Below are 144,179 nucleotides of genomic sequence, written 5' to 3'. Positions count from 1 at the left end.
CAATCTAATATTCTAGGAAAACAATGCTTTAAAATCGCCGTACCTATTATAACATGGAAGTTACACATTTCTAAGTATGATCCGTTAACATCAAGATAACTTCAATGTCTAACTGCTTACAATATCTTCGCTAATTTAAAGATTAATTTCTTGTACAATGATGCATCTTAAATTCCATGTGCAGACATGCATAATTTTGAGAAAGTATCTAAACCTTTATCTGTTTTTTCAGCTTTGCTTTCAAGATCTGAACATCATCTTCATTCTCCACATTCTCATCATCATCTTTTCCTTTTCTCGAAACATATTGTTTTTTCATCATCATCAAGAGAGAATGTGATAGAAGCAGATCTGTGTATATGTATCTATACTTTAAAAAACTACCATTTTAATGAATCCTTTTTCCGTACATTTTAAAATTTTTTTAATAAACTTTTAAAAATATATTTATATTTAACTGTAATATTTTTTTGCTATTTAGTTTCTACATTTATATACACACGCACATTTCGGTGGTAATAAAAACATTTATTTTATGAGAATTTTATAATTCTTATAGAATAAAAAAATACATTTTTAAAAATATTTTACATGCAAACGACCAACGTGTTTCTTCCAAATATTATCTAACAGACGCACTTGTAACAATAAAATTTTTTTCACAATTTTTTTTTCTCTAAGAAAAAAATAATTTCAATAATAAAAATAAAATAATAAAAAATAATTTTAATAATAAAAAAATTATTTATTTTTTTCTAAGAAAAAAATAAATAAAAGATTTTTAATTTTTAATAAAGAGTAGTAGTGCATGGAAGTTTTGTTAAATGCCTTAACTGTGATTTTTTTTAATGTTGAAATATTTTAGGAAAAACATTACATTTGACGTATTTATTTCAAAGAAAGTTATGATCAATATTTATGATCTTACATCATTTAACCTTTACATTGGTGAATAAAAGCACTAACAAATAATCATATACTGAAAGGAAAATACTTCAAAAAAATACTGCAATAAATAAAATATTTCAAGATACTGGCAACGGTTTTCCTTTGTGAAATAAGAATACTCAGTTCTTCAAAATATCTTTCTCCGGATTAAATCATTAGAATGCAATCCATTTTCGGAGAATTTAATAAGCATATCCTTCCATTGTAAAATTCGATAAAATGAACAAGCTTTTCAATCGAACATTTATGTTGAATTTTCTTTCTTTCTTTTTTTTCTTGCTGGCTGACTCAACGTATTCTTTTTCATAGTATCTTTATCTTTTGTAATTTCAAGCCATAGTTTGTGTTAATCATGAATAGGCAAGATTTAGGTCATTATTCATCAGAATGGTAAAAAAAATGACTAATTTTTTTTTCTATTGACCTGATGAAGAAACGATATAGAAACTTCTGAGTTCCACTAACTTTCTGCCATATTTGTCCTATACATTCTGAACCAGCTGCACGTAATTCCCTCAACTTTTTAGAATAATTTACATAATGCGAAGCGTTTTATAATTAGCTTTGTAGTATTGTGAAAAGAATCGAGTTAGCATTTTGGAAGTCTTCACTTTGATTGATTCGGTCCGAATTCGATATACTACTTCGATCAACCAGCGGGAATGGTCTTTCTGAAACTTTCTCGCATGTTTTCTAATAAACTTGTCATGCCAGAGAACGCCTTGAATGGCATTGGCTTACAATAGTTATGAAAGATTAAGTTTCTAAAAGATTTAACTTTAACTTTATAAAGGCATCAATTTAACATTTTTATTGAGTCCTTTATTGAGTCCTATCTCATCCTTGGCTAGTGTTTTGGCATTTAATTCCTGGAATGTAGTTAATAGCACCCGAAAATCGAATTTGTGCTTGAGACACGTTTTTCTCAATCAATTGAAACAAAGATTTGACATAAAACTGCGCTTGTAGTCACAAAATCCCATACGTAATTTGATATATTTAAGTCATTGCATGTTTGAATGATCGCTTTCTGAAGTAGAGATAGACAAACAGTCAATTGGTTTTGGCTCAAAATTTTTGTCAGGTATCTGCACTATAGATGTTAAATCTGCATACCGAGCCTTATGCATCTAACCTCGTTTTGTCATAATCTTGTTAACTTATATTCGAACAGCCGGACTTCGACTGAACAGATTTTATACAAAATTTGACAGAAATCTGCAAATTTGGTACAAAGACAGTATGCCAAATTTCACACATTAAACTCAAAGCTTTTTTGTGTTATCTTTGTAACAGACAGGTGGATAGACATTTTCCAAAAATGTGTGTATGCTGTCATTCTGGATACTTTTTAATCACAATGGTAGATCTCAAATTTCATTTTCAAGATTGCTTACAAAATTTCATCTACCTAGCTTAATTTGATTCTGAGTGATCGTTTTCACATATACATGAACAAGAAGATAAATAGTTTTAAAAGATTTAATCCAAAATTAGACATATGTATACAATGTCCGTGCGACAATCTATATAAAGATTCATCTATTAAAAGTTTGCATTTTTTTTTTTTTTGATAATCGAATTTTGTTTCAGAATTTCCATTAAAATCAAGGACAATCTAAGTGATAAATAGTCTCATGTTGGAAGAATGTTACCTGATTTTGCAGGAAATGGCCTATGATTTGGATAAAGGAATTTTAGAGACCAGTATAGATCATAATTAGTAATGAATGCTATAGTAAACATTTTTTTTTCTTCATATTTTGTCTTATCCAGAATCAGAATAATTACAAATTGGTCAGAGAGGTTTGACTTAAATTTAATTAAATTAAGGCCGAATACAATCCAGCAAACTTTTTTCATTGCCTATTTTTTTTTAGATGTCAATAAAGCTACATAATTAACTTATCAATTTTTTTTAATTTGTAATAATTAACGAAATTTTATCAAGAATCTGAGATAAACTTTTGATTAGTTTACGAAAAATTTTGAGAATTTTTTTCAATAAATTAAATTGTAATAGATCACTCAATTATAAACTGAACAGTAATCATGAAAAACAAAGAGTGCGTTTTATTTAAACATATTTTAAAAAGGAATATGGTTAAGAGTAATTAATTTTATTTTTAAAATCTAAGTATTATAAATGATAAATTCATTCAAGGTTAAATCAGAAAAAATAATATTTATTCATTTACAAAATAGAAGATATATATTGATTTCAATTAAGAATATCTGAGATTTTTAAGCTCTCAGTTAAAAACAAAATCGAGGGAGAGATGTGTTCACTCCGTCCTTGTATCCAAGAGGGAATAGTAAATGATTAGATTTCTCTCATTTTCCAGCGAAGTACTTTTTCTTCTTTCGTTTGGAGTTAACAGTAATGATTTCAAATATTCAATCTATTCTGTTCGTCCATTCGGCAGACGATGTCATTTATTTCTCACATTTCCAAAGACGGTATTCTTAATTCAATTGGAACAATTTAAAATGCGTTCTAGATTTTTTTGTCATTCGTTGACATAAATTAAATTATGTTTCTGATTTCTTATTCCTTTGCATCCCTTGGAACTTATTTTCGTTTGATGTGTTCTTTTTTTTTTTTTTTTCCTGATAAATGTTCGGATTGAAACAAGAAAATAACTTCCCCGGGTCAAAAGACAATCAGTGATTTGCATTTTGTTTTTTGGCAATGGTTCAAAAATCGTCTGCACGTTCTGTTTCTATTCATGCGTGCATTCGAAAGAGCCAAATATTTATCGGATGGATTTATTTAACAGGAATTGGAGTGAGAGTCTTTTCACAGTAAAAGAGAAGCGAAGGGATTTTAAAGAATTGTATTTTATTTGCACTTCTCTCTCTCTCAAAGATCTGCAAAACTAAAGAAAAAAATTCGTTTTACTGAAGTAAGAAATTTTATGTAATATTACTAAAATATTTATTTTTATTTTAATTAAATCTTTAATGTGTGCTCATGTATATTTGAATCAATCACATTTTGGCTTTGTTAAGATTAATTTTGAATAATTTAATTATTAATAATGAGATGAAATGACTTATATTATTTTCCATTTGAAATTAAAATTTTTCAGTAGATGAATTTTAACTAAACAGTTTTTAATTTAAAATTTATTTTGTAAATATTTTTAATTCTTTACATGAATATGTACTATTATTGCAGAAAATAAGAAATTGATAAGTGCATATTTTTTCCAGAAAAAGAGACAAATTTTGCATGTTCTAAATGGAATATGTTTATATATTTTTTAAGTTTTCCTGACATATGTCTTTACGTTTATTCATTAACTCATTTTCATACTTTTTCTTTTTGTTTTTGTTTTAAAACTTGTGCTAATTGTTTCAAAGGAATAACTTCATTGCTTCTAACAAATAATAAAATGTTATTATTTATTAAATATAGGTTTAGTTGAAAGAAAAAAATTTTCTTAAATGATATATTAACAAACTGTTTATATTTCTTGCTAATTAAAATTTAATATTATTTATAATTATTTTAATATATTTATAATACTAAATATAATATTTGAAATATCAAAGATTATTCGAATGACTACCATAAACCGTGTTTTATTATTTTTTTAACATAAATGAAATTTTACCTTTCGCATTTCTCAACTCTTTACAACCCAAACCAGTTGTGATAACGCTTCTTAGCAAGTGAATGTGTGTAGAACCAGAATTCGATGAATTTCCAGAAAAAACATTCAATGGACATTTTTTTTATTGGGTCAGTAAATTTTATTTCAAAATTATATTTGTGTTTGAATTTGGTGGTACAACATGATTTTATTTTAGATTGGCTATAGAAATTTTTAATTGCATTGAAACAGCATTAAATTCTCAAAAATATTTCAATTCCCTCTGCATGTCCTTCGATATAAGAATTGTCGTTCGATAGGATCATATACAACATGAAATCCGATGCTTTGCAGCTTCTGATGTTGAAGCTGCAAAAAACTCAGTTTGCTTTTTTATAATCCCAAGAAAATAAATTTGACTTTTAAAATAAATTGCATTGGTATTTTCACAGTTAAATACTTTTGACTTTTATAAATTTCCAACTATAAATTCAGAGGTGATTGTGTCTCGGAATTTTTTAAACTCAGTAAATTTTTCGAATTATATCTGGTTAGGCTTAAAATTCCGTTGTGATTACTAAATCAGAATATTTTTTTAAACGATAGCTTTCCAAATGTGATAATTCTGATAAGTTAATTGTGATCCTAAAAAATGAAAATTGATTGTAACAAACATTCAAACATTTAAATAAACTTTCTCTCTCTCTCTCTTTTGCTATTATCCAAAATAGCAGCAATTTGGCGAACTTGACGACAAGACCATAACATAACTCTAAAACAAATATATTACCATAATAAATCAGATTAATTTTGAAGATTCGGCTTCTCACTTTTTAATTTTTACTGATTTTATTTAAATTATATTTATAATGAATATATTTATTAAATTTAGTAGGAATCTTGATAAGATCAGTACCTTAGAAAGAGAAATAAAATAAATTCCCAAAGAGATATGTATTAAATGAACCAATTAAATACTGATAAAAATGGCTTCTAAAGAAATATCCTACTCAAGTTCTAAAATGCTGCTCTACATCGTGAAATAAAGATTTTCATTGCTCTGATGAAATTGATAGGTTATTTGTTAAATATTATTTTAATAGATGAAAAATTGTTAGACAAATTTTTAAGGCAAGTTAAAAAAAATTTAAGGCAAAAGAACAAATAGAATTTTTTTTTTTTTTTTAATCATCTGAGAACATGATGTTATTTTGGCTTGAAGTTTTTGAAGTGACTTGAAGGCAACAAATTGTTGAAGCCACAAAATGTGTAGGCAACAAATTATCCCTTTTTTGTATTTTGTAGTAATTAAAATAAGGTTATTAGAAAATAATGTAGAAGGTTGCCACATTTGGCGATTTATAGCCAACTAAAGTTACAATTTGATTTTCAAATTATACATTATCTGAATTCTTACGAATTGCCTTAATTAATTTAAATCATTAACCAATTTAAACCGGTTTGAAACAATCACGTGACTCTCAGACTACGCATGCGTCAATATTTAGAAAAACGATGGATTTTTTTTATCTCAAAATCGGTCGAGCTCCAAAACTTTGTTTGCCAGCTAGAAAAATTGAAAATTAAAGTTTAAAAAAATTATCATTATATATATGGAAAGAGAGGGGGGAATAGAGACCGATAGAGAAGTCTCGCGATTGTTTCAAACCGGTTTAAATTGGTTAATGACCTAAATTAATTAAGACAAATAATAACTAAAAAATTAATAATGTTCTCACATGATATCTTGAAATTTGCGTTAGTCGATTTTATTTATTATTTATTATTTATTTATTGCCTTAAATAGGAATTGAAAATGCTTATGCTGTTTGAAGTATTCAAACTAAAATAAGATGCAAAAATTGGTCATCTAGTCTTGCCCAAGCTAGTTAAATCTGTTTTATTTTCTTTCATGAAACCCTTTTTGAAAATCCAGTTAATTATTTGGGTCATATTATGATTACTGATCTTTGAGAATGGATAGTCTGTATGCTATACAGACCATATAACGTATTATTTATTTTCTCTAAATGAAGATGCATGTAAAGATTGAGTTTAAATATTTTTATCAAACTCCATTGGTCACGGTTTTATGAAAAAAAATATTAAATCTCTCCCCTAGGATATCTTACTAAAATTCCCTACTTTCCCTGTACTTTTTCCTTCCTACTTTCAGTTCCTTTCTAGTATCTATTTATGTGCATATTTTAATCAATATTTTATATTTTAATGAAATATTGAAAGGGTTAAGTAAAAAGTGATTGTCTTGATCAAACTAGACTTTCATTTATTAATTGAGAAAAATATAAGCTGAACAATTTCCAGAACTTCCCACCTGTCAAAAAGTAACCTTAACTTAGTAATTATTTAAATAATGAAAAAATAAATTGCTGAGTAATATTTTGAAAGGATGCACTGAATAAATATTTTTAAAATTTCACATTTTTTACTGAATTAAATTGTTTCAAAATATGAACATAACAAAATTATTAAAAAGTTTATCATTAGTGAAATATTTATTCAGTTTTTAATATTTTTTAACTCTTCTTTTTGCCTTGCAAATGAAATGGTATTAAAGTATGCGTATATCTTTGTGCATTGCATCAGCATTCTGAATTATTTGAAACTATGTCGGATTTTTATTTCATGTTACTTTTTAGAATTTTTGATATGGTTAATATGGATATATATCACTCCTATACAAATTAAGTGGATGTTCATTATACATTTCTCGGCTGTTCTTGAAATATGATTTTTTTTCGTTTGGTTTTAGAGATTTTTGAAAACAATTAAGTAAATTGTGGAGGGCTTTTTTCACGATGCTCTACAAGTCTCAGGTGACAGTATCTATAATATAAAGCAAGAATTACGTATGTCCATTTATCAGATGTAAATGACGTGGCGAACAGCTGCAGCATGATCATTCCATTTCGATATCCATTTCTAGCACAACTGCTATGTTTTCAGTTCTGAAACTTTTTTAATACTTGAAATATTAAATTAAGAAAGAATAAAAAATTGAGCCATACTTCGATGTTTTCGATCAGTTTTTCACCAATAATTTAAAAAAGTAATTACCACATGAAAATAATTTTACACTACCAGATGAGTAAACAATTATCTTTTTTATGATGCCAATCTAATTACTGTAAAATTTTTACTTATTTTTATAAATTTTAAAATTTTATTTTAAATCCATTGCGCATTAATGTTTTCTATTGCCACGAAATTCAAATCAATTTTATTGTTTCAACAAATCCTTCATTTACATGATTTTAGCAAAGCTATGAAAAGTAAATTGCTTTCTTTGCATATTATTTCCAAGGCAGAATTCTTACTTCCGCTTTTATTCCGTATTATTTACATCGGTTAATATACGCGCATAGCAATATAGAGGCGTTTGTTTAATTACATACGAGGGTGCCCTTAATTTTTCGAAATCATTAAGTGATTATAATCTTTGCATTAGATGATTAAAAGCTTTAGAGTAGAGAGAGTCATTAGAGGTTACCCTGCCGAAAGGAAAGGACTTAGAGAGAAAAAAAGAAAAATATGCAATTTTTATCCAGCAGGCACGCAAACACCGAAAAGAAGAGAAAAATACTTCGGATCACGACAGTAATATGAACCTACATTTGTCGTAGTATTGATAAGGAAGGAAAATGGAATCTCTAGAAATCCAAGGATTGCTAAATTTGTGTTAGATGATTCAAAGTACAGGCCAAAAAGAAGAGAGACGCTAACCAAGGGGTGAAATGTCACTGGAGAAGGAGAAGGAAAACGGAAATTTATCAGATATCAGACAATCAAAATACAATGTTTCAGGCTTATAAAATATCAAGTTTTGTAAATACTTAAGCTTAAAAATAATTTTATCCCGAGCAACGCTATATATATCATTCGGTTGATTTAATAAAAAAAATTATGAATCAACTGATTACAAAAGTTATTAAAAAAAACTAACATTTTAGGAAAATGCCAAAACTTATTTCAGTTTCAAAAATAAGTGTTTCATTTAAAATTCATATTATTATTTTTTATCCATCAAAGGCGTGTTTTTTATTATCGTCATGAAATCGGGTCTAAAGGATATAAAAAAGAGTATAAGATTTAAGACACACTGCTACCTTTTTCTTCAAAACCTGTCATATTAGATGTTAAAACGAATTGTTGCACATTCATAATACGTGCATGAATATTTTAGTTCCTGATATTCCTCAAATTTGGTAACCATGTGCCATATCGCCCCTTCTTTCTTCATTTCTACGCCTTTCGTCTAAAGTTTCGTAGGATATTTTGTGTTTATAAACAAAAAAAAAAGTGTATTTTGACTTAACAAGTCAAAATTGTAGACGACTTAGAAGTGAACTTGTAGATGACTTATTAAGTTAAAAAAAAAATAAAAGCTTAATAAATTTTCCAATTTTAACAGCGCGATCCCCAATTTAGCTACAATAGTTGGTTGCCAAATTTATTCCCATACTCTCCCCCCCCCCTCTGTGTGTGTGTGTATGTGTATGTGTTTGCTTAATCCTTACTAGCTCCAGAATATCTTGCAATGAAATTTAATTTCAAAGTTTTAATGTGCTCTAAATTTATAAACAATAAAAAATACCAAATAAAACATTTATTTAGTTAATCTCTTTTCTTATTATATAACATTTTTTTCAGAAATTGACACTACTAAGACTTGCTTTCAAGAAACTTAACCAATTTCTCGATTCGAAATAATTCATTTAATGTCCGTTTAAAAAGAATGCCATGCCAAGGATTTTTCAAATCAACTTAAATTTTATCTAAAAAAATAATTTTTTTTTACAAAGCTGTTGTCACAAAAATTAATATAAATAAATGAAAATATATATATATATAAAGGCTCTAGTACATTCCACTCGCTTAATTGTTTTATCATTCAATTTCAATAGCATCACTCAAACCACAGGAAAGCTGCTTCTTCCCCCCCCCCCACCTATTTTAGACTAACTGAGTCTCAGACAGCCAATGTTATTCATCTGAATAAAAGTGCAAAGCATTAGGACATATCTGGTTGTGTAAGTAATCTTTGTATCGAAACAAGCTTCATAAAATCTAACTAAATCCAAATTCAAGGGGAGAAAATGTCATGTTTTAAAATTATGTTACAATTTATCATAATAAGCAACTGTTATAAGAGCTCGGAAATCATTGAAGAGGAGAATTTATATTTTGAATTAATGTCCTTTATTAATTATTCAATGTTCCAGATTTTATTTGAATACATAATGTTTACACTTATGGATTCAAATAAAATCTGGCCAAAATTTTATTTTTCTAATTTGAAGGTCCCAGTTTTTTTCCTAAAATAATTAAAGAACTTATAATGTTTTTAATCAAACTGAAAAAGATATAGGATGAATTCTCGAAAAGTAATAGGAAATTTCAAATTTAGATCTTTCATTAGCTTGAGTCGCCATCTAGTGGAGGCTTAGGTAAAATCTTAAAAGACTGTTTTTATTTACAATCACTAGATGGCGGGACATTCCTAACTGAAATCTCCTTGTTGGATATGCGCAATCATTTAAAAATTAAAATTATTGTTAAAATTTATTACAACAGTATAAAACATTTAACATTTTATTCCTTAAGTAAATACCAAATTCAAATTTTCTTTGACGTTGAATAATAATTTGTATTATTTATAAAGGTGATAAATTACTTCAGTAGTTTTATCGCCTCCTCATTAATCTCCAGTTGTATGTTTGTACAATTATTAAAGAACAAAATGTAGTTTTTTAAAGATCTCTTTTAAATTTTTTTTAAAAATAATTGACAAATATAGATACATGAAAATGAAACTAAAAATTTTTATATTTATCCAAAAAAAAAAAAAAAATGACAGGAAATACAGCAATATAAAAAAAAAGTATTCGAAAAGAAGCGGATTTAAAATTGATTTCCAAAATATTATACTCAAAAATTGGAATGAGGAAAAAGTCATTTTTCTTCTAAAAAATTCTATGGTTATTCCAAAACTATGAAAAAAATATTTAAAATTGTCTTTTTCTTGTCGTGCATTATAATTGCGCTTCTAATTGTTGGAATAAATATCTAAAATGCAGAAAACTGATTAATCCAAAGCGGATATGTGGGTAATTTAATCTTCTAAATATTTTTTTATCAAGTAGTTCTTCTTACATTGCAGAAACTCACTAAGAAAGATTTTTTTTCAAAATGTGATGTAATTTCTAATACTATAATTTATTTTAATTTAATCTAAATGTTGAATTTTTCCCTCGATAGCTTCAAAACACATTAACGAACAAAGCAACGATTTTTATACACTTTAATATTTATCAAAAAACTACTTTTTTAATGATATTATTTATATTTCCCTATAAGCTAACAATTTTAGTTTATTTATAAGCTAACAATTTTAATCAATTTTCACAATGTATTTATGTACCATTTGTTACTTTACTTTATCTTGTTTTAATAACTGGTCTTATACGCATTGTAACGATATTATAAAAGGTTTATTTCTTGAGCATGTTATTATTGCTATAATTATTTTTTAAAATGTCATGAAGCATTATGAATTTACGATGTTTCGGACCAGAGATTCAAATCTTCTTTAATTTGTATCCCTTTCTTTTTATGTTTATTATTATTATTATTGAAAATACTTGAAAAGAGCCTTTTGGATAGAACTTACTTTTCGGTGAGTACTTAAAATTTTGGAATTTTTTTTAGATATATATATTTACTGCCTATTTCTTTCCAATTTATTTTAATTTAACTTTCCAAATACTTTTATCAATTCTTTAAACTTATAATGATAGAAAAGAAAAAGAATTTTCCCAATGTTAAGAAATTCTGCAAATCCATTGCTTTATTCATAGCTATAAATGAATAAATTAATTCATCGTAAAAAGTGAAATTAAATTATCTTGTGCTAATCATCTCAGGTGAATAGCTGATTCGCAGGGAATATTGGTTATACTAGATTCCAGATCAATCGTTTTGATATAACTTCATTGCCCATAATTCAGCCAAATTATCTGACATTAATGTCATTTTATTTTGTCTGTCTTACTTTAAGTTTTATTAATTGTGTAGATGAAAATCTCTAATGGAAGCTGTTTAGTAGCATCATAGTGCTATTAAAAACGAAAATGTCCATTTCATCTGTTTTCTAAATTTTGCTGTAATGTAACCTCATTTTTTTATTATTTATTTATTTACCTTGTAAACTTTACATATATTAAATAGAATATGTTTTTAACTTTTAGCAATAAAAGAAAATCACGTGATTAAATATTTGATGAAACAATTAAAATGGTTTGTTCAGGGCAGCAATGTAATCTATTGTTGAAAAATAGGCAAAAAAGAGATTTTTTTAAATATAGCCAAAATTTAGGGGAAATGTACATTGCAATTAAGTTAATATCATTAAAAAGACAATTTTTTATAAAAAGAAATTGGAATTGATATAAAATTCCTTTTAATGCAATAATATCTTTACAGTTAACATGGAAAAATGCCAAAATTTCGCTTAATTTTAAATTAATTAACATTTCAAAGAAAATCACTCCGAGGTACATATTTCTATCCTACTGAGTATATATGTGCGAAGTGTGTTAGCTGAAAGTATATAGAATGTTTGTATATAATTTCGGTAACAATATCTACATGCATGGAAATATTTTGAAGTAATATTTCCAAATTCACATTTATTTTGCTCCTTTGAAAGGTGCAGAATATAGATAAACAATTATTTATTTGACTAAACATATATTTTTTTATACCTGCCATTTCTTATACATTCTTTTTTGTAATTTTAACTAATCTTTAAATATTTCTATAAGTTTTTAGGAGTTTTGGAGCAATATAATTGATATGTAACTTATTTGCTAGCAATAAGATCCTGAAATTTAAGTGCAAATTATTCTCTCTCGATTCCTTTTTTACAAATCAAAATGAATTCAGCTTTATTATACAATTGTTTCTCACAAAAAAAAGGAAGGGGGATGTACTTTGAAATCTAGTGGCTTAATATCCATTGATTTTCATGTTAATTTTTTAAGCAGATTTAATATTTAAACTTTCAGTTTCATATATCATCTCAAAGAATTGTATATATAAAATTCTGAGAATCTTACAGGAAAAAGTGCTGTTTCCCAATAAAATAACTTTTGTATCTTGAAAGAAAATCGCTTATATATTATTGCAGAAGAAATTATTTTTAACAATTTTACAGCAATTATTTTTAACAGCAGATTTAATATTTGAACTTTCAGTTTCATATATCATCTCAAAGAATTGTATATATAAAATTCTGAGAATCTTACAGGAAAAAGTGCTGTTTCCCCAAAAAATAACTTTTGTATCTTGAAAGAAAATCGCTTATATATTATTGCAGAAGAAATTATTTTTAACAATTTTACAGCAATTATTTTTAACAGCAGATTTAATATTTGAACTTTCAGTTTCATATATCATCTCAAAGAATTGTATATATAAAATTCTGAGAATCTTACAGGAAAAAGTGCTGTTTCCCCAAAAAATAACTTTTGTATCTTGAAAGAAAATCGCTTATATATTATTGCAGAAGAAATTATTTTTAACAATTTTACAGCAATTATTTTTAACAGCAGATTTAATATTTGAACTTTCAGTTTCATATATCATCTCAAAGAATTGTATATATAAAATTCTGAGAATCTTACAGGAAAAAGTGCTGTTTCCCCAAAAAATAACTTTTGTATCTTGAAAGAAAATCGCTTATATATTATTGCAGAAGAAATTATTTTTAACAATTTTACAGCAATTATTTTTAACAGCAGATTTAATATTTGAACTTTCAGTTTCATATATCATCTCAAAGAATTGTATATATAAAATTCTGAGAATCTTACAGGAAAAAGTGCTGTTTCCCCAAAAAATAACTTTTGTATCTTGAAAGAAAATCGCTTATATATTATTGCAGAAGAAATTATTTTTAACAATTTTACAGCAATTATTTTTAACAGCAGATTTAATATTTGAACTTTCAGTTTCATATATCATCTCAATGAGTTGTATATCTAAAATTCTGAGAATCTTACAGGAAAAAATGCCGTTTCCTCAAAAAATAACTTTTGTATCTTGAGAGAAAATCGATTATATATTATTGCAGAAGAAATTATTTTTAACAATGAATTTCTTAATTGAATTTTGATATGGCTAATTCATTATAAAATTTCACGTTAAACTCGTAAACTATTGAAAGTTTTTTATGTGTGTGTGAATTTCGAGAGAAGAGTAACAATTTAAAATTATTTTAGCACTGAAAAACGTCAATCGCATGTAAATTTGTTCCTACAGAATATTGCAAGAAGTGAATTTTTGCAAGCAAAGCATTTCTAGCGTAAAGCAGGCTTAGAAACATTACAATTCAATTCAATTTTTTTTTTTTTTAAATTGCGACTACTGAAGAAGTTTTATCTGTTCTATTGAAATATATTGTTGTGTTGTTGTATCGATTGATGTACATAATTAGATATTCACGAGTATATGCAAATACATGCACACAAAGAACAGGGAAGTAAACAGAAATATATAAAATAATCAGACTGAAAATATTTATTATTTAACACATTTCGAAACTTTTTAAAAAAACAAGCATAATATGAACAATACAGAGTATGGGTTCGCAACCCGAAATTTGAGCAAATCAATTTTGATAGCAACATCTTAAATGCATATGTTTCTTTAAGCAATTTGCAAATATTTGATTTTGGTTTTAAATTATATTTAAATATATTTATATTTTATAAATTTCATATAAAATATTTTTTTTCCTTCTCAAAAAGAGTTTTTTGCTTATAAAACCTTTTCTGTAAAGTCTGTGCCGTTCGTTTCTAAAAAAACACTCTGCCCCGAGAATGAAGTAAATCGCTTATCAGTTAGTTTCGGTTCAAAAGTTCCGAATCGCTATATATTCGGTTTTCAAAAAGTGGGTCGTAATGTTTAAAAAAATTGATCAAGAGAGCTAGAGATCCTTGACTGTGAAGATTTTGATAATACTGCAAGACATTTATCAAATTATTAAGGGCATCTCTGTATGATCTTCGGTCAAACTGCGCATTTAAAAGAACTGCAGTTCTAATCTGAAAAAGTTTCGATGAATGAGTATGAACTAGAAATTCTTAATTGCCTTTTCCTTTTTTTTTTTTTTTTTTTTTTTTTAGAATTTGAATTTTGAAAATAAACATCATTCAAATATTATTAATTAGCTTGCATCACGTTATATACTTCGATGATTTTCGATATCATCTATTTCCTATATGTGCAGGCTCGATACTCATTCAATCTTAGATGGTGTGGGTGCATTGAAAACAGGCTGCGAACAATACCAACAATAATTTTTGTTTATAAATGATAAACAAAGTGAAAAAAGAAAGTTAGGTTGTAGCAAGAGACTTAGAGGCCTCGGAGCAACAGATTGATAACAGAGCCGTCCGTGTACTTTACTGTTTTTCCCAACCTTAACCACTTTATCACATTCTCATATACGAAGTATATAAAGAGAAAAAGCTCGAATTGTCAAAAAGTTTTAAATTCAAAATTTGATAATTATTTCTTTTTTAGAACTCCCTAAATTCAAAAAGCACATTTTTTGGCAGTATGTCTGTCTGTGACAAAAAATAATTCAAAGACGTTTTGAGCTACATAGATGAAATTTGGTGTACGGATTTTAAATCCAATTTCTAGTTCTCTATTAGTTCTTGAGTGAAATCCTTTTAAGACGAACTCTGTCTGCCAGACTGTTGAAATACAAGTAAACATATCTACCAAATATATCAAACTAGACGGATAAAATTTAGAATACAGGTTTAGCATCCATAAAGTAGATGCGTACAAAATGTTTACTTAATCTGTCCAGAAGTTGGCCACCTATCAATCTGTACTTTTGCATGCATGTAAACACGATAGTTCAAACACAACAACTTAGGTAAATGAAGTTTGATTCACAGTTTTAGCATCTAAGGAGTAGATTTTTATCAAATTTTCAACTAAATCTGTCAAAGCATTGACCATGAGTCGGTCTGTATTTTCTCATTTTTATAAACACAGTACTCAAAAACTTAATGCCTTAAATTAATGAAATTTTGAGTGTGGTCCTTGCAACTACAACTACAGTCAATTATCAAATTTCCATATCAATCCATCAAAAAATAATTTTCTAAAATACATATCCTATTTGTTGGTATATTTGTGTAAACCGCATGTCAGCAATTAATCGCCAAATATTGCAAGCTAAATTCAGTAAAAACGCTAGATGCAAGTAAAAAAAACAAAAAAAAAAATCAATCTTTTGTAAGTATTGCTGGTCAGTGACATTCAGTTAATATACAACCATTATTTGAGTTTCCATTACTATATTGCGAAGCACAAAAGTTCTCATCTGCAGATTTCTGAAAATAAAGACTGGACACTTGGCTTTCACAGTCTTGTCCAAAGATCACAATTCTATGGGGGGTATAATACCTCTAGAATTTATCAAAGGAAGTTTTGGGAAGATAACTTCCGTGGATTTAATAAATAACCTTCAATTTTCTAATTGCTTGACTTGTCACAACATCTTCCCCCATCCTCGAACCCAAAGATTTTTAAAGTAATTCAGTGACTTCACTTTTCTTATCAGTCTTTTTGAACAAACTACATTTTCCTCAAATATTCAAGGCCAAAAAAGATTCTTAAAGAAATTCTGGTTATTTATATGGAGTTTTATTAACCATTATTTGAGTTGGTCATATCTGTTCATTTTTAAAACAATTGAAATATCGTTTACTTACTGTGGATCTTCAATAAATTTTAAATTATGTTATTTTCATTATGAACTGCTCGGTTTTAATACGAAAGCCATTCTTAAAGAAATTTTAGGTAGACAGGTATTAAAAGTGAATCTAAAAAATGTGGCGAATCTGATTATTCAGTTCAGTTTGAAGAATAGTTCTAGTTGTTCTTCTTGGTAGTTCAATGAAGGGTCTCAAAATTTGAACGTCAACAAGTATAACGAAATTACTTTTTTTTTTTTTTTTTTGAAGAAGAAGAAGAAGTATCCAGCAGATGTTACAATAATCTAAAAGAGTAATGTCAAGTTTTTAACACTTCATTTAATTTAGTTGGAAGATGTCATTTAGCATCGGTGGATCAGACATCTGGGAGCTCTATGCATTAAAAAGCCCCTTCCTGTATTAACTGACTAGTTTAATTTCATATTCCAACACATTTTCCTTAACGAACAGATTAAGTATTTATTTTAGCTTTTCTTTATTTAGAAAATTAGTGAAAATTATTCTAACATAGAAAAAATGACTAAAATAATAAATTTTTGAAAAAATTAATAATAATTAATAGTTGACGATTTTATAACTTACAAATAAAATATTTAATTATTATGATAGATTATAGAAAAATAATAAAGTTCAAACAAATATACCATCAAATATCATCATTTAAAGAACTTGTCAAATGTAACATAACATAACCAGTTAAATTAATAATATATCTTAAGTAAGTAATTAATTATAATTAAATTTATTTATGATTTTAACAATTTATTGTAAGCACGTATTGTATTATATATATATATAAATATTTATTATTTTGCACGTCGAAGCAATTTACCCAAAGGGTATATAACTTGTCTTCCTACATTTTATACTTCATAAAATTTCTAAATTTTCCAAATTTATTTATTTAATAACTAGGTTATAACATTTTTAATCGATTTTTTTACAGCTTCTTTTAGTGGTTATATGCAAACCTGATTAATAAGAAATCCGTCGCTATCAATTAACATACAAGGATTTTGCAATAAAAACAAATGCAAATTCCTGGAATTATTAGAAGGAAAATTTTTATATCAGTCGTTTGCTTATTAATTTGCTTATTTTAGAGCTCGAAAAAATTGCATTTTCAGTTTCAATTCTTCTTATATATGAGTTTACTTTCTGTTTTTCACACCGTTAAATTCATATCCCTTACAAATAAGATCATGAAAGATTTTGCAGAACAATACAATTGTTTACCACACTTTTTTAAATAGCAGTGATGTAACGGCATTGCATAATAAGTTTCTCCTTTACCTAAAGAACATACTAAGCGGCTATTCTTTTGTTCAACATAAAAAAAACGTGCGTCCTACTCATAGTTTTGTTCACGGAACTTTAAAAAATATCCCTCAAAAAAAGTGCACCGAAAGTTCAGATTCGCTTCTGCATTACACAAACAACTCTTACGAAATTGAAAGTACAATTATTTGTCTTCCTTTTTTCTAGCCCTGGAATATATCGTCTCGCTACGCTTGTAACGCGCTTCCGGCAAGCTTCCTTCCAAAGAAAAACCCAACAAAATAATGGAAACTCGCGCTCTACTACAAATTAATACAAAGAGATGCGATCTCCGGAAGACCCGTAACGAAACGGAACACGCCGAAGAACTATAGAACACGTTCTTATCTCTCCGTTACGGTTGACGCTACGGATCAGAGATCTTCAGAAAATTTTCGTGGGTGAAAATCAAGCAAAGTTAACGGAAGAGTTCTTTTACCTTCGAATGGTTTTCCTTCTCGGTGAAGGGCGTCAGGTACGCCGTTGTTTGTTTTTGAAAGTAGTGATCGATTTTGGAATGTCAAATGTCGAGTTGGGAATGTGGGTGGGAAAAATCCACGCAACGAAATAATATATCAAACGAATATAATTTGGTAATTTTATAATGATATTCCAGTATTGACATCTCATAACATTTTTTTTTCTATTCCCATTAATTTAATATAAAGTTTCTCCAGTTTCATAATAAACTGATATAACAGGCCTTGCTAAGGATTAAAATATTTTTATGTAAAAGTTACATTTGTATAAAAAATTATAATAGGCAAACTCCTTTTATTGTCTTAAACGTTTCTTAACTCAGATTAAAATATTAATTAAGCCAGATGGCTTTTAAAAATCACCAATAGTTACTTTTTCTCCATAAATCGGTGATATTTGTTATATATTTTACATTTTATTTATAGATATTGAAGAATAAAGAAGGATTTAATGAGAATTTTGAGATAATTTATCAAATAATCAATTTTTTATTAATAAAAGCAGGAAAATAAGTAAAAGCAATAATTGTTTTTGATATAAATTGTATCGTCTGCTTTTAAATAGTAGTAGATATGATTTTTATCGTCTGCTTCTAAATTTGTCTTTTAAAGTTCTTTCAGAATTCTAATATATTCTGTCAACAATTCCTCGCATATATTTTTATTCTTCCTCATTAAAAAATATTTTAAAAAATAAAACAGAAATATCAAAAATAAAGACAAATTAGTTCAAAGTTTAATCGCTTCCTAGAAACGGAATATCTATAAATTTCCCAATTTCAAAATCGTCTTGATCTATTCAATTATTTATTAAATTATGAAAATAAAATAAAACTCGGAGAAAACATTGCATGAAAATAAACTTGTTATACTTGAAAAAATAAAATTTTAAACCCTAACATGATATAAAAGTATTTCTTATGGGATAATTTTCCCCGAAAATGCTGCAGATAAAAGTTAGATTTTGATTAATGTTTAATTAAACGAGCATTTAGTTAAGTTTTGATTGTTTAAATTTGAAAAGTTGACAGTATTTTATTTCTTGTAATATACCATATACAGAATTTGGCCATTTGCTTAGGAGGGACGTGAAACATGCATATATCTTTTATTTATATTAAGATAGCTATTCATTAATAGATTTTCATTTGATAATAGAAGAAACTGATTGATAAGCTGGAAACAATAAATCAGATGTTGTTTTGGAAATTTCTTCCTCTTATAAAATCCTCTTCCATGCACAGATTTTATGAATTATTGATTCAAATATATAAATTTTTAAAAATATGTATCTTTACGTATTTTTTTAAATATTTTTTTAAAATATTAAATTTGGAGTATCATTAAAAATGTTATCATTTAAAGAAGAAATTCCTTCAGAAAATCATTTCTCAAAAGAAATAGCATTTAAAAAATAAGAAATAATTAATTCATTCCTTTTAAATTTTTTTAATATTCATTTGTTTATCTTTAAATTAAAAAAAATTATTCTGTATCTACCTTTTTTTCCAATGCCAGATCAAACCTGTATTTATATAAATGAAGCAGATTTTATTTTAATGGAACAAATAATATAAATTATGTTTTACTTTCATTACTTTTAAATTCTTCATATCGCTGCAATTTTACGCCTCTAGCAAAATGTTTTTTCTGGCTAAATTAAAATGCCTTCATTATGGCATGCTTTAAAGATTTATCGTAAGTCATGAACAAATTTTTAAATACAAAACTTTTTCTCGAGATTCTTCAATGGATTGATTTTTTTTTTATATATATATATAATTTTATGATTGCACAGACCATTCTTTGGACAATAGAATCTGCAGCTACCTCAGGAAAACATCAAAGTTCTGAATTCAGAAACATCAGGTCATTGGTAAAGATTATTGTTCATAATTTTAAATGATTATCAGGTTCTAGTAGAGAACGTTCGATTTCAAAGTACGTGGTAATGATCTTTTATAATCAACAACCTTATGTAGATTTATTTAAGTTAGTTTAGAAAGTTTTTCATCCTAATATAATGTTACAAGATGGGGTTTTTTTGGGGGGGGGGATAAATCTTGTAATTTTGATCCTTTTTCAAATGACGAGATCTGTTATCAACCTCTGGATTACTATTATATGGTAGGCTATTAAAGGGGTGTGCAAGAAAAAGCTGATGAAAGAAAATTTTCTGATTTTCTTTCTTTTCTTTGCATGATATTTTAAGCAGAAAGAAATAAAGTATATAAAATATTTCTTCTCTTTGAGGGATTTGATCCAAATTATATATAGATTTAAAATTTTGGGGTAAAAAGTACATGCCAAATTTCATTCACCTGACAATGCACTTCATAACTCCTTATGACTACAAAAATTTGTTCTAACTTCCTAAAGGCTACAAAAATTTTGTTGTTTACCTTAAATCGATCAAATAAATTTCGAAAACTAAGTGGTAATTTTTAATAAATAAAAAATACAATTATAATTGCTGTTGCAATAGATTGTATTGAAATCTTTTAAGTCAATTATTTTTTTCAAGAATTTTTTATTTTAAATGTTGAAAAATCTGAAAGGAAAGGTTCTTAAATGTCTTATGAATATCCAGATGGACTAGAAGACCATTTGGGGTTTATCACTTACGATTTAAGATGTCTTTATCTTAATCTTAGAGTTTTTTAACCATCCCATTTGCATACGCCAAGGTCATCCAAATTAACAAATAAAATTTTGGTTGAATTTAAAATTCAAAATTCGGATATCGAATTTTTCGATGATCGTTTGATTTGATTTCGATGATGATTTTTCGATTTTTTTTCTGTATATGCTTATTTTACGAAAAACTAAAAAAATGAAACTGTAATTTTAAGAATAGCATGCAGATTTATTTATTTATTTATCCGGCAAAATATGTAGTAATGGAATGAAAATAATATCTCAATGCATTAAATTTATTGGCAATTATATTCTTTAAGATTTTTAAAATTAATCTTTATTTTATATTGAAATGGAATATATGCTAATAATAAGGTAAAACTGTACCATAGATTGTGAAAATTTTCGCTGTAAAATATTTAAAAAAGAACAAAACTTGCTACGAAAAACTATTCATTTGAAAAAAAAATCAAGGTTTGTTTTGCTCCTCTGACGCTCTCTCTCTCTATATGAAAGTACTGAAATACATTTTAGTATTTTTGGTTATTATTATTTTGATGAGTAATTTTTTTTTAGTTTCATTTATTAGTTTTATTTAAAATTAATTTTCGATTATTAATGTTTTTTTCCAGCTAAATGTTTTATCAATACAACTCTTTTATCCATTAAAATGTTATCATTTTTTCCATAATCCTTTTCTCTGGGTTTTATTGCCTTGTTTTTGGGTGATTAAGGCATATCCAATTTAGTAGCAGATAATGGACTTAATAAAATCTAAACACATTATCTCCGGCAAGCTCTAAAACTAAAAAAAGATGTTAATAGCCATAAAAATGTAAATCACGTTTTTAAGGAATTTAAATTATCTATCTGATGTTAAATAGAATTATTTTAATGGGTAAATATGAGGTCGAATCTTCTTATATCTACTTTGGGACGGGAAAATTAGTAACCGGAACAGATCGCGACTGCTGATAATAATCAAAAGATTAGAACAAAACACGGTCTTTGCACAAAAAAAAAGAGTTTTATAAAAATAGCAGCAAAGTGCTTGTTTATAGAAAATATAATTAAAATTGATTGAGATCTTGTCAACTCTTTAACACTAGATAAAAAGACAGGAAGAAATGTAGGTGTTTCTTAGTTGCTCTTGATCGAAATGATAGCTATTATTTCCTCGTCTTTATTTGTGATGCCAAACGATAAAAGGTAAAATAATGGTTCAGAATCTTGATGAATATGCTAATAAGAGGAAAATAAATTTAGGCATTCATTGTTGTCAAAAATTATCAGTTTTATGAATTGAGAATGCAGTTTCATCAAGCAATTCGTTCCAATTCTTCATACGTAACGTAAAATATAAGAATAGGTTCTTAATATATTTTGTTTTTTCTTTCATTCTGATGGTTTAATTTACCGCTTTTTATTTTATTACTTCTTTTAAAGCTGCGAAAATATTTGTACACTACAATAAGATGAATGTACAATGGCAAACTATATTATTGTATAAAAATATTTTAATTAAAAAAGTTTGAAAAAAGAATTAAATAAAAGTTTTATTGCAATGACATAAATCACCTTGTTAATTTATGTAACAATTTTTATCAACTAATAATTTTTATAAAATATAAAGCAATTCATGAAATATAAAGCAATTTAAAGAGAAAAAAAAAGATAACATTTTTTTAACTACGGAAATTCTTAAAAACTATTTTAAAGTGGAATTCAAAATTATTGAATTAATATTAATTAATACAAACGAGTCTTATTATCGAGAAAGATAATGTTTGTAATGACTTAAATATCACTTAAAATTGAACGAGCGAAATATTCACCCTATTATATTGCACAAATAACTTTTTTTTTTCTTTCAAAATCTTATTTTCTTTTTTCAAAATCTACAAGCATTATTTAAATTTTTTTAACAAGATATTATTACTATTGTTATTATTATTTAATTACAATAATAAATATTATCGGACTACAATTCATGTGATTTATAAATATTATTTTGAAATAATTTCAATAAATGTCGGATCTCTGTCGGATTTTAAGAAATTTTATTGCTTTCACCTTGAGAACATTTTAAAATACCTCCTTTGACTTTTTATGGCATTAAATTATATCTAAAAAACAATCCGTTTAGCTTTTATATCAAATATTCAAAAGTTACGTTTAAAAAACAGTTTTTATTCATTTTTGGAAATGAATTCTAGTATTAGCACGCCCTATCGTAGCATGAAAATTGTATTTTCAAGAAATAAGGCTATAAATCTTGAGAAGTCGTGAATAGTTGCTTTCTTGTTTATTGTTTCGAAAATCTTAAGCAGAGAATATATTTTGCAATAAATAACTATTAATGTCATATTTTTCAGTTAAAATTTTCCACCAAAAGAACAATAGAAATCCCATGTTTTCTGCATCATTCAATGCAGAAAACATTCAATCTATCTACAAAAGATTTTCGATTTAAATATTTCTATCAGATTATGTACTTGTTGGCGTTTTATTTGAAAAATTAAAAAAAAAAAAGTTTATATGCAACAATTATTGTTTGAGTTTTCCAAAAAACATTGTATGTTCTGAAAGAACAAGCATTTAAATTTTCCTTTGTAAATCAAGTATTAACCTGCTTTCAATATGTAGTTTCAATGTAATTCCGATTAAATTCTAATTTAAACTTCAAAAGAAAGCAGCTGCCTCAAAAATATCATTTTTATAGCTAGAAATAAATGTCACTTGCGCTAAGAAAATAAAAATAATTTGGTCTTTATGGTATACTTTAAGAATGGTTGAAACAATTTTATGTATATTGATATCGATATCCCACTTTTATACAGACTGATATAATTTTGGAGTAAATTAATTAAAACTAATTTATATTTTTCATCATGTAAATAAAAACGTGACTCAAATACTGATTTTTTTTCCACAAGCTGTTATAAGATTTTATGAATGAATGTGTATCAACTTTCTCGAGCGAACATATTACACTATTAACATTATAAGCAAAATTAACAAATATTCAAAAATGCAGATAATTTTACATTACAGAAATTTATTCTAATTAGAACAATCCATTCTCAAATAAAAAAAATTATTCATATTAATAATTGTTTTCTAATTCTTTAGTAAAATAATATGATATATAAATGTACCTACTTAGTATTTGCAAAACTTTATACTATGATTAAAAATCAATATATTTTTATGACTTAAATAATTTTTTCTGTATCCAAAACTTAATCAATATTTAATCCTTTAGTCAATTAATTCTTAACCTGAAAATGTTACACCATAAGGAAAAAAAAGTGAATCCGTCAGCTCTGAGTCAGAGATATTATGTTTAACGAACAACGTGAGAATTTATATATTTATTCTTGATATATCTGATCAGATACAATTTTTCTCATCTTAAAAAATAAAACGGAAAATCTTTAAATGTTTGATTTCTGACCTTGGGAGAATTTTCAATTAAGGATCAACCCCTTTTTAAAAAGCCTTTTCAACATTAGCAAGTGTTTTCTTTAATTTGTAACTCGTGTAGATCAATAGATCAGCAAATTTGTGCCCTATTTTCAAATCTCAACTTCCACATAAGACGCTATTCTTATATTTTATACTCCGCATTTCATTCAATTCTCTCATTTCAATGAATGAATGCTGGAAAAAATATTTGTGGAAAGAAGAAATGGAGGAAAGATTAAGAAAAACGATAGAGGAAAAAGAAAATAACGGTAAGATAATAGTTTTGATTTCAACCATTCACGGGACAGTTTCATTGATCAAGAATGGTGGATGCGTAGAATGAGATTTCATTCTTAGGATGAGCTTGCGCACATTTGGGATATGGGTTGCCATAAGAAGAAAGGATCGTTATTTTGGCAAAGCTTTCTTGAATGGCGAATTTTATTTAAAAATTAATCGAAAATAAAATAGCTCATGCTTAATTTGTTCAAATTTTTTTAAGATTAAGTTAAATATCCGATCGTTTTTCCTTTACTAGAAGTATATTGTTTTGTAATTTTTTCCAAATATTAATTTGAAATGCTTACGGATTGCATTCTTTATAAGCATTGTAATCCTATACTAAATTGTGCATGAGTTCATATTTTTATTGGATTATGACATTAATAATCCAATAAAAATAATTTTTTCTAAATAGATTATCACTTATAAATAATTATAGAAAATGGTTACGAAAAAAATTATAAATATTTCCTAATTGAGAAGTATTTTATTTAGTGATATTCTAATTGCATTCCGAATATTAATTTGAAATGTGTGCGGATTACATTTTTTACAAACATTATATTTACTTTCTAAATTTGAAACGAAATTATAGTTTAACTTTTGTAGGGTAATAATATTTTAAAAATATAATTAAAAAATAAGATAGAATGTTTCTAAAAGAATTTTAACTTACTGGATCTTAGAAAATATTAATGGCAGATTTACAAACGATTTATTTCATTTAAAATTTTGTTTATTTATGAAAGTACTTTCTTTAAAGTGTGTAATGAAATCAATCATGGATTTCTCAGTTTTCGCAGCTGGATTCAGTACAGATATATATATATATATATATATATATATATATATATATATATATATATATATATATATATATATATATATATATATATATATATATATATATATATATATATATATATATATATATATATATATATATATATATATATATATATATATATATATATATATTATTGTCATATAAAACCTACTTCATATTATGAAGTACTACGTGTAATATAGAATAACAAGTCTATTAAATTAACCACAGGAATGCTCTCCTGATATAGGAATGTTCTACAGGAATGTTCTTTTCATATATTTTTAAACTATCGTGCATTTTATCGTTAGATTCGTAGTACATTGAAAAAATTTAGTGGGTATTTGGGAACAATTAGGTTCAAATTAAAATAGGAATTAACAATTTGGATTTTAAGACTACTTGCTAAATTACTTATTGATGGTTCACTGTTTGTTTTTCACATCGATTTTTGATCTGTTCATATGTATATAAAATTTTACAAACACACGAATAGATAGAAAGACAACAATTAACCCTTTAAATGTCTGATCTCAAAATTTGAAAATCTAAAATTCTGGTAATAAAATCCTATGCAAAATTTCCCCCACCCAGCTCGAATTTACGAATTACCATATTCACATATATAAGGATTGGCAGACAAACTTTATGCAAAATAATTTCGTTCTAAATTTTAAAAAAGTTTAAATTTTGGTTAAAAAAAACGCATACCAAAGTTCTCAGCTTTTTTGCTGCATTTTGAGGCTAGAAACAAATTTTTATACATAATTGCAAATATGTATTTTGGACTCCAGAATGAAAATTTCAATAAAATCTTGAAATCGAATTTTCTTTGCTATTTCTGTGCTTTTTCTCTTTGAATATTTCTATTGAAAAAGAATTGCTGATATTTCGCTGTATATATGTAATCTTCTGATCATTAATTTCCATGTTGATTAATGAAGAAGCTTTTTATTTAAAGACGATACAATATCTGTACCAATAGAATATCCCCCCCCTCTCCTTTTAATACTAGTTTGTACCTTTTAGCGATAGCTTAACTGTAGGATGGTATGATGTTAGTACCTGCAGTCCAGTTATGTTGCAGTCTTAGAGGACCTTGATTTGAAACATGGTAATCACACAGCTAGTTTTAAAGTGATAGTTAAGTATTGTAAGTTTGATAAAAAAAAATAAAAAAGCTTTGTCAAACAAAAATGTAAATAAATATCAAATTATTTTCTTACTCCTTCTAAATAACTAGACTCTTAAAATCAACTAACTGTATTATAAAGATAGATTAAACATCTGAATAAAAAATGAAGTATAGTATAAGTAATAATAATGAGTTATATTTTCTAAGGACTCCCATCATAAATGTTTTCCAGACGCTTCTTTCTATGCAATTGGACCACTGCCCTTGATGCATTAAGTCAGTGGCGTAGCTAAGTAAAAACCGCTTTTTTTTTTTTTTTTTTTCGCTTTTATTTTACAATTATTAGCTTAGAAAGGGCAAATTGCGTCTGGTGTATGGTATTATTCTTCGCCTTTTCATCAAATGTTTCTTTAAAAATGACATGTACACTCTAACATTTTATCTCTTTGAGACTCCTAAAACTGGTGCCCCCCCCTCCCTTTATTTCGCAGTCGCTACACCTTTTAATCAAATTCTACCCAAATATTTGTGCATTTTTAAATAATTACTGAAATAATTTTAAAAAGAAAACTGTATGTTATTATGAGTTTCTTGCCCTACTAGTAATCATAATTGATTTTTTTTTTCTTTTTGTTTGCTGCGCATTTTCTCCAGGTTTTTTTTTTTTTTTTTTTTTTTTTTTATCTTGGTGGATTGTTAATAATTATGACTGCAGACATATCTGATTAAGGTGAATTCTAATTATGACACTTTGTATTTGAACTGTATTATGCAATGCTCTACTTGCAGTTTATTTCATAAAATATGCCAAATACTTTTAAAATCTATGTTTCAACATAACAATAGCTGCTATATTAAATGTCGTTTACTTTATCCAGAACGATTCATGCAAAGCATCAAATAACTAAAAATGACAATTTTTTGAAAGTGAATTGTAAAAATGAATAAACCAGTTTTAAAACAAATAAATATTAATAAAAGTGATTGTGGCTAACTTAAGAATAGTAAGGGATTGTCTAAAAATCTTTCTTGGTTTAAGTGTAGAGATTATATAGTTACTATTGCTATAACCATTTAAAACGAAAAAATAAATATGGCAGGTCTTAAATTCGACCTTAATATAGTTTCAAATCACACAATAGGCTAAAAAATTTACTTAACATCACCTGGGTAAAAAATAGTCACTTTAGGAAAACATAAATGAAAATTTCCTTTGAAATATCAGTTCATGATTTCTTCGAAATTTAAATTGCTATAGAGTTTGATTTTAAAATATCAAAATATTATAAACGTCAATATGCGCAAGTATAAAAACTGTTTCAAAAATTCTAGTATTAAAATGCAACATTAATTTTTAAGCAATAAAAAAAATCTACAATAACTTCTTTTCGAAACATGCATATATCAAACAAATGAAAAATGAAGTCTAAAAACTATACTTTTTTCTTTTTTCAAAAAAGGAAATCTTTTGATCTTTATATAAAATTTTAAAAATAAAAAAAAATTAAAAATTAACGTCCAGTCTTTTTTTTTTTTCCAGCAAAAATATTTAAGGAATTATCGAAAATAACAGAAATTAATTATCGGTTGTCAATTAAAATTTAAAAAAAGATTTTTTTTTCTTCCAATTTGTAGTAAAACATGTTATTTTCCCTATAAAATAAAAAATAAAAAAATATTCACTGTATACAACTTGAATCTGTTTTGGCGCCCAAAACATCGATTGATTACCTTGGCGAAAACCAGGTAAGGGAAATTCGCCGTGTCGTATGGATTGCATTACAGTAACCCTAATCTCGCAACATCACAGATGTCCGCAAATAAACATGGCACCTTCCGTGAGGTGAGTGTAATGATTAAATGTCACTTTACCAATTTTTAAATTGATCCATCATTTCCGTTTAGTTAAGATCATGAACTTTCGAATCTGACTATCATAAACTATTTCTCAATTTGTTCATACCAGAGTTATCTATTGAAAAAAAAGAGACTCTCTCATCAGATTTCCGATGTAGACATCAATGAATGAGAATCTGTTAGATCCGTAGCGCTCTGTGTGTATGTGTAGCCGAAGAAAGGAAATAGTCTGAAAATTGTATATGTAAAAGCTTTGAAATTCCGTACCTTTACTACGGATGTCACGTTTGGGGAAATTTATGATTTGGTAATGTTTAGTAGAATTTACGAATGGAGAAGGGTTGATATATTTTTCTCCGGCTTGTCTTAAATGCTTGTCAATAATATTGCTATATCCGGAATTTGACTATAATCTAATGTTAGCTGCTTATAATTTTATTTAATTTTTAATTTAATATAAATTAATTCTGTTGTTTAAATGAAAAAGAAAAAAATTCATTTTATTGATTTTAGAATTGTTTTTTACCCTTGATATCGTTTATTTTACTTTATCAGTTTTTTTTTGTTGGTTTTGACATTAATATAAAAATTATTTTACATCAAAATGTTGTTTTAACATCTTATTAAGTTTCAAATATTTTCAAGCCATCTGAAAGATGGAATTGAGATATTATGTACTTGTATTTTTCAAATAACTTCTATTTATTAAATAGAAATTTTGAAAATTATTCATTTTCTGTTATTTTTTTGATTTGATATATAAAATGTTATTGTTTCTTAACTTGGTTACATTTACAGTTGTAAATTTTTTAATTTATGTATTGATTTTTTAAAATATATATCTGTAACAAACATAATTTTTTCAGTAAATTATCCAATAATTTTATTTCCATTATAATTTTAAGAAATGCTGTATATCTTAATTTCTTTGCTTTATTCATTTAAATTTGTTATTTTTAGCAAAGAAGAACTGATGAGGAATACTGATTCTGTTATTTGGGGTTTTAGTGGAGGGACAGCCACTCCTGAGCTGGATGACACTCACAAGTACATTGGCACTAATAAATTTCTGTTGGATGAATTCAAATTGAAATAATTAAAATATATACTTAATCACAACCCATTAGATGAAAATTTTCTTTCTGTATACAGTAGGGTATTGAAGCTTTTACCCACATACAATCTTTTACAGATCTTATAAAAAGAAGAATGTAATAAACCTTTTTTATTTTACATAGGAGGGAAGGTTCATTGATCGTAGATCTTTAATCACCATATTTTGCGTTGTTTTTATTAATTATGAAGGATGAAATAAAATCATGTGTTATGAAAGCTTTTGTAATTCAGATTGTGTTATATATCCACATATGGGTACAGGGCCCATAGGTTAAAAAGTATTTAAAAGTGAAAGAAAAGATTAAGGTTACATAATGAATAGATATATTAGTAATAGAAACTTACAGAACTTCATCAGTAGGAGTGGTCTATTGGGAATTGTTTAAAAAATACTGCTTTCTATACCAAATATTAATCATTAGCTAATCATCATTTTTTTTTTTTTTTAGTTCTGATTGGTTTTTAACTTTTTAAAGGAAGTCTGCAATTATTATTTATTGATTACTTCTAAGGTCAATAAGTGCATTGATTTTGGAATTATTTAAATATTAATCCATTTTTATTAATCCTTTGTTCTTTATGTTAATGAGTGAGTAAGTACTCAAATTAAATTTCTTCCATTATTTGAGAATTATTGATTGATTAAGAGTCTGAATTTTCAATGTATAGTTTCAATGATTAATAACTAATTTTTGCTTTATATATAATTCAACATATATAAGTGAATAATTATGGTAAATTGATACTTTTTGTGTTTAGATGTAAGCTTATAATAATATAAGCTTTGTAGTAAAACATATGGAATTTATTTATTGTAAGATTATTTAAATATGAGTATTGTAAATAATTAGCACAAAATTATCTTATTTTCAGAAAGTATTTGAAATGTAATTTTGCATTTAGATTTGCATATAATATTAAGCAAAAATTATCTGGTAATAAAAGATTTTTTTTTTTTTTTTTTGCAACTTTTTACATGTATCTTAATTAAAATATTGGAAATTGCTCGAGTTGAGAATAATTGTATTCAAATATACTACAGCTTATTTGTAAATAAAATTCTCCATTGTTTTTTTTTAATTAAAAATTGTTTGCAATGAAAATAAATAGAATTTATTAAGAAGAGGAAGAGGAGAATGATCTTTGTGCATTGCAGAAAAACTTCCCTTTATCAGTAAATATTACTGAGGAACATGATTAATTTTATTCTGAATTTAAATTTGAATATGGAAAGGGAAGAGATTAAAACTACAAGTGATAGTAAAGATTTACCTTTAATTTTATATAAGTTTAATAACTATTACATAATATAATTAATAAACGGAAAATAATTTAAATCAATGGAATAAAAATTATAAGTCGCAGAATTTTAATATTAGTAATTTTAATGAAAAAGTTCATGATTTTAACAAACAAATATTATATTGTAACACTTTAAAATAAATAGTACAATTCACATGTTGACTGTTCAAAAATAATTTAAGGCAATATCTAAATCTATATATATATTAACAAATGCATTGAATTTCAGTAAAGTCTTTGATTGAATTATGGGTTTTAAAGATTTATGAAGAACACAAAATAGAGAACTATTTAATAAATATAAATGGTACAAAAACAACAGCAATTTTTAGTTTTCATTTTGAAACAGTCAAAATAAATTTAAATTATTAGTGATATTTTCACATTATATGGAGAGAAAATTAGGATGACCAAATTAGAAGTCTGAATTAAAAACTTTCTATGTAGTAAAACTCCACTTTCTTTTTAAATAGTAAGGATTTTATTCATTTGAAATTAATTATTAAATGATTTTTATAAATCTAAGGGAATGTTTATGTATTTGTGTCTTGCATGAATGGTTTAAAATAATAAATATCAATACAAATTATGCATCATTTTAAAAGAATATATAAAATAACATAATAATTTTGCTTAAAGTTTAGCTTAATTTTTGGAAATTTTAATTTAATTAAATTGTTTTCCACACATAAAATTCAGAATTCCCCCCCCCCTCAAAATTTAAGATTATGATATGCAAGATAGTATTGTATCATCATATTTATTGGAATATTTTTCAAATATAAAATTCAGTTCTAAAAAATACTTTTTTTACTCAAAATTTTAAAATTATGATGAACATAGATATTATTGCATTATCATATTTATTGTTAGTATCCTTTTCAGATTATGCGAGAAAATTTGGACAGCTCTTAATAGTCGTGTCTGCAATGTAGTCATTGTAATATTTGTCTTTGCTGAAGGAGTTGTTGTTTTGTCTGAGTTATTGATCGACTTAAATGTTGTACAAGGTGATTTTTTTATTATTTTCTTTATTATATTTACATTTTCTTACAATTATATCAAAATATTAAAAAAGCTTATATGATAAAATTAAATTATGTACTAAGATGATGTAGCTCATGTTACATTATATCTGAACAAAATGTCTGAGTGGAAATATTTATAATTTTCATTATAAGTTAATGGTGCCATTTGTTAGACTTAAATGAAAACCCATTTATTATACATCTTAATAAGGTAGTATTTTTCATCCTACCTATTTTCAAATAATAATTTAGTTGAATCTGACATCAACAGAATAATCATTATTACTCATTTTTTAAATTTAATATTAGCACTTTTCTGTAGTATATTTGCAATTGTAGGTAATTATAATTCCTACCATTGCTTTAATTTGGTGTCTTAATATAATTCATTTAAGGTTTAAGATATTTTTTTTAAACTTATTTAAAGATGAAATTTTGGTATGATTTTTTTTTTTTTTTAAATTTTCTATTGTACTACAGTTTTGAAATTTGATACATTTGTTGTGTATTCACAGTATAATATTTAAATATTTTCAGAACTTAATTACCAGTTTATTTGAAACTTTAAATTAAATTCTTATTCTATACTGTTGGTGAATGTCATTAAATATGAATCTGAGGGGGAAAAAATGGATTTTAAGTGAAAAATTATTTTTTTTAGAAATTGGTGTATATTTAATTATATATATATAAGTGGGAAAGAGGAAAAAGGAGCTCTAACTAACTTTACAAAAGCATTTTTTCATCCCTTAGAATGAGACTATACTCGTGTGTAATTGAGTATTAATAATAAAAATTCTGATACAAAAGCAAATATTTAGAAATAAAAATAAGCATTTTAAAAAAAGTATGTACATTCATTTTTGATTAACAGTTCATAAATTTATGAGTTGAAAATAGGAAATAATTTTTTTATTATAAATAAAATTATAAAAGGAGAGATGTTGAAAACAATACTTTGGCAAAATTAAATCTCCATAAATATCATATATAAGATTTGTTATGAATCAAAATATTTTCTTATTCTAATTTTTGCAAAAATTCTGTGTTGCTTAGAGGGTTTCTATCTGTACCATGATTTGAAAGATTTTTGTTTAAACATTCATAATTGTGAAAAAAAAAATAGGTAACACTCATTTTAATTTTTTATTGCCACATAAATAAAAACATTATATATATATATAACTATGTATTAATTATTATTCAGAATCAGTTGCAGAATGATGCTGTAATTTTGTACTTTGATAACTATTGTATCAAATTTATTACTCAAAACTTAAATAGACTTTTAAAATTTTAATGAAAAATTCAATGCATGCAAAGTTATGAAAGAAAAAGAGAAATTTTTTAATTTAAAAGAATAATATGTGATTTATTAATTTTTGTAAATAAAATTTTTTTATATAAATATTTTTTTAAATGGCTGTTTAAATTGAATCAAATTAAGTATGTTTATATGACATTTTGAATAGTTTTTTATTTAGGTGCAATTTGAATTGATGAATATTTAATATGCCTAATTTTATAGAGCTTTTAAGAAATGGGTGCTGATCAGTTTTATACAATATGTTTTACAACTATAGCAGTTTTAAATAAATGTGTATTCTTTTTCTGTGTTAGATATTTTTTGTTATATAATTTGGCAAGTTCTTTGTCCTTACTTGGAAAATCTTTTACCTGAAATACATATGTTTAAAAGAAATCTCTATATTCTGTGTAACTTCCACATCCTATTTGCTTTAAGATCAATAAAAATCTCTTTTTATTACTTAATTGTTTTGCTTCATATTTTATTGCTTTAAAAATATTCAATATTTTCAAATTATGAAAACAATACTTTTATGCTCTTCTTAGATCCAGAATGGAAAGCTAAAAGTATCAACTGCAGTCAAAACTCCACTGGTTTACCCAGTGAAAATATTAGTCCTAGAATTAAGAAAGCCAAAGAAGCATTTTCTATTACCAGTATTACATTATTGACAATATTTATTATTGAGGTAAGAAAAACTTTTCATTTTTCAAAGACTTTTTTCAGTGTTTATTCTATTGATAGACAATCACTGTGTCAGTTCTAATTCTACTTGCATATGTAACTAAGTCCATAAATTTAGAACTCGTGGTAAAGAGAAAATACCATGTTTAAGAGGCACAGAGATAGGAATCTGACAGGCTTGTAGGGAAAACTAACCCCTATTTTTGTTTTAGAAGGTAAATATCCAACAGCAAGCCTCATAGCAAATCTGCTGAAGTGCACTCTAGTCTACTAATTTTCAAATAATAATAGTTTGGCACAGTCTGAAAATAGAACTTATAGTCTTCCTTCTGTGATATATATTTTTTTAGACTCAATGCTCTGATTTCATAGGCCTCTGGTAAAAAATAAAATGCTTCTAAAAAAACTACATTGAAATTCCATTTTAAAAATATAAATACAGAACTAAAGTTAGAAAACAATTGCCAAAACTTTTGTGAGATTGCATAATCGAAAAGGAATTTAGTAGAATTTGACGAGCAAAGATAAATAAAATTATTAGAATAGCATTTAAATGTATGTTTAGTTTATAATTCTAAATATAATGGACTGAGATTTTCTTTTTGAATTTATTTATATTTGTAGAAAAGTATTTAGATATTATAATAACTAATATTATACTAATTAATATAAATGTCTTGAGAGTGCTAAATCTATATTTCATTCTTTCTTATGTAGTAAATCATATTTCCAAGAGTTTTTCTCCCTCTGAATCGTTTGCTTAGTAAATTAATTACCTTGTTATGCCCTAGCAGCTTCTATGGTTTTTTTCCATACATGATGTTAATTTTTCTATTTTATTTTTAATTATTTAAATCATTTATTATAATGAATTTTTTGAAAAAAACTTTGAGGGCAAAAATTATTCATAATTCGCACCTTTCTTATTTCAAGTTCAAATGAGGAAATCATTAATCATTTACACTGCACTTTTAATTTCATACTCTTTATCTATTTTTACTGGCAATCTTTGCTATATTTTGATATTTTGCATTTCTATATTTATTTTTTAGTTATTTTGCCTAATATGATTTTTAATGTTTTATAATTATTATTATTTTGCTTTATGAATTTTAAAGTCATTTAGTTTCGATTCTTAAAACATTTGAAAAAATGCAATCATAATTCTCTCTTGGATTTGAGAAACATTCTAAAATTAGATTTTATATATATATATATAAAGGAGAGAAGAAGACTAAACTTATAGAACACATTTATAAATGTGTTCATATGCATATCATCATTCATATGAATTAATGCTGTCTTACATATGATTATATTCTTTCAAGTCTTCTAAAATGAAATACCTGTTTACCATTAAGCATGTTTCTATAATTTCTTATAGGTAATACTAAGAATTGTAACTGGAAAGACAAGGTTTATTGTCCAAGGCATTGAAGTAAGTTTATTTGTAAAAGATTGAAAAAAAAATGTGGTCATTCAAAAGTTAAAAGTATTGCCTTGTATTTAAATTATTGAATGCATTCTTTTAGATGTAATGATTATTTTTAAGTTTCTTAATCTTTAATTTCTATCATTGTTTGAAATATAATCATTTTTATGTTTATTCAACTGTAATTGGAATTTATGTGATTCTTGAAAACATTTTACCTACTTTGAATTGTGAAAATTATATCAAAATATTTCTTAGAAACTTTTATTAGAGGAAAAAAATAGGCGTTTTTTATTTAATTTTATTTAAATAAGTGATCTATGATTTTATATTGAAAATATATATATTTTTAAAAATTCTAGTCTTATGGAATGTACATTAAAATCTTTCTTGCAGTGTGAGGTCCTGCATTGCAATTTCCGTAAAATGACATCATTTCACTTTTTTTTTAAAGGCTAAATATTTTTTATTCAAAATTTGACTTTCTCAGTTTTATTTTTGATAGTAAGCAATTATAATTTAACCAAGCTTTAGTAACTCCAAATTGGTTATAACCTGGTTAGTCTACCAAATAAACAAAGGGTGTAAAAAATGTTCTTAAGTGTAAACTTTGAGGTAGATAATGAGATTGGATTAAGAAAGAATCATTGTCTAAGAGATGTTGTCATTGTCAATGATTAAGAGAAGATCATCATTGTCATAAATAATCCATTTCCACTCATCATGTAATGAAGAAATTTTACAGCATTACATCATTGATGCAAGAAATTGCAGGCAATTGAAAATTAACCTTGTTTTCTTCTGTTAGATTCCATAGAAGCCAGACATCTTTAAAAAAATTTCAATATGTTTCAAATGCTTCTTGAATGAATGATCAAAGTATTCTAAGCTTCTTTGATAACTTTTCAATTGCTTGACCAGGAGTTTCTTCTACTTCTACTCCTAAAATATCATTTTTTAACAGATATTAATATCTCTAAATGAAGCTAATCTAAAAGAACAGAACTATCCTATTTAAACCTAACAGACTATTTTATATGTGTGTGATTTGCAGGTATAACTATATAATTATCACACATGTTTTTGATTTAATCATTCTGAAGTTTAAAAAATAAGCAATGTTGAATATCCAACTCCTTTGTTTGGATTTTTGACTTAAGATTTCAAACAGAGATGCAATAAAAATTAAATTGCCAGTAAAACAAAAGAAAAAAATTATTAATATCTTGCTCTGTTTTGACATGTACAATCAACTGACAGAAATAAATAAATGTTAAGATGTACAAAAGAAAGAAGGAAAAAAATGTTAATAAATGAAATATATATTGAAAATAGATGAAAAGTGTTAGGATTTTACAACGACATTACACTTACTAACACATTGAGAATTGTTATATGAGATAATAATTATAGATACAAAATTCAATTAGAAAGTACAGTAATAATTACAGTACAAAATTCAATTATTTTAACGGGGGAAAAAGTCCCTGTTAAAATAGAGAATAATCATTCATATATAATGATCAAGATAGTACATTACATTTTAAATATATATATAGTATTGCATAATGCTTACAAAATAATAAAATACTTTTAATATTCATTTATATGTGCTTTCAGGTTTTTGATGCTATTATTGTACTTGTTGCTTTTGGACTGGATATTGCATTTTTCGTAGCACCATCAAAAGTTGGAATTGGAAAGGAAGCTGCTGTACTTATTATTCTCTTAAGACTATGGCGTATCACTGCAATTATAAAAAGTGAATATTTTATTTTATAAAATTACTAATACGCTTAACAGGAACCTTTTTCAAATTAATGGAGCATTGAAATTATTTTTATAACTTATTAAAGTTAATTTTTTATAAGGATAAAATTTATGAAAATATTTCAGACTTATTTAATTTGTTTGTGGCAAGGTTTTGTAAATTATGTTACATTATCAATTTTTTTATTTATTTATTTTTTGGTTGCAAAGAAAATTTCTTAATTTGTTTCCCTTATTTAAAAAAAAAATAAAAAAAAATAGGCTACAACTTTAGTTGGAAAATTAGTATATTTCAACTGTAATAAATTGCTTGAATGATTTTGCTTTTTGAATAGTTAATGAATCTTAATTTTTTTTCTCTAGGTATTATTACCTCATCCAAAGAGAAATTATCAAACGCTCTTGGCATTTATCAAAAAGAAAAAATACAATCTGATCATAAAGTAGATCTCCTTATTTTGAAAGTTGAAGATTTGGAGGTAATTTGCACCATTTGTTTTATGTCTTCCTTTGAGGGATTAATGTTATGGTTTTTTTTTGTGTGTATGTGTGTGTGCATGCATTTTAACTATTGTTTTGTTCTGCTCGGGTAAAAGAAAAGTATATAAAACAGTATTTCATCAGAATAGTATTTGGACAAATTATTTCTAGTATTGTTGTTTACTTTTTTTACTCTTTAGAAAATTGATATTGATGTTTGGATTAAATGGTACTGCATGTGATTGTTTTACATTTGTTTTATTATTCAGATTGAATATAGTATTTCACAGGATTTTCTGTTTTTATATATTTATTTCAAAATAAATAAACTATTATATAAAGAAAAAAATGTTCCATCATCCTTTTAAAAAATGAAATATTTTAATCAAAATTAAAATAGCAACTGTTTTTCCTAGCATGAGGTAGCTTATTTGAAAGAGAAGCTCAAAAAGACTGAGAAAGAGCCTTTGTTCATGAAACGACGCAAAGCAAAGGAGTCTTCATCTCTTCCTTTTCCTTTGCCTTCCTCTATATCCATTCCCATGGAAACCATTCGCTTGCCAACTTCACAGTCACTTCATGAAAATTGCCATAGTCCTTTCCAAGTCAGAGGTTTGTATTTGTGTAACATTTTGGTATGAACACCTCTTTTCTGAAATTTTTAGTTTATTTCAAATTTAGCTAGCTTAGAATTATTTGTGATTGGTTCCAATATCACATATTATAGTTTCTGGCAGTTTTAATATATGATGTAATATATTTGAAAAGAAAATAGGTGAAACCCAGAATATTTCAGTGTAAATCATTTTTATGAACAAAATTTCTTCACACTTTTTTTTTTTATATTTATGTTATATCTTTTCTGTCATAGTTTTAAAAAATTTAAAGCAATTATCAGTGTTTATTGAAAACTGTCAGATTCTTCTTATTAATATTTTGTTATTATATGTCAGATCTAATCTTATTTAATAACTACAAAAAGTAGTATATTTTAAAGTTTTGTAATGTTTCCTTTTTCTTTTATAGCAACATATTAAATTGATAAATACATATATTTTAATCTTACTGAATACCTTAAGACAAGTATACCACATAGATATCCAATATTTCAGTAGGGATGACAAAGAATTGATAAAACAATATCTATTAATTCTGAAGTGCTATTATATCCCTTCAAATTAAGATCCACTACTTATTTTTTATGTATATAGAGAGTATCTGAGATAAAGCAATTATAAATTACAATTTTATTTTTATATGTTTCAAGATAAATCATTCACTTCCTTCTCAGTTAGTTGTTTATAAAATCAATACTTAAATTTCATTACCTCCTAATTCTCTATGATTTTGTATTAATTTTTTAATTTAATATACCTTGAGTGCTTGATTGGTTAACTTTATAATAATTATTGCAGACTTATTGGCGTTCCCCACCCAAGCAATCCCAGAAGAGTTCTAAAATGCTTTTACAATGCTAAAATGCTTTTACAATGCTTTTTTATCCTAAACATATGTTTATCAAATATTCATATATATAGGTAAAATATATCAGTGAGGTATTAATAAGTGATACAATTATAGTCTTCTTTTCTGGGGGTCCGTGGGGGATTTCAATGAAGTGTACTGATTAAATTATTTTTGTTTGATACTAGAGAAGAATTTGTCAGATTTGTGATTTAAGAATTTCAAATTTCATTTTACGTTACCCATTTTGGAATTGAGATTAATAGTTTTAAGAGACCCTTTTTTCTCCAATCTCGCTCTCTCTTAAGTTAAATTTTTTTTAAAATAAATTTATTTTCAAGTATGTAAGTTCTGAATTCAATTGCAAAATATATTACAAATAGGTTTTCTCTTCTTTCCCCAGAACTGAAGAATAAAGTCACCTTGTTTGCAGAAAATGCTGCCACTATCATTGTTGATGAGGCTCTCTTGCTTGCCTCTCATATTCGATCACCCAGTGATTTGCCCCCACCAATGGCTACAAGTCCTACAAGAAATAAAGGAGCCTGCAAATTGAGGAGAAGACCAGATGGTAGCATAGAAAGTGGCTATGGATCCGCTTCCAGTTCAATGAATTGGAGCAAATCAAGACCTCACACAAGGTAGAAAATCTTGTTTGTAATTTACAATTCATTTCCCACCTGTGGATGATATATTCTCTACCTTGTGAATTTAGTTACTTGGTGGTAAGATCTCAGTTTTGGATCTAAAGAGTTCCAGTTTTAAAACTTATTTATACCAAAGATGTTCTGTATATGTCATGTTTCAAAAAAAGGGAAGCAATAATTTATTTCTGTAAATATTGCATTTAGATTTAAATTTTCAATTACAAAATTTCATTTAATAAGGCAGGCAAATATGTGCAATAATAAAAAAAATATTAAATTTTTATATGGCTCTATAATAAAAAAGTATTAAAACTTTTTTTTGTATTTGTCAGTGCACATACAATGTTTCATACTTCCTTAATAACTTTTATGAATTGTTTAAAAAATGGTCAAATAATACATTAAATGAAAAGTTTACTAACTAGTACAAAATTGGCTAGTTCAAAAATCAACAAACTCGTTCAAAATTAACACCTTTGTCTCTTATACAAAGTTGCAATCTTCTAATAACATGTACATACATAGAATCCAGTTCATCACTTGTCACATCAAGACAGGGTTCTGGAATTCTTTGATAGAGATCTTCTGCTTTTATAGAAAACGTGTTATACACAGAAGGATGCAGGCAACTATTAAATAAAAAGTCAAGAGGCTCAAGTCAGGTAAGGAAAAAGGGAATTCAACTGATCCTTCTATGCCAATCTACCTTTCAGAAACTTCTGCGTTCAACTATTATCTTTCAACTAAGTGTGTAGAAGTATTACCAAAAAAAAAAAAAAAAAACTCACTCATTAGTTTAAATATAATGCTACTCCAAATTAATTGAACATATTAGTCACTATTCAATATAACGCTGTACAAAATAAGACAAACCAACAACTTTTTGAAAATGCATTACCACACAATTATAGAAAATTACTAAAAACGATGAACCTCTCATTTTGATTGTTTTTATGATTTATGCGTTTATTGCTATTAAAATGCTATTCTTCAGTTCATAACAGGTAACAGAAAAAAGAACTTTTGCACCTTAATTTATTCTACTTAAATTAAGGTTCAATTATAAAACAATAGACATAGTCATGATCTGATTGTAGTTGCCCATAGGGACCAAAAATTTCATTTTATTTAAATTTTTAAGACCATTAGATATGAATTATTTCACATAACTGTATTACCAGAATAAATATATGAGAGAAAATAAATTTTGATTTCTGGTTTTTCAAAAAATAGTAATTTGTATTTACTAATTATAAAGGAAAACTATACACTACATCAGTTCTTTTTTATACTCGTAACTGTGTACAATATGTATGTGGTAAATTAGCTCCACGAGAGGGTGCTCTGCATTCTTCTGGTGATAGCCAGCAGTTGGAGGGCAGAGTTCAGAGTTCACTAGATGAGAGGGGAGAACTTACGTCCGCTGAGAAGGGTGCGACTGGAAATCGAGAAGACATGATACTCTGAAAAAAGGCTGAAACTGAAATTCTTGCATAGAAGAATTCCTCTGCAAATGCCAGTGTACTACGCATAGGTGGGAAAGATTCTTTAAACAACATCAACTGTCCATCTTCATGTAATATAAATTCCTTCTTCGTCATTGAATTCTCACTTGTAAAAATCATCAGAATCATCATTTGGTAATCAAGAATAAAAAGATTAAGCTAATCCAAGTGGACTGATGCATTAAAACCCATCACACCCACATGTATTGCACTAGTAAAATATCATAATATCAGTGTTTATTTTATTGTATTTAAGTTAAATATAATTAGTTAAGTTAAAAGATAACTGTGCAAGTGTTTTGAAATAATAATTTTACTGGTTATGCCACATATTCAGTTTTGGCAATGAGAAACTTCTAAGTCTGTTTCAAATTTTGATCACTATTATTAGCACAAGATGCATTAAAAATTGCTTGAAATCTATTGTAAGAAATAGAAAATCTGCAAAATCATTAAGGATGGAAAAAGTGTTTTTTTACAAATGGATATAATTATGAAAGAAATCTGAGTATTTAAAAATCCTTTTAATCAGAATTTTTCTATTTTCAAAAAGTTTCAAAGCATCTGAGTCATTAAATTATCTTTGGTTATTGCAACAACATTCTTTTCTCCTTATTTTAGATCTGAAGAAGAAAAACAATCAGCTCCCCTTGCTGCTATCAGAGACACCCTTAAATGCCCTGAAAGTAGTCCCGAGAGTGGCTACGGATCTGGAGGTTCTGCTCATAATCCGAATGTTGATGGGGTTAGTCCTGGAATTTCTGATGAATCTGGGAAGCCTCTTGCTAACAAGACCACAAAATTAGTGGGAACAGTGTTTCTTTTTCCTGAATCTCCTGCGGAAATATCAACCTCCTTAAATGAAGTTAACATGAAGATTTTGGATGAGAAGTCGGAAATTGAAAGAATAAGGCATGTGGAGTTCAACCCCAATAAACTAGAAAAGGTAATTTTTTAGGCATCAAAAATTTGGATTTTATATATCAATATAGTGAGGAGCAGATAGAGACCAGTTTTGATGTAACAATTTAATCTATATATATATAATATTATTGTAACTTTTAGATAAATAGAAAGTAGTATGCATTAATATTTTGCTATTTTTTACATTACTTAATGCTAGTCCCATACAATGATTTTTATTTAGATCTGAATATTAAATTTTGGTTATAACAAATAATGGTAACAAAAATGTTATTCTATTTATTTTTGCTAGCAATATATTCTTCTTATTATTTTTCTATTTTACATATTACTATGTGGAATGCAATTTTTTTATTTTTAATGATACTATAGAATTTGAATGACTTAGTAAATTTATTATTTAGAAGTATATGGCAAATTTAAAGAACGGTAAACTGTTCAGAATATTGAATACATTAATTTGATTGATGAGATTAAAGGCATTAATTTATGATTGGCTGGGAAATAAGAATATAACTGCTACATTATCTTAAATTAATTTATTAGATATTTTAAAATAAGGCTATTGTAATATTTGTGGAAGGAGTATTTTTTATGAAAAAGTGATCTATTTCCCTTAAGTTTATAATTACATGACCTGTTATTATAATTACTTGACTACATGTCCTTGCATGATTTAGTCTCTAAAGTAAAATGATTTTAAACAAGAACATAAAGTAACAGGATTCATTCACTTTTAAATTACTTGCTGATTACAATAGTATATATGAAAAATGTATAGTTAAATGTTAATATACTATAATATATTTTATTATATAACTATGAAAGATATTCCATAAATTTAAAAACATTACTTTTGAATCATGTATTAATGTTATGTTTTTTGAGAGATTCCTTTACATTAAATATAAAAATTTAACTGAATTAAATTTCTCTTAAATAGTTACAACTTGTAATAGTACTGTATACAACAAGAATTTGGCATAATTTAGGGGTTATCAAAATATGACATTCAAATCCATATAAAATTCATTAGAAAGAAATCTATTTTTAAATTACTGTGAAAACTTTTATCCATTTTTATTATAACTGTGAAAACTTTTCTTGAATTCTGAATATGTATTCTTTTGATGTAAAATTCATGAAACAATACCACAGTGCACCTTTATACAACTTTACTTAATTCCTGCTACAGTGGATGGGGCATGACTACTTTATTAAGGGGTGAAAAAACATTTCATTGGTTGGTTGTGTGTGTCTGAGTGTATGCATTGATACTTTATAAAAAATATTAAAATTATTCCTTTAAAATAATTTTTAAGAAATGCAAAATTATTGAAAAATTAACTAATTTTGGATCTAAATGCCTTAATTAGTTATATAATATATTTCATTTTATTTATTTATTTTAGGATGTACCTATGACATCACTGTGATTACTTAAGAAGCAAATTGGGGAATAAAAATACCTATTGTGTTCACCTGTTCGGGCAGCTATTTAATGTTAAATGTAATTCTTGGTGTTCCTTTTATTATTTTGTTGTGCACATTGATGTTTGTAACAGGTAGGATCATTGGTGAGTTTTGTTTTGGAATAACAACAAGATGGAGAAGTATGTTCTACCGATAGATAATTTGAGATTGATATCTCTTGCATTTTGTGTCGGTATTAAAGAAATGAGCTTATCACAATATTGTGAATGTGTTAAAAATGTGCATGTATAAACTCGAATGGGGAAAGTTAGAATTTTTTCTTTGTTACATGAAAAATTTCTGTAAATGTAAACGCACTTCTATTTCTCTTCATTTGTGAAGTCATTTTGTATATTTAAGTATTATTCTATTGTTGTTTTCTGATAAAAGCTTTTTCATTTTAAAGACTGATGCATTCCATTTTCTAATCTTGGATGTGTATATTTCCAAGAATGCATTTCTGTTTTATATATATATGTATATGTTGTAAATTTGCACAATGAAGTATGTGTAAAAGGCAATAAATGTCTCCAAAGTTTTCTTTAATATCTATTTGCACTGGATTTAATGATTTTTTTTTTAGTTACATTCTTATTTTGAATCTTTATTTGTTGGATTTCCAAACATTTTCTTGGTTCTTAGTTTACGTTTATAAGCAATCCAACCCCAAAATGTTAACATTTTTTCATGTTGCAAAGTAATTAATAGTTAAAAATTATTAATTATAATAAATTTTTATTAAGAGTTTTTTAGACATTCCAATTTATTTGTTTATAAACCAATTTTTGTGATACTTTTTTTCTGTAATAAATTTATATCTTAAATTATCTGTCACAATTGATAGTATTATTTTTAACAGTATTTATTCAAAACCATTTTTGTTTTATTTATAAAGTATTATAATTTGATTTATGCTTCTATAAAATGTAAATACTACTAAACACAATTTTAAGGATCTTTGCACAATCATAACTGTTTTATGTGATAGGTGTTTATAAAGTGCATGGTTCACAAATGTATAATTTATTTTTAAGCTATTGAATCAAAATCACCTTCGCTTTCTTTGAAATGGATGATATATACTGTATTAAAAAATAATTTTGTTGAAATTAATGGAATTTTATTTATGCTTATTTCTTTAAAAAAAAACATCTATTTTATTACAACTCAGTTATAAATTATTTTAGTTGAAAATCAAATTGATTGAAATAAGAATTATAGTGCAATTTTGCTTCTCAGGATGTATTATGCTTTGCTAAAAATACATCTTGGAATATACTTAATATTATTGAAGTGCTGAGAATACATATGCATTTTTATTAGCATGATCCAGTTTACTTCCATTCTAACTAAAATTGATGAATTCTGTATACTTACTTAATACTGAGTAATATTTTAATTAGAGTATTAATGCTAGAATTCATCTTCTAATAATTTTTTTAATGATTGCAATTCTGTATCTACGTTTAGAATGTAAGCAATTATCTGAAAGTCTGACATATTACATTGTTTCCTGTAAAAAAAATGCATCAGTTATGAAACAATTTCCTAATATATTTCTGTAATTCAAAGTAAGAATTTAATTGTCAAATTAAAATATGGATTTACTTTGAAAAACAGAATTTAAAAAAAAATCTTCTGGGGAAGTAAATTTAAAGTGAATTCTAATAGTTGAAAAAAATATTTTACTCATTACTATACCAAAATGTTAGAATTATTCAACGCTATGCTCATTTAGACAAGATGTATAAATAATTCATCAAAAATCTGTATAATGTGAATAAAGTTTTTAAAATTTATCTCTAAATTATAACAAAATTAACAATGGAACAAATCATAAATTCACATTCTGTGTTGAATTCTAATTTCATAGTAATTTAAAGATGTTTTCTATTTTAAAACCTTCATTTTTGTACATATCATACACTTTTATTAATTGATTTTTAAAGTCATTAGAATAAATGCTTTAAGAGTTTTTCAAATATGTTTTACATAGAATAAACTCATTCTAGTCAATCGCTTACTTCCCTTTTTGTAAAATTTGATAATTAATTATTCTTGCAATGTGATTTTTGCTCTTGTAGAGTATCTATTTACTATCTTGAAGTTTTATTTGTTTTTGTATAAATAAATTATTGAAAATGATATCATATTGTATTTTTGTTTTTATTTAATAAAATTACCAAACGTATTATTGCATTGTTCATTGGTTGCTATAAGAAAATTATAGATCTAATTATTATTTTTTTTTCAATTTTTATAATATTCTTATGAAGCCAATTTAAAGTGCTAAGATCCATTAGTAAATTAATTACTATTTTGTCTACTGTAGTTGCCTTTAATCTCAATTGCCGATTTTAATTTATTTTATTTGTCATTTTTCTAAAGTTAATATTTTCAATATTAAATTGATTACATTTAATGGAAATTTTCAAATTTTATCAATACATTTTTGTTTTTCAACTTTGTTAAACATTTAAGTTTTATTTTAGTTTGATATTTATGTTAAAAAAATGTCGAATTAATATCTTTCATATTTTTTTATCATTTAACAATCAAAATATATTTATCACTATTTACCCTATTTATATGCTTCATTTCTCTTATTTGTGTTTTTTTATCTTTTTAATCATAAACACATGGCTTTTTCTAGTCAAATATATCAACAAAAAAGAATCTATGTATTTTTTTCAGATATTTTAATTTGCATTGACTTTTAAAACACTTTTATCTTGTGATATTGAATGGTAAATTTAATTATAAATAATAATTTTAAATTTAAAAATGTTATATACTACATTATAATGATTTGAGTTATTATACTGAGTATATATTTATGTATTATATTATAGTTTATCAGATAATGTTTAAAATGACATTAGGATGACAAAATATGCATCTAATTTGTTATACATTTCATAAAGATATCAATATAAAATTATTTTTTTATACTGAAGATAATTTTTATAGTAAAAGTAATATGTTAACTTTGTATTTTTACATTAAATTGTTTCATGTTTTTTTATAGGAATTTAAATCTTAGTTGGTTTAATATTTTTTTCATAATAAAGAAAACCTATTAAAATTTTGAAAATACCTGTGCAGAATTGTATATTATTGTTGTGTTTACTTTAAGAACTTCATAGGCATGAAAATAAAATAAAATTATATTAAAGTATTTCGGAAGAATTGAAGAATCAAAGGAGTTTTATAGAAAAAAGGAGGAAATATGTTGCTAATTTTATTTTTAAATTGAAAATCTCTGTAAATTTAAAGTGATAATATTATTAAGGGAAAATATCATGTAAATAAGTCATAAAAATCTTTCTTTAACACTTGATTAGTTTTGTCAGGAATAGTCTTGGTCAGTGATATGTTAAATGGAAATAATGACTTATATGTCCCATGTTTCTAGATCTATACCAAGACATTTGTGAAGAAAACCAAGTGCTTAAAGTAAAAATTTTGTGCCTTATTTCCTAATGTGTGGTTTATATCATTGAAAGTTTCCAATATATATGTATATTTGATGTTATGAAACAATTTAACATTTTAGAAAAATGCTCATACCGGAAAGATATTAAAGAGTCAGCAATGATTTTGAATCGTGATTTGTTCACAGTTCTGCTTTGGTACATATTAGGGTTTTTATTAGATTTTGCACCCTTTTTCCAAACCGTTGTTATTGATGTTCAATATTCTGCTATAATTCCTAACATATCCTAGTCTTGTCACCTGTGATTTTCACTTTTGTATGTAGATGTGATTCTTTTTGTGTGTGTGTGTCCTTAAGATGTTTGATGTTGATATTTATTTGAAACCAGTCTTTTTTCTGGCTATAAGAAATGAACTGTTTGTATTTGATGTGTTTCAAGTCCTGTGTGCAGAGTACATAAATATAAGACTATATTTTCTTAAATCATAATACTAAAGAACTTCAATAGTTACATTACAATTTTTTTATTGTAAACGATTGCCTGACAAATGATTTCTTTTTAAAAATTCTGTCTTTTTATCAGACTTTTTTTTTTTTCATCTAGTTTTATTTTAACGTTGAAATTTATTTACTTACTACATAGAGAAACCTGTTTTTCTTTAAAAGCATTTTTATACTTTAATTTTGGAGTTTTTTGACAGTTCAAAGCATTTTAAAGTGATAATTGGTCATTAATGGTGAATTTTGAATGTCTAAAATGCAGCAAAATTGATTGAAAGAATTTCAAACAAAAATTATTTTACTGTGTACTTCAATGTCCCCAGCGTTGTTGGTTCATTGCATATATTGAAGCATGCTTTATTTAAACTGTGTTTGAACTTTCCAGCATATTTTTAATGGATAATTCCACAAATTGGGGAAAATCCTGCAACTATATGCATGAAAGATATCATACTTTTCGTACTCAGTATTTTTATTATTATTTAAAAATAGCTATTTAATAACTTATCAATAAATTTAATTTATTCTATTAGATACTTAATTTTTATTCAAGTTTGCTTATTAGATTTATTATTAGTTTTATTGATAATCTCAAAATTTGTATTCTATTTTGTTTTCCGAAAAGTTTGTTTTCAAATTCATATGTTTTGATCCACCCCAGCTTACCTTAATCTTGCTGAGTCTAAATGGGCTGTGTATGTATTTAGACCTGTTGTAATTCAAGTTTAAATGATAAATTTTTACCTTACAATTTCATGACCTGCTCAAAATTCGAAATTATTCCTATATTTTTGGGTTTTTAACATATTTACAAGAATTTAAAACATAATCAAAATTTTTATCATTTACAGATTTAGAAGTATATTGAAAATGAAATATCATGTTCATTGTTCAGTTGTTTGATAATATCAAATTCTCAGCTGTAATGCTGCTGGTATGAATGTTATGAACTTTCGTCAAATCCTCTTGTATTAGTGTTAAACTGCTACTACTCATGTTTTGACTTCTATTTTTATATGCTATGAACAATTGCTAAGCTTTATATGTTGTGAAATTGAAAGAGTATTTTAAAGTAGTATTCAATAGATTTCTCTCGAAGATATATCTATGTATTAATAGTATATTCTCCACGTAGGCAGCACAAATCTATGTATCATTCCATATTGCACTTCAAAAGAACAAATGTTTGGATGCATTCAATAAAAGTGCTCAAAATGTTATTATTTTGTTTTGTATATATCCTGTTTGTACCTGCATCCGATATATGATGAAATAAATTAATTTCTATTATTCCAGTCAAATTTAGTTCCATCTTGTCGTTTTTAAATGCTAATGACTATTTTTAAGTAAAAGATTAGACCTATAGCATTCATTATCCTCTTAGAAACACATAGTTATCTTTGACAGCCCAAAGCCTGGCTGATGAAAGTATAGTAAAACAAATTTCATTCAGCTTAGGAGATAAAATATAAGTATGGGCATTCTTCAACTGCAATATCTAGGAATGTATTGGACTGAGTATTCTTTAAAAATAATATGTTACTTTTCGAATAAGCTGTCAATTTGAATATATTTCTTTCACATTCGAATTCAAGTAATGTGATCGTCACACTGTTATCCTCTGTTTATGTGTTAGCACAGCATTTGTTAATAATAATCAATATATCTATGTTGCCAATTTTACAATAATGAATTTTGTTTCTTGAGAGGTGACTTGTTAAATACAAGACTGCTACAAATTCAGTTGCTTTCACCGTGTTATTTAAAACAGATTTATGCAGCAATAAACAGGGTGCACAGCATTATGAAAAGTGCTTAAATTTGAAAATCGTTTTTAAGTACCTTAAAAGTGCTTACTTCTGGAAAAGGGTCTGTAAAAGTGTTTAATTTTCTAAAAATGTTTTTTTTTTTTTTTTCCCCCTTGGTCTCTCTCTCTTTTTGCTTGGTTTCCCCAGAAGTTGAATTGATAATAACATTTATATAATATTATTAATTTGTAAAGAAGATATTTTATGTTGTTTATTTTTGAGTAAGAAATTTGTCATATCTTAACCTCAAATAGTAGATAAATAAATATTAGTGTGTTATTGAATTAAGTAATAAATGTTTCATTATAATTGAATTCTTTTTCTTTGAAGGAATTATTTTTATATTAATTTTATATAATGTATTCTAGTCGAAAATATTCATAATCTTCATTTACCAGAGATATCAATAAAAAAAAAGTGTTAATATGAGCTCTTTTCCTGTATCTCCCCTCTTTCTTCAACAATGACCGCAGCCTATATTGAAATACTGTAATGGTTAAGGGACAGCACGAATATGATATATGAACTATGTAAAATTTGTGTCGATTCGGAATAGCTTTCGAACTTTAATTTTTATTGTTTTAAATGGTGAAGAATTTAATTTAGTTATGCCTGATAAGTGTAAGTTTAACCCTTTATGAGTTGTTAAAGAAGTAAATGCAGATTGGCTACGGTCCACAGAAAATAAGAATAAGGCAAGATGTAATTGGTGCATAAAAGAGATATCTATATCAAACATGGTAGAAGCTGCTCTAAAAACACACCTGGAAGGTGCATATGACATTTAACTGCTTTTATTTCTGTTACAATGAAACCTCGTTCATTATATATTCTCGTAAATATGTTGCTTTGTAGCGATTCCTTGATTGGTTAAAAAACGATTATATTGTATATCGAATTTTAATTGGGCGTAATTACGTCGATTTATTGAATAAAATACAGTGCGATTAAATTTTAATTAGAAGTCATGAGTGTTTGATGATCGGGGTTTCTTTTACTGTATACTTTTTAAATATCGCCATTCCTTTGAAAATGACTACATGATCGACCAATCTTGCAAAATTTTAATTTATATATTTATAAAAAAATTTCTATGTCTGTGGTATTTAAAACTTAAAAGAAATTTTTAAGATTTTTTAATGAAATCTTTATTTTTTAAAGTCCAGATTCTGTCAGGGTTTTTTTTTTTTTTTTTTTTTTTTAAGCGGTTTTTTCTTTTTCTTTTTCTGTAACTCTTTTTCTGTAACTTCTTCTTTTTCTGTAAAATTTTGGTTTCGCAGTGAAATTTCTCTTCCTTTGTAAATATTAATAGTCATTGGCGACCAGTTGGTTCGCCAGGATTAATAATCGCGCTAAATTTTTTAAAATTATTTTATGTAACCTGATCTAAATAGCTGCTTCAACAAAATATTTTAAAACTGCAATTTTTTTATAGATATATAATTCATATTTTAGAAATTTTATGAAATTTTGTTCATTTCATTGTGTATATACCTTATTTTCTATCAGCTCCCCTAAATTTCATTGAAAAAAATCGATAAACTTTGCTATTTTCACCTTTTTTAACAATGTAACAATTTCTAACAAAAATAATCTAAAATTTAGACTTTTCTTCATGTAATATAAATATTTAAAAAATAAATTTAAATAATTTACTGACTTATCTTCGCGGAAGTGAATAAATATATCGTTTGCTTCGCTGAAATCTGCTTGTTAATAATTATTTGTTTTAAGAATAGAAGTTTAATCTTACTATTTTGTACATTTCAATATTTTTTTTTATTAATATCGATAGTAATTCGGCTTGAAAAGCAGAAACGAAAAGAATCTGCGATTTTAAAAGTGACTTTTTTCAATAATTTTGGTGTTCTTGCATTTTCGTAATATTGTTTGTGATACTTTTAATATTTGTTCAGAACTCATATGTATTTTTGTATTCGTGTTGGAAATTATGCTTAAATATGTTTTTTTTTAAAAAATTGATTAATTAGCAAATGATTACATGGCATAAAAATTAGTATCATCAAAAGATAATTTTTTGAATTTTAAGTTAATGTAAAAAAAATCATTTCTATGTTGTAGTATTTTAAAAAAGTTATAGCAGAAAAATGCCGCCATTTCGTTTAATTTTTAATTAATTCTAATTAAGGTTTCAAAAAAATTGCTCTGAGGTTGTAGATTTCCCCCTCCAAATTATATATATGCCATATTTGTAACTCTGTCAAATGGTCTAGTCTGTAAAATGCCGGCCAATTCATTCAAACAGACTCTCATCTTTATTATAAGTAAAAATAAAGGTGATGGTTTGCCCTGAAAGAGCAATGCATATAATGCACTTAAACCACGTAAGGTAGGGACATAATTAGTATTGGATGCACTATTAAAAGATTTGACAAAAATTTAATTAGAAGTTTAATAATAAAATTAATAGTTTTAACTTGTTTTCGTCATAACAGTAAAACATGTTACTGTATGCAACTTATTTTTACATTGTCTTAAAGGTAAAAAAAGCGTGGGGGGGGCGGTTGGTTATTTATTTTCATGTGAACACTTGATGTTGTTTTGGTTTGGAGTTTTTGAAACTTCTAAATGTATAACGAGAAGACTGGCGATTTATTGTTTATGAGGCATCAATTTTTCGCTTTTAGAGTTATTCAAAAATGATAAAGATTTTGATTTGGCAACTTATCGCCAACAAAAAGTTACAATTTGGCGCGAATGTCCGCCATGTATCCGATTCTCCTGTTTGGCCATTAAAGGACACGGTCATAAGAAGTTATCTCCCGAAGAAGCACAGAGAAGAAAATGGGAATGAACGTGAAACAGTGAAGGGAGTTATCGAAAACTGTATATATATATGTAGTGTACGGAGCGTCCCCCTAGCGGCGTTAGCGGTACGGAGCGTCCCCCTGGCGGCGTTAGCGGTACGGAGCGTCATCCTAGCGGCGTTCGCGGTACGGAGTGTCATCCTAACGGCGCTCGCGTCGTCTCTCAACAGCCAATAAGAAGCTATCTGATTCCCGCTCTAAGAACTGTGTTCGGTACTGTACTAGCGTCCATCGATGTAAAGCGGCCCAGCCGTTCATCCAGTTCATTGAATTTGTTTATGTTAAATTAGTGTGTGATTCTCTTAATATGAGCCATCTCTACGCATTAATCTCAACCGGGCTTTCCCCTAGGGCCCGTGAGAGATATTTAATTTGACATATAATCCGATTAGTAGAGGCATGTTTTTTGAGCCAGAGTTAACATACCTCTACATATATATATATATATATATATATATTTTAATTTTAAAATTTTCTAACTTTTAAAACAGTTTTTGAGCCCGAACAATTTTGAGATAGGAGGGAAAAAAGAAAAAAAAAAAAAAAAATCCACCGTTTTCTAAATATCTACAAATACGCAATCTGATAATCACGTGGCTGTTTCAAACCGTTAAAATTTTTTTTTTCCACACACACACAAAAATAAACCTGTTATTGCATGACTCATTTACAATAATGTTCTCACATGATAACTTGAAATTTGTGATAGAAATTTTGAATTGAAATTTTTTTAATATTATTATTATCTGTTTCAGTAATTTTTACTTTTAAATTCCTTTTGTACACAATTTGTAACTGATTTCTATTTGTAATGAAATGCAAAATAATATTACTTCATAAATGCTTTGTCTCGCGATTTTATCATTAACGTTGTAATAAAATTACCACCACCACTTCCCTTTAATAACCCTCTACGAAAATTTCGAGCATGGCATTTTTTAGTATTCATAATTACGTTTAAAACCATTGTTTTAGTTTTCATATAGGATGGACGATTGCAAAATAAATCACTTTGGTTGTTTTTTTCACCGCAACTATACATAATTTTATATGTTTTATCAAAATGGGTTTATACACACTTTTATCTTAATTGGGATTCAAGCATTTGCTTTCTCATCTAGCTATTTCAAATCATTTATTTCGAAACATAGTTAGAATGGTAAACTACGCACATCAGGATAATTTATTCGGTAATTGTAATAAATAACCAGAGGAGATAGTCTTCTCGAAACTTTCTCGCATATTTCGTAATAAAAAAATGTTATCTTTCTTCACCCACATAAGAATTCTGGAGATCTCTGATTCATGTAATCCTTAAGCGCTCAGAGCGGCACATAAACATTTCACTATGTTTATTCATTTTAGATTTCTTTCTTTTAACTGACTGAAACCAAAATTTGACACATAAAAACTAAAAATTTAGTACTACGTTCTCACACCGAATTTCATTTATCTAATTTTTGCATTTTTGAGCTATCGCATTTACATATATTTGAACGTAAGACTAACATATGGTTAACACCTGTATGGATTTAATTCGAAATTTAATACAAACATTTAAAATTTAGATTCCAAAATTGCGTGCTAAATTTTTATCTACCACTCATTTTACATTTCCTCATTATCGAGTTCATTTTCACCTCGACAATAGCTGATTCAAGGTGTTTTTGAGTTATCATGTTTGTAAAAAAATATAAAAATTCCAAAAATGTGCTCTTCGGATTTAGAGTAATCTGAAATGCTAAGATTCACCAAAGAGTCTGATTTTTTTTAAATGTATAAAACCTTTTCTTTGTATATATACTTCGTGCATAAAAAAATAAAAGGTACTTGTAATCTATTATCTGTTTCATTTTCTTGTATACAAAGAGAAATTATTACAATCACCAAGACATCCCAAATCGAGTGTTTAATAGATCTCCACCTTTCAGATCTTTTTGAATCCGAAAAACTCATTTTTGAATTTTGTCTGCCTGGGAATAAGACGACAATAACTCAAAAATTCTTTGAGCTAGATTGTAGATATTAGACGGACATTATGTAATAAATCATCCTGTAAATTTCAGGGAACGAATGACGAAAAAACAATTTTTCAGTATGTTCTGTATTTCTTTTTTTAAAAGATAAATGTATTTCTGAATCTGAGACAGATGAATTTTTGAAGAAAAATGCAAGCTAATAGATATTATCAAGTTTTATTTAAATCTATAATGTAAGGAAATTTAAGCTCGTGAGATGCAGCACTATTGCCGGGTTTACACTCGGCCAGTTATAAGACGGCAAGTAGGCGACGCATGCGTAGAATAGAGATGCATAATCCACGATTTTTTGAATAACAAATAATATTGCTATTGTTATTTTTAAATATGCGTTCCAAATATCTGTTATTTCAATCATATTATTAATTAAAAATTATTACTTAATATTAAATATAAAATTTATTAATTGTAATTAATACTTAATTTACTAATTTAATTAACGTGTGATTGAATTATTTCTTTTGTTTCAGCTTACTTCTTAAATTTTATTTTTTTTCTCAAAACTATTTATTTAATTTATTTATTAGAGTGAACCATTTTCTGGAAAAGATGAGTTAAAAATATATGTCATTTCTTTAAAATGTTTACTTTAGTCCTATATTCTACCAATAGATGGGGCCAGCAGTAAACAGAGTACATGTAATCAAAGTCAATCATGTCACGAGCAATAAAAAATAATCTGTATGGAATAGTGCATCATCAAATACGAATATCGGTCACTCCCGTAAAGTGGAGCGGTGACTTCGTACTTTCTAGTGAAGCCTCGCACTTTCCGGTGAAATCACCGCTGCGATAAATTTCAGTGATATGCAATTCAATGATACGATACGATAATTCCAATAACCGGTCTGTTCACTTTTCAATCCAATCACAGTGTTCTTTCGAGAGCTTCCATTGGACAGATTGTATCGTCACCGCTCCGGCAAATTTCAGTGATATCGTATCGATTGTTAGTTTTTATCGTGATCCAAAACTTGTAATCGAAATATCATCAGTAAGATCGTATGAAGGATTTGAATCACACCCCTCTTTGAAAAGTATTGATCACTTGTATTTGTGACTTTTTGATATTGGTTACGTAATAACCGCTCTGAAAATATTCGTCATCTCTAGCGTAGAAAAGCGGAAAAATGCTATTCGGTCGATGGCAAGTAATTGTCCCGACGGGAGATACAAGCCGCTGTATTGTATTTTTTCTTACTGCTCATGCGCTTGTAGAATTTGACGGTTTTTTTTTTAAGTGAAAAAATTGATTACCTATCGTAGATTAATTCCGACATTTTTTGCGGAATATAATACACGGTGAAAAAGAAAAATTCAGGGATGCCAAAATAACAATTTATAGCCAAGCATGGGATGCCTGAATCTATCTTATGAAATTGTAGCAAACATAAATCAGTCCCTTTCTGCGCATGCTCTGCCTACTTGCCATCTTAAAACTGGCCGAGTGTAAACCAGGCATAAAAATTAGCGATATAGTTTCTACTAGTTATTTAAATCTTTAAATATAGTCAGCCAATATAGTTTGAACAATGTAATATTTATAGCTTTTTAGAAAAAGGTTAACGAGAATGTGGTTTGGGTGGAAAAGGGCTAAAGTGATTGCTAAGGGTCCAAAGCAACTGATTCATTGGATTCTAAATATTAAAATAGTATTGTTGCTGTTAGCGATAGGCGAGGATCGAACTCGCAATCTTATGGTTCATAGCCGAGTAACATGACCACAAGACAAAAGAAATTTCTCATGTCTCTTACCTGTTATCTGGTTTATAAAGCTTCACCACATTACTCCCCCTTTAGTGCGTCGGAGGTGAGACGAACGATATTTTGTCCTGTTTTTGTTGTTATTAGTGGTGATATTGGCTGTTGCGCCTCCTCCATTTTTTTTATTGGCTGATTATTTATCAGCTTCATTTTTTATTTATTGGCTGATTATTTATCAGCTTCATTTTTTTTAATTTATTGGCTCATTATTTATCAGCTTTTTATTTATTTATTTCTGGTAGAGGGCACCACAACAGTTGTATGAAAGTTTGCGTACATCACGTCCGGGTCACCAATGTTGCTATTAGCGATAGGCGAGGATCGAACTCGCAACCTTATGGTTCATAGCCGAGTAACATGACCACAAGACAAAAGAAATTTCTCATGTCTCGTACCTGTTATCTGGCTTATAAAGCGTCACCACAGTATATAAACTTTTGTTTTTCGATTTACAACATGATCTAGATAGCAAATTGTACAATTTTCCGTAATAATTAGATTTAAAAATTGCATTTCCTCTGTGAAGGGTCAGAAATAATCTTTACTTGTGAAAATAACTATTGATGACACATGAAAAAGCTCTAGTGCAATAGATTTTCAGAGATAGCAAAGCAATTTTGACAAGAGAGATCTGGCAATATTTCTTTTATGTTTTTGTTTGTTCATGATGGAGGCTGAAGATGAATACGCGAATCAATCTCTCGAGATTGAATCATATTTGACATGATAAAAGTGATATGATGATGATGACAGTTGTTATCAGACGACTGTTGATTCCGGTTTTATATTCGCTCTCTCGATTTTGAAAATTGTGAACATTAAATCCTTTTTTGGAAGGTCGCGTTTTTACGTGTTCATTTATTTGTTAAATCTGTAAAGATATTGTATAATGCTTTTTAGGAAAATGAATCTGATATTTAGACAAGTATGTATACGCATGCAATTTGATTTGTACTTGTTAGGTAGTTACAATTTAATTGCTATGGATTGTGAAAGTATTTTTGATATTATTCAATGTGCTTTTGCTACTAACAATTAGTATAATAACAGAAACTAATGTTAATCATTTATTTCATGTGCAAATTGTTTTTAAGTTTGATAAATTTACCATCAGTTTTTGTATTAAAATAGTCGTTAGTTTGAAGACTTAACGGCATTTTAAAATTTCTATTTTTCATAATATTTTATTTGATATTTAATTACAGATAATGCATAGATTTATAAACTAATATTCAGTAGTTTTGGTAAAAGAGATCAGATGTATTTTCAAAATGATCCGTCCTATTAGCAAATGTTAGATATTTATTAAATTAATTAAAAGTATATAACTATTTCAAAAGCTGTAATTTTTAGTTTTAGAAATTGTTTCCTTTAGGAAAAAGGTATTATTCAAGCAGTAATTCATGGTAGATAAGTATATATTGAAGAGATACAAATTGAAATCATAGGTATAAAATTTTATTTCATTGAATATATTTAGGTTCATGACATGAAACTGGAGATTTGTTTTGATGTAGGATTCATCATTGAAACAAATAAAAATAATTTTAATAGCTTTTTATTTATGTTCATTATTACTTTATCATATTATTTCATTCAATATATTTTATCAATTCAACAATATATGTGTGCATTTGTAATATAATTTATGATGCAGATTTTACTTTGACATTTCTTCAGTAAAATATGTTCTATTCTGAAGTTATAATGAAGGCATGCTCTTTAAAACTATATCTTGCACTATTACTGCATAATTTTTCCAATTAATATATTTTAAGCAAGTAAAGATTCCAAAAAGTAAATTTGATTTCTTTTAATAGCTCTGCCTTTTTCATTTAAAGATTTTTTTTTTATTTATTTAGAATTATAATTTGATAAAGCAAATAAATTGGCTAAATTTTCTAAAAAAGCTTTTACCAATAAAGGTTGGCATATCTTTTTATTGTAAATTTACAATATTTCTTTGCATTATTATTAGTGTTCTCTTATTAATATTTGTTTTCATTTTGATTCATATGTTTAAATACAGTAAATCAACAAAAAGAAAGAAGGAAAATAGAGATAAATTTGTTACTCGAAGAAATATGAAAATTAGTCTATATTTACTCCCACATTTAAAATTATACAATTTATGTAAATTTATCAAATATGACATTTTATTTTAAGCTAGTTTAAAGAATTGTTAGGTATCTATATGTTTTAATTTAAATATATATTAAAAATTATTTCTACTGCAATTAACTATTGTAGTACAACCATTGAGTATACTATTACTTAGTTCATCACTCCCAAAAACATAAAATACTGGAAAAATATATTTTTCAAAAATTTTTAAAAAAAATATTAATGATAATGCTTACTGAATACCACATCCGAAAATAAAAAGCAAGTATAATACTGTACCCATCTTTCTTCCTAAATATCTATTATAAGGGAATAATCTTACAGAAAATATTTAGTAATAGATATTGAATAGTGTTATGTAATGTAACATTAGAAATGAAAGAGTTAAAACAATTTGCCAAAGTGATAATTTTGAAAGAAAAAAATGCTAATTAATATTGACAAAATATTTTTATTTTTTCAGAACGATGAGTGACAACTTAGTTAATCCTCTTTTTCCATTGCTACACCATATGAGATGAAATATTTACTTTTTGTTCTGAATTAAATCATACATTTCAATTTCTTTTTCAGCTTTTTGATTGTGTTAGCTGTACCTATACATACCTTCTGGCTGATGCTAAGTGCCGTAGTGCTATTCTGATTGATCCTGTTGTTGACCAGGTTGCAAGAGATGTGAAACTTGTGAAAGAGCTTAATTTGAATCTTTTATATGCTGGTAATGAAATTTAAGAATGTTTTATTGCTGATATTTCTAAATAATTTTACTGTTTTTATTTTCTTGTGCACAAGTTTACATGAACTTGTGCTCTGCGGTGACTTGTTAGCTGAGATGTGAGTAATACTGTAAAAAACTATTTAACAAGATATTGCTGCAATTTTTTAAAAAAGTGTTTTACTAATAATTGAATTAAAATTTTAAATTTCATTTCCATGTATAAAGTTTGTTGCATTTCAAATATAATAAATAGCAGTATATGATATAAATTCTTTGTAATTTTGTGAACAAAATATGGGAATGTTGAAGCTATAAGCAAAAGAAAATGTTCAATAAAGCAGGCTTGTTTCTGTCAAGACTACAAAAATCAAACTGAAACTCATAGACATCTAATGAGAGATACTGCCATTGGGAAAAGAAGAAGAAGAAAAAAAAAAAAAAAAAAAAAAACTTAAAACATACACACATTTTTTTAAAAATGTTTTTAAAAGATATTTATCAATTCTAATAAACAAAACTTTTTGTTTCACTTATGTCTAAGCAAAATAAATGAAAAATTCAGTTCTAACCACTCTTTATGAAACACATTTTTTAGAGAGGAATCATTAAAAAAAATCAAGCCATGAATTTTACTGAAATTTTTTAAATTGGATATGGTTAATACTTGATGTAGAAACTATTTTTATACAGTAGAAATTGATTAATGCCTATGTTTTAATTTTTTTTAAATGCCAAATGTATTAAAATTGGACATACTTGTTCATTCATTTTAATCTCATGTTTATCCTTATTTTTATTTTGACATTGGTACTGAATTAAGTGAAAAGCATTTTAATCTTAAAAAACCAAATTATTTTCACTACTGATTTTACATTTATTGATAAAGAAATTAGGCATTGTAACTAAATTTTACTTAAGCTTATTAAGTCTATATTAAAAATACTACTTTGTAACTATAGTTTCTATTATATTCTGTTTATTCTCCTTTCATAATTCTTTTTACTTTTCAGCAAATACTCATGTCCATGCAGATCATATTACTGGAACTGGGGAAATTAAGAAATTAATACCTAGTTGTAAAAGTGTCATTTCTAAGGCATCTGGAGCTAAAGCAGATAAGTATTTAGAACCAATGGAAATTTTATCAGTGGGGGATATTCAGCTAGAAGTACGCCCAACACCTGGTCATACTAATGGTAGGTTATAAAGAACATAAATGAAAATAATTATTTTTTTCTTTTAATTTGAGTATTAGATAAAGATATTTTCAGTTTATATGTAAATGCATTAATATACAACATTACATTATTCTAGATTTAACTTTGATGACATTCTTTAAAAAAAAATTCTTCTGTGATTGATTATAATAATTTTAATATTAAAGAAATTAGCTTTATTTTTTGCATTAATTTTGAAATACCATTTTTAAATTCTTTAAATTTTTTTTTCGCTCTTAAATTTTAAAGCATTTAATTGATATATAGTTGTACTTCTTAGATGATTATCTAGCTCGCGATTCTCCAAACTTCATTACTTCTTGTATATTTTTGAAATTTTATTAATAAATATTCTGTAATATAATTCTTAATATAAAGTTACAGTGTTATTTTTTCTTTGCTTTTATAGTCTGTGTAATAAGGTGCCACAAAAAAAACATTTTTTTTAAAATTCTAAATTTGAAATTGATAAAAAATTTTTTTACCATAATCACATAATTAACAGAAATTTTTTTAGTCAAAATGAAAAATATTTGCCTCTCAGACTGTGTTTAAAATTTGGAGTTTATTTGTCATAAACATAAATTTTAAGATTTTAAAAAGCATAAAGAGACTGAAAATATTTATTTTCAGGTATTGAAATATAGTTTAGAATGCTAATTAAAAATAAAAATCTTGCATTTGCATGGGAGGTGTTCCCAATGTTTCTGCTTGCTAGTTCTTGAAAGCATTCGCTGCTAGTAAAGTCCTAGGTATATACCAGTGGTCTTTTTGATCTGTTATCATCTTATTGAAATCAGCCACTGGTAAAATACATTTTATTGAATTCAATGATGGTCAGATTTTGACAACTTAAAAATATTCCTATTATACCACTGAAAGAAGTAGATTCAGAAGTTGAACTGTTAAAGACAATCATAATTTTTATAGTATTTAAGAAAAATGGAGTTGATCCATTAGAAGCCCCAGTATTTGTTGTTATACCTTGAAAACCAAGAGCTTTAATACTTTTTTTTTCATAGCAATTTTTCCCCCCATAAATTTTAGTATTGATGATATTGCATATTTTCCAAGCCACATTCTGGAGTTAAGTCTGTAATATGGTTAATCTGGTTATTTAATAAAAAATATATAGCTATTCCAAAGATATAATTCCTTTATTTATTATGTCATCCATTTGACAATCAAAATGAAATACATCTATGTCTAAAGTGCAAATTGATTGTATTTCACACTTTCACAAAAAGTCTTTGATTTATCTATTACTGATGACTGTTTTTCTAGCGCTACATCATTTAAATCCTAATAATTTTAAAGTCATGGATTTTCCAGCACTCATCTCGAGAGTAGTGGGGTAGCAACATGTCAGTGTATTTATTTGTTTTTTCACTGTTTCAAAAAGTTTCATTGCAACATAGACTATAAATAAATGAACTGATATTTACTTTTTGGATTGATTAAAAATTAAAAAAATATGCAAATTTGTTATTAAAAAAGGTTAGGATGTAATTTTGGACGATTTAAATTACTTTTTTTACTGTCAATTAACATTTGAAACTTTACATTTTTGCACAAGGAAAAAAAAGAGGGGGGGGGGGGGGGAGGGATTTCTATTTTAGAATATATGATTATAATATTTCATCATGCATGTAATCTTTTTTTTTTATTAATTTTTTTGAAAAATGTAATTTTATTTATTTTTCTCCAAAAATAAATTTGATTATTTTATTATTTTTACATGACACAGACATAATTTTTTTACTAATAATTTACATTTTTATACATGAAAACAAAAATTTGATTTCTTATTACCTTTCTTGAAAACTTGGACTTAAAATATTTTTGTTCAGTTTCAAAAACATATTGATCTATGTTTTTGAAACTGAACAAAAAAAAAAAAAATTCATTAAAGCTGTTGAATATAAAATTTTATATTTATTTACTTACTCTCAATTGAGATTATATTTTTAGATTTTTTTTTCCCCTCCAGAAATTCTTTATTGTGTTGTGGTTTTAAATTTAAAATTTTCAATACATTTTTTATCTCTCATTAGGCTGTGTTACATATGTTTGCCATGGATCAAAAATGGCATTTACTGGTGATGCCTTGTTATATCGTGGCTGTGGCAGAACAGATTTTCAACAAGGTATAATTGTTTTGTAGATTTTGGCTCTTTAAATTAATATATTTAACTGTTAAATATTGTTCAAGATCTTGAAATGTAATCTAATATATGGATTATTTAAGTATAAAAAAGTTTTATAAATAAAATTTTGGGGGGATTTTTCTTTTCTTTCTTTTTTTTTTTTTTTTTTTTTTTTTTTTTTTTGTTAAGTTTCACAGAAGCCAAAATATGGGAAATTTTATTGTTATTGAGAAAATGTTTGGCTGATGCATCTAATGTAGCAATTTACCACTATAAAATGTATGTTACCATTTGTATAATGTGCCCATACTTGTTTATTTTAAAATCTTTATGAGATTGATATTATTTCTGAAAAATGACATTCTGTAGAAAAATGTGCCTGCTAATGGAACATTTGCATAAATTCAGGAGAGGGAATTGAGGCATCATATAGATCTACACATGGTCTTTTTTTTAATAACTCTCCAATTTAGTTGCTCATTGAAATAAATTTTTAAATTCATCATAGTGTTAATATTTATTTATTTTATTAACTTTGTGTATGTCTTTCTTTATTTATATTTTAACTAGCCGCCTTTGGCGACCAGCCGGTTCGCCAATCTTAATGCTCGTTAAAATTTTAATAATTAAATTTTTTATGTAATTCCTACTTTAATAGCTTCTTCATCAAATATTTTAAAGCTTCAAATTTTGATAGTCATGTAATTCACTCATAATAATATAAAGTCCTTCAGCCATAACATAATATGTATCTCTCTAATTTTCTGTTAGTTCCGGTAGAATTTATGCTTAAAATTAAAATGGAAATGACTAAACTGCAATTAATATAATAATATTTTTTACTGAAACAAAGCATTTTTTTTTAATAATATGATTACTGATAATAGAGTCACTGAGCGTTTAAACTTTATGGGCACTAAAGAATATCTTTCTTAAGTTATGTAATATCTCAAGAATTTGTCAACAAAATTTTCTCAGATTCATCATGAACAGATCGATTCTTTAACAATGTTTAATTTTAAATGCATCAAACTTTAAGAAAATAAAAATGAATCGTTTACAATAATCGGTCGAAAACAGGTTTAAAAAACTACTTAAAAAACGCTGTACTTAAAACTATAAGCATATACAAAAAAATATATAACTAACATAAATACAATTTACTTACAAAAGCATACAACTAACCTAAAAATAATTTGAATCATCCGTTGATAACGGTTGTCATGGCAACAATCAAAATGCGCATGCGTGAATTTTCTTCGCCAGCTCCGATAACGCAAATGCGTGAATTTTTCTACGCCAGTTGGGGTAACGCTATGCAGATTATACATTTTTAATTTCCTTTATTCTGTGTTATTTTAATTCAAAAGTACTTCAGAATGAATCTGAAACATGAATTAATTAACAATGCTTAATTTTAAATGCATAAAACATGAAGAAAAAAAGCAGAATCGTTTGAAATAATCCGCCGAAAAATTTTAACCCTAGCCTCATTACTGTTGGGAGAAAAAAATAGCTGAAGCCTTACTCATTTGGTGGGGAAAATGGAAGATTTTTTTGGCGGAAAAGTTGGCGGTGGAAAAAATGGCAGATTTTTTTGTCGGGAAAGTTAGTTTTTAATTAATAATTAGAATTCTAATTAAAATTTCATAAAAAGGGACCCCAGGTGCACATTCCCGACCTCTAAGGTATACATGTACCAAATTTGATAGCTGTATGTCAAATGACCTGGCCTGTAGAGCGCCAACACACACACACACACACACACACACACACACACACACACACGCACATTGAGCTTTATTATAAGTATATAGATAACTGTGTCAAGAAAGAAAAATGACTAAAGGAACGTAGCTGTTGTAAAATTAAACTTAATTATTATGATGAATTTTAAGAAAATTATAAACTTCAATCAAATGTAATATAAAAAATTATTATTTTACTAAATCTATCAAGTAGAATATAGCCTTACCAATTAAATATACTGAATCATTATAGTATTAATCACTAAGTAATTACACTGTAATTCATTTAAAAATTATCTTATTAATTCAATGCATGCTTTTGTGGATTTAATAATTTATAATTCGTAGACTTTGCATTTTTTTTACCAATTCTGTGAATTATAAAATGTTATTATTTTACAGTTAGACTTGTAATTATTTTAAATTGAACTGCCTGTAGACTTCCCCTCTCCCCTTTCAGTCGTGCAGCCTTAGACAGCTGCTTAGTCAGAAATTCATCACTATTGGATTAACAAAAAAGTAGCTGCAAAACATTAATCCGTAAGAAAAAAGAAAAAAAACTTCCAATTTTCTATGTACCTTTTAATTGATTAATTTTGTTAATTTGTTCAATTATAGTTCATTATATTCTTAAGAAGGTTTTATAGTTAATAGTCTCTGAAGAAATTTTTCCATTTATTAATATTATGTATTTTTAGGAGATGCTTCAAAATTATATGATTCTGTTCACAAACATATTTTTTCACTGCCTGAGGATTATTTATTGTATCCTGCTCATGATTATAAAGGTATTCATTTTTCTTTCAAATACTGTTTAATTATTTTCCTATTTCAGTAAATATAATTTGTTTCATTTTCTTGTAAATTTGATCCTTTTTATAGTTACAGTTGATATTTTTTTTGAATTCGTAGGCTTTACGGTGAGTTCTGTTGTAGAAGAAAAGAAATATAATGCTCGACTCACAAAAACAAAAGAAGAGTTCATTGATATTATGAAAAATCTCAATCTTGCGTATCCTAAGATGATAGGTATGAAGTTTAATTTTCTATCTTGTTTCTCTCTAAAAAGACTCTCCACAATTTTATCTAAATTCAAAATATACTGGACAGCACTTTAAATTAATTTACTTTCTTGGTTTTCTCAAAATAAAGATGTATGCATATTTGAAAATGTTTTCCTTTAAAAATATATACACATATATATTCATTATTTTGCGTTATTAAATGCAGATTCCTCTTACAAAGAGATTTTCGTGACAAAATGCTCCTTTATGGAGTGCATTTTATTACATTTGCCCACTTTTTAAAATCTTTTTCATTTTAACAAATTTATTGGATTTGAAAATGATCACTTTGCATGCAAAATACAGACCATGATAAAAATAAGCAATGTTATTTAATTTTAAAAAATGGAATTCCTTTCAACAGATTTGTAAATCTTGTACTCAGCTTCTTAATTGAGAAATTTATTTTCAGATAAACATATCAACTTTAATATAATATCAATAAATTTTTATAATTTAATATTCTATAAGTTTATTAAACAGATCTTTTATTTTTATATGAAATAATTTTTTAATATAATATTAATCCATTTTTAAAGTTGAAATATTTATATTAACGTTAAATGTTTTAATTGTAGATTTGATTAATTTATGCATTTCAGAATCTTTTTTTCTTTGTATATTTTGTGTTGTTAAACATAATAATGCTCTTTATGAAGGATTTCATATAAGGGGCAGATCAGCATTTGAAATTAATTCATTATTTTTTGTAATTTTTTTATATAGTTTACAGGAGATGAAATAAAAAAGCAAAGTTGCAAAACCACTAAATTTTGAAGACAAATGAACTCGGCATTTATGCTTTTAATAATGGTATAATGCCATGAAAATAGTCCAATTTAGAAAAGTTAATGTAGACAATAAACATTGTATGTAAGACGATTTTAAAAATATGTCTTTATTTCCTGATGGTCAGGGAAATGAAATTACATCGAATGAGTGCAACTGTTATTAAAATTAACCATTGTCTCCACTGAACTAACTGGTCACCAAAAATGATTAATATCAGAATAAGCATTAATATAAGTTAGCCTCAAAATTCTGTCCTTTTTGTTAGAAATTGATTTAAATGAGCTATCAAATTGTGTAAATTGTATTATTCTTTCTGCTTGTATTAATTAGGATATAAATAATTTTATTTATTAGTAGCTAGTTGACTTTGGTGACCAGCTGGCTCATCAAGGATATTGATTATATTTATTTCAGTCAAATTGATAGTCAAATGCATTCCGTTGAGTTTTGTTATAATTACATGTTTACGATTCCTTCAAATTGTCAGATTTTAAATCCATGTTATTTTAATTTTCATATGTTCTGTTTATTTTTTTTTATATAAACTTTTTATACGATCAAATGGAGACCAATTCTATGACATTATATCACCATTATAAATGTGAATGACTGGTTTTTCTACTTTTTAAATTTCACCCTAAAGTCATTTCAGCATTTTATTTAATTTTGTAGCCCACATATATTTAATGGAATGCTTTTTATCTTGGTTTTTAATAATGGAAAAAATTCACATGATTAAAATATATGATGAAACATCAAAATTGATTTGAATTTAAGGGCAACCAAGTAATTTATTCTTAAAAATTAAATAAAAAATTTTTTCCAAGAAAATTTTTTACTTGCCATTAAATTGGTACCATTAAAAAGACAATTGTTTAAAATTTTGAAAAGATGAAGAAAAATTCCTTTTTGTGAATAATATTTGTAGAAGTTTTCTCCAAAAGAAGCCAAAATTCTGCTTAATATTTAATAAATTAAATTTCTAATTATAATTTCAAAAAAAAAATATATTGTGAGGTGTACCTTCTGGATCTCTAAGGTATATATATATCTATCAAATGTGGTAGCTGGAAGTTAAATAATCTTGATTATAGAGTGCCAACACTCACATACACATTTAACTTTATTAGTAGTAAAGATCATTTTTTTCATCACAATACATACTTGTTTAAGAAATGTTATATTTTTTAATGTGTGATAATGTAAATTCTTTAAATACTTATAAATGCTGAATATTTAATTATTAGAATATATTAATTTGATCCTTTGTCTTTTATAAAAATGTACATAGTTTTAATGCTTACATCTTTTACATATTTTGAAAATCTTTAGAAATAGAAATGTTTTTCTTGAATCACCACATTTAATGACATGCTTAGGAAATGAATCTTGCATGCCTATATGATTTTGCATTAAAATTTTATTTTATAATTTTTCTCAATTTTTAGATAAGGCTGTTCCGGCAAATATGGTTTGCGGATATGTTGATGAGATTACCTTCCAATCACCTGATTGCAGTGGAGATGCAAAGCATTGATAGAAAGATGTTTGGAAATAAATGAATCTTGCAATATTCGCTCATGCTGATGTATTTTGCTGTTGCTGTTCATATTTAAAAATTTACTTTTGTTGTATCTGTTGTTGAATAAATATTATACTTTTGTACTGATTTATACTTTGTCATGCATTTTTTAAAAAGATTGCTTCTAATTTTGGTATTCAATTTCAAATTCATAAAAGAAAAGGGATGTACAATAAAATATGTTAAGTTTTTGATGCATGAGAGTGGAATCAAATTTTCTTTGGAATTCTTAGTTTGTTGAAGTTTAGAATTTTTAAAATCCTTTTTTAGTTTATGCTATTCTTTTTCTATGAATTAAGCTTATACAAATGATATTAGTGTATAGAATAGAATTACATAATTGACTAAACAATTTTCTTGCACTAATTTCAATCAAATTGCTTTTGAAATATAATATTTATTATTTTTAGACAGAAAATTCAAACCACATTTGTTGATATTTCAATTGTAATATTTTTATTTATTTAGAGATAATTTTTTTTTAAATTGAAGAATAGACGAGCAAAATAAAATCATGAAGAATTTTAATCTTAATTTTGTAGAAACAGTCTAAACAAAAACCATCGGACATCTACCTTTGCATACGTCTTCTGAAATTTCTTCCATACCCAAATAAGAAATGGTTTGTCAATATTGTAGACTGTTTATATTTTGTAATGTGCTATGAATTTACAGAAAATATGTTATTTTTATCAGCAAATTGCTAAAATATTATTTTATATTTATGAATATACTTAAGATAAGCTTAGCTATATTTTTATGAATTTATACATTATTTTTTTTTGACTGAGATAAAAGAGCTTCCTTTGCTGAGACAACTTTTTTGGGGGGATTTTAATTATTGTGCCTGATTTTTTCATGAAATTTGATTTTTTTTTATCCAAGATAATTGTTTTAAATTAGAAACTTTATATTTATTCTGGAGCAGATTTGTATACAATATAGTATAAAGTAGCATTTCTCTATGGCTCAATTTAAAATAAAATTGCTTTTTAGAATAGATGACTTTTCTGTTTTGTTTACTTGGGATAATATAGAACTTATTCATGCAGGATCGATTAAAAAATGCTTTGTCAATGGGAATATTGTAAATTTCAACTCTAAAGGTATTAAAAATAATTTTTTTTAGTGTTATAACTTGGGAATGTTTTGAAAAATTATGAAAATATTTGACTAGTTTTCACAATTTTTTTTTAAGTAACAACAACAACAACAACAAAAAAAAAACTTTAGCATTACTATTAAAAAAATCATCTCGACAAGCTGAAAGGTAAAGGTACATTCCTTGTTATTTTAAATTCCTTTCAATCGCCCAGAGAAAAAAACAATGGAAATGGTCTTCCAGAAACATTTTCACATACCCTCCAATTAGTCCTCTTTCTTCATAAAATTGTAGATCTTGGATAAAGCCACAAATACCTATTATTATGGCCTTCACTAACGCCATGCTAAGTAGTTACAAATGATAGACTTGGTGATAGTTACAATGTACAGACACTTGGCATGAATCCAGCATTTTACTGAATCTATTTTAAGAATATGTGTTTTGGACGCCTATTTGCAGACTGATTCACATCAAAATCTGACATGGTACTCGAATTGTAGTCGCAAGATAACATAAAATAATTTCAATGATTTAAGTCATTGCGTTTATGAATTATTGCATTCACGTGCATAAGAAAGTACAGATCGACGGATGGACAGATTTGGTTCAAAATTTGATACAAATCTCTATTTTAGATGCTAAACTTGTGTGCTAAATTTTATTTATATGGTTTTTTTGAGATTTGTAATTTGAGTATACCCAGACAGAGAGACTTCCCCTTAACAGATTTTGCTCAACATTGGATAGAAATCTACATATTTGGTGAAAGTATCTTAAAGGAATGTCGTTTATCTACCTCAAAGCACTTTTGAGTTATTTTTGTTACAGAGAGACTGATTGATAGACAGGCATAATGCCCAATATATGTTTTTCAGACTCAAAGTTGGTTGAAACAGAATTTAATCGATATCACTAGTTTGAATTTTTTGATGATTACAATCCTTCTCTACAATACATTTACAATGAAATAAAAATGAAATATAACATATTGAAGCAACCATAGGTAATGTTTATATTAATATCAAAACATTTAATATTTATTAAAAATAAATCATTTTAAAGTACAAATATTTTAAAAATAATATACAAATTTAGGCTTGTTTATATTATTGAAAAGCTTTGTAGTTTTTAGAAAGTGCCATAAGTCTGTATTTATTGGAAATAACTGAAAATTTATCTCTGCACTTTTACTACATTTAGAGAAATTAACTATCACTTGCAAATATTACTCTTTCGATTAAATGGAAACAATAACATTTTATGGCAGAAAGTACGAAAAAAAAACGTCTGCTTTTGTTAATTAATATTGGAATTAAAATCATTGTTACACATTTCAATATTCCAATTGTAACTATTAGTTGGAATAAAAGGAAATTAATCATCAGGTTTTTTTTTTTTTTTCTAATATTTTTCGACACTATTGTATTTATTACTAATTGCACGAATGGCAAATTTCAGGCTTATCCTCATGACCAAAGCGAGCAAAGATATTACCGATGGATTTGCTAATAAACGTTGTTGTTTATAATGGCACTTGCCAAGGACAAGCTCGCTGACGAAGTCAGCGATTTTAAGCCAAGGGGAGCGTCTCTTGTTTTAGTAGTGCCAACTAGGGCCATTAGTATGTCTTAGCTATTCACGCATCATATTCGCTTGCAGAACCCCTTTTTACAGGGGCACATTCACAGATAGAGCAGATGAAGAACAACTATGACCGAACCGGTTTTCGAATCCAGGACGCCCAGATCACGGGGAAGACGCGATAAACCTATCCAGGACGCCGGCGCTAATAAAAGTAAGATGAAGCAAAAATCAAGTATTTAATTTTATTCTAGAAATTCATATGGAAAACATTTATTTCATAATTTTATTAAGAAGTTACTTTAGTTTTCTTATTTATCAACGGTTATGTGAGAGAATAAATGTTGACTTCGTAAAATAATTTATTTATTAAATTATCATGGAATGATATGTCTTTAGCTTACTAATCTGTAAAATATGATAAATATCAAATTCTAAAGGATTAATTGTTATTTTGTTGTATGAAATTGTTTCAAAACATCACAAATTAATTTTGTATCTATGAACTCTACTTCTGTTCTATACTATTGTTCTCAGTATTTTGAAATGTTATAGCACTAGGATCTGCCAGTTGTTGGCGGAATTTCAACTAGGGATTTCCATAGGGCTGCAATTTTTTTTTTTTTTTTTTTTTTTTTTTTTTTTTTACAATTGCTGAATAAAAAAGTTTGTAATAAATACAAATTCTATGAATTATAAAATATTAGGATAATCTTAACAATTTATGAAGTATAATCGGTCAGATTTTAATATATTACTAAACATTACTAAATAACAACTAAAATTACATAACATTACTAATTACAAACATTACATTCACTAAATCATTAAAATATTTAAAAAGCCTGAAATCTGCTTTGAGATTATTGTGCAGTCAGGAGGAGATTGAGGCAGTCAGGAGTAGTAATGGATATTTAAAAACATATCTTTTAACGAAGTTAATGAAATAAAGAAAAAAATATTAAGTAAATAATTAGTTTATTCAAAATGTGAAACTATATCGACCAACTTATTAAAAGAAGTGACATACATTGTCTACAGCCGCAAAATACTTAAATCCACAGATGATTGACAAAACTTTGCTTACTGTTTGTTGCCCGATACTTTTTCTTGAAAGGAAAAAGAAATAGCAGTGGAAAGTTATTGGCGGAAATGACGCTCCTAAGCTCAACAGGAGATTACGTCATTCCTTCGAGCAATAACCTGAAGTTCTTTATTTATATTTGCCAAAATAGTTTATTATTTTGAAGTCACTTGGCATTGTTTTCGCGACTCATTTTATTTACGATATTAATAGAATTTAATTAACATATTTTTTTTTCAATTTGTAATTACTTTGCTCTCTTTGCATCCGTGAACAAATATGCATATATTAACTGGTAAAAGCAAGCTTACTTCCTTAGTCAAAACCGAAACCATAGCAATCAACTTGTTTATTTGTTGTGTGTTGTGATAAAATGTGATATCTTTTTCCAGTAATTGCTATCGTCGTGAACAAACACTTTTTGTATTGAAAAGAAAGCTATTATTTTTGAGATGAATTGCAATGAAATCCCCCCGCCTTCATCTTTCGCTTACCGTTGTGATATATGTCAGGAAAAATCAATTTCTAGAGGAAAACGTAACATTCATTCTCGAATTTCGTCATTAGAAAATTGTTTTGTTTGCAAGGATTGCAATAAACCATTTGGTATAGGTTATGAATTAGCTCTCGTTGATGAAGAATCTCATCTCTGTCTCCAATGTGGGGCAGTTTTCAGTAATAGCGAATTGCTAGAAGTTCATTCTTATCACCACAATAAAGAATACCCTTGCCGTTGTGATATATGTAGTCGAGCATCCACAAGCAAAACGAAACTCCCGATGGAAATTGTTGATACCGAATATGACAAACCGTTCAAATGCGATATATGTGGTAAGGTTTTCTCAATGAAGTACAGATTAAAAAGGCATATGTTTGTGCATAATGGAGAGTGGCCATATAAATGCGATATTTGTGGTAAAGGTTGGCCTGATAAACGAAGTCTCCGAATTCATACTCGACGTCATACAAAAGAGCAACCATATGAGTGCATAGATTGTGGAACAAAATTCACAACTAAAGGTCACTTAATGAAGCATTTTTCAAGAACACACGGAGGAGGCTCTTATATATTGGAAATAAGTGGTAAGTCAATCGGCGAGAATTTAATTTAAAAGGCAGTCTAATTTCATTATATCTATGATTAGAAGGTTTTTAAAAAATTTATTTTCAGTTAATGATTCATTCAATTGTTTGTAATAGAAACATTATTTTTTTCTTGGCGAAAGAATTCTTAAGAGCTAATCTTACTTTTGTAACATCTATAAAATTTGAGCTCTTTAAGCTTGGGACAGCTGTTTATCGTTTTGAATTCTTCTAAAGCATTTGAGCTTTACTTTATATTATTCATGCATCAGAAATATTTTTTTAGGATCAATAAGAAATATTTATCATATTGATTAAAAAGAACTTAAATTTTATAGAACTTATCATTAATCCCAGTGTACCTTTTTACTTCAAAATATTTTTTTAAATGTCGCATATTTCTTAGAATGTTACAGGATGTTTTTTTCATACATTATTATTATTATTTATGTCCTTGTTATAACCTGGTATATTTAAATTGTGTTTATTTCATCAAAGTCAATTTGTTATATTTTATTATAAATCAACATTACTCCATATAATTACATCTAATGGAATAGTATTAGCTTATATTCTTCCTCTTACATTCATAATGTTACATTCTTCTTTACATTCATTACATTACATTACAAACATTCTTAATTGATTGACTATTATTAGCTTACTGTCTAATCATCACTTGAGGAAATTGAAACTGCTCTAAAAAAGTTGAAAAACAACAAATTAACTGGACATGACTGCATAACAGCCGAGCTGTTAAAATGTCATGGACCAGTGCTTCTAAAGTTAATCTATAATCTTATTGCTGATATCTAGAATGCTGAAATACTGCCTTCTGATTGGAAGACAAGTTATATGCCCAATATATAAAAAAGGGATACAATGGATTGTACACCTAATTATAGAGGCATCAGTTTGTTATGCACTACATATAAAATTTTGTCTAATATCTTATACAAAAGACTCACACAATATATAGACTCTCAAATTGGAAGTTATTAATGTGGTTTTTCCAAGGAAAAATCGACTAAAGATCAGATTTTTGCACTTAGACGAATTTCGGAAAAGACCAGTGAATTTGGCATTACTACACATACTCTTTTTATAGATTTCAAAGAAGATTTTGATAGTATTAATAGAAATCGCTTGTAAGAAGCTCTGGCTGAATTTCAAATACCGTGTAAAATAATTAGACTTGTAGTTGCAAGTATGTCTAATAGCACTTGCATGGCCAAATTCTTAGGATCTTTATCAGAAGAAATTAGTGTCAATAATGCAGTCAGGCAGGGTGAATCTTTATCATGTCTTCTTTTTAACGTTGCTTTAGAGAAAGTCATAAGAGATTCAGGAATTAACATCAGAGGCAATATATTCTCAAAGTCAACACAGATTTTGGCCTGTGCAGACGATATTGACATCATTTCAAGAACTGTTTCCGAATTAAAAGATGCTTTTCTTTTTTTAGGGCATGCTGTTAATAGTATGGGACTTATCATAAACAGTGAAAATGTCAAATATATGCCTGTACTAAGTAATGGAACCCCCATGAATCCTTTCTAGAAATTGGTTCTCACAATTTCAGGTTGTCCAGTATTTTACTTATCTTGGTTTTAGTTACTGATGACATGATGGCAATAGCATAGTCAAGGAGATTCAAGGTTGTCTAATGAATGCAAATAAAGCCTTTTATGGACTAAAGCAATTTTTTAAATCCTCCCTACTATCAAAAAATATAAAATTTTTATTATATAAAACCTTAATTAGACCAATACTTATCTATGGCTCAGAGATGTGGACCCAGATCAAAGTTAGAGAAAATAAAAAAGTCATTTTTGAAAGAAAAATTTTTCGAGCCATTCTTGGTGGAATAGAAATCAACAATGTTTGGAGAAGAAAATATATCTTTGATCTGTATAAAATTTATAGAGAGCCAGATATTATAAAGTTCATAAAAATAAATAGAATGAACTGGGCAGCTCATATATTTAGATGGGGCAGCTCATATATTTAGATGACTGGGCAGATCATATATTATTTTTAAATATGGATGATGATTCCATATTTAAAAAAATTCTTTTACATAAACCTCTAACAAGTAGGAAAAGGGGTTGACAGAAAATGAGATGGATGGAGTCAGTGGAGACAGACTTCCTGGTTATCCAGGAAAGAAACTGGTGCACAAGTGTCAAAAATAGAATGCGGTGGAACAGAATGGCCCAGGGACCTGGGCTGTCTAGCCAAATATGATGATGATAATATTTAATCATCATTTAAAAAGGCCTTTAAAAACTTCTTACGTTTATTTCAGCTTTGATAATTTATTATTACTTCAATATAATATTCCTTTTTTTTTTTTTTTTTTTTTTTTTGGAATGAATAAGAAAAAAATGCAGAATATAGTTCAATCAATATTATAGTTTAAAAGTATTTCTAATATTTAATGTAAAGAAACTTACATTTTACAAAATATCTAGTAGCGTATTATAGATTTTTTTTATCATAAACAATGATTCCAAATGACTAATTAAGATTTAATTTGGTATGATTAAAAAAATATAATAAGACATTATGCTAATTATTATTTTAAGTAATATATTATTTTGATACTTTAATACAAAATAAAGAATCCATTTAGAATATGAATTTTTTAGGGATATTTCCATACTTTAATTTCAATATTGCTGAACTTGTAAGCAAGGGGAATTAATTTGATGCTTCAGTATTATATAAAAAATATTCTCATAGTATTGCTACTTTGTATTACTGCTAATATTTTCATTGAATCCCAAAATATCATTTGACTAAAGTATTATTAATCATTGTTTTTGCTAAATAATAAAGTGTAATTAGCAAAATAACAAATTTTTTATGAATAAAATTTTTTAGTTTTTATCGATGACATTTAAAAAAATATTTTATCAATTAATAATATAAGTATTTGCTTACAGATTCTAAACAAATGAGTGCCATAATTGTTGATTCAGATGAAGACCCTCTAGAACCTTATGTGAAAGTGGTTGAAAAAATTGAAAACTCTTATCTCGTATGGTAAATATTGTTTATTCTTTAAAAAAATATTTATTATTAAAATTAATAATTAATTGTTCTTTAATGAAATGAAAATATGTTTTTTATGTTATTGTAAGAAATTCTACTGTAATACATTGTTATTCTTTAAAATATTGTTAAAGGGACTCTCTAAAATGACATACTTAGATGGGAAATGTATAATTGAACTCTTGCTTAAAATATATTTCATACTTTAATTAAATGATATAATGAAATAGATCGGTCTTTAGATGAAATTTTATAATTTTTTCGAAATATTTTTGTGATAATTATGTGTTTACACAATAAAAAAATTAAGTGTTTTCAAATCTTATAAAAAAAATTAATTTTTAAATAACTAAATAATATGATGATTTTTATTGCTATAATATTTCTTAATAAAAGTGTATATTTTTTCTTTCTTTAAAAGATTTAATTTTACAATAGAACTATGATAAATGTTAGTTGTATTATTATTTATAATGTGGAAAAGATATTCAGGTTCAGATATCCATATTAAGATTGATATTTGTCAGATTCATTATAATAAAACAGATGCCCTGTTTAGTAAATTAATAAAGACTGTTAATTACAACTGCATTTAAACAATAAGGTAAAGCAATTTTTATTCAATTATTAAAGCCTTCTCTGACAGATTATATATCATTGCAGTGTATCAGTTAATAGTGACATATTGCAGTATTTCAGTAATTTTACTTATAATTTTGAAAAATTCCTTTTTTTTTCTTTACAAAATTTTAATTGATTCATAACTGAACAATAAGAATATAAAGCAAATTTGAAAATTTTCCTAATTAAAAGTTGTTAATTTTAATTTTTTATTATTTAAATAATATTTAGATTTATGGAGAATTGCACTTGACTACACCTAAAGTACAAGAAATTATGGCTGTGATTCTGAATATGATGCTATTTGATATTCTTGAAGAAAAGTAGCAGTGTGATTCTAGTATGGATGAAACTGGTAATTGCTTAAAAATTTTGATTTTGTAAATCTATTTTTCTATGTAAAAAAATTCTTGTTATAATACTATTTATGCAAACAAAATATTTTATGAATGTTTAAATGTGTTTTCATAGATTTAATAAGTCACCATACAAAATCAATTTTCATAATTTAAATTGCCTACTGTGAAGATCTGTATATTGTATGGTTTTTTTCTTCAATTGAATTTAAAATAATGCTATGTGGCAAATCTGCTTATCTCACTTGGAATGGAATTAAATTTTTTTTTATGATAAAAAAAAAATGAAATTGCTCTTTGTAATTGTAAAAGTACTCTTAATAATATATTTGTTGTTAATAATGTGTTTTTGATTAGCTTTAAGCTAATGACATGCTAATACATAATTCTTTTGCAAAAAAAAAAAAAAAAAAAAAAAAAAAATCAAGTAATCTTTTTTAAATGAAAATTAAAAATGGATAAAGCAGAATTTGTGTTATCATTTATTAATTCCTAGAAATTTAATATAATTCAGTGTTTGTTGCAGCCATTTGTAAATTTAAAAAAATCGTTGAATAAATTTAAATTTATTTTATAGCCAATTTGAATTGAATTTTATAATATAGATTATTAGAGATTGAAGGATATTACTATAGTTAATGAAATAAATGTTTCTGTGCATCATTGTGCTTTAGGAAAAATACTCGCAAACTTTGTAACTTTTAATGTTAAAAATATTTTGTCGTACCAAACATTGATTATTGATATTGAAAATTATACTGTAATTAATTATTTTAAAAGGATCAGATTAAAAAAACTATTCTACTATACATGGTAGAATACCGGGTAGTTTTTACTATACTGCCAACCTGAGCTGTAGTGAATAAAGTTATATCCTACTTTTATAAGATAGTTATAATTGTATGAACTACTCAGAAAAAAAAAAAAAAAATGGAAAGTTATTGAACTTTTCTGTGAAGGATAATGATTGTGACTATCAAACTTATTTATTTAAAATGGAGTTATGGGAGTGCAGTTGCTATTGTTTGTTATGCTTGTGATGTTTATCTTAAATGTTTATGAAATGCTTGTTAAATATTCTTTTGTATTTGTTTATTTTTTTTTAAATTTTTCTCTTTGTGATTATTCCAATATTTATTAAAAAATATACTGATGTTGCTTACTAGATTAACTGTTGAAATATTTGAATTTTTTTTATTTATAACATTTCTGATTAGAAATTTTATTTTGAAAGTCCTATTAAAATTAAAAGGTTGTATATATTTGATAAAATAATCAAAATTTATGAAATATTTTTTATTATTGTTTTTGAATTAAATATACTTATTCTTTCATATTAATTTTAAAATTTGATAAATTACAAACTTCATAAATAAAAAAAAAAAACTTTTAATTTCCCATAGCAATTTTTTAAAAATTGGCCAGATAAAAAAATTATTTTTTTGCTAAACATATTGAATAAAAGGGCATTCGAATAATTATTTCCTCTTTAGGCTGTTTATTTATAAAACTTAATATAAATTTTTATTTAGGAATTGTTGGTTGTCTTTCAGATTGTTTAATTTAAATGTTTGTTTTACTCTTTTGTATATTTGTAATTAATTTCAATCCATTACTGTACAATTTTTTTGATACCTATAAGTTTCATTGAGAGATTTTTAATGCTTTTTTTTTTCATCTGGAAAGGCTCAAAATGTGTTTTGTACTTTTATGTTTTTTTATTATTCAAGAACTCAGGGATTTATCATGCTAGACTAACTTTACACATGCATGAAGATAGATTAAAAAAAAAAAAAAAAAAAATACATACAGTTTACCATTTTTGTCACTGAAACTGTTTTGAGATTAATGATTTTTCATTATATTGAGATCTGGTCTGCAGGGTATTTAGTTATTTATAATATAAGTTAAAGTGCAATAGAAAAGTTTTATATAAATTTTGTTTTTATAACATTTTACATATTTATGAAGTTAAATTGATATTTTTGTAATTACTATATATATATGCATAAAAATTGTTTCACTTATATATTTTGTACATTGTAGCCCCTTTTTTAAAGGGAATCATTATGTTTTATCATATATATATTAGGGATTTTTTAACAATAGATCACAACCAATAAGGGCTCGCCATTAAGTAAAGACTCTAATGAACCATTGCTGCTCATAATAGTCTGAATTCAGGTTGCATAGAGCTTTAATTAAAATGTGGAAATTTTTGTATTGCCTTTTTTTTCTTTTTCTTAAAATTCATTAACCTTTGAAAATACCCTGAATTAGTCATCTTGAATTAAACTATACAATTGGAAGTTTCTGAATAAACATTTTAAGTTTAATTTCTTTCAATTTAGTATTTATTCTTCAGTTACATAGTTGTGATGTAACTGAAAGAGGTAACTAGAAAGGGTTAACTCTGTAACACATTTCTCTTAAAAGGCATTATTGTTTTGAAAATTAGTTGTTAAGATTTTCTTGTAATTTGATATTTTCTTTATTTGGTAGATTTATTCATCTCTCACAAAGTCAGTTGACATTCAATAGCAATTAAATAAAATTATAAATATTTTTCATAATTTATTATATTTAAAAATATTTTAATATATATGAGTAATTATAAGTATTAGAACTTTTAATGAAAATAATACACATTATGAATGAATGAAATTCTATTTATTATTGCATTTTATGCATTCTGAATTGAGGTAAGAATTTTAACACTTTCTTCATTATGGATAAATTAGGTTGCATAAATGTTATGTTTATTATAAATATGTGAACATTCTAAATATATGCTGGACATTATTATAAAAATGACTTTTCTGTTAGAATTAAATTTCATAATTAATTAAAAATTTATGAATTAAAATTTGATTTATAAAAAGAACATGCCCTGCAGGCATCTATTAACATAATTTATTTAAATTGATATACGAGTCAAATTCTAGTAGACGGTGGACATTCCTGGTCGAAAAGATATCCTGTTTTTAGTGATGAATGTGTTAAGTTGTGGATAAGAATTGAATGTTCTTATTTTTTCAGTTCCATTTTGACTTGGGGCAATTTAGGATTTTAAAATAATTTAAAATGTAAAAACATAAAAAATGAAAGTAAAAAAAAAAAAAAAATGAGATTACTGTTAACACAGTTTTTCAGATGACATATATATTGGAATAAATGTGCAAGTAAGTTTTTGTGATAATTTCGGAAGTTGGATAATTGCTGATGTGAGCTTTGAATCAATTAAAAATTTGCCTTGACAGAGTTCTGAAGCAAGCTAAATCTATTGATGTTACACATTGCACCAGTTAAAGAATCTTTTAAGTTTAAGAAAAGAGGCTTTGGTTGAGATTCCGTCCATATTATCTCTTAACAATATAAAGATCTGATCAAATTAATTATGAAACACCTTTACAAAATGGGATATTAATCAAATTCAATTGTTGTAGGTGAATTGAATCGTATAAGAGCTTAATAGTTACTATGTGTATTAGACATACTAATGTGATATAATAATTCAATAACCCAATTTATAATTGATGACTGAACAAATTTTAAAGCTGAAATTAACTTAAGTCATACAAAAATCAATGACTTGTATACACACCATTTGACTTAAAATATTTTATCATCTCTTTATATGTATAGATAGTATTCTTATAAATATTAAAATAGTTTTGAAAAAAATTTAATACCCTTACATATTTCAATATAATCAAAACTATTAATATAATGGTTCCGTGTTAACAAATAGTTGAGTGCTTTCTTGCAGGCTAATTCTTTTATTAATATATTATTTAATACATCTTGCATTATAAAATTTAATTTAATTTTAAATGTACTGGATTTGTTGGTTTTGTTTTTCATATATTAGTAAAAAATATTTGCATTTAATTTTAAATGTATTTTATTTACTCCAATAGATGTTAAATATATTTGTTTTGATCAATTGGTTAATATTTTCTAATCTTCACATGAGCTGTTCTTATTTTATATCAATATTTACAAAAAAATCCTTAGCAAATATAAAGAGGATATATAAGAGACAAATTAGCAAAAAATCAGATGTTGATGTCTCAAAGTGTAAAGTTATTCATTCCTTCTGTACACAGCAATGAAGTGTTTTTGATACTTGAAGCTGCATAAAGTTGTTTTTTAATCATTATATGTTTGTAATTAGGTTATAGGTGTTCAGTGTATTGGTGTTCATTTATTTAAGAATTATTTTGTTTAATAACTGTTAAACATTATTTATCATTGTTAACATGTACTGTTTTATTGTTTTACATGTGCGTCTTTCATTTGTTTCTTTATTGTTACTTTGTAATATCTTGTTAATCATGTTAACATTTGTTATTGTTATATGTAATAAGAAATTCTTACTCAATTTTTCTCATAATATTTGTTATGTTATATGTTTTTCTTTTATACGGGTATTTCTTTTGAATAAAATATATAAAAATACACAGTAGTTTAAAAAGTTTTTTTCTAATCAATTGTGACATCATTATCAATGTTTATTGCATTAGTTGATGTGACCACATAAAATTAATTTGTGTAAAATAACACCGCTTTTAGAAAAATATATGAATTAAGATTTCAGATTTTTTTTTATTCGTTTAAGTTGAAACTTTTTATTCATTAGAATATTTCAGTATCATAAAGTACTATGAAATTGATTTTATTGAAAAGTTTCAGTGTATGTGTGACATATGGATGACGAAAAAACAAACAAACATACAATATGTCGTTATCTGATTAACATTCGTTGCTAGATCCGTTATAAAATAGTCTCTTTTGCATTTCAAAAAGGCTTATCCAATGGAAATTATGTTTGTAATTTACTCAATACTTTCATGGAATGACAGAAACACAATAACGAGATAAAGTACAAATACCGAGTTAAATCTTTATTTAAAATTATTTACAGCTATTCAGATTAGGCTAGTATGAAATAAAAATGTACAGTATTGGATTTCGTAGACTAGAAAAATTTGATGCAAATTTCAGTTACTTTTTTTTTTTTGAATGAAAGAAAAAAAGTAATTGAATTTCATGACGAACAAAATTTTTCAAGGTGATTGACCTTTATTAGAGTTCTTTATTGCATTTATATAGTATATACATTGAGAAGATCTTCAATTTAAGTATATGATGGGAGTTCTAACCTCTTCTGTAGGATTCCTCTGAATCAAAGGCAATGAAGAATATGGCACTGAAAAAAAAAGTATAGGGTTGTGTTAGGAATTTCAAGATATTGGGAAATATTACGGTGAGAAAATACCAAATAACAATTCAGCATTTTTTTTTTTTTTTGTATGATTGATCACCTACAAAATAGACATTTTGAGACAGTCGTCATAAAATATGATAGAAAATTATGATGCTGTATTTTTTCGAAAATGATTATTATATTAATTTGTTATGCAATGAATTATTCAATTTTCGATAACCAGCTATATACAGTGGCATGAATAGACTTTATGGGACACTTTAAAAATTGAACTCATAGCCATTCATGATTATAGGAGTGCTTCATTTATCAAAGAAATTCAATCGTCTAAATAATGATAATTGATTTTAAAGGATTTAATCCTTTAAAATCATTTATCGGTATTTAAATGACTGGTCTTCGCCGATGAGCTTACGATCGCCGGATATAGACGGCATCTATTTGTTTAACAGTGTGTACGGACATCAAATACAAACGGCGTTCCATTCAATGAACAATGAATATGAGCGCCGGCTGTAGCCGGTGTCAGCGCGATGCCGCTTGATCGCCGATCCCGAGGTATTGCAATTTTTTATTATTTTTTTCTTCTTTTTCTTTTTTAATTCCTACTATTAGTTCACACTCTCCCTATATATATTTACATATATTGTTCAAAATTTCAGTCGTTAATAAAATACTTCTTATTCATCCACTCGAGTTCAAATACATTTTTTTAAAACTTGTAGTGGATGACACTTGATGTTGATACAGTTTTTTCAAATATAAATTTAATTAATTTTTAATACTTTAATTAGAGTTTTAGCAGTTTGTAATGAAAATTGAAATCAACACGCAGTAGCTCAATTGGTAAAGTGAAAGGATTTCAGTATTTTTCACGTAAAGGGGAAGAATGCGAGTTCAATTCTTGCAAAAATCAATAATTTTTTTGATAATTATGTAATAAAAAGTAACTAAAAATTTTTTTGTTGATCTAAGTAGGAATTGAATTAATTTTTTTTATATTACTTGTCTATTTTTGCATGTCTTATATATCAATGTATAGCTTCGTTATTTTGCTCTATATAATAAACACACTCGACAATTTTGAGATGGATTCATTCCGCACCATTGGATAAGAATCGCCATTCAATAGTGTACTGGATAGTGAGGTCGACATTAAAAATCCTACTATATTATATATATATATATGCACGCCTTACAAATTGATGGTTTTGGCCATCGTTTGTTTAATTGTGCGTTTGTTTTGCTCTATATAATAAACATACTCAACGGTTTTAAAATGGATATATTTCGCACTTCTTGTGACAGCCGACCACCCGCCACCACTGAATGAGGCAGTGTCAACCGGATTTGTTGTGGCCGACTGCTGTCTTTAACATAATCCGTCCATATTACTGACAAATTTTCCGAACTGTCATTCTCTTCGAGGCGGTTGGCCTGGACAGACGTCGCGGTATTGGACAAGAAATACTATTGAACAATGTGCACAGTAGCGAAGTTTTTATTCAAACTTTCAGCAACGAGTAGTTTTACATGTTTAAAATTCCGTCGACCAGGAAAGTTGGCGCAAATCATTTTCGCCAGAACCAAAAAAAATGGCGCCAATAAGACGTCGCAGTTTTTGACGAAGCTACTGTTCGTCTGATTTCAAGTAAAATCTTCATGTCATGCTTGTTGACTCATTTGTTTTCGATACGTTTGTTTATTTAACCTACCTGCAATATGCAGTCTACCTACCTTTTTGGAACGGCGCCATGTTCAGCGGAGTGGACTACCATAACGAAAGTTTAATTATGTATGAAATTGTTTTATCAATACTCTAGCTGCCTTTAACAGCGAACTGGTTAACGTGGATTGTGAATTATGTTTGATTTCAATTAGATGATAAAATGTCTACTTCGAGGATTCTTAAGTCCGATTTAACTGAAGAATCGCTGTGTAAAAAGAGTCTTATACATATTGAAATTGGCTAAGCTTTGATTTACAGCCATTTGGCGCCTTGCGAGGTTGGCAATTTTTCGGTGGTGCTTTTGCTACCATTACGCTATTGTTGTCGTTTGCACCACATTCAGCAATTTCACTAAAATTTGGCGATAAACTATTTTTTTTGGCGAAAATGACTGTATATCAAAGCTGTTACGTTCAATTTTTCTGGGGCTTAGTTCTTGTGATTTGTTGCGATGTTATTTTACTTTTCTTCGTGCAACATGCTCAGTTGATTACTAAAGAGATTTGGCACATCTCATTTGACTTGTGTCACGTGAGAACGAATTGTCTATTCGTAATTGAGAAATTGGATTTCTTCTATAGTGAATTATCAAACTTATTGTGAGGTGAGTTTTTATAAACGAGGAAATAGAGATAATACACAAAAAATTTTCTTGAAGAAGAAAGCTAGATGTGAATCATCTGTAAACTAATAAAAGAGCATGTACGTGTATTGACTCGTTACAGGCCAGGCCGTTTGCTCTAGAACTACCAAATTTGATACAAATTTACTTTGGAGTGTGAGAATGTACGAGAGGATTTCTTCAAAATTTTAATTTAATGAATTTAAAAATTAATTCAGCCTTTTGCGTCTTTGTACTAGAATTTTCGAAAATGTTATTGAACAAAAATTATTTTTATTGAATGAATTAAAAATTTTTTTTTCAATGATACCAATTTAATTTTGATAATTTTTAAAGCTATTCTTTTGCATAATTTTTCAATATATTTGTTACGGCAATGAAATTCGAACTCTTTTCAACGCTTTTTCAGATATTTAATACTTTTGTGAAAAGAAGAAAGCTTATCTTCTATATATTAGTTTCTATGTGGAATCGTGATGTGAAATTACAGTATTGCGAAAATTAGAAGACAGATGAACCGGATAGCTACATTTGTAAGAGCACTGTGACGTAATGGGATTTGACTCCACTAAGAAAGTTCATTTACACATTAAATAGTTTAAGGCTCTTCAAATTAATAAGTTTTAATGTCTATAATAAATTGCTATTTAAAATTACTTTTTTTGAGGGAACCATGGATGTCAGGTTATACATCAGAGATGGAAATGGAATTTAATGGAAAATAAATGTAGCCAATATTCGTATGGAAGCAACTGGTCACTAAAGACGGCCATTATTATATATAGAATGCACAGGCTTTATATAAAATCCTGAATATTTTTTCTTTGTGTTACATAAAGGTAAATTATAAGAATATTATTTGTTTGAAAGAAAGAATAAAGAACAACTTATTAATTTCTTGGGCGAAAAAGATAAACTTTGAAACCATTTTAAATTTTTCTTTGTTGATCTTTTCATAGATACTCTTAGCATGGTAAAATGATCTCCAACAATGATCCAGGAAATGTATGAGAGGTAAAGTAAAATTAAGATTTTTTGCTTTTATAAAGATATTTTTATAGAATGTCTTATATTGTCAGTTACACATAAACTTATATTATTTTTTTGAATGAAACAAACTTACGGAATGCATTTGTTTCAAATGTTAGGGAGAATCCTGGTCCAGCATTGTTTGCGTTGGATTTGAATTTGATTGTCACTTCGTTGGCCTTCGAAATGTGGATTCCTGGAATATCCTGAAAACACAATGAAAAAGAAAATTTGATCATTAAATACTAATAATCGAAATCGTATTCAAGGAGCGAATCACAAAGAAGACATGATTCGAATAGATCGTGCCATTTTATTTTTAAGTTTTCAGGTAATTAGAGTCAGCTGATTCTCTTTGGAACTGACTCTTAAGGTATCCGATTAGGTTGAAAACATGAATTTGGATAAAAATTCGCATTCTTATTTTTTCATTTTTTTCTACAGATTCATGTCTCTGTTTCCAGTGATATCTTTATTTTGTCTCTATGTCAATTAGACACCAAGTTATAAAAAAGAACCACTTGCATGGCAATAGTTTGCTGTAAGCATTAAAAAACTTTAAATACATTTTCTGAAGAACGAGTTTTTTCATAATTCTACGTACAAGTATCATCATATCTCAAAAAATACTAAAGATATCTTAATGAAATTTATCATTAAGACTCGTTATGTTATGCAGAGAGTAACGAACGATGGATTTGAAACTGAATGCTCTAGAAGAGGATTTATACTTGTTTAATGTAAATATTGTTGGTGAAAATTGCAAAATTTCATATACTGTACACAAAAATTTTATTTTTAAATATGATTCTTAGGTAATAGTTACATTCTATGCTATACATGCGATGCTACAAAGAAAAATGATTTTTTTTTTAAATTTAGAACAATCCTAGTTTTTGTAAATAAATGCTAAAATTTACATCAAAATATGCTTTTTCTTCAAAAATATAAGGTATAAATTTAAATAATTTCACTTTTATACATCATTTTATCCTCATATTAAAAAAATCATAAACATATTATATATATATATATTTGAAAATCCCCTCTAAACCTAGTCGGATACCTTAAAAAAATATTAGTTAAAAGTAGTCTATTCTGAAATTGATTGCAGTCGATTCTAATTTGCACGACAAATTGAAAAAAAATTTAGCCACAGTTTGCTGTTAAGATTGCGCATTCCATAAAATAGTTGCCAATTTCCAATTGATTAATTATGCCTTACATTCTCAAAAGGCATTATAATTCTTTTAACATTTTTTTCCCACTTGTGCAAATATCCTAGCGTCCAATGTTAGGAAAAATCGGGAAAAGAATTATTACAGCACCAAAAAATGAGTAACTTTTATACGCAATAGGCACAAAGAATAATACTGCATCAGATTTTGCAGTTATTAACAGTGTAATAAAATTTTGAGGTAACCATTTTTTACTTTCTTGTATTCGTAATATAGAGAAAGTATAATAATTATCAAAAAATCCGAACTCGTGATTGTGATGAATCTTCCGTTTTAGACCACCCAGAGTTTGAAACACACATTTTTGATTTATCTGCCCTTCTGTCTGTCTGTCTGTCTGTGACAAAGATAACTCATAAATGCTTTGATCTAAACGGACGATATTCAGATTTGTAGATTTTATCAAATCTTGTTCAAAATCTGCTCAGAGGATTCAAATATAATTTAAAACAATAGCTACAAAACGAAGAGAGCTAAATAGATAAAATTCGATACACAGAATTAACATCTATAAAATTTTCTGCCAAATTCAACAAGAAATTGACTGTCTGTCGGTCTGTACTTTTAGAAACATGTAAACGTGGTAACTAATACAAAATGACTTAAATATACCAAATTTGGTATGTGATTTTATGACTACAAGTGTAGTTTTGTGTCAAATTTTTGTATTGGTTGGGAAAAACAGGTCTATAATACAAATTTGATTTTCGGATACCATTAGCTGCATGCCAGGGAATAATCGCCAACTAATTCGCCAAGGATGGCAGGATAGATTCAGTAAAAATGCGAAATTCATGCCAAAGGTCAATATTTTCTAACTATTGTACGCCAATGCTATGCATGGCTTTCTGAAGAGTAATACCGTTTTTAAAATTATCCGAGTTTTAGTTTAATTTAGTTACATTAATATCCAGTTTTAAAGCAACACTAGGGTGTTTGGGAATGGACCTCGTAATTTTGAATGATAGTCAGATGACGAGGACGACACCTGAGCTGTCACACCCTCTCCAAACTTTCACATTACACTAGCGGTAGGACATATGGCCCTTACGGATTTAACGTGTACCAGACTCGCTTACACGACGGTTATTCGGAATAATCGGGCTCGAACCTGAAACCCTCCGGTTCCGAAGCCGAAAACTTACCACCAGGCCACCGCGGCCTAAAATGTATCCGAGAAAGTTTTGAGGTGACCACATACGCTTCTGAAATTTGAATACTCGAAATCATTTGTGTGGAGAATCAACAAAGGCGTGCAACTTGGCGGAAAAAAAGTAGGACCAAAGTAGTCATGGAGAAAAAAGATTAAATGTTTAAATGTGATTTTTTTTTTTTTTTCGTAATTCAGAGACTGAGGACTTGTCTAAGGACAGAATGAATTGAGGAAGATCGAAATCTATAAATAGATGATAGTTATTTGCAGCTAACTGAAAAAGGCATAGAGCTGTAATGTAAAAGATTAAAATCTTAAAGGTCTGGAAATTTTTTAAAACATTTAATTTAGAATATTTTTTTTAAAAAAAGAAACTCTGTATCTTTATAAAAATCGAGAAAGATATTTCAATTAGTTGTGGTCGTTTCTGTTGGTTGTGATCCTTGATGACAAGTTCTAACAGGGAGTTTGGACATAGAACTGAATGCTGGGTTTCTGCCTTCCGTCAGCCTGGTGTGTCTTTCTGCAGGTAGGATTCTGTTGTAATGACCTCATCATTTTATTCGGAAGACCTTTGGCAGGGATGGGGCTATTCATGCTGTATTTTTTAATAATGAGATGAAGGCATGATGGTAAGGTTTCGGTTTCAAAACCAGTGGTTTGCGGGCCTGGTGCGTGTTAAATCTGTCTGGACCAAACAACCTACCGCTGTTGTGATGCAGGAGTTTAGAAAGGGAAGAGGGAGTATTGCTCTGGTGTCGTCGTCGTCATCCGAGCGCGGCTCGAAATTTGGATGATTATCTTAAAATAATCCTAATGTTGCCTTAAAACTAAGTACGTAGTAAAACTAAGTAAGTAAAACTAACTGCGTAGGTTCGAATCCTACGGGCTGTGTTTTTTTTTTAAATCTAAACTTATTTGCTTGATTATTGGTTCTTATTTTTTAGTTTATTATAATTATTTTTATTTGTTTATGTTGAAAGAACAACAACAACAAAAAAAATGCATCTTTGAACATTTGCATAAGTTTTTTTGAAGGGAATTACTCAAATTATAATTTTAGAAAAATCTTATTTTGAAATTGTACCTCGTCCCGTGATTTTTTTAAAATATTTTTATTTTTTCATATACTAAGTATAGGAAAAGTATTTTAATTGTCAAAAAATTTGAACCCCAGATTTTGACGAATCTTCACTTTTAGTCCTCCATGAATTCGAAAATATATTTTTGGAAAATGTCCCTTAAAAAGTTAATGTTAAAAAGTTTGATCTCGATATTTTGTCGAATCCCAATGTTTTCGATCAGTCCGAGTTCGAAAGTAGAATGAAAAAAAAAAAACGCGTACATATTTTTGAAATTTTGTTTTTCTGTCATGGAAAACAGTAACTGAGAAACGGAGTAAGCTCCTTGCAACGTTTGGTTTGCGATCCTTTCATTAAAAACACAGATTATCAAATTTTCATTGAAATCTGTCGAAGAAACATCTGTTTGTCCATCTATTAGTGTGCATATAAATTGGCCAATTTAAAATGCAAAGAGCCAGATCAGAAGTTCTCGAACTTTTGTATCAGAAAAATTAAGTATTCAATAATATGTGTACCGTCACGAAAGCAATTTTTGATTAAAAATTTTTTTAAAATGGATGCTACTTTATATTTATTTTAAACATTCATCGGAATCTCTAATCTGTACTCTTAATAGTATAATGTTTTTTTTTTCTTTCATATCATTGTATAAGTCAACCATCTAACTCTCCGACCCGCCACGAAAGCACACGGATTTAAACCATAAAACTGAATGACCGGACCGCCGCAACAGCAACATTGGCCGGAACTGTGGTTGAGTCCTAAGGGCCGTCACCGGCCACGGTACAACCCTCCCCGAAGGAAGTACGTCCCGTCATTGATGGGAGGAATCAGATCCCCCACCTATTAGCGTACCCTCCAGGGTGGCGAGATCCAACCATCATGCCGGAAGCATCTCATCCTCATTTCGAGGTGCCCCCCTGGGCGTTTCATATCATTGTATAAGGTATCCTGAGTTAGATGAATAAAATTATTATTAAAATACTAAAACAGTAGGCCTAAATTAGATACGTCTATTCTTATGCTAGTGAATGCAATCATTCAAGAACGCCAGATATATGAAATTTGACACGCTGCGTTTTATGCTACTATTGCACACTTTGAATTTTGAACTCAATCTGTTAAGAGAAAGAGGTCCAAAATATAGACATGATTGGAATTAATGGAATAGACAATGGAATTAAATACTAAGTGCGCATTATCATTTAACCCCTGAACTGTTTTTTCACATTTACTTGATACTTTCCGCTTCGAAAAAATGAATGCTTTACTGAATCAATTGAGTCCATAAAAGAGGTATTTGTGGATTATGTGCAAATTTCGTATCTAACTAGAATGTCTTGTAATGATTTCATTCCCTCCATAAGATTGAGAAATGATCATTCAATCCCCATAAGAACAAATAAGGGGTTCAGCATGCAGGAAAGTTGCGAAGGAACTATTCCCAATTGTTTTCTTGATATACATTATCATCATTAACTATTAAATTATAAATGGTTAAAACAAGTAATATATAAAAAAATTTTTAAGTCAATTCCTATTTAGGTCAACAAAAATAAATATTTTAGTTACTTTTTATTAAATAATTGTAATTAATATAAATATGTATATACATATGACAGAATTACAATATTAAGTGGCAAAATAGAGTTTGGCGACCAAATAGAAATTACTGGACAAAATTAATTAATTAATTAATATTAAAAAAATTTATTAACATCAAGTGTAATCCACTACGTTTAAAAAATGTATTTGAGTGGATGAATGAAAAGTACTATTTTATTAACGATTGAAAATTTGAACAAGATATATATATATATATATATATATATATATATATATATATATATATATATATATATAGGGAGAGTGTGAACTAATAGAAAGAATTGGAAAAATAATTTAATCATTAAAGTCTGTTGAAGTAGGAACAATTGCTTGATTTCCTCTAAATATGAGTGGGAGGCGGTGGCGGAGTGGCAGTGCTTCAGGCTTGTAATAGGAAGATTTCAAGTTCGAGCCTCAATCGCGCCAGAAGCAGGAATAGATGAAATCCAAAGCACTTAATATGGGCCATGGGGGAATTGAGCACTCTCAGTACAGCTATAAGATGGATCAAAGTTATTCGGTCTATAAATAATACTCTTCGAGTAAAATATTCTTCAACAATTCGGTGTCCTTCTTAGAATTATAGCGGCCTTAAGGTTGGAGACGCGAGAGGCCTAAATCGTAGAACACTACTCCCCTTATGCATGTGGAACACGTTACATCCATCGAGAATCCAGATAATTTCACGAATGATATGGTGGAAAATCATAATTACAATAAAAGCATAGATTCAGACGTTTTCCTCAAGTATTCATTAGGATTCGAAATTAAAAGATCCATCCCAAAAAAAGTTCTCATGTAATCTTAATAGGGAATGGAATTAAATTAAACTAAAAATTACAAATAGCACAGGAATTCAAAGAGATCAACGTCTCATTCCCTCCTCCCCTCCCCACCCCAATTAGGATATCCTGTTCTCGGAGATTTATCTATTCCTCGTACGGGTCTACGACGCTGGTAGAATATCGTTAAGTAATTTCGGCGCAGAGTTAAGGTACAGCTTTATCTGGGGTCGTTATTTCGAACGATGAAATTCCTTTCTTCGAGCTCCTCGTATAGTTTCCAAATCGGAAATTAGACCCAATCAGAAATTCAAATTGGTAAGCGATTAATACATTGCCGCTTTTATGATCTCCTGTGGCATGGATTATGGTATGGATCTCATATGCTCTAGTTAAGTGTTCCTATTGGAGCCAATGAATTTGAAAGACTGAGTGTTGTTCAACCTTACGCCGTTTGTGTCTCTCACGACGAAATCAAATTCACAGCGTATCTTTGGCGATGAAAATGTATTTCTCTCATTCTGAAAAACTGTTTATGTTCTAATAATAGCTGCTGAGGGGGGCACTAATTCTTGAATTAATTGGATCAGAAGAGTAACATCAAAAACATCATCATCCTTTAACATCAAAAAGCACGTCCCACTAGATTGTGTGAAACGAATTTAAAATAACTATTAATATGGGATGCAAAAGTAATTAATTCTCAGACATCACCATTGTGCAATAGTGATAATTGTCTCGGTTTCCAGATAAGTTAGTTCCAGGCTTTAAACCTGGACACAAACAATAAGTCTCACTTGATTGATTGAGATGCCAAAAAATTCATTCGTCAGGAGTTTAAAACCACAATAAAAGCTTTAAAAATAGAATACAAAATAAATTCATCCTCAGCCAGTAGGATTCGAACCTACGCGGGGAAACCCCAATGGATTTCAAGTTCATCGCCTTAACCACTCGGCCACGACTGCTCGTTGGCACCTTCTTAATATTTATTATTATCACGATTACAATAACTTTTAAAGGCAACATAAGAAAGTAAAAATAACGCAGCCGGTAGGATTCGAACCTACGCGGGAATATCCCAATGGATTTCAAGTCCATCGCCTTAACCACTCGGCCACGACTGCTCGTCAAAGAACATGCGAGAACAATACAAATTGATTTCGTTTCTCACAATGAGTGAGCATAAACATTTATCTGATTACCCAAATCAGGTGAACAAATGCACTTGAACAAACAAAACATTCGAGCGAATAAGGCGATAAAAAGCTCCATCAGATTGTTCAAGATTGTTAATGGGCATGTTAGTCTGGGAATTCGTTAGATTTCGTTCATTTAAATTAAAAAAAAAAAAAACATAGTAAATAAAATCTTGCCATTTAAAAAGAGCATTTAGTTTTTTAGAATTAAATTTATATCAGCATCTTGAGCACACTGTTTAGTTTAGTTGTATTAACATCCTACTGAGAAGTAATAAGATAGTTATTTTGAAACAAAACTCCTTTCTCACCATCTTCAGATGATCAGGATGGTACCTTAATTAATACCTCTTTTTTAACCCTTTACGTACATTTGGCGTATCAGAGTGTGAAACATTTTTTTAAAAAATTGTTTCATTTTTTTTTTTTTGTAATACTAAATGCTACAAGTTATCTCCATATCATGAATAATATGAAATAAATGAATTTTTGCATAAAATCTGCTTTTAAATGTCCAAAAAAAGTGTGCTGCAAATGCAAAAAAAAAAGAAAAAAATGTGTAGCCAAAAGGTTAAAATTGCTCTATTGAACGGGAGTACGCCTTACGTTTAATAATTTAATGTGCCGTTGCATGGTCGATCTATGAAGCATCTAAGTTTTGAATTTGCAACACTTGTGGCTTAAGAGCGTGAACATATTCAAGTACTCTGCTAACCGTCGCTAGATGCTCAAAACATCCAAATTTTCTCATTACAACTTCCTTAAAATGTCTGACAAGATGACAGATTTATCTTTCAGGCTACTTAACTGCAACTTCGCTGGGCTGGGAATTTGTTTATTTTTTGCAAATCCTACAATTTGAGCTGCTTCTCCCTGAGCAGACCGCTTTTCCCTCATCTTCTGTTGATATTTTATTTGTTTCGCATTGCTGCCATCTCTGAGCAATCTTTTTGTTTAACAGAAAAGGGTAACCCAAAGAAATAAACCAATTAAAAATCAAAGCGCAGTTTACCGAGTCTACTTTTTAAACATTTGTTATATACTATTAAATAATCGCTAAAAACGGTGTTTTTACTAAATTAGAACATAAATATCACTTACCGCTCCACAATATTTGACGACCCTGTCAGAAATCTGATCAGAACTTCCGTGGTACAGCTCGACATAGTTGGAGTCACAGCCCCTCGAAGAGTTCAGATGCAGCGCCTTGAACTCTATTTTGACTGTGTGATTACCCGGGACGGTGACGTGCCACAAGCACTCGCTGTTTCTGTTGTATGTCTGGGGATACAGGGGGCTTGTAATGAGACCTTCTTCGGCATAGATGGTACCTCCACAATCCCTTCCTATATTAAATATAGATCAGTTAGTAATAATAAAATTACATTAGTTTTTAATAGTATTATACTGTGGAAGCATCAGAACAACATTTTGATAATTACTTTATCATATACATAGTATAAAGAAAGTATGCCGGCGTCCTGGCATAGGGGTAGCGTGTCTTCCCCGTGATCTGGGCGCCCCGGGTTCGAGTCCCGGTTTGGGTATGGTTGTTCTTCTGTTGTTCTATGTGTGAATGTGCCCTCCTGTAAAAAGGGGTTGTGCAAGCGAATGAATGATGCGTGAGTGGCAAAGTCGTACTCTTGGCCCTAGTTGGCGCTGCTATAAAAAATAAGAGACGTCCCCCTCAGGCTTAAATCGCTGTCTTCGTAACAGCGGGCTTGTCAGTGGCAAGTGCCATAAGAAACAAACAACAACAAACAATAAAGAAAGTATAGTAATTGTCGAAAAATTCAAACTCGGTATTTTATACGAATCCGAGTTCTACTTGACTACCTGAGTTCGAAAAACACATTTGCTGTTCTGAGTTCGAAAACCCAAGTGCCCGTCTGTCTGCCTGTGACAAGGAGAATTCAAATATGCTTTGACCAAGACGGATGAAATGGGGTATATGGCCTTTATGTTCTGTTTATGTTCTAATAATAGTTGCTGAGGGGGGGGGCACTAATTCTTGAATTTAAAACAGTATGAAATACTGTTTTATTCAACATTTGTGCTTGTAATAACATATAGGAAACAGTGACGACAATGAGAAAATCCATAGCTACAAATCTATGATTCAGAAAATAAAAAAGAATTCTGCATGAAATCACTCCAAAATAAGTATTATATCAGAAAAAAAGTTCAATAATTACAGTGAATTCATTTTTTTAATGCATTTAAAATGAAAACTGAGAAAAAATTTTGAATGTTACGATTTGAAAAATCTGAAAAATATATGATGTTTTTCATTATAACTTAAACATAACTAATAAATAATATTTTTCGTTATAACTAGTCCTTTAAACATATATTATTACCTAGAGATAATTAACAGATACACAATTTTTGCAATATTATAGTATAAAATGTAACGTAATTATAATAAAAAGAATTTTTATGTTACTGGTGGTTAGCAAAAATATGTGTTCAGAAAAATCCTAACAAAATCCGATTTTTTTTTTTTGTCAGGGCTGCTTTTTTAATTATATTTTTAGAATTAGATTTTAGAATTTTCAGCCTTTCAAACTTACACAATTTATACATTTTCATAATGAGTGAAATATGCCCTATTTTACAATATCGAAAAATTTGGGACTTTTTTTCAGCTGAATAAAAAACTTTACTTACATGACATGTTCCAGATACGCACGGATTACTGGCACAGTTCATTCCAAGTGACGCGGTGCATCCATTGGGCCCTTCCCCGTTTCCTATGTACCCTGCCGGGCAGCGGCACTCTCTGTAGGTTCCGACTATAGCTGCAAAAAAGAAACAAATTCTCTGCTTATTATTGCAATGCAACGGATTGTAGCATCCACAAAAATGTATCTATCCCTCTCTACCAAGGCATTTGGTTTAGTTATATTAACGTCCCGTCTTAAAGCAACTCTAGAGCTATTTTGGGATGGGCCTCGTAATTTTAAACCAAGATCAGATGACGAGGATGGCACCTGAGCTGGAAACTCCTCTCCAAACTTCCGCACTACAACTAGAGATTGCAATACCGGACCAAAAGTTCAATACCGGTATTCGGTATTTTTTAGATCTTAATACCGGTATTAGAAATTTTAGGAAAAGAAAGAAAACACGGATGTTTCTTTGTTTTATTTACCAGTTTTATTAGAGAATGTAAATATCACAAAAATAATTTGTAACTTATAAATTATAACAGTATATAAAAAATCACAAAAAAAGTAAAGGAACATCCTCTTTAGTTCAATCGCTATACCACCTCCATAACATCAAAGCCCTAAAAAACAATCCCAAACCAAAGCCCAAAATTAACAAAGAATTGTCTTCAGTCTAAAAAGCCCCAAAACAATAGCGAATCCCTTAAAATCTCAACAATCGTAAAATTTAAACATTTAAGAATATGATTGGGGGAGGTTTGATCTGCCCTGCACCAAGGACATTCAGCAAAAATCCTCCGTCCATGTTGAAAGGTGAGGGATTTGGTGTGTCCATTAAAAAAAAGAGTCCATTTCAAAAATCGTTCCATCATTTGGAGTAAACTGTTCCGGCGTGTTTTAGAATCTTAGGAGGGTTTTACAATCCATTGTCATACAGTATTTTATCACTTCTCTTGATTGTACGATGCAACTTTGTATTCACAGTCTCATTAATTTCGCCAGTTAGGGAGACATAAAAACAAAAACGTATACTATTTTGCTATGTTGGCGATCCCTGAACAATTTAAATAATTATAAGATAATTTAAAAAATTTCTAGTAAATACCGAAAAATCGGTATTTAAACTTGTGAATACCGGTATTACAAAATTGTACAAATGACTCAAAATACCGGTATTCGGTATCCCGGTATACCGGTATTGCAATCCCTAACTACAACAGCGGGAGGACATTTGCACAACCCCCGATAGACCCCGATCTATCGGGGGTTGTGACTAGACCCGCCTACACGACGGTTCTTCGGGAAAATCGGTGTTCGAAATTGAAACCCTCCCATTCCAAAGTCAAAGCATTTGGGAAAATTATGTTATATTCAAGCAATAAACCTATCCATACGAATGAATCAACACGCAACACAATTTGGCTTTTAGAAAATTTCAAATAAATAACAAAAAATGAAACATGAAATAAATACGTGAATAATATATGAAAAGAATTAGCGAAGTTGTTCCTCTCTAAACTTTATCATTCAATTAGCTAAGCAAACTAGCGAGAGTACCCTGTAATAAACTTGCCATACCAGAGAACACTTTGAATGACATTGGCATATAATAGTTACATACTACAGTGCGCGAAAAAAGTATAAGGACAACATGTAATTGCATGAAAAGATGCTTTATTTCCATTTCACCTAAATGAACTTTTTATATTTCTTACTTCTGCTGCATAATTTTGTGATAACACTTATACCACATAAAAAACATAATTTAGCTTCAAAATATTGATTTTACAAAATTTAACATTAAAGGAAATACGGAAAAAATTATAAGGACATGTTGTAAAATACTTAAAAAATGTTTCAATAATCAAGAAAACTACCTTTATTTTCAATCACTTGAATAAAACGAGAGGTCATAGATCCTGAAAGATCTTTTAAAATGTCCACAGATATTTTTTCCCAAGCGTCTTTGATAGCGACGACTAGATCTTGTGTACATTGATACTGTGTGCCGTTTTTATAAACTTCTCGGGCTAGAAGTCCCCATAAGTTTTCGATTGGATTAAGATCGGGACTTCTCGCCGGCCAATCAAGTAAGTACAGAATTAGCTTCAAACCAGAGTTTTGCACTCGTAGAAACGTGTATCGAAGCATTATCCTGCTGAAAAATATAGTCCCCTGAAGTAATTAGTGGCGCTTCAGGTAACAAACTTTCTCCTAACATATCAACATACCTGTTCGAATTCATTTTACGGTTGATAAATACAATTGGAGTGGTTCCATATGCCGCAAAAGCGCCCCATACCATAACCGAGCCACTACCATATTGACGCCTGGAAAGCACTTCCTTGGTCTTTCGCAGATCATACCAAAAATAACGAAAACGATCAGGTCCATCAAGATTGAACTTTTTTTCGTCCGAAAAAATTACATCAGCCCACTTTTGACCAAGAGAAATGTATTTTTTGGCAAAGTAAACTCTTCTTTTCTTATGATGATTTGTAAGAGGGGGGCGTGACGCTAATTTCCCATAAGAAACTTGAGGATGTTTACTCAAAACATTTTAAACAGTCCTTGTTGAGCATGGTAAACTCAAATTTTGTCTAACTTCATTTGCAGTTTCTCTTTTCTCGCAAGCTCTCCTTACAATCATTCTTTTTTGTCGACGAGTGAGAATTTCTGGTCTCCCAGTTCGCTTTTTCATACCATACATCCCAGGAGTTTTTAAAAAAATTATAAACCATCGTTTTAGATTTCTTGATTCTTTTTTAAATTTTCCATCCACTTAATCCACATTCACGAAAAGCAACAATTTTTCCTTTTTCAGAGTCAGAAAGTTGAGTTCCTTTGGGCATCGTTTAAAAATTCACACTGAAAGTCGCCGAGTGGGAAATTCTTTTCGCAAATGAATCTTTTAACTCGGAATTGTCATTTTATGCTTTCAAATATGCAAATTTTTAAATAATTACTGGAGAAAAAGCAATGTCCTTATACTTTTTTCAGTTTTCATTTAGGTTTAAAAATCAAAATTTAAATTTTAGCAGGTTTAAAATTGAAAATTTTAATTATTTTAAACATTAAGTATTTTAGTTTTACTTCTATTTTTGCTGCAAAAATTTGCATACGATTCTGTAAACAAGGCTTCTAGATTTGGCGATTTTTCGCGTATCCTTATAATTTTTTCGGGCACTGTATTACCATTTGGCGTGATTCAGCATTTTTACCGAATGTATTGTCTCACCCTTATCGAGTTATTTGGCGATTATTCCGCGGAATGCGTGAATAGCATACAAAAATCGAATGATTTAGTCACGTTTCTCTCAACTAATTGAAATAAAAATGTGACACAAAACTGCAATTGTAGTCACAAAATCCCACAACAAATTTAATATATTCAAGTCACTGCGCTTTTGAGTTATCGCGTTTACATACTTATGAAAGTACAGACTGACAGACAATCAGCCTGTCATTGGATTTGGCTCCAAATTCCATAAGTATCTATATGATTGATGTTAAATTTATATACCAAATTTTATCCATCTAGATATCTTCCTTTTATAATTATCGTATTAACTTATTCGTATATCCGGACTTCTTCTGAACAGATTTTATTCAAAATTTCATAAAAATCTGTTCATTTAGAATAAAGACAGTTTACGAAATTTCAGTCGCTTAACTTAAAGCGTTTTCGAGTTACCTTTGTCACAGACATACAGATGGACGGACATATTCAATAAATGTTAGAGATTCGTTTTAAATCTCGAAGTTCGAACTTTTTGACGATTACTATACTTTCTCTATACTACGTATACGAGAAAGTAAAAATCTTCTTTTCATCTTTTTCTGTCTATCTTCTCTGCATCCTTTGAATGTAAAAAGGATAACGGTGTAATGAAGGAGATAAAGAATGCAAGCTGTCGAAGATCTCGGCACTCCGAATGGCGAGTCTTCTCCCAATCCCGATTTTTATATGTTCATGCTGCGTTTTGCGCATAATAATATAATGAAGAAATAAAAACTGTATTATTGATGCCGTCTTTTCTCTAAATAGGATAAAAAAATTTGAAAAAAAACCCCCTCTAATTTTGGCTACAAGACCATATACTTTTATTTATCTTATTCCTTCCTTTTCGAGATATTCCGTTCACAAACATGAGAATATATAGACCAACATTCAGTCACATCTTTGACTAAAACATTATTAGCAACAAGAACAGTTTACTTGCTTTCTATTGGAGGGTAGAAATGTATTCTTTCATTTCTTCTTCCATCTCATAATATATATAAAAGAATAATTCCAGTTCGAATCTAATCTAATTTCAATTTTGTTTATGCATGTTATTCATTAGTAAATATTATTATATTTCATTTTTCTTTAAATATCAGCGCCACTAAATCATAATTCTGATAATAATTCTTTACACCAAATTTAATTTAGATAGCCCTGCGTTTTTGAGTTAAGGTGTACTTTCTATTTATGTATCCTTATGTATTATTATGTATGCATGTATGTATGTATGTTATTTATGTATTATTATGTATGAAAGAGTAATTAACAGGGCATTGAAAAAATATTGAATAATGTCGAGGTGCGAACTAAATAAAGGTATTCTTATTTTTATGCAGCTTCCCAGGGTATGCAAACTAGTTTATTAGTTTTTCATTCTTTTCTTCTTGAAATAAATTTACTTTGTTTTTTCAAAATATTCGAATACGAATTCGAATTGAAGGATGGTAAGACTTTATTAATTGAATATAAGTGGTCAGTTTATTCTGAAGCTTTGAAGAAAGATATCACCCTTAAAAATATAGCAGAAGATTGGATATTTGATTGAAGAATCTATAAGTGTTGTCCAAATGAAAAGGGGACGCTTGCGATTGCGTCAGAATAGCAGCTACAGCAGCGCCACCGAACAGGGATATAAAGGGCGGTAGGAGGCGTGCACTGCATATGACCATCAGCGGTATCAAAATTTACAGGACGCAATAGCCACTTTTAACAGCACCTTACAGCAGATGATTGACAATAGTCAGAAACACACCATTCAATATTCAGAAGATCTGAATAAAGTTATAGAATTGAGGGCTAAACTTTGAAAAATAGAAGAAGAAATAGATTTACTTAGCCCCTGCCCAATAGAAGGTTATCTCAAGCCTTTGACCACTAATGATAATACACAAATGGACACAAATAAGGCGTTCCAAAAGCTAAACAAGGGGCACTCTAACAAAAGAAAATATCCATAGATAACACTGAAATAATCACAAACAACAAATTTCAACATCGGGAAAATGAAAATTCCCAACTAGATAAAAAAACATCTTTAATAAATCTAAAACTCTCAGAAAACTACAACATAATACTCCAAGATATTTACAGTAAATTCCCCATCCTTGAATATAAATATAATAATGACTTTATTAAAATCAGCCCTGCATCCAAAGAAGATAGAACCCAAATTATCGAATTCCTCAATAATAATAAGAAAGAATATATTATTTCTGAAGATCCTTCTAATCTAACGATCAAAATTATCTTTAAAGGACTCCCCAGAAGCCATAATAAAGAATATTAAAAAAAAGAATTAGAATCCCTAAATTACAACACTGGGCGTATCCCCAAGCAAAGAAATTTTAGAATGAAGAGCTTCTGTCCAATATTCCTCGTGGAAGTTTAAAAAAATGGTAATCATAATAATGCATATAATTTAAGCCATCTATTATACATGAGAATTGAAACCTACAGAAAACCAGCTAAAGCAACGATGTGTTACAGATGCGCAGGATTCCACCATGGCGTTTGGAATTGTAATTGCAATCCTCGTTGTCTTAAATGCAGCGGAAAGCATACAACGGCTGAAAGTCGAATGAAGGAAAGGATTGCTGAACCCATATGTATTAACTGTTAAGGGAAAGGACACCTGACCTCTTGGAAGAGATGCCCTGCTTACCTATCTACAACGCCTTATATCAATCCCAGAAGATCCTTTTCCACAAGCCCTGGGTAACCCTTTGATTAGAACAGCACCTGTCATAACTGCCAGTCAACAGAGCAACAGCAAGGATCAAGGTATTTTAACCTGCCCGCGGAGAATGACTCAGAAATAGCAACTAAAACTATCCACTCAAATAGCTCCGAAATAATAGAAATTATCGAAGATTATAAAGAAATTGACTATTAAAGAATTTCCTGGACTGCTGAAAGCAGCAGGCAGATTAAAAGAAACAAACTCCAAAGAAGATTGGAAATTTATCCTTCTTAATGCACTTCTGGCTAAGCTCTACCGCAATCGCCCATATCTTAAACGGAAGCTCCTGATTCGCCAAGCAAGAACAATAGTTTATCCTCCACTCGGATAGATTAACTCACCCTCTCCTACTCCCCAGAGAACCAACTCGCCTATCCATCCCCTCCACCTAGAAGGAAGAAACGCCATTGGCCTAGACATCTCTCACCCACTCTCATACCCAGGTCTCTTGGACCCGATGAACGAACTCTGCGTCAATCTTCTCAATCTCCTCTCGTAAAGCTGATCAGGATTATGGAGATAACTTTGCTACGCAAAACGGGTGCATCGTGTAACTATTCAGTGTGTGCACTGCATACGGCGTTCAACAGTGAAAGCTGTTCGTATCAGAGGAAAATGGACGAAAGTAAAGTCGCATTAGTTCAGATTGGAAGAACACTGTAATATGGTTTTTGATTCATCGCTTGCCGAGGACCACTCTTTATTGATTTCCTGTCCCAAGGAAACACTATCAATTCAGCAGAATACTGTATTACTCTGACGAGACTACGGAAAGCAATGAAAAGTAAACGGCCAGGTCTTCTCACACAAAAAGTGGTCCTTCGACAGGAAAATGCCCGCCCACGTCACCCGGGAAACCCAGACGAACTTTTAAAGAATTCCATTTGAAAGTGTTGGAACACCCGACGTACAGTCCGGATTTGTCACCCTGTGAATTCAAGATCTTTGGACCACTTAAGAGAGCATTATGGGAACACTTTTCCGTTCGGACAACGAAGTGAAGAACGTTGTGCTCAAGAATCAACTACCATCTTTCTATCTGCCACATAATGATGATATCTGTATTATCACGTCCATGGCAATTTCTTTTGATTTCCAAAAATGGTATTCTTTTCATTTAACTTGTCCACTTCTCATTTATGCAATCTTATATTTCTATTACTCTCAATGTTATTTTTACTCTTTAGGCATTTGTAAAAAGACAGGAAACAAGATTCACGCTTCTACTGTAAACTGGAAGTAACAGATGATTTTCCGAGGCCAATAAAATTACCTTTTTTTAGCATATCTTAATTCAAGAAGAGTATATGCACAGCTTATGGAGCTTACCAGTGTTTTCTACGCACGTTGCAAGAGGGTGGCAGCCTCCTCTGTTGACATTGCAGACTCCTATAAAAGAGCAGCGAGCTCCGTCTCCAACATATCCTAAAACAGAAACGAAATGAGACTTTAAAACATGATCTGTTTAGGCTTAAAAAATAAAGCATAATTTCTTTTATAATTTTCACATAAAAGTTCTTAATCTAACCCTAAAAGGCTGCATTTCACCAGTTGACAAAGATTTTTAAATTCTCATATCAGCAACATTTAAAGCAAAACTTGGTATGACCGAATAATGTAATAGCATTAGCTAGCATAGAATTCTTGGATACCTGGAGTTTTCTTAATAATACGAGTAGTATCTTAAATAGCTTTTAACACAATATTATAATACTCTGGGAATTTAAAAATATTAAAAGAAATGTGGAAAATATTTAAAGCCTTTTAACAACAGCTTGAAGATTCTGTGAACTTTTGTAGACCATTGTTTTTTTTTGTGCAAAAATTTGGATAGTTAATGATCATAACAGCCAGTCACAATAATATCCTGTTTATACGATTTAGTTCTGTGTTAATGGGTTGACTGGCTGTAATTAAAAACAGTATCTTAACTATCAGTACCACTATATGTAGAAGTAATGTAATATCGCAGGAAAAAGAATTTTATTTTCATCTAACCGCGATGGAAATTGTCACTGATGGAAAAATAGAAAATTTAGGAGAGTCAAAAACTTTGAAATAGACAAAAAGGATCAGAAATTGGAAATTTTATTCTTAATAAATTTAAATTTTTCTTTTTCTACCGAACCATAAGGAAGAGACTACTGTAATCCGATACAAAAATGCAAAATAAATATATACATGTTAAAAAATAGGCAACTTAGTTTTGAATTTTAGTCATTGGTTCTATGCATTAAATTAATCTATCAAGACAGAAGGTAACTGTTAAGAGTGTAACGTGTCATACCTGATGGACATGGCCCACATGTTCTGGATCCAATGGTATTAATGCACTGAACATACGGCTGAGTAGCGCAACCACCATTATTCATCTCGCACTCATTCATGTCGGAGCAAGTGTGCCCGCTTCCAGTGTATCCTTAAACAAGAGAAAAAAAAAAGGATTATTTAAAACATTAACTGTATTACAATGGTGTCTAATCATTGTTATGATATTACATAGACATGTAACAAATGTACAGACGCATGCCATCTAATTCTTGCCAGTTACGCTATACTGATACATGATTTCCTTTTTCCGCATTCAGGAGGCGAAATTAACCTTTGGTTTCCGTTGAATAGTTTTCGAATCAACTGAGTATTTTGAATCTCTACGCAAATTATCTTAAAGAAATGTGTAATTAAAGCGAGTTCGCAAATTGTACAAACTAAGTCTATGGCAAAGGATACCGACGTGCCTGGTTTAAGCCTTGGCATCTTTTTGGCAACTGTTTTGCGTAAAAGATGCTATACCGAAATATATTTTTATAAAAATAAATAAAATTTGTGAATTTATCTCCCCTTCCTATTTTTTACGGTTTACATGTAATGTTAATCTTGAATACATATACAGCGGAAAATATCAAATCCTGAAACCTAAATTCAGGAAATATAAAAATTACAATTTATTAAAAATATTTTTTTGTGTGTGTTTCTTCTTTATATTATTTTGATGTAACTAAAAAAAAATAACTACGAAATCACATATTCCGTTAAAGCTTACATATTTATGCGTTTTGGGCATTAAGTAATCATCTCCCCATATGTAGTTGATGGGAAAGTAACAAACGTTCAGCAACAAGTTTCAATGACTGCATAAATTATCTAATAAAGGCACGAAAAGCATAGAAAAATAAGAATTATTTCATTGCTGCATCATATGTTGAGTCATTACTTTCATGTAGTTTTTACACTTCTGTGCATAAACAACATTAGTTACTTGTATTACTAGTATTATTAGTAATATTTATTACTATTATTAATTAGTATTAGTAGTATTACTAGTAATATTCAGAGAAAACAATCATATTAATAATAATTAGATCGTGTTTATATTCACTCGTATCTTCCATAAAACTAATGAAAGGTACAAGGTTTGAGCCAAATAAGCGAAAACTACATTATTATGAGTGCAAAACATTGCCAAAAAGATGCCAAGGCTTAAACCAATCAGAGCACGTCGGTATCCTTTGCCATAGACTTAGTCTGTACAATTTGCGAACTCGCGTAATTAAATGTTGGATTGCTCATGTAATGTTTTACCACGTGACTAGGATGGCAAAAAAAAAAAAAAAAAAAAAAAATGCCCCAACTGGGGAAGTTTTTTTGAAAAAGCGGTCCTTTGAGCATAAATAGGTTGCACTGAAAAATTAATTATTAGGCGAAATATATAAATGGATCAAAATATTCAAACTAATCAGAATAATTTTAATATCACTAATTTGAATTTTTACTCTACTTTTTCTTCAATAATCAGTTTATATGTGGCCATAACACGTTTTAAATAAAATGAATGAAAAGATGAAAGATTTTTGCTTATTTTAAATCGATCGAATTGAAGTATTTTTAGAATATATGCATTTTACATGAATTAAACTTAAAAACGCTTTGTAATCCGCTTTGAAAACTGGATATACGGAAAGGTTTGAAGTATCTAATTTTTTTTTTCAGCTTTCAAAAAGCTCTTTGGAAATTCCATTTTCCCCCGTGCGCGTGTGTGTTATAAACAGTCCTCTACTTTTCTTCGAAAGTAGACTTTGTACATAAATTTTTGGTTTACCTATAGAGAAATTTATAGTATTTTAGAAATTTTTCAAGATAATTTTTTTCGAAGAAATGTAACATCCACAAATATGACATGAAATGAATTAATAAGCCAAATATTTTCAAAACAACTGGGAATTGTTAATACTTTTTCAGTTTACAATTGCGTGATCTTTACAAAAGAATTTCTAGCATAAGTAGACTATTTTATATTGTTTGGTAAATTACTGAAATTTTTTTATATTGCTTGAGGATTAGGTGAACTATTCTCTAAAGCCTGCTGATTAATAAAAAACAAAGATTTTCTTGTCCATTTTAAATACTATAGTTTCCTTCCTCCAATTGGATAAAAGCGTGGTGATCTTTCTTTCATCAAAATAACGTGAAGATGACGAGATGAAAAAAAAATCATATTTTTATTTAAAGGAAACTTTAAGAAGTTTTTGTTAGTTAATAGAATACATATAAAAGTCTCGAAAAAAGAAAAATTCAGTTGACTCGTGCGTTGCATGAGTAATCCGCTTGCATGAGCACGCATCTAATGCTGCGATGTCATCTTGATGAAAGCAGGATCATCATAAAAGTATTTATAAATTAAACTGGAACATAGTTTACTTCAAAAAGCTTAACGGACTTTCGCATGCAACAGTAGAATCCAAGGTTGCAATGAATTTTCCCCGAATATAATCAATAATTTCATTAAGCCACAAAGATTTTAATTAGTTTTGAAAACCCATCAAAACAAAATAAAGAGATCAATAACCTGCTGGACATGGACCACAGTGGAATGAACCAGGCAGGTTGATGCAAACGACTGGTGAATTTGTAGAGCATCTTCCGTTGCACTCGTCTATGTCTACCGTGCAAGCCGGACCGCTGCTACCTGCTTGCCATCCGGCATCACAAATACAACGATATTTTGGCTGCAACACAAGCAGAAACTATTCAGTAAGAAGATATGAAATTAAGAAAATAAATCTTAATGCATTGATCATTAAATGCAACATTTAGTTCCTAATTATTTAATATTTCGTAAAGATTCCCTTCAGAAAGCCCTACAAATGAAATCCAATTGCTGTATTTACAAGAATAATTACTTGTAGTCAGTTTCTTTCAGAAAATGTACTACAGAACAACACACATCACGAATTGACATCAAGAATTGTTTGGTTCATAAACAAGATATGATGTATGCAACAGTAGGTATTTAGAATGAAACGATGAATAGGAAAATATATCTTAGAGAACTTCCATATTATTGAATATCTGATGAGTTTCCATGATTCCTGATATTCTTACAACAATTTCAATATAATATTTTACCAAAAATTTTACATCGCCATAAGTGCAATTGTTTTTTTCTCCAATTCCACTCCATATGTTGAAATTTTGTGATTGATTTTTGGTTATGGGGCTATTTCAAGAGCTCGGTTTATGTTCGGGGAATGTCACAGCTTTGGCTGCCCTGAAAGACTGTGTAACGTTGCATATGCGACAGATCACTGGTGATCAGCTGTTGAACACACTGTCCATTGCCTTCACATGTTACACCTTAATGACAGGGCCACCATATTTTGCATCGCTAAACAGTCTGTAACAAATAAACGATGTTTGTATTGAAATTTGCAGCTTATTTTTAATTTGATGTCATGCGCCGTCTAGCCGAAGTTTCTTAATCTTTCGGTGTATTTTTTGAACAATCAATCTCGAAATTTGCGAAAAAATCTGCATTTTAGTTCGAGCTACAAATTACTCTGAATAGGTCAAGTTTAATTACGATCTTCCTGTATATTCCCATTTCCCAGCCATTTTCAAATATAGATGAAAATCGGGCATTGTATTAGTTCATTCAGCAGCAGTAGCGTCATTCTATATAAAATTTACTTTGTTTCGTTGCTCTCGATTTTGTTTCCCTATTTCAAAACTAAAAGAGTACTTTTCATTTTTGTTTAACTGTTACTTATTTCTTTTAATTTACGTTTAACACGGATTTGACGTCATACATTCGCCTGAACTTGGAACCTAAATCGAAATTTATTTAGCATAGGTGAAAAATTTGACGAAATGATGCCAATCTGCACCTTGATATTTACTATTTCGCAGTAAGATTTGCTAATTGCGAGTACGCATGCAGTCGTCCAATGTGCTAACCAATCATATTCTTCGACTTTCTTTCACACTTAAAATGGGTGGGAAATAGGAATATGCAACCCAAACCTATATCTACAGTTAATGCATCTATTAATGCATCTTCTGTCATTCATATAATAATAAAAAACAATTTTTTAAAACTATCATTAACTGTACCTTAGTGTTCCAAAGGGATTCACATGTCTCATGAAACAAAGTATAATCACAAATGGGATTTTATTAATTCTAAACTCAATGTTTGCTGAACCACTAATTCCGAATTCAGCTAAAGATATGTTAGTTCGTATTATTGCCAAGAAATGACCTCACTTCTGCTAACAAAAGAAGGAAATAATAGTTTATTGCCGTTGGCTTACAGAAGTTTCTCGCTCAGTTTTATGCTCTGTGAGCTAAGAAAAACTTCATTATTTAAAACAAAATTTGTTCAAAGTCTGTAACATGAATTTTTTAGGAAAATAATTTCATTCAAAAGTATGAGCATCATAAATTAGAGAAAGATTATGTTGAACGAAGTCAATTAATAGTGAAATTATTAATTAAGACTATCTGTAAATAGTTAATTAAATTTAAATAATTTTATTTTGTTTAAAAAATGCATTCTTATTCATAATTTTTTCTTTTAAAATTTTAATTTTATTATGTATTTTAATAATAAATGTTTTGGATGAAAAAAAAATTAAAAAACATTAATTATGAGTATTTGTAAATTTTTAATTGAATAAGAATTATTAAAAAAAAAAATCCCAGCCAGATTCGAACACTGACCTTCCGCATATGAAATGGTTACCTAGATAACCACACCACTGGGATCATCTGGGTGGGAAAGTTATCAGCATGTAAACTTTACCAAAAGTTTGAGGATCATTTTCTGGAAATTGACTGGCCATTGCGTTTTAATATTTTCATGAATGAACATTCTAAATGTATACCATCATTATACTGAATCTCATCTCGATCTCGGATTTCAATCCCATGTCCTCCCCTTGTCACATTTAAAAAGACTCAAAATAAAAAGAAATGTTAATCTAAAAGTTAAACATCTAAAACTGGTGCAATAACAATGCAATATCTAAGAGAACATTTGCTTAAAATAAATATAATAAGTTAGCTTAGAAAAAGAGTTTAATTTGAAGATATTCGTGCGAATTACCATGTATCTGAACGTTCTTACAGGGTGTCCTGAAATAGGCTGACGAGTTACAAAAGTACACAAAAGAAAAACGGCTAAGGTTAAAAAAAATTCGTGCAGCAAATTTATGCGACAAGGCATAGGTTTTTCTCCCACTATTTTTGATTTTAGCTCAAAAATTGTCGATAGATGGCGCTTTAGAAAGTAAACAAGTAAATAAAGAAATAATTGAAAATCACATAATTTTTCGAAATATTTTAATCAATGAACACAGTAGAATAGTTTTGAAAGGTCTACTATCAGCCGCAATCACATGTTGTAATTGGAGAATGAAATCGGTATTCATTTGCTGAGAAGTGATCAATTTTAACACGACTGCACATGCGCCACTGATTATTTTATTAAATTCTTCAAGTTTTCGGGGTTTTTTTCTGGCAGACTGTATCCTTAAAGTGATCCCTAAGGAAGAAGTGGAAACAGTAATTCCTTCTGAGGCTACGTATTTTGATGATTTGTATAGGGAAAAACAGTAAAAGGGGACTTGCAGCGCCATCTATCCGCAGCGGTTTGAACTAAAATGAAAAACTGTGGGAGACAAAACTTATGGCTGTCGCATTAATTTGCTGCAAAAATTCTTTCAAACCCAAGTTCGTTTTCCTGTTATGCGTTTTTTGAAAATTGTTAGTTTATTTCAGAATATCCTGTACTTTTTATACTAACGTCAGAATTGTTGAATAAAAGCGACTGGGGCATGACAATGTATAACCTACCTGCCCAAGAAGAGTTCTCTTTTCATCGACACACGTGCCATGCTCGCACAGCTCTTGGTGGGAGGCGGTGCTGCAGTCATTGTGTTGTTGAGTGCAATGGATGCCAAACCAGTTCGCAGGGCAGTTGCAGCTGAAAAACAAGTGAATAAAATGTTAAACTATTAAAACAAGAAAAAATATATTTTTCGTTAATATGTTATATTAAGAAGAAACAGTTCTTCTCTTGTAATCCTCGCATGCTGATAAAATAGAACCTATTTTGTTCAAATTCATAATATAGTGAAACGAAGCGAATAAGCACTTCAAACCTCATAAAATGCATTTTATAGCGCATGCAAAAATTAATTTACCTAGCTTGGTCCATTCTTGAATTATTTTACAAACAGATCCGAAAAGATAGATCACCTTGCAACAAATCATTTGACAGGTTTTGATGACTTTTGACTTTGATGGTAACGACAACAAGATTCAAATACTGTTTTCACGTAAAAGTATCAAATGAGTAAAATTTTATTATACGTTAAAAATGACTGATAATCCTCTAAATAGTTCATGAAGGCGAATATAAAGGTTGCTAGAATGTTTCTAGGGTCTGCTACTTTTTCCTTTCGTTTTTTTTTTTTTTAATATTTACAATTTTGAAATAACATTTATCAGTTTTATTCCACAATTTTTAGCACAAAAGTAAATGTCAAATTTCATTTATCTAGCTTATTCAGTTAGCAAGCCCATGGACGATAGATACAGAATTTTCTTCGACGTATTTCACTGAAAATTCTAATACTGATACACATACATATCTATAGCTTAGGAAATGAAGGTTCATACACTTTATTCATATGGCTCCATACATTTTAGAGTTAACAAATTCCCCTGCAGACAAAATATTATTCAAAAAATGTTCTTTTTTAATGCAGAGAAAGTTCTAAATTGTAAAGATTCGTCGGAATTTTGTAATCGGAATTTTCCAGAGTATCGTATATTTGATTTATCATATTTCATATACAGGAAATTAAGATTTCTCTCAGTATCTTTTTGATCTGCCACATGAGTCAACGGCGACTGATATAACATTTTCCTCTCTTATCACGCCAGTCATCATTGAATGATAATATACTTTTTATTCAGGCTGGATCAGTCATTGCTGATTGAGGATACACAATTTTCTTGTATTAACACAATTAAAATTATTTGATAATCATAAGGGAATGTCCTAATTATTTGTTGACTGCCAAAAATTGTAGGAAAAATTTGACTGGAACATGGAACACAAGCGGTTAATCGAAGAAAAGGCATTTTTGAGCCAATGCAAGATACAGATTGTAAGAAATATACCAGGATGATTGCCTGCACTCTTATCGCAATCTTGCACATATTTGGAACCAGCAAGGTCTCGATGGATTCGCATACCACGGTCTAAACGATGTCCAACGAGACTTAAGAGTTGAACATTTTAAAGAGACTGAGCGTGTCTGCCTTCAGAATTTAGAGTTTATTTAGGAATAAACAATATTTGAATTTGTCATCATTTACTCTTCAGTTTTAATAAATCAGTTTGTATTCTTAATTTTTTAGAACGAAAATGGTCAATAGGTATTAGAATATTCATCAAAATTAACATATTCAATTTAAGCCTATCCCTCTGTCTGTTCTCTTCATATTCATATATTGCAAAAATATAATTGAAGCAGTGTTATTTTCATAGCTATAAATGTTTCCTTTTTTAACTTTTGGCGTAGATCATATATCTCTAACCGTTATGTTTCGGTTCCAAAAAGATAAAAGACTCCGAATATAGAGGCGTTTCAGGACCCTCCCCCCCCCCCATATCATTTTTCAAAGAGATGATGCAACATTAATGTACGGTTAAGGCGGGAAGGGTTCAAACAGTATACATAAGGTAGCAACACTTCAGCGAAGGACAACAATTCTGCTGAACTTGCGTATAACCTCCCTGTGTGTTGATACAAGTGGCACCATTTTGGCATCCCAGGCTTGTTCCAGCGTATCGAGCACATTCGTTTATATCACTTTCGCACGATGGACCCCAGCAAATAAATACAAACTATTTATTTGCAGCAATAAAATAAACTATACACAAATACTTAACTGATAAGTAAACAAACTAGTCATTGATTTTTTTTTATATTAATCGTTGAAAGATAAATTGTTGATTGTCAAATTTACGTTTGCCCAATGGAGCAAATTTGAATTTCACGAATGTATGCATATACAGAAGGAATTCGATTAAAGATCACAATCCTTTCGAAGATGATGTTACTCATTTGCACTTAACTAATGCTCGATTTACTATAGAAGCTATAGAGTGAATTTTTTAAAAAAAAAACCATTCCATAGGCAATTGAATTTCATAAGACAAATTTATGTCCACTCATTTATACACATAAAATAATACTTACCTTTTTGGATATATTGGGGAAAATATTTCGTGAATCTAACCTTTTGTGATTTCATAACATTATTAGCATATTTTAATAAGATTTTTAAAACAGCTCTTGCAAATAGTCAAAAAGCAGGAATCAATTTTTTGAAAGAAAAAAAAAATGCTTACAATTGTACAATTCTAATTCCTGATGTGTTTACACTTCTTACTTAAGATCATATTTTTAATTTTGATTTTTGTTCTCATTTCTTCTCTTGTTAAGTTTGTCGCTTTTTTGCTATCCTTTTAAGCCTCTGTTTGGTTTGTTTAATAACTATGCTATGCTAGAACCAATGGTAGTCAAATACAATTCAACAATTCCGATTCAAAACGAAATTTTCAGTGCATTTTTTTCTGACGAGCAGCATAAAAATCTACTGTGGAATAATTTGTTTTTTAATTTATTCGCAATAGAACTGATGACTAATTATTAATCCACTGTAATGAATTTCAAGTTCGCACATATTTAAGTTATTATTAATTTATAAATGCAAATTCGGCATTTAAAATTACTACAATGAAATTGAGTATTTAAAATTTTGTGCTGAATTGCATCATTTCTGTTAATAAAGATTCTTAGCAGCTACCAGCTTCTCTTGCACTTTAAAATCAATTCAAGCAGAAATATCATTTATAATACTTGCTTTTTTTGACACAAGAACAAAACGTGAACACAAAAGACACCGTGGCACAGCAAACGTTACATTTATTTAAAAAGTCATCACGTTACACCAACACTGCAGAACTACACACATCGTTCAATACTCAGTTCACTGCAGTTCCTTTTCGAATTTATGCTTGTTATTTCTACATTTCTTCATTGATTGATTGATATATTAACTATGTATAGATATAGTTTATTATTATTTAAAATTTTTCTTGGAAACTATTTTAAATATATCGAATATTTATTCCACTTCTAAAATCAACATTTTATTTACATTTAAATTTTCAAATTGAAAATTTATTTCTTTCAAAGGGACTTACCTCCCAGTTTGGTGGACAAGTACAAATGAATCCATTGTAAGTGTCAATACATGTCCCACCATTTTTGCATGGATTGCTGTTGCATTCGTTCTCTGTCAGTAACTACAAAAAATTAAATGACAATTATGAATATAAATATTTCAGCATAAAATAACTGAATATTCATTCATCTAAAGAAAAATTCTGAAAGTTTTTCTTCAGTTATTATCTCATTCATCATCAACCGAAAAAAAAAATTAACAATAATCAATTGCAAAGTTCTCTTCCGCATTATCACCAATAAATGTCATTATTTTTAACTTTTTAAAACCTACAACAATAGTTCCCAAATTTTTTTCCAATTCTCGGTATTTTTACTGAATTCAGACTTTACTAAGGATACTTGTGTGAAACTCCTGCAAGTAATTTTTGCAAAATAGTCTTTAAATTTATGTTTAAGTTAAATAAAAAAGGAATAAAACACATTTTAAATGACAAAAATTTATTTAAAGAATTTATATGATTATACCATGTTTTTTCCAAATATAGGACCTAACGTAAAATAAGATACAGCACGACTTTTTTTAGGATTCTCACGATATAAGTCATATTCCCTGAATAAGAAACTATCAATCCAAAAACAATCAATATGAAAATTCACCTACAAAATATTTCATGAACCTATATAATAAAACATACATTGCATTTAGAGAGCGTTAATGCTGCTACAACTAAAACACAAATGAACTTAATCGAAATAAAATAAATATTAGAAATAAATATTAAGTTAAAAGCCAAAGAATCAAAAAGAAAGATATAAGGAATCCGGCCTAAAGACTTTCTCAAGGGTCACCCTCAGGCAAGGACTCAAACCAATGATTTTTTTCTGTGAGGAGTTTGACTTCCGTACAACAAAACTGAACCCTCGTGACCTGAAAAATCCCAGGAAATTGAGGCTTTGGTGATAAAATTAGTATCACAAAATTAAAAATAACTATGCAATAATAAGTAAAATCATTTCCAATTTTTTTTTAAATCCAAGTAAGATCACAGCAAAACCAAACAAAATACCATAAAAATAGAACCAAATTCATTAAAATATAAAAGCAAAATACTTACCAATTGAAAGTGCAATTCCAAATGACAGTGAGAGGGAAAAAAACAACAACTTGTTAGTGCAATTGCACTTCGTTAAATTAAACTAAACTACATTTAATTTTCCCGCCTTTACAGCTATATGCGCCTACCGCGTTTCGTCTTAATGTATCGTCATCATAAGGAATAATTGAAGCGCCATCTATTGAGTTAAAATTCAAAGTGAATAAACTGGAGGAAGTCAGAAATTAGATAAACTTTTTTTTAAAAATCAAAACTTCTATATTGCAGAAGCTTTTGGGAAATTCATCGGTAGTTAAGTTTTTAATAAGATTATTTGTCGCTTCAATATAAGAAATTTTATTATTACATATTTTTTTTAATCTTGTTAAATTGTGAGGATATCAATTTTTTGAAAATTTTAGAGTTTAAATTAGAATGGTAATTACTAAGCTTAATCATTTTAAAGTTATATTCATCCCTTTTATCATAAATACCTATTTTTTTCCCATTAGAAATTTCTATATTTAAATCTTGATAGGTAGCTTTAAGTTGAGTTTCGTTTGTTTGAGTTAAAACTAAATATTTTGGGTAACGATAACATTAGTATTATCCAAGTTTAACAAAAATAAGTCATCAATATATCTCGAGCCTTTTATTAAGTTTTGTTTAATTATTTCTTTCTCTTAATAATGTAGGAAAATAAGGGCTAAAGCACTTGAAAAAGCTGTTCCCATTAGAACATCCTTTACTTATTTAGAAAAATTAATTCCGTTAAAACGTAGTATTAACGGAATTAATTATATTCTTTAATATTAAATATTCTATTCTTTAAATTAATATATTCTTATTCTTTAATATTAAATTTACATATTCCTAGCCATTTACTTTTTGTAATGATATCTCCATTTAAATATGCATCATATATAATAGTGCAGACATCTATTAATTTTTCATGAGGTAGATTAATGTACAAATTTTCAAAATCATAAGTATTCAGTTTATTAATATTGTTATCTTTAGAAAATCCAAAACATCTTTGTTAATATTGATTATAAAGTTATCTTCATCTTTAATTTTATCGAGGATAATTTTCAAGTATTTAAAGAAATGCTTTCCCGCATAGTAATTGTAACTGCCGGTGCTAAAAGTTACGAATCTAAATTTTATTGTTTTTATCAAATTTTACTGTTGGGAACAAGTAAGGATAGTTTAGAGAGCAAGTCTTAATTTTAGTTTTTTGTGTCGAAAGCTAGCATCCTTTTATCCAATTCTTTTTTCCCGGTACTATTTAATTTGTAAGTTGAATTAGAATGATATTCATTAATTAAAAGTTCTTTATAATAATATTTACAAATTAAACAGAAATTATTTGCCGATTTATCCATTACTGTAATAATAAAGCTCTTTTAAATTTTTTATTTCTTTTTTCAATGATTTGTTAAAATAAATTCCTCGTTCTTTAGTTCTGATGTTATCTACATTAAATTTTGTCTTAATTTCTTCTAAAATCCTTACTTTCCATTCTCGGAAACCCTCTGGAGGCCAATGGTATTTCTTAGATAATTTAGAAATAAAAATATTCAAATCTTGTCAGATAGAAATTAAGATTTTTGTAATGTTTATTTTTTCTCTCAATCTAAATTTTGTCCCCCTTTCCATTGGATCTCTTAAAGAGCTAGAGTCTATAATTTTCAAATTCCTCGTTATAATATGTCCTTTGTCAGCATCTATATAATCTTCATAAATTTCTTTGTTACAATTACAATCCGTTTTGAATTCAGTCCCTCACAACAGTGGATGTATGTCTTCCTTTAGTTATATGAACAGTAATTCTTTTTCATGGAAACATAACAGCCCTGAAAATAAACTCAAATGCATCTTTCGCAGAAAAAATTAATATAAGACCAGTCCTTAGTTTTGAAGGAACATAGGAACGAACGTTTTGATTGCTGCAAATTTTCTGTAATTCTTGAATTAAACACATCAATCTTTATTTCCATTTCCACATGTGTATATTTTGATTGCTTGACACCATCTGCCTAAATCATAGATTCGCTCATATAAAAAGTGCAAATGGTGTTAAAATTACCAGAGATTTTATGCTTTTTTTTTACTGGCAACAAAGTTAATGATTTGAACCAAATTTTGTTTTTAATGGATTGTAGCAGGACAACCCAATCAGATTGTCTTTTCCTTGAACAACAAATTTATATGGTGCAATAACATTAGAAGAATTTATCGATATTCTTGATATCGATATAATTTTGAAAGTATTTTAGAATCCGAATAATAAACTGTGGTGAATTATAAAGGTTGCCCAAAAGAAAAGTGGACAAGTTGAATGAAAAGTATATCTTCATTGGAAATCGAAAGAAATTGCCTTGGGTGTAGTTACACAGGTCTCATCGTTTAGGCAGCAGGGTTATGCCTTTGCTGCAGAAAGATGGTAGTTGATTCTTGAGGAAATCCTGCACAGCTTCCTTCACCTCGGCTTTCGAATGGAAACCTGTACGCTGTAATACTCTCTTAAAAGGCCGAAAGATGTGAAAGTCACAGGGTGACAAATTCAGAGTATACGACGGGGGCATCCATGTTGAAGTTGATGCCCACGACCTCACAACCTACCCCAGCTGGGTTTGAGGTGAAAAGAGTCCGTGGAGAGAATCGCCGCAGTAGTAGGAGGCCCCCCAGATAAGCCCAGAACTCGGATAGCTTTATTAAGTTCTCAATTTTTTTTTTTTTTTTACATACATTGCCCAGTAACAGAGACAGCGATTAAGAACAGAAAATTTGGCATGGAAAGCTGTTAATGTTGACATGGCTCAACCCGTCAAAATAGAATAATGGCAAATATGAAGTAATTAAAAACACGAGAATTAAAAACATGAATTGATTAACCCACAGCCAAAAAAGGAACTAAATAAATAAGTTACTATTAAAGACATGAGCTCATTAAATGCCTAACTAATAGAAACGTGAACTGATTAAATGAAATCAAAACTAATCATAACAAACTCAAAAGTTTAAACAGGTAGCGCGGCGGTCCATGGAGGAAGAAGGCATGCTCGCCGCGTGAAACGCGACTAACGGCGAAACACCTAGAATATTTAGATATTAGTTGTTACATATATAGAACTAGTATTATATATTTATTTGTTTTGTTTGTTAACACTTGATTTTCAGCAAGAGTTGGAGCTGGAGGCTTGCTTGCTGAAAGCTGCTTTAAAAAGGAGGACTGTGAAGAAAAGGATTCATTAGGTTTGGTATAATGGAGCACAGGTTTGGGGTCATTTCGTTATACTTTAACAGATTTAGTTTCTATACTCACCAATATCATGTCATCGGATCTCATCCACCATTACTACCACCTAGATATAAGTTAGGTTATAAGTTTGTTGTTTTTGTAGTAATTTTTCTTTTTATTTTATAGGTGGAGTGAGGCGGAGTCCAGTTGGGGACCCCGGGCAGTAGTATGGTGGTATCTTTTTTTTTTATTAACTTTTAATTATTAATATCGAACACAATAACCCAACCCCCAGCTGGCCAGTAGAGGCCGGCCGGGTTTTTTAAAACAAGTTTTTCTGTCCTGTGTTCCGATTTTTGGAAATCTAAGTCCAGAAGTTACTAGCTCCGTGTAAGCCTAGGCTCGGCTTATAAGAGAAAAGGTGGAAGAATGCACCATCCCGTAGCCAAAACTCACCACAACAAAATAAGCTGAATAGGTAAAACATTTAATTATGAATAGATACATATGCAGGACATAAGTACACACAATGTACATACACAATGCAGAGAACAAATACACATATAAACAATGACAATACACAATGTTTTATAAATATAAAAACAATTGGGGATTACAGATGAACCCTGAAGAAAGTGACAACACAGCGCACAGTAAAGAAAGGAAAAGAAATGCAACACAATGAAAGAAAAGGAAGTAATGATAGACAAAACGAAACAAATCCCCCAACAGGGCACAGCAGAGCACAGCACAGCACACAACTCAAACGACAAACAACAGATCTCACACAAACACACAACGCCACCAACAGACACGTTAAAAACCTCCTCGATCCGGAGTTTTAACTTTCATGCGCCAGTATGTTTAAAATCTGTACAAAACGGAAATTTTTTTTAAAAATATGATAAAGTAGATAAAAAATAGCCCATGTTATCAACGGTGTTAATTAAAACATTGTGGTCCTAAAGTAATTGATGTTTAGTGGACCACTATCCTTACTCTAAAAATCTTGTAAATTTTTAAAAATTATTAAAAAAATCGAAAATATCTGTTCTAAAATGAGTTGTAGGTTAAAAATTTGGAGAGAGGAGAGGTGGGAAGCAGGGTGAAAGGGTCGGTTTGATATGACCTGCGAGAATGTTCTAATATGTTGTTTTTATAAATCGCAGCAGCCGGTGCAAATTTCTTCAGTTGCATAGTTATAATTATATTGTAGATTATGGACGGAAGGACCAATTAAAATCATAATGGAGAGCGGGTATGACCAAAGATAAAAGTCTGAGGATTTGTATAAGTAGGTCTGTTAAATAAAAATGAAAAGTTTAAAAATGTCATTACAAGTTCCAACAATAAAAAAGGAATACTACCCTTTTGATCTAAAAGTTCATTAAAATTTCCAAGGTTTCTTAAAATCCTTTAAAATCTGTGTGATGGTGCCAGGGACTGTCGTCAATTTATAAAATTGTTAAAGTGCAAAATACAAAATAAATTTTCAGATAAAAGATATAATGATTTTAAAGTGTTCATCAATTAATTATGCAGTTCGAATTTAGTCCTAGTACCGCCCGGCCCCCCTCCTAGCACAACGCCTAGCTCATTAGATCCCGGCAGAGGCCCCCTAGGGTTTTTGGGCCGACGGTCTTTATGGTTAAGGGTTAACGATTAGTTTTACTCTGTCTAGTCGGGCTACTTGCAATTTCGTCAAGGTGTAAAAAACGTTTTTGGATAAAAATAAACTTAATTTTATTAAAATAACAACATCTAAAAACATAGTCTCATCCAGTTCCCTCCACCTGGGTCAGGGAATCACATATTCCTACTAACCCTGTAGGCCTCGCATATTTAATATATATACATCTCACTCCTGTTTTTGATTAGGTTTTTAAACCAGGCCCTCTCGTGAGGAGACGCGGGTCTTTTAAGATATTCTTTACAAATAAATACAATTGTATAAATACAATTATAAGTGTAATGATCCGCGTCTCCAATTTCTTTACATAGACAAGAGGGAGAACCTAGTTTTTTAAAGCGGTGAAGATATACTGGGAAAAGTCCATGCCCACTGAGGAAGTAAATTAAATTTATGTTATTAATAAGAAATTTATCGTTCTTACGCAGACTCCGGAGGGGGAGTCATGTTTATTCCAATATTAACACCACTCCACTATTAAGAATAATTTTAATCTACGTTTTAAAAATAAATATAGAGTTGGGATAGAGTATTACTATGTGGCTTCTTTAGCATAATGGTTGGCTACTTCGTTTCCAGTTATTCCCAAGTTGGCCTTGCCCCATCGGAAGCCAATCATGTTTTTTTTTTTTTTTACAGCGCTTAATTTATTTTTTATATTGTTAACAAAACCAGATCTGGAATTGGGGCTCTCTAAGGCAGCTATTCATGAAAGACTGTCGGTATAAATAAAAAATGTTTTTTCCCGACAGCCCAGCCGACCGCAAACTATGGCGGCCAGCTCTGCCTGAAAAACAGAGTTAAAAGGTTGAAGTTTAAAGAGAAAAATTTTAAAATTTACGTCGTTTTTAAAAATACACACGGCGAGTGCAGTGGAGTTATACCCGGACGGGTCCGGATCTGATATGTCCACTGCTGCTCCAGGGTAGGCTCTTGTAGGCACACAATCCTCTGGGCGGCAGGAATATTTTTAAAGTGTTTCGATCCAGTTCTATAAAATCAATATAGTGATTAAAATCATTAGAGCCAAAAACCCAGATCTGAAAGCGTATAAATTCGGCTTTTAGCCACAATATGCAGGGGGGAGATTCCCACTAGTATGTTAAGGACATTGGTGAACGTTGTTTTGAAGGCCCTTGTAAATCGTAAGAGGAATATTCGTTGTATAGTATGGATATTTGTTGTTTTGATATTGACCCTCCCCATATGTTGGCTTCATAGATGAGGGCTTTTTCAATTACTGTTTTGTACCAAAATTTTATTAGTTGATTATCCAGGCTCCAATTAGTTTTGACTATTCTATTAAAATTAGTTATTAGATCGAGGGCCTTTCCGTTAATGTTGAAATGTAGGAGGAACAAGTAAGCTTGTTATCTATCGCGATTCCCAGTATTCTTAGGCTATCGCCAATTTTAATTGGATTATTAATTTTGTATGTAGGCGTTTTGCTTAGGATAATGGAATCTCTCTTTGAAAATCTCCGGGAGTCGATGCTTCTAAATACAACTGCCTGGCACTTGTCAGCTGAAAGTTGTAGTTTAAGCTCTGAAAGTTTATTATAGACAGTGGCCAATGATGCATTCACGTTACTCGATAAAATATTAGAGGTGCGGCCACCGACTTCAAGTCCCAGGTCGTCGGCAAATGCTTGCATATGTACTCCCGGAAGGTTAAGTTTGAGAATATCATTAATATAAATATCCTTGATAATTGGAGCGATCACTGATCTCTGGGACAACCCTAATAGCACCATCGAGTCGACGTTAAAATTTCGTTTTGAACGGAAATTTTCCTTGCGCTTAGGTAATAAAATATAAAATTTATATAAACCTCGGAGTGCCCTAGTTCTTAATATTTTTTAAAAGTACCAACCAGTTCATACTGTCGAATGCTGATTTGATGTCCAAGGACATGAAGGCCAGATGTTCTAAATGGACACGCATCTTAACAATATTAATGATATTTTGCAGAGCTAGATAGCAACTTCGGCCCTCAATGAATCCGTATTGATGTTCATGTATAATTTGGTTGCCATCCAGCCATGCGTTAAATTTATTTAAAAAGACCCTTTTGATAATTTTGCCTAGTGTGGGCAGCAAACAGACCGGCCGCTATGAAGAGCATAGGGTAAGGCCTTTGCTATTTTAAACAAAAAGAAAACCCTGCCAGTTCTAAGGCACTCCGGAAAGTAATAGTAAAAACAAGTATTAAAAAGTTTTAGCATAAAATCTTTATTTAGTGTATAGACCGCTCTCCACATTCTATAGTCAATTTTGTATAGTCCCGGATCTTTGCCGCCTTTGATGCTCCCAAAGACTAAGTCTAAATCAAGAAGGTTGAGAACCTCGTATTGATCCTACGTGGGTGTAAATTTAAAGTTATCATTAGGGCTTTTGCCTGGGAAGAAGTGATCCAATAAACAGTCGATTTTATCACTGAATCAACTGCTTGCATCACCATTCGGGTTCACTTTAATTTGAAGTTTTTTTTTTTTTTTGCTAAAAATGAATTTAAAGAGGAATCCGTATTTTTCGTGGTAATTTAAGCATAGTCTTTCCCAGGCATCTCTTGGGTTTTAAAAGTAATTTTTGATAGGCGACCCGTTCTTTACGGTAGTCGATCCCCGAGACCAGAATAAGGTCCTCCGTGGAATTGTTTTTTTTTTATGCGAGACTTATAGATCTTGTAAAACTTATTAACTTTATTTCTGCACAGCCAGAGGTCTTCGTTCCAGAAGCTAAATTTCTTGGCCGTTTGCTTACGTTTATTCTTTAGGGATTTAAAATCGAAATTATGAATAAAATCTATAAAATCCTTAATAAAATTATTAATTTCGGAAATGCTCCGGATGTCATTAAGTCTATTATTAAAATGATTAAAACGATTTTTGGTAAAAATTAAAAAATTCTTTAGGCCATATTTAGATTTAAAAAAGAAATCAGCCTCTGGATTAGTTGAGAATTCAATTTTAAAGATATATATTTATGGTCGCTATGGGCCTCGGTGTCCAGGACGCCCCAGTTACTGATGTGGTCAGAGATAGGTGCGCTTAGTAACGTAAACAGCTAACATTGGGTTCCCAGATCTTATGTAAAAGTCGGACTATATTCCTTTATGCTGCATACGTTTAAGTTGTTGTGGGCTATGAACTCTCATTTTCCCTCCCCTGTAATTATCCTAGTCATAGCCCCAACGTTTCGCTTTGCAGTTAACGACAAGATTGAATGAGATAATGAAATGAAAATTTTCTAATTCTTTTAGTATCTCATCTATAGAATCGTGAGGGGGGAAGTAGAAGTTTAAAATATTTAAATGAAGTCGTTAAAATAAAATTCAACACACACCGTATTGGTGGTACTGAATTTAAAATGGGCGTTTAGGTTTTTCTGTTTAAAGTATAGATGGCTTTCTTGTCACTGGAAAGGAAGGTCCGACAGCCAAAATTAAGTTTGGGGGTGGGGGGTTCCCCTTTGACCATGTATTTACCCTCAACTGCAACTGAAGTCAGGGTCCAAGACCCTAGCAACCTCAAATGCTCCGGTGTGCACAGCCTCACAATGGTTTAAATTGATTTGTATGCCACGTAGTGTCTTAGTGTCCATAATCCACGCGGTGTCGAGCGAGTTTTTTTTGTCTTCCATAGCCAGCCTATCAAGGCTGCTGTGATTGGTGCCAAAACTAGTTCTAAATATTTGGTTAGATTTTGAACAATAGATACAGCAGGTATTTTTGCACTTATGACCCTTTTCCTGGGTGTTAAAATTCCCCACATCTCTCACAGGTTGGGGGGGGGTCTTCCCTCCTCCCACAAACTTTTGTTGTGTGACCAAATCCGAGATAGTGCATGCACTGACTCACACTGATGAATTCCGTCCCTCTGTGACGACTCCACCCAAAGTAAAAACTCACCTCTCTTTTAATTCAATAAAAGTCTTTGGGGATGAGACTATCCAATGATTTTTGTCCTCTCCGCGGGCGGGGATAGAAAGTTCAATTTTGAAGATTGGTTGATTTTGCGAGTCCGCCAGAAATAAGTTTTTATCAAGGAGCCCCTTAGTTCCTCCTCACCAATTGTTTTTTAGATGTTATATTTAACTTTGGGAGATCTTTTTGAAGGAATTATAAGTTCAAGGACCTCTTCTATTGTATCATCCTCGGCGAGGATGTCACGGAGGTGGTTAGATTCATCAATTGTGGCTCAGATAATTTTTACGCCACCTCCGTATATGGGGACAATTCCTCTAATTCTGGTGGACGGATATTTTTCCTTAATGCATGTTAAAATCGTTTCTTTATTTTGTTCGTAATTTGATCGGTCCCCCATCTTTGGCTTAGTGAGCAAAACCCCTTCTGAAGTCACGGGAGAGGGGTTGATGGGAGACTTTTGCCCGTTAGACACAATGTTAGAGAAAGTTCTTGTTTCGTTTGTATTTTTCTTAAATTCCTCGCATTAGCTCATTATCTCTCCCTTTTTTTGTGTTTATGTTATTAAGAATTTACATTATTTTTTGGTTGGTTTCCAAGTTGTTTTTCTAATTTGGTGCGGGATTCTACTAGAACCCCTAGCCTGCCCATCAATGTCTCATTTTGTCCATACAAAAGATGGATTTTTGCTTTGGCGAGGGAGGATTCATTATTTGAAAGTAACTCTTTTAGGTCAAAAACCTCATCTTTGGACCACATTAGGTCCGAGTTAAGCTTCCTCATAATTTCCAGGAAGGAGCGGAAGTAGTAGGAAAATTTTATTTCTCAGTTCTTTACCAAGCTGGCATCTTTTAGAATAATGTCATCTGTCATATTAGAGAAGTTTTCCAGTCTTTCTCGCAAGATTTTGGCTACTCCATCTGGAAACTCTTTATCATTAATTCTATTCATGAGGTCTTTCGTAGCGTCAGGTAATCGATTCCTAGGTTTTAGTTGGGACGATGGTGGGAGATTATTCTCTACTGAAGGTATTGTCTCAGGAGCCGTCGCCGCGGAAATAACTTCCGAAATTATTCCCAGATTATTGATATTGGTTTTTACAAATGTGTTAGTACCCTCTAAATTTGATTGAGACCTCGGGCGAGTAAGGATACGAGGGCTAGTGCCATCTCAGTTACTAACACATTTGTAAAAACCAATATCAATAATCTGGGAATAATTTCGGAAGTTATTTCCGCGGCGACGGCTCCTGAGACAATACCTTCAGTAGAGAATAATCTCCCACCATCGTCCCAACTAAAACCTAGGAATCGATTACCTGACGCTACGAAAGACCTCATGAATAAAATTAATGATAAAGAGTTTCCAGATGGAGTAGCCAAAATCTTGCGAGAAAGACTGGAAAACTTCTCTAATATGACCTCTAAATTTGATTGAGACCTCGAGCGAGTAAGGATACGAGGGCTAGTGCCATCTCCTTTTTCGTCTTCCTGGGTTTTCTCATTACAATTTATTTCGGTGTTGTCATCCCTCCGACATAAGGGTTGTTCTCCAGGCTTCAAAAATCGGGACAAACACATTTTGAAAAGAAGCTCCAGAGGAGACATAGAAATTAAAATTTGAGGTAATGGGCACTCCCCACTAAGATCATGACATTTTCCGGTGATAATACATAAAAATAGTCAAAAGTTTCCAATAAGATAGATCTCAATAAAATAGTCTCATTTTATAAAAGACATACAATTTAAGAACACTTAAGATTCAGGTAAATAAAGATAAGCATTGTAAAAATATCTGAAACCACAATACAACTAGAATCAATAAAAAAGACAACCACTAGAAATATACAAATACCACATTTTAAAATCAAGATAATAAGACAAAGGTCAATATTCAGAATCAAATATCCAAAAAGTATAGATAAAAGACTCACCGCGTGCCGTGAAGTACCTCCAAAACGAGTAAAATCTTAATTATATATCGAATCAAGTCCTAGGCAAATGTCAGTATTAAAGTCTAAAATGTTTTAAATCGGAAAGGGGGTGGAGAAATTGGATCCGAAATACTCTTCAGAGTCTTGGTGTTTATGTTTCCTTAACAAGAGTTCTGGATAGGGTTCGAGATCGAGTGCCCTCCGGTAGTATGCCAAGAGCTCAGATTCTAAAAGATGTTTGACGGGAGTCTCCGTTTGTAGAAATGATCGTAGGGGTCCAAAAGGACGCCGCTGGTGCTCTGTGGTCTCCACGATCCTCCAAAAGGTGGGTTCGAGGGTAGATCATTCCTCAAAAAAACACACTAGGGCCAAGAAACCCAGGTCAGCATGATGGTAGGTTCAAAACTGCCATAAGAATCCAGGAATAACATCAAAGGGCACCGGTAAAGGGTCGATAGGGTTCCTAAGGCTCAGAAACTGGCCTAAACCCCGGATTCGAAGCACAAGAGAACTCTGGTAGGACAGGGACTAAGTAACCTGTGATGGAACCTGGCAACCACTCGTGAAGAAAATCTTCGGTGGTCGTTGCTCACGGTGCTTGGAGAATCAAAACAAAGCGTCTTTACAACATCGAAGCTGTTTTCATTATTTCAGAACCACAAAAAGGTATTTACTTAGGAAAAAGAATTCTTTTCACATATTTTTCTCAATTCCAAGTGTTTTTTTTTTAACTTTTCGTTGAACTATTTGAGTGATTTGCCGGGTTTTTACATCGGTAGAATTGGCATGTAGGTAGATAATCTCCGGGGGTCTGCCGATAGTGTATCCAATTTGCTGTACTTCTTTAAACAGGAATATCTTTATTTATCGCTGTTCAAATTTAGCTTTTATTAGTATCTTGACAAAGAACAATTGTACATTTCCATGTCAGCATCCGCGTTGTTCACCAGTATCCTGCATCATGTTGGCCATGCTTGGAGGGCGTTTCACTCTTCGCCATGCTGCATTTTCCAAGTTTGTTAATGAAAATATTTAGTAGGTTGAATAACAGGCTGGTAAATCCACAGTATAACACAATAATACTAATTATACTGTTTAAATAAAGATTTTTCTTTCCAACACAGACAACAGTTCTCAAAATGTTCATGCTCCACAAAAAATTCATGCCGAGGATTTCACACCAATTTCCAATAAAAATCATTTTTTATAATTAAAATCCACAAGTTCTTAAAGTATTAAAAGTAGTATAAAAACATTAAAAAGCTTTTAAAAAATCAGTAAAATTGAAGTAAAACTTGCCGATGAGAGCTATAAGTTGTTCCAATCCACGAGCGAGGAAGAGACAACATCACTCGTTCGCTGCCGCGGCGATTCTGAAGTGCATCCATGTGTAGCACGCCTTTACTTTTGAACAGTTTCCTCTACCACAAGCAGCTTACTCTGTTCAACGCCGTATGCAGTGCACACCTCCTATCGCCATTTGTATCCGTGTTCGGTGATGTTGCCATAGATACAGTCATTCAGACGCAATCGCAAATTCCACTTTTCATTTGGGCAACCCAATAGTTAGTAGAAAACGCCATCTACTCTTGATTCCGCAACTTATCAAATTGAACTGAGAATTACATAAAATTAGGAAAATTTATTAAATTCGTATAAGAAAGCCGAAATCGACAAGACCCAATTTTTGAACCACCGGCTAATGAAAAAAAATCTGTACGAATTGCAAAAATTCTTGTTTTAAATATAGTTTCATTACAAGCATGTCATTTGATGATTTATCAGATTTAATTCTCTTAAATTATTTGCTAATTTTAAGTAACTTACGCTAATAATTTGATCTCTGACGCCATGAAACAAAACGCATTATTTTCAAATTATTTGACATGGGCTATAACGAGTTGCTTTGTGACAAATACTGATATCGTCAATACATTGATAAAGAAACAAAGTAAAATACCATTTAAAAAAATAGCACAGCCAAAAGAAAATGAAAAGCGAGGTGATGCATTCAGGTTGTTTAAAAATGCCATCTCTCCATAAAATTTGTGTATATCAATATTGCAGTATATATTACATATCGACAATATAATTGAAATACGAGGTTTTTGTACTGTAATATTAATGAAATTTAAAAAAATTCGAGAACTAAATAAATCTTTACTTTTTTACAAGGCCACTTTAAAAATATATTGACTTTATTTAAAACTTTGGAAATCTTTTTGACAATTGATTCGAAAGTATTGATTAATCACATGGCTTTTCCAAACTTTATTACATAATTGTTTTTATTAAAACTTGTGACAAATAGTATAGAACATATTTAATAAAAATAGTTTAAAAAACATTGTCAGAAGTGTCACGTTAAAAAAAATTTAATACTTTTAGACCTTAACTTGCAATTTTTATTAAAATATTACTCTTTCAAGAAAGTAATTCTTATTACTTTCTATAAATGAGAAGTGGCATCAGTTGAAAAAAATCAAAATGTAATAAAATTATTTGATTAATTGATAATTAAGTTCTGGAAACACTCAAATACCTTTTTAACACTATAAACAAACAGATGTAAAAAATTCAGAATTAAACTATGTCAGGAAATGAATGAAAGCTCTATTTCTAAAGGTGGAATTTTTATTATAAAGTTTTCAAAAATTGCATAATTAAAAAAAACATCTTTCATTACCTGCGTTAAAGTATTAAATTTATCTTGAAGTTGGTTAACCTGGAAGAAAAGATAATTTAAAATATTTCAGATGTATATAAAATTTTGCTTTGAAAACAAATTAATGAAAAAGTTTGTGTTGACGCACAGCAAAAATATAATAATTAAAATATTGCAAAAAAAGTATACAATTTTCAATGGAAAAAAAAAGAAACTTCAATGGGAAAAAAAAGAAATTTAAGAATTCTTAAGATTTTTGTATTATTAAATCCTTTATGCCTTTAAGTGGTAATAAATTAATATTAGGAGGATATTTTAGTCATACTATTCTATGTGTGTTGTTACTCCAGACCTGAAAGCAATTTAAAAAATAAGTTTCAAAATTAAATTGGCTTTATATTCTATAAAATAAAAAATATATACAGTTAAAGCAGCAACAAAGGATGATTAGTAAATATCAATGAATTATAAAAATTGAAATTCAACGTCAGGTTTAATCCCATATCCTATTAGTACAAAATGTCCAACAGCAATGTCTTCACGACGGTCGGCATGCAAAATATGGGACACCATCATAAAGATATCGTACAATATCTTGTGCTAATTAAGTAATAATCGATTAAAAATAAGTAAGCAGGTTATGACTCCAGAAGAAGATGCAAAGAATAAATAAATAATTGTACATTTGTTCTAATCGTCTGTAAGTTAGCCGTACGACTTTATGTATTCGCAGTCTTCAGAAACCATCGATTTCTTAATTTATTTTCAATGTTATCAACATAATTCGCGCTGTGTTTTTGCTAAGAAATCAAATCTGAGAGCTGTCCGTTTGTACAACAAACAGACATCGTTTCATAAACTATTTTTGTGGCCTAAAGGCATGCGAAACAATGAAATCCTTGGAATACTCTATACCTAACCTTATTAAGATGCAACATAGAATCATCACTTCGAACTAAGAGTAAAATGAGATCATGAGGTGGAAATATTCCAAATCTCCAATTAAAAAATGTTTAAGGGTCTGCTTGTAAGAAGAAGTTTCCTGCAGCGCATTTCATTAAAAGTAAATGTGAAATAAATGTACTTTAATGAAAAAATCACAAATTAGCATAGAGATTTATAGCATTTTCGAGCTATTATATCAAAATCTATCTACCCTAGGCAGATGTCATTTCAAAAATGACTTTTCTTAAACAAGGAATTTCATCGAAGTCTAGATCAATCAATTTTGATCATGAAAGTAAATCAACAATACCTGATTTGTCACTCTTGTCTCGAAGCATCTACTCGAGTATAAAGACAACTATATTCTTATATAAGATTTGAAACATATTCGTACCATATATATATATATATTATATACCTGTAACAAATCTAAGACCGAAATTTGAGTATAGTCATATGTAAACCAAACCTCTACCACTCGTTCTCTCTGGCCTTAGTTTGGTTAACATTCACTTTGTTAGCAGCACAAGGGCCAGTACTGGAGTAAGGATAAGCTACACCCAAGCTTTAATATGATATTTTAAATTTAAATGGTATTTTGATAATATTTTTTCTCCTCATCCTATTTGGCTTCAAAAAGTGGCATAAATGCCGTAATATTTGGACCTTGAATATTTATATCCATTTATCTATTTCTCCATTAGTTATATACTGAGAAGAGTTAGTTTCGGATAGACCTTAATAATTTCAACTGTCGTCAAACCGTTTCAAGCCGTCAAAATTAACAATAAGTGTCATAAAAGTATGGTTACGGGATCGTGAATACGGATATGTGCGTACTAAATTAATAGAGTGAGTGCAAGAAATAAGTCTACACAAGTAAATATTTATCATTAATATTGTATTTATCACTATGAACAGGGTATTCTGAAATCGACTGACGATTTTCAAAAATGCAGTACAGGAAAATGGTCATAGTTAAAAATAATTATTTCATCAAATTGATGTAACAAAGCATGCATTCTTCCTCGAAAATTTTTTGGTTTCATTTCAAAAATATATCAATAGGTGGCGATACAGACAGTAAATATGTAAATAAAGAAACAATTGAAAATCCCCTCACAATTTCTCGAAATATTTTTATAAATGAAAGTCACAGTAAAATATTTTCGAAATGCCCATTATCAATTGCAATCATATGTCGTAATGGGAGGACGAAATCGATACACATTTTCTCGAAAATGGCCAATGGAATAGTTGCACATGCGACGCCGAATATTTCTTCTTCAAGTGGAGATTTATGTGTTCCACTGGATTTGTCTGGTATATCGAATCCTTCAAGTGACCCCAAAGAAAGAAATCGCAAGGATTTAAGTCCGGCGAATACGGTGCCCAGTGTATTCCCTTTCCTGTGAAACATGGGTCATTTAAAGTAATTACAAGGTCATCAAATTATTTCTTTAAGAAAGGGAGAACGTCAGTTGTACGGTGAGGACTCACACCATCTTGCATAAAACAGGATATCGCGGACTGTTTGACTAAAGCATTTTCAATGGTCACAAAATCATACAAAATTTGAATATAATGTTTTAACGTTATCGCATTATATAAAAAAAAAAGAGATACAATGACACCTCTACTGTAAACAGCTGTCCATACAGTTACGTTTTGAAGTGAGTTCGAATAAAATTCCTACACATGTACAGTTTGTGCCTTTTCAGCATATTTTCTGTTGTACAACGCTATCTACTGGTGTTTTTGTCACTAATTCTTTTTCGCGTAATTCGTTTCCCCACGTATTGAATAGAATGATCAACAATTTTAGAGCCTTTACATTCAGTATTTCCCTTTATAGAGAGCTCTGAGTAGGGATGCTTTCATTTTGATCACCTTGTAGTTAACACGTAAGAAGAGATGACCATGATTTCATTGAATATGGCAGTTATTATCGCTCTTTTAACTTCTATGCACTCAACTTTGGATACATTCCAACATTTATCCACTCCACAATTTTGGGAAAATGTTTATTTTTCAATGAAGAGTGTAAAATGTGTATCTTTGGCATCAAGAGCATCAGAAGGTGTGGAGAAAACAGAATAAGAGCTTCAGAAGGTGTGGAGAACTCCCACCCACCCCCAGTTCCAATTCTAAATAATAAAAAAGCTTAGAATCTGTCAAATGTTTACTGTATAAATATATACCTCAAGATAATTTAAAAGGTCATTTATCTATCGTTTTAATTTCGATTTTTAACCATAACCAAATGCTTTATTCTATAATAGTACAAGTAACAACAGTGTTTAAAATAAAGTATTTTGCTTTGTTTTCTAGCATTGTATAACAATAAAAATAATATCACATTGTTTGCTTAACTTTACAGAAACAATGTAATTTTAAACAGTGAGAGTCTTTAAAGCAGTATCTTTGTTAAAAGGGGCATTTTTGTGCTTGAAACTGCTCGACGTGTTGAGTTTTATTTTGAGCTTTTTTGAGAACGTATTTTTATTGGAAAATAACGTTTTTCCGTAGTTAGAAATGGGTGTGCTAGAATATGCTTCTGTTGGCACATTTATGTGGATTTATTATCGAGTTTTTTTCATGAATGACTGGATTTCTTGCGTTTTCTTCGTTCCGTATATTCTGATATTGAAAAATTTTCTGATGGATGAATGGAACAAAAGACATACTGCTTGTCAAACGGCAATGGATCAGGAGCCAGTTAATGTCAAAATTGACACTGCGACCTCTGTGGATGAAACTATCCTGCAACCTGACGAGGAAGCATTTGATTCCTATTCCAACATAGACGAGGCCGCAACCCTTCATCCACCAGAATCAACTGCCTTTAAAATCAACATAAATCCATTCACTAACCCTTTTTTCGATTTTATGACTTTTGATAACCCTCTGGCACATCTTGATACGACTGAGCAAGATGAAATGACCATCTGTGCCGAGTGGATTCTGAAGCATCAAGCATATTTCAATAAATAAATGCAGTTCTAAGGACTTCAGCGAAATATCTACAATAGCAATCTTCGAAATATTTTTGATCAACGCTTCAAGGCATCTCTCCATCCAAAGACAAAATATATCCTTCAACCTAACTAAATATAGCAAGAAAATGTCATGGAATTTTTTAAGTTATGAATTATCAAAAGCTCTCAAACAGAAATCTTCTGCTTTTTCAAAGAACTTTTTATACTAGACCTTCCAAAAGTGCTGATGGAAAAAGGAAGAAAAATTCCTCAAGAAAAAAAAGAAATCCAGTCATGGACATCTTTATTGTACATATTGTATATAGTGTTTTTGTATATATTTTTTGTTATTTGTATATATTTATATTCACTCTGCGGACCTTTTTCTATTACTGTTCAAATACTTGTGCTGATTGTTCCTGATGATGGACTTACTTATTACCGGATATGACTTTATGACCGCAAGCGGTTACCCTACTAGTGACTTTATGCATTTCTGTAGTGATTCAATGTCATCGAAGTTTGAAGAGACTTTGCTGAAGAATGAGATCGCTGGCCTGCTACCATAAGATCAAACATATTGAACCAAACATCGTTGCTTGAAGACTTGCGATTTTGGACTCTTCTCAATAGGTGCATTCAATAGCATTTAATTTTATTCTTATTTCATCCCATCAACCCTCAAAATAAAATAGACTCAACACAAAAATTGCCTCTCTCATTGTGTTTATTTTCTTTTCATATTTATGGTTAATACATGACTTGACATCAAATATAATATTGTTTCTCAAATTATATTTCAGATGTTACATTTGTAATTAGAATAAATATTATTTAATTTTAATTTTAATGACATAATATGGAGAAGTTTGTGTTCAATAACAACTGTGTATGTAGGAGAAGTGTAAATGTTTCATATTTTCTCTTTCCGAATAATATTTTTTGTGCCAAAATACCTAAATAATCTAACTTAACCTTCCGAATAATATTTTATGAAGTAAATATTTTCAAATTACTTTTTGGAAGGAAGTGACGTAATTAAATAAACTACTTAAAAAGACTTGTTTATTGAGGACATCTCGTAACCTTGGCAGACTTGAAAGACAGAATGACTCTGCATGTGAGAAGCATCACTTTTGATCAATTACGATCTGCATTTGAACAAGCTTTTTACAGAATGCAGATTTTACATCCTGAAGAAGGGAACCATATTGAGCAGTTTTCCCTGCATCGATAAGATTCTTGGGATTTATGGTTTGATGATGATGGCCAGTGTTTTTGGAACTAATTCTTTTTCACATAATCCGTTTCCCCATGTGTTGAATAATATGATCAACAATTTTAGAGCCTTTGCACTGAGTAGTTCTTTATATATAGAGCTCAAAGCAGGGAGGTTTTGGTTTTGATAACCTTGTTTATTTATAAACCGAAAAAATAAAATATAATTATTAACATCATTTAAATCTTTTTGAAAATAAAACTAAACACTAAATTTTACGAGAAACCCGTGAAACTTTTGTTGAATAATTCTTTGAGATATTATAAATTATGAAAATTATTCTGTAGTACACATAAGACATCACTGCTTTGTGTAAGGGGGTCAGTTGCACGTTAAATCCGTCATGACCAAACGTCCTCCCGCTGGTGTGGTGTGGAGAGGGGTGTGCCAGCTCAGGTGTCGTCCTCGTCATCTGACCACGGTTCGAAATGACGAGGTCCGTCCCAAAATAGCCCTGGTGTTGCTTCAAACGGGACGTTAATAAAACCAAACCAGACTAAACCAGAAATCACTGCTGTACGAGTCTGCTTTCATTACTCATTTTTTTAAATACACGATTGGTTTTAGTAAAAAAATGTCTTTATATTAATTGTAATTTTGTCATTCCCGCTTTAATTTAAAATTGAATTTCACAGGCAATGATAAAAAATTATAGAGAAATGCATAGTACAATGATCAGAACAACTAAGACCTACATAATTTCATAGTAAAAAATGAAAATTATACTATCAAAATTTGAAGCTTAAACATATTTTGCTGAAAAACCTATTACGAGACCCAATGCATAAAATATTAATTGAACCTTTTAGCGAGCATTAATAATTTCGAACCGGCTGGACGCTAAAAGTGGCTAGTTAGTTATAAATTTTAAAATGTTAAATATATAATACTACATTGTTTATGATTCAGGAAGTAAAAAAATGATACTTTTTTAGGTATATTTCTTGATTACGATATATATATATATATATATATATATATATTATATATATATATATATATATCCAAGGAAAATATTTAATATTAAAAATTATTCGAAACAGTAGATACCTCCTCATATCGAATATACTCGAAAAATAATTATACTTAATAACATGTAATGCATAAATTCAGTTTACATTCAATATCTTGTATATGTTCTTGAGTTCTTAACATGTATACCTTTCAAAAACAAAGGCTGGTTGTATGAGGAAAATTGTCGTTGATAATATATTTTCGGTGCAAAATTTTTCAAATAAAATTTTAAAAGATTGTGATATTGGACCAATGTCACTACTGCAAAACTGATTCTTCACTTTTTGCAATTATTTTAAACATGTAAAAATAACTTTAAATACAAAGACAAATGTAAAGGATAAAAAGAAAAATAAATAGCCCATAAAATTACAAAATCTTATAGCATAACTCTTTTAGTAGCTTTTGAAATTTTTTGGATCTTTTCACATTATCTTAAAATTTTAAACTTAAAAACATTACAATTTATAAGACTTTTTATTTAATAACTTAAACCTAAAAAGAATTGAAAAACTGGTATAAATATTCTTTTTTCTTAAAAGTTGAAAAACCTGGTTAAGGAGGACGAAAATCTTTGCATAGCAGAAAACGACATATCAAGACAGGAAAAGCTTAAGAAAGAATTCCAAATCTTATTACAATACTATATTTGAAAAATTAATTTAAATTTAAAAGCTGGAATAAAAATCACTTCCATACCTTTGAGCCAATTCTTCTTACAGCTTTGTTAGATATTCTGTCTTGTCCTTTTCCAATAAACCGGTTTACCTGTAAAAGAAAAAGAATATTGTTTAAAAATATTTGAAATTTCTTCTAAAAATTGACTTTTTGACATAATCATCTACTTTAAGACTAACTTTAAAAATTTATTAGAAAAAAATTATGCTGAGATAAGATTGAAATTGAAAAGGCTAATTTCCTGATTTTTAAAGTGGCTTAAAAATAATTTTCATACCGTAATATGATCCACTATTATTAAATAAATTATTAAAGTTCAATTTATTTTTAAATTATAAAACTTCTGAAAAGTTTTTTCTAGGAAACTTTCCTCCTACTTCCGAAGAAGTAACACCTTGCGACAGTTGCTAGCTCTTTCTGCAATATTTACTAAGATGTAATATCTTGTTCCATTTTGTAACTTGGGTTCAGCATTACAATAAATAGCACCTTTCCCATTTGTTATCTCTAGATACAGCATTACATTTAAAAGTAGCACCTTGACCCATTTGGTAGCTCTAGGTCCAGCATTACATAAGAAGTAGCCCCTTGACCCATTTGGTAGCTCTAGGTCCAGCATTACATAAGAATTAGCACCTTGACCCATTTGGTAACTATAGGTCCAGCATTACATAAGAAGTAGCACCTTGACCCATTTGGTAACTATAGGTCCAGCATTACATAAGAAGTAGCACCTTGACCCATTTGGTAACTATAGGTCCAGCATTACATAAGAAGTAGCACCTTGACCCATTTGGTAACTATAGGTCCAGCATTACATAAGAAGTAGCACCTTGACCCATTTGGTAACTATAGGTCCAGCATTACATAAGAAGTAGCACCTTGACCCATTTGGTAACTATAGGTCCAGCATTACATAAGAAGTAGCACTTTGACCCATTTGGTAACTATAGGTCCATCATTACATAAGAAGTAGCACCTTGACCCATTTGGTAACTATAGGTCCAGCATTACATAAGAAGTAGCACCTTGACCCATTTGGTAACTATAGGTCCAGCATTACATAAGAATTAGCACCTTGACCCATTTGGTAACTATAGGTCCAGCATTACATAAGAAGTAGCACCTTGACCCATTTGGTAACTATAGGTCCAGCATTACATAAGAAGTAGCACCTTGACCCATTTGGTAACTATAGGTCCAGCATTACATAAGAAGTAGCACCTTGACCCATTTGGTAACTATAGGTCCAGCATTACATAAGAAGTAGCACCTTGACCCATTTGGTAACTATAGGTCCAGCATTACATAAGAAGTAGCACCTTGACCCATTTGGTAACTATAGGTCCAGCATTACATAAGAAGTAGCACTTTGACCCATTTGGTAACTATAGGTCCATCATTACATAAGAAGTAGCACCTTGACCCATTTGGTAACTATAGGTCCAGCATTACATAAGAAGTAGCACCTTGACCCATTTGGTAACTATAGGTCCAGCATTACATAAGAAGTAGCACCTTGACCCATTTGGTAACTATAGGTCCAGCATTACATAAGAAGTAGCACCTTGACCCATTTGGTAACTATAGGTCCAGCATTACATAAGAAGTAGCACCTTGACCCATTTGGTAACTATAGGTCCAGCATTACATAAGAAGTAGCACTTTGACCCATTTGGTAACTATAGGTCCATCATTACATAAGAAGTAGCACCTTGACCCATTTGGTAACTATAGGTCCAGCATTACATAAGAAGTAGCACCTTGACCCATTTGGTAACTATAGGTCCAGCATTACATAAGAATTAGCACCTTGACCCATTTGGTAACTATAGGTCCAGCATTACATAAGAAGTAGCACCTTGACCCATTTGGTAACTATAGGTCCAGCATTACATAAGAAGTAGCACCTTGACCCATTTGGTAACTATACGTCCAGCATTACATAAGAAGTAGCACCTTGACCCATTTGGTAACTATAGGTCCAGCATTACATAAGAAGTAGCACCTTGACCCATTTGGTAACTATAGGTCCAGCATTACATAAGAAGTAGCACCTTGACCCATTTGGTAACTATAGGTCCAGCATTACATAAGAAGTAGCACTTTGACCCATTTGGTAACTATAGGTCCATCATTACATAAGAAGTAGCACCTTGACCCATTTGGTAACTATAGGTCCAGCATTACATAAGAAGTAGCACCTTGACCCATTTGGTAACTATAGGTCCAGCATTACATAAGAAGTAGCACCTTGACCCATTTGGTAACTAGGTCCAGCATTACATAAGGAGTAGCACCTTGACCCATTTGGTAATTCTAGGTCCAGCATTACATAAGGAGTAGCACCTTGACCCATTTGGTAATTCTAGGTACAACATTATATTAAGAAGTAGTATTTTATCTTATTTGGTAACTCTAGGTTCAGCATTACTTAAGAAGTAGCACCTTGACCCATTTGGTAACTCTAGGTCCAGCATTACATAAGAAGTAGTACCTTGACCCATTTGGTAACTCTAGGTACAACATTATATTAAGAAGTAGTATTTTATCTTATTTGGTAGTTTTGGTTCAGAATTACACTAAAAAATTATCGCCTTGTACCATTTGACAGCTCCAGCGCCAATATTGCATCAAGAAATGGCCCTTTGCCCTATTTGACAATTCTAGGCCCCGCATTACAATAAATAATAGCAGCTTGCTAACTTTAGGTCAACGCGTTAAGTACAACATTGCATTTTGTTCATACAATTTTTGAATCACGAATTGTAGAGAGAAAAAAAATCACGTTAAAAGCTATTCTATTTTAGTTTCCTTAACTATTTCGTTGATGTAAATGTTATCTATTCATTTAATCCTTCAAATATTAGATTAATAATTAAGCAATCATATTAAACTGGTGGTGGAAAAGAGATGCTAATTTTTTTAATTGTATAGATATGCTATAAATTGCTTGGAAAATCTTAACCAGCAAGCGTCATAAAAGAGCATTTTTTTTCACCATCTCAAACAAAAAATACCATTTCTTTCTTAAATACAAACAATTTTAAAGTTCCATATTTATTTAACCTCGTACCGAGATAATCTAAATCAAAATTCAGAAATGTCATATGTCTAAATCTTGAAATTCTGAATTAGAAGCAATAAATAGCAATGAAATAATCATTATTTTCCCTTTCTATTGTTAATGCAAGATGTATTTACCACGAACATATTATTTCAGTTTTATAATCAGATGACTCAATGAAATTCATGGCGAATTCTTACAGAATTGAAACTTACCTTAGCTGCAAGAGTTGTGATGTTTTCCTCCATCTGATTCAACTGATCCGACAGTTCAGTTATTCTGTTTGAGACACTGCTCAATCTCGACATAAGACTCTAAACAATGAATTAAAAAACATAGATTTAATTTTTTTTAAATTTTAGAATTGCTACTTATGGTTTCCAAATGATAAGTTATTTTTAATACATGAGGAAAAGGTAGCGCGTAATTTCATTAACTCTTAAATTACAAAAACGTGTTTATTATAATTTTGTATCCTTTTACTTTTCAAATTATTGATTCTTATTTTCCCTACTTTGATATAGTGAGTGAAACCAGGAGAAGTGGTATCCTCAAAGCGTTTTCGCATATTTTCAAACTAGCCGCCTTTGGCAACCAGCCGGTTCGCCAATCTTAATGTTCGTTAAAATTTTAATAATTAAATATTTTATGCAATTCCAACTTTAATAGATTCTTCAGCAAAATATTTTAAAACTTCAAATTTTAATAGTCATATAATTCACTCATAATATTATAAAGGCCTTCAGTCATAACGTGATATGCATCTCTCTAATTTTCTGTTACCCCTCGTAGAATTTATGCTTTAAATTAAAGTGTAAATTATTCATCTGCAATTAATATAATAATATTTTTTACTGAAACAAAGCATTTTTTTCAATAATATGATTACTGATAATAGAGTCACTGAGCGTTTAAACTTTATGGGCACTAAAGAATATCTTTTTTAATTTATGTAATATCTCAGGAGTTGGTCAACAAAATTTTCGCAGATTCATCATGAACAGATCGATTAATGAACAATGTTTACTTTTAAATGCATCAAACACTAAGAAAATAAAATGAATCGTTTAAAATAATCGGTCTAAAACAGGTTTAAAAAAACTACTTAAAAAACGATGTAATTAAAACTATAAGCATATACAAAAAATATATAACTAACATAAATACAATTTAATTACAAAAGCATGTAACTCACCTAAAAATAAATTAAATCGTCTGTTGAAAGTGGTTGTCATGACAACAATCAGAACAATGCGCATGCGTGAATTTTCTTCGGAAACTTCTTTTCCCTTTCCAGCTGTGTTGCCATAGAAACCGGCGCACAGCTGTTTACACGTTTATGTTTATCTATTCAGATTTTATAATATCTAATCAGAGTAACGGTGAATATCAGTGTGTTCGTGTTCGTCAATAAATGTTAATTTTTTTAATAACATGATTAACGAAAACAGAGTCACTGAGCATTTAAACCTTATGGGAACTAAAAAATATCTTTCTTAATTTATGTAATATCTCAAGAATTTGTCGACCAACCGGTTCGCCAATCTTAATGCTCGTTAAAATTTTTATATTTAAATATTTTATGCAATTCCTACTTTAATAGCTTCTTCATCAAAATATTTTAAAACTTCAAATTTTGATAGTCATATAATTCACTCATAATATTATAAAGGCCTTCAGTCATAACGTAATATGTATCTCTCTAATTTTCTGTTAACACCCGTAGAATTTATGTTTTAAATTAAAGTGGAAAGAATTAATCTGCAATTAATATAATAATATTTTTTACTGAAACAAAGAATTTTTTTATAATCTGATTAATGAAAATAGAGTCACTCAGCGTTTAAACTTTATGGGCACTAAAGAATATCCTTTTCAATTTACGTATTATCTCAAGAATTTGTCAACAAAATTTTCTTAGATTCATCATGAGCAGATCGATTCATTAACAATGTTTACTTTTAAATGCATCAAACACTAAGAAAATGAAACGAATCGTTTAAAATAGACGGTTTAAAACAGGTTTTAAAAAAACTACTTAAAAAACGATGCACTTAAAACTATAAGCATATACAAAAAATATATAACTAACATAAATACATTTTAATTACAAAAACATGCAACGAACCTAAAAAAAATTTAAATCCAGTCCGCATCGGTTGATAATAATTCGTCAACACAATGCGAAATTCAGAACACAAAGCGCATGCGTGAATTTTCAACGCCAGTTACGTAACGCAAATACGTGATTTTTTTTCTACGCCAGTTGGGGTAACGCTATGCGGATTAGAAATTTTTAATTTCCTTTATTCTGTTTTATTTTTATTCAAAAGTTCTTCAGAATGAATCTGAAGGGTCGATTAATTAACAATGTTTAATTTTAAATGCATCAAACATTAAGAAAATAAACAGAATCGTTTGAAATATTCCGCCGAAAAATACTAACCCTAGCCTCATTACTGTTGGGAGAAAAAAACCCCGGAAGCCTTACTCATTTGGCGGTGGCGAAAATGGAAGATTTTTTTGGCGGAAAAGTTGGCGGTAGGGAAAATGGAAGATTTTTTTGGCGGGAAAGTTAGTTTTTAATTAATAATTAAAATTCTAATTAAAATTTCAAAAAAAGGGACCCCAGGTGCACATTCCCGACCTCTAAGGTATACATGTACCAAATTTGATAGCTGTATGTCAAATGACCTGGCCTGTAGAGCGCCAACACACACACACACACACACACACACACACACACACACACACACACACACACACACACACACACACACACACACACACACACATTGAGCTTTATTATAAGTATAGATAAAGGTGTTTTTCTCTTTCCGATCCTAGTATAAAATTGTGGATCACGGGAATGACCGTAAAAGCCGGGAGTGCTCAGATTTTTATTTCATATACGAGAGATATATGCTTCGTAATAGGGTGAGCAAAGTCGGTATTTGTGTACTAATTACATATCATTAGCGAACAAAGTTACGAAACCTTAATTTTTGGCGATTAATCGTCGTTGGCATGCGATTCATACGCAAACACCAGAAAATCGAATATGTATTTTAGACTCCGTTTTTTGACCGGTTAGAACCAAAATTAGAAGTACAATTCTAGTCACAAGATTACATATAAAATTTAATTGATTTAAATCAATTGTGTTTGAATTATTGCTTTTACTTGCATAAGTAAGTACAGACGACACATTCACTCCTACGGCAGATGTCGTTTATAATTAGACACACATCTACGATTTAGATGCAAAACTGTGAACCAAATTTATATACCCAATTTGATAGGTTCTTGAATTATTGGTTCAAGAATTAAATAATAGACCGACAAACGGTCAACCCCTTCACATACTTGGTTCCAAATTTTGCACAGATCTGCCGTTTAGCTTCGGAACCTATACACCAAATTTCATCTATTCAACTCTTTACATTTTGAAGTAATCGAATGCACTTGTATTCGGATAGCTGGAAAGACACTTCCTCGGATATTGTTCGAAATTTAATAGAAATCTACGTAAGTTATGTGTAGATGGTGTAAATACTATATACTAATTTCATCTCACTATTTCAAAGCGTTTTTAAGTTATTGTGTTGACAGACAGACAGACAATTCTGAAATTGTGTCTTTCGGAGTCAAGGAATTTATGATTGTAGAGAATAGTAAGAACTTTCAGTTCAACGTATTGTAATAGCTTGATGATTACAATACCTTCAGTTTATTTACTTTGTAAAACAGATCAAAAACATTCTCGGACTAGAAAGGAAAAGGATGAAACAGCAACTGCTTTTCATTTAAAAAAGTTAGACTCATGAAATCGACAAAAATAATTAGAAAAAAACTTGCGTATCTTGTTTCAATATTTTTAAATTACAATAAACAGTAGTTTCGAGTATATTATATAAATGAAGCATTTACTTAAAAAATTTTTTTATATATATAGTAAGAGGCAGGAATAAAATAGATGATGTATAATTTTATATATTAGTAAAAGAAGCAAACATTATTTTTCAAAAATATTAATGATTTTAATTAATGTTCTTTGTGTATAAAGTGAGTAAATCAAAATGAAACAAATATATACTTATTTATAAATACAAGCAATCTTTTTAATGAAGTTCCAAACAGTACATATCAACTTTTTTAAAATAAAAAATATCGAATAATTCGGAATTCATATTTCATAATTTTATCTACTAATTAAAAATCAATTGAAATAATAATCGAATTTATGAGATATGTAACTGATTACTGGGCCACTTCAACCATTGTTAATACATATTTAATTATTAAATTCAAAAAAAATTAAAATTAAAAAATTATACATTTATAAATAAAATAATAAATGAAATATCAAAAGATACATTAAAAATATTTAATATTAGCCTGGCTCAGAATAATACTTAAAAAAATAACTTTTCTGAAATAAGTAAAACCACTTCCTCCAATTTTATACTCGCGTTTTTAATTTAAATAAATAAGAAAAAGAAAGAAATCACTTACCGCCATAGATATGGATCCATAGCCCTTTGCCTAAAAATAGTAATACCAATAAAATAAATAATACATATTTTTTTATTCTTTTATTCTGAAACAAAATATTATACATTTGAGGATTACTACGTATTTATATACAAAAAAAATGCATATACAAAAAAAAAAAGATGAATATACCAAAACGTTGCTGTTATAAAGAGGTAATATGTTACACTTTTTTTTACTTTTTTTAGGGACCATTTTTTTTATATTGTCGGAAACTTCATCAATTAATTTAAATTTCGGTACCAATTTTTTAAATTATAGATTAGATGATTAAAAAGATTCCTTAACAGAAAAGTTAATTTCGTTTCTTACAAATTTTGTATATTTCTTGCCTCAGTGTGTGAAGGTTTTACTAAAATCTCTGTATTCATAACTGCTTTTTTCCAATAAATTAACAATTTAAAAAAGTAAAATTCTACATTGTCTATTTATTATTTAAATAAAATGCGTTTCATTTCTGTAATAGCATGCTCGATCAATAAATTTCATTTTACTATAAAGGTTGGTTGCACACTATCATATACGGAAGTTCAGTTACGATTACTGAGTTATGTATACCAAAAGCAGCTAATTTAGGAAAAGACTATATAAAATTTCGTGCAAAATCTAGGCGTGAAATCGTTTATCTAAGAAACTTACAGATCACCCCTGCTGCATGAAGTTATTGTATTTTCGTGACACTCAAGATGACAGAGGTAATTAAAGCTGTCTACTTTCCTGCTTACCAGGGTTCAGTTTGTTTCAATACTCAAGCTAAGGTATTTTCAAACGAACTTTCAATAGAAAGGCACTCCCTACCCCAACCTCTTCATACAATCTACAGGTGACTTGTTATTTTCTGCATGTGCCTTTAGTGCACATGCTTCACCTGTGTGTTGAACAGGATGATGAGGCACTATTGAATAAAAGATGTCACAATTCTGAAGTTGGCATTACAAAGTTAAAAACCTTGCATTTCTATGAGTTAACGTTAAAAAAAAAAAACTTGTATGGAGCTTCGTCTGTATGGGATATTTTTTTTTTTTTTTGATTTTGTATAGTTAACATAATGTTTGAAAACAGCATCATAAGTTTAAAGAAATTAGGCTTTGATATTTAAGCGACCGTCAAATGAGAATACTATATCCTGAGAGATACTTACACTTGACAAATCGACCTCATTGAGTTTGACTCGACCTTGCCCACTTGTTGCAAATTTAACTTCTTTATTGAACGCCCATTGAATAACCAGAGCTCCATCTCGTATGATAATGCGTGGTCTGGCAAGAAAGGATTTCTTTTCAACTAAAATTCTCATTTGAAAAATTTTAAAAATATCTATTAAACTGTTAGTAAACGATTAGTCATTAAAAAGGGCGGGAAAATTCAAATCAATTCGACGTTTGCACTCCAGATGAACATATACGGTAAGTAGCCGATTTCTTCAAGACAAATATTTGTATATTGTAAAAATAGTTAATAATAAAAACATATCACAAAATTTTTTTCGTGCTATCTTTTATCAATATGTCTAAAGTGAAATATTTCAACTCTTTGCAGTCGAAAAGTAATTATATGCATAGATACATATTATGGGATTTTTGTGCTTAAAATTTTAAATTATATAGTTAGATTTTTATAGAATCCGTTATATTAAGAAAGTAAAAATAATATAACATTCAGAATGACGGTCAGATTCTATAAAATCAAATATTAATTATTACAAATTCCAGCCCGTTTAATCCTTGCCTCATTCCAGATACACAACCTTTTGTTACATGCTTTTACTGATTTCTTATAATTATCTCGAAAATTTTTGCAGAAGTTTCCTAGGTGTACTGTGCAGCAAATAGTTTAATTAAAGTAATGCAATAACAAAAACCAAAAACAAAACATGCAATTTTTTAACCTAAAATATGCATAGAAGCAGTTTTATTGCTTTAAATCGTTGTGGTTATATAAAACAGATCACTATATTTGGATGGAATAAATGGAGGGGAAAAGAAGAGAAAGTTGGAATATGGTTTCCTCCTTTTTGTATTAAAAAAACTATTAATCTGAGAGAAAACCTTTACGGTATTAATTGGAAAGTTCTATGTATAGTAGAAACCTACAAAATGAATTTTCGAACATTTAGGTAGCTTAATTAGGACAGGAAAAAATTTCATTAATTTGAGAAAGCTAAACTTCATAATTTTTTTTTCTTTTTTAACTTAAGCAAAATTTTAGTAGTTTCAATTCAGTACAAACAAACAAACCTGTACATAAGTGTTACTTTTAATTAAAATTTTTGAACATGGAGGAATTCCTGTTTAAGATTTCAGATCGGTATAAGTATTATTTCCTACAGAATCAAACTTCACTGAGAAATGTCTGCAAGTACTTTTCAGTCTATCCGAATTCACCACCTATTGAAGTCTAATTCCTTACAGTTAAGAAAGTCAAGATACTCGCGTCTCAAGGTATTTATTAAGAAAATAAGAAAACGCAGCCGGTAGGATTCGAACCTACGCGGGGAAACCCCAATGGATTTCGAGTCCATCGCCTTAACCACTCGGCCACGACTGCCTGCTTAGTTCATTGAAAATAAAAGAACATTCTCATTACATTTCTAATAAAGATACAAGCACCAAACACCTGTGTCAAGTACATAGAAAGACATTAAATTATTATCAAACAGAATTTTAGTGACACACATCGTTTTTTTTTTTTTTTTTTTTTTTTTTTTTTTTAGCTTTGGGAAAAAAAAAAAAGTGGAATGTTCATATTTCGAAAAAGTCAGATTCCACGAAATTACATAAAAAAAAATGTATTAAAATTAAAAACAGTTAAGAATGAGATTTTATTAGCATAATAAAATAAAAGTAATTCTTAAACATTTGGATATTCAAATAAACAAAAGCATTTTAAGCTGATAAAAATATTCTAACAAGAATTTTAATAGCATTCATGACATATGTAATTTTTAATGAATAGTTAAAAATTTTATTTATGATAATCATTGTGACATAATTCCCATATTGTTCCGCATTATGCTTTTAGGATTTGTATTTTCATTTC

General features: G+C 29.0%; 4 protein-coding genes and 3 non-coding genes across 10 annotated transcripts; 3 read left to right on the top strand and 4 right to left on the bottom strand.

Moving 5' to 3' along the window:
- Nucleotides 1–28,307: 28,307 nt before the first annotated feature.
- LOC129975748 (uncharacterized) lies at nucleotides 28,308–44,266 on the top strand. Of its 3 annotated transcripts, none has more exons than XM_056088939.1 (11): nucleotides 28,308–28,353; nucleotides 29,328–29,414; nucleotides 31,671–31,795; nucleotides 33,668–33,810; nucleotides 35,191–35,244; nucleotides 36,859–37,000; nucleotides 37,372–37,487; nucleotides 37,905–38,100; nucleotides 39,356–39,593; nucleotides 41,726–42,050; nucleotides 43,441–44,265. In XM_056088939.1, exons 1-11 carry the CDS (start codon nucleotides 28,337–28,339, stop codon nucleotides 43,462–43,464), a joined length of 1,467 nt encoding a protein of 488 aa, XP_055944914.1. In that variant the 5' UTR covers nucleotides 28,308–28,336; the 3' UTR covers nucleotides 43,465–44,265. The 3 variants fall into 3 exon arrangements, with proteins under 3 accessions (XP_055944914.1, XP_055944913.1, XP_055944915.1); XM_056088938.1 differs by lacking the exon at nucleotides 28,308–28,353 and adding an exon at nucleotides 28,374–28,674; XM_056088940.1 differs by lacking the exon at nucleotides 28,308–28,353 and adding an exon at nucleotides 28,713–28,785 and having other exon boundaries at nucleotides 43,441–44,266.
- A 12,273-nt stretch (nucleotides 44,267–56,539) lies between these two features.
- LOC129976552 (uncharacterized) lies at nucleotides 56,540–67,356 on the top strand. The gene is made up of 7 exons (XM_056090179.1): nucleotides 56,540–56,802; nucleotides 58,575–58,719; nucleotides 59,730–59,915; nucleotides 61,991–62,083; nucleotides 64,530–64,619; nucleotides 64,744–64,860; nucleotides 67,136–67,356. Exons 1-7 carry the CDS (start codon nucleotides 56,767–56,769, stop codon nucleotides 67,222–67,224), a joined length of 756 nt encoding a protein of 251 aa, XP_055946154.1. The 5' UTR covers nucleotides 56,540–56,766; the 3' UTR covers nucleotides 67,225–67,356.
- Nucleotides 67,357–71,209: 3,853 nt separating this feature from the next.
- Nucleotides 71,210–76,395, top strand: LOC129976210 (gastrula zinc finger protein XlCGF49.1-like). Its single transcript, XM_056089662.1, has 3 exons — nucleotides 71,210–72,122; nucleotides 75,071–75,170; nucleotides 76,032–76,395. Coding segments are annotated over exons 1-3 (732 nt in total). The 5' UTR covers nucleotides 71,210–71,491; the 3' UTR covers nucleotides 76,033–76,395.
- Nucleotides 76,396–81,226: 4,831 nt separating this feature from the next.
- LOC129976759 (cubilin-like) lies at nucleotides 81,227–133,555 on the bottom strand. Of its 2 annotated transcripts, none has more exons than XM_056090496.1 (9): nucleotides 133,541–133,555; nucleotides 112,093–112,194; nucleotides 108,663–108,792; nucleotides 105,376–105,535; nucleotides 102,817–102,948; nucleotides 101,859–101,954; nucleotides 94,502–94,632; nucleotides 84,861–84,972; nucleotides 81,227–81,368 (listed from the first exon to the last, which is right to left on the bottom strand). In XM_056090496.1, exons 2-9 carry the CDS (start codon nucleotides 112,152–112,154, stop codon nucleotides 81,292–81,294), a joined length of 900 nt encoding a protein of 299 aa, XP_055946471.1. In that variant the 5' UTR covers nucleotides 112,155–112,194; nucleotides 133,541–133,555; the 3' UTR covers nucleotides 81,227–81,291. The 2 variants fall into 2 exon arrangements, with proteins under 2 accessions (XP_055946471.1, XP_055946470.1); XM_056090495.1 differs by lacking the exon at nucleotides 133,541–133,555 and adding an exon at nucleotides 126,647–126,682.
- Nucleotides 91,519–91,600, bottom strand: Trnas-uga (transfer RNA serine (anticodon UGA)). Its single transcript has one exon. It is a non-coding gene; the product is annotated as a tRNA-Ser (tRNA).
- Trnas-uga (transfer RNA serine (anticodon UGA)) lies at nucleotides 91,678–91,759 on the bottom strand. Its single transcript has one exon. It is a non-coding gene; the product is annotated as a tRNA-Ser (tRNA).
- A 10,050-nt stretch (nucleotides 133,556–143,605) lies between the features above and the next one.
- Nucleotides 143,606–143,687, bottom strand: Trnas-cga (transfer RNA serine (anticodon CGA)). Its single transcript has one exon. It is a non-coding gene; the product is annotated as a tRNA-Ser (tRNA).
- Between the last annotated feature and the right edge of the window lie 492 nt (nucleotides 143,688–144,179).

Source organism: Argiope bruennichi, chromosome 7 (genome assembly GCF_947563725.1).
Source record: "Argiope bruennichi chromosome 7, qqArgBrue1.1, whole genome shotgun sequence".
Taxonomy (NCBI): Eukaryota; Metazoa; Arthropoda; class Arachnida; order Araneae; family Araneidae; genus Argiope; species Argiope bruennichi.
The sequence above is the reverse complement of the archived record's forward strand: the minus strand, read 5'-3'. Positions and strand labels throughout refer to the sequence as shown.

What these genes read in the sequence shown, in the direction of transcription:
- LOC129975748 (XM_056088938.1), top strand. Translation starts at nt 28,646, where the DNA reads ATGTCACGTTTGGGGAAATTTATGATTTG. An exon ending in TTATTGTCCAAGGCATTGAA is followed by an intron (nt 35,245 to 36,858) that starts GTAAGTTTATTT and finishes ATGTGCTTTCAG; the next exon opens with GTTTTTGATGCTATTATTGT. An exon ending in TGAAAGTTGAAGATTTGGAG is followed by an intron (nt 37,488 to 37,904) that starts GTAATTTGCACC and finishes TGTTTTTCCTAG; the next exon opens with CATGAGGTAGCTTATTTGAA.
- LOC129976552 (XM_056090179.1), top strand. Translation starts at nt 56,767, where the DNA reads ATGCTTTTTAGGAAAATGAATCTGATATTTAGACAA. An exon ending in CAGAACAGATTTTCAACAAG is followed by an intron (nt 62,084 to 64,529) that starts GTATAATTGTTT and finishes ATGTATTTTTAG; the next exon opens with GAGATGCTTCAAAATTATAT. An exon ending in TGCGTATCCTAAGATGATAG is followed by an intron (nt 64,861 to 67,135) that starts GTATGAAGTTTA and finishes CTCAATTTTTAG; the next exon opens with ATAAGGCTGTTCCGGCAAAT.
- LOC129976210 (XM_056089662.1), top strand. Translation starts at nt 71,492, where the DNA reads ATGAATTGCAATGAAATCCCCCCGCCTTCATCTTTCGCTTACCGTTGT. An exon ending in TTATATATTGGAAATAAGTG is followed by an intron (nt 72,123 to 75,070) that starts GTAAGTCAATCG and finishes ATTTGCTTACAG; the next exon opens with ATTCTAAACAAATGAGTGCC.
- LOC129976759 (XM_056090496.1), bottom strand. Translation starts at nt 112,154, where the DNA reads ATGGTGGGACATGTATTGACACTTACAATGGATTCATTTGTACTTGTC. An exon ending in CTTGTCCACCAAACTGGGAG is followed by an intron (nt 108,793 to 112,092) that starts GTAAGTCCCTTT and finishes CTTGTTTTTCAG; the next exon opens with CTGCAACTGCCCTGCGAACT. An exon ending in GCGTATCTGGAACATGTCAT is followed by an intron (nt 84,973 to 94,501) that starts GTAAGTAAAGTT and finishes TTGTGTTTTCAG; the next exon opens with GATATTCCAGGAATCCACAT.